Source organism: Hemitrygon akajei, chromosome 3 (genome assembly GCF_048418815.1).
Source record: "Hemitrygon akajei chromosome 3, sHemAka1.3, whole genome shotgun sequence".
Lineage (NCBI taxonomy): Eukaryota > Metazoa > Chordata > Chondrichthyes > Myliobatiformes > Dasyatidae > Hemitrygon > Hemitrygon akajei.
This window is the reverse complement of record NC_133126.1, coordinates 141,822,236-141,966,414: the sequence shown is the minus strand read 5'-3', so window position 1 is coordinate 141,966,414 and position 144,179 is coordinate 141,822,236. Positions and strand designations below refer to the sequence as shown.

Sequence of the window (144,179 nt, the reverse complement as noted above, 5' to 3'; positions counted from 1 at the left end):
AAAGGAAATCCGGAACTCGGCCAGTAATGTACTGCCCTCTCTTCCTTTAACCTCTCCAATCTCTGTGACTGGGAACTCCTGTCCCTCGAGGGGTGCATAATACTGGTTTTCCTCAGTTGAGCACCCTGTAGGGTCAGAGCAGAGTCACATGAGAGTCTGCCTCTGGCAGAGTGGGTCCAAATCCAGATTGTGCCCACCACAGGGGTGTCGGTTGTTTGCTAGTCCCAGGGTGATACCCTTGTCAGTGTATAGAATCTTGACTTCCAATAGTCAGAGCAAGTCTCACTCTGCTAGATTACACACCTGGCTGGTGGTGACTGTAAATGAAACCTCACACTGGTTCCCCTGGAATTCCACCTGCAGTGGTTGGGTACGTGAATACGTATGTTCCGTGCCTTCGAACACGGAGTAATTGTAGTGTCTGATAGATGGCGGTGTGACGCAGCTTGCAGCGGCCACTCCAGAGCTGATTATCTGTTATTTGTGAAGTGGGGTGCCATGTGCAATCATAATTGATTGAAAACGGACGTGGGAGCACGGAGGAACATCGGGAAATCTCCAGGAAGACCTTCTTCATTGCTGCTGCTGCTGTGAGGTCCAGGACTCTGCTGGGAAGAACAGGCGCCCAGTCCTCGGGGTCGCGTTGCCGATGGCCGTTGGCGGGGCCGTCTTAATACTCTCGGCAGAGGATGGTGCTCGGAGAAGCTGTGCTGGAGGGGATGGTCGTCGGCTTGGAGGTTCGACGGACTCGGAGTCCACTGCGGTCAGGTCGCTTTCGGTGTGTGCTGCGTCTGCGAGGCTGAGTCAGGCGGCGCCGTGGAGGTCCATAGCGGGGGTATTCCCTTCTGCCGCTGGCGTGGAATGTCGAGTCTGTCGGGACCCTGGGGACTTGTGGAAACTGTGTGGTGATTTCTTTTGAACTTATAGTCCTTTAACGTCTTTGGACTATTTTTACTGTGCCCATAGTCTGTTTTTTTTTAATCAATTATACAATTGTTTCCACTGTTGTAACTATATGTTGTAACTATGTGGTTTTGTGCAGGTCTTGTAGCTTTAGTTTTTGGTCTTGTTTGTCTGGTGGATTTGGAGCTCCTTTCCGGGGAACGCGCTAAGACGGTAGCGCGATATTAATACGCAGCAGCCTCTCCGGACTCAGGATTGGGGATTGCCAAATGTTATGTGGATTTTTTGGTGTAGTCTGTTTTGTCATATGCTTTTGTGATATCATTCTGGAGGAACGTTGTCTCATTTTTTAACTGCATTGCATTTGTGGTTTCTAAATGACAATAATCTGAATCTGATAGCCCGGTATCTCTTTTCCTATACAATCATAAACGGAATTAGAATTGCAGAATCTTGCAATATTATATTAGGCTCTTCCTGAGGGGTGGTACTGACGGTAGGAAGCATCCTTGCTTGTCAATCTCTAAACAGGTTGTTGTCCCCACCTATCCCTTGGTAGGTTTTTGTTCCCATTTCTGCTCCCCAGATATAAACCTCTCGCATTCTTCTGCTGAACGTATTCACCTTTAATGTTAGTTCCCTTCAGGGTTGATTGGGATTCGAAAGCTGGGTCCCAGTAATATGGCAAAGCTTGTCGCATTATACATTTGTATAGTACTGCAGACATACTCACCAAAATGTGCTGGTTTTTCTTTTCTATCGGGGCCTGATTCATGATCGTTATCATCTCTTGAGGCTTCCAGGGTGCATACAAGAGTTACTGAGGGCTGTTCCTCCTCAGCTGCTCGTGGACTGGGCAGCATGGGTAGCCAATTGTCTCTGTGGAGCCATTAACTCTGGGGTTTTATTGGATTCCTCCCTCCCTGTCTCAGAATAATCCTTGGTATTCCCCTTCTGGATCTCAGGGTATAAGGATCCTCCCCTTCCCTGCTGCTGCTGTTTTGCCCCAGTGGCCACTGTATCTGAGTACCGGGAGGATTGGGGTCGGAAGCACTGGGTGCACTCAGCCCCTGGTGAAGTAGGGGATGAGGTGGGTGCCCAGTCCTCATCGCGGTCACTGTCCTCAAATGGTCGCTATGCCAGATATGGGTTCGGGATCCCGTATTGGCCCTAGATCTTTACGCACCACACTGCCGATTTTAAACCTTCCTGTCTATCCAGATCTGCTTTTGCCTGTGTTCTTTGTTTCTCATTCTCTCTTTCTTCTCCCTTCCACCCATTAGCACTCTGCCTGCAGTGCCTCCTAACTCCTGGGAGTCCTTTCTGCCATACATACCTCTATCTTCGGGCCTACGAATTGGTACCTGAGGCCTATAGACAAAAGTTCAAAGATTTAAAGAAAGTGTGGAATCAGACGTATGCAGAGTTTGCCTTTGAGAAGGGTGTGCTCTTGGATCGCTGGTGTGCAGCAGAAAGGGTGGAAGAGGATTTTCGGCGTCTCAGGGAGTTAATTCTGATTGAGGAATTTAAAGGTTGTGTTTCGGATGATATCCGGATGTATTTGAACGAGAAGCCGAATAAGTCCATATCCGAATTTGCCAGGTTCGCAGATGAATATGCCCTAACCCACAAGACAAAGTTTTCCTCGACTAAGAGTTACCTGAAAGACCGTAGGAATGGTAGAGAAAGCCCGCCAGCTGAGGCAGAAATTCAGCTGGGAGCTAGTGGTAAAAGTAAGGAGGAAGAAAGGCAAGATGGCAGGAGGGTTTCTGGCTTGACCTGTTTTAATTGTGGAAAGGTGAGTCATATTGCATCTAAGTGCTTTGCTCCAAGGAAGGAGACAGGAAAAGAGAAAGCAGCAGTCCCTACAGGATGTATTGTGTCGATCAACAAATCGACGAGAAAGCCCCAGGTAGATAGAATACGAAAGGGGCGTGAGAAACTTATTTCAGAAGGGACCATGTCTGTGAAAGAGGGAGAAACACCAGTTCCAGTGCGGATCTGGAGAGATACTGGAGCTGAGCAGTCATTGATTCTCAGTAAGGTACTAGATTTTGCTCCTGAGACTGGAGAGGTAGCTTTGAGAGGCATAGGAAAAGGGACAGAAGCTGTGCCTTTGCATTGGATCATTATAAATTATGATCTGGTATCTGGACCATTTGAAATAGGCGTGCGATCAGAATTTCCGAGAGCTGACGTGGATGTCCTTCATGGTAACGATTTAGCAGGTGGTGAGGTTTGGTCAGCAATGAAGCTGACGAGCCAGCCTGTAAGTGTTGAGGACCCGCCCCTAGATTCCAAGATCTATCCCGCATGCACGATCACTCACAGCATGTCGAGAAAGGCAGTTGAGAAAGAGACCAGTTTAAATGAGTCCTGTGTGGATTTGGCTGAGACGTTTTTACCGACCCTGTACCAAGAGGGGTTAGAGGGTGGTAAAACGGAGAATAGGGAGGTGAAAGAGAGTAAAGGAGAGGAGGTAGACCTACCCTTAGCCAGGAGGAAATTTATAGAGGCACGGAGTAAAAATGAGAAACAGATAAGGCTGTTAGAAGGTCCAGGGTTGGACATGGATGATCTGTCTGGCTTGACAGAACTGTTTGAAGAAGTTGAAAATTTTAAAGGTGTTCCCGATAATGAAATGAGGGCGGTCCTAGATGAAAAGGATGCCATTACCTTGAAGGAGTCTGCTGGGTTGGCAGATAAGGTTGTTTCAGCCCGCAGGGTTGAGTTTACTCCGGAAGGGAGTTGCCCAGAGAGTAACTGGGAAGATCAGGGGAACTTAGAATTTGAAAAGGGGACGGGTATTGAAAGCCTGGAAGAGGCAGATGTCCCGTTTGAGTGTGTTCAAGATGTGGATGCACATGGTACTGAACCTAGTAATGAAACTCAGGAAAAGTCTGAGGTATCTGATTCAGTTAAAAAGGAATGCAGTCCTTGTGGGTCAGATGGACTTGGTTCAGTGAAGAAAGGGTTAACCTTGGCACTAGTGGGAAGTGAGAATTCCCAGTTGTTTGTGTTCGAAGGTGTGGTAAAAGTTAGTGAGGAGATAAAAGGTGGTGAGGTGAATATTATTACTGAAGGGGATGGGAAAAGTGTAGTTCCTAAATTGAATGAAGAAAATTTAAAATCTGGATTGGTGTCAGAAGCAGTAACCAGGCTGAAGGAACAATGGCTTGTTAACAAGGTGCCTGCGAATCAATTACAGTTTGATTTGGAATGTAAAGGTGCTTCACTCGCTAATGTTATTCAAGGGTGTGCTGTGAAGAGGCAGAATTTGAAATGTTGTTTGGACAAAGAGGGATCGCTTGCAGATATTAAATTGAAAACTAATAGAATGATGGGTCCTGAAGATAAAACGAAAGACTTGCTTAACAATAAAGAATTGTGTGGAAGTTCAGAAGATGGGCTAAGTTTGGAAAACACTGTTGATAAAATAACTCCTATGAAAGGAGCATGCAAAAGCCTATTCCACACTGGTAAGCAAGCTAACCACGTGAGAGTTAACTGGAAAAGGGGCGAAGGATGAAAAATGCCACTTTAAATAACAGGATCTGGTTTTAAGGGATTTCGACAAAGCATGTAAATAATAAAGACAACACCATGGAAGATTGACTGTTGAGTTTAAAAGTAAAATAAAGATTAATAGTTGCATAAACTTTTGTAATGTACTACAGAATAATCACACATGTATTGTTCACATTTTGTATTATATACTTAAGATCACAACTCTTTAGTTTTCTTTTGCTGAAGAAAAGGAATAAAAATAGGTGGTTATTAAATTGGAGTCTGATGCTACAGGAATTTATTAAGGTACAAGATATTAAGCTATTAAAGGAAGTGACAATGTAATCGCTAAATGTTTATCTAGATGCTGAATTGAATGTATAACTGTATTACCGTAGATTTCGCACTACAGAGCGCACCTGATTAAAAGCCGCTGGCTCTAATTTTAGAAAGAAAATCAATTTTGTACTTGTACAAGCCGCACCGGATTTTAGGCCGCACCGGATTTTCGGCCGCAGGTGTCCCACGTTGTAATATGAGATATTTACACAGAAAGATATTACACGTGAGGATTTTTTAACTTTTAATTAAATCCATATGGTAACATAAACAAATACATATTGCAAATGCTTTTTTTCGAACCGTGCCTGTAACGCGGCTACTTTTAAATATACATACGTATCGGTAACACAAATTACGTTGCGTATACTTTTTTACTGAACAACATTCCAATATCTCCTAACGACTGGTAAAAAATATATATACTGCAGCCTACCAGGAAAAGTTATTGATCGCCTTTAACTTAAAAGCAGCGTTCGCTCAGATCTAATGCCGCTCGCCCCCACCTTCCCGTTTATCGCAAACCGGTATTTCCCACAAGACGCGGCGAAACCGGGTGTGATGTCATAGCATCCCGGGATGTAGTACAGAAAACAAATATACCGTAGTTAAAACACTTCTAACTTTAACTAGAAATTACTAACAAATGAATTACTAAGCGAAAATATTATAAACTAAATAACTGCCATAAAGGCAGCACAATGCTTTTCTTTGAGTGTTTTCCATGTTGATGAGGGTGAGTACAAATGACTGATTTACAATAATTTAATTGTGAAAGTGCGCTTGATTTATCGTACAATTTCATTGGACCTCTGTGAACTACTCATCAATTTTATTGGTCTACTGTTACGAGGCAAAATGTTTTTGGCGGCATGAAAAAAAACCATGCATTAGCCGCACCGTAGTAAAGGCCGCAGTGTTCAAAGCTGTTCAAAATGTGGGAAAAAAGTAGCGGCTTATAATCCGACATCTACGGTACTCTATAGTGAAAAAAAAACTCTCGTGTTAGATTCTGAAATTCTGTAAGACTCTGTATTAGTTAGTTAATTTTTCCCGGTGGTAAAAATCCTTAGAAGGATGGGGGTGTTACAAATGAGGAGCAAAGTCGCCCCACCCCCTTTTTGAGAATCGCAAAATCGCTATTATTTTGGGTCTGATACCCAGGAAATGAGAGAGATACACAGCATGTCAGTAATGAGAGAGAGACGCAGGATAACAGAAAAGGCAGTTGATATTGACAATGCAGGAATACACAAAAGTGGAATGACTCCTTCTAACAAAAGCGGAACGGAACCACTGATTACTGCTATTGTCTCTTGGAGAAGGAATTGTGTATTGAGTACTGTACTATTCATTGAAACCCCTCAGGGGGCAACCAGAGTGGTCTGGTTGAGGGATTGCATCATCCCAACCTGATTGACACCTGAGACCCCGTGAGTGAGGATAAAAGTAGGGTCTGGGGAACACCCCCCAGATGCACCAGGAGAGACACCACGAGACCGGTGGGGGCTTGTGTGTGTGTCCACCCTTGCCTGGGTGACGAGTCCTCCACGGAACGATCTAGCTAAAGGACAGATACGGATCAAGATCGTAACAAGGAAAGTCGGCAAGTTAATAGCTGTTACTGCTTTTCTCTCTCTCTCTCTCTCTCTCACTCTCTCACTCTCACACACTTGCAACACAGTGATCAACAACAACTGCAGCCTATATGAACTTAACTGAACTTTATATTTCCATCGGACAATTCATTATCCCCTAGACAACGATAGAGCTTATTTCTTTTGATGATTATTATACCCGCACTTTTAGGTTTAGTATTGATGATGTATATTATCTGTATATTTGCATTGATATTATTTTTGTGTATTTTTACTAATAAATACTGTTAAAAATAGTATCATCAGACTTCAACAGATACTCCTATCTTTGCTGGTAAGACACCCAGTTACGGGGTTCGTAACAACTGGCTCTACCTTTCCATTCTTTAATCAATAATTTCCACTTTTTACCGCAATTCTTTTCCCAAATTAAATATACTGCTTGTTTCCCTGGTGGCCACACTGTTTCCCTAGTTTCTTTGTTAGCACTGTACTTAACATCCAGAGGTCCTTCTCTTATCCGGTATTCGTTCACACATAGCTGTATCAAGGGCCTGTCCCATTATTGCCCTTATTAGTTGTTCTTATTTATCAAGTCAAGTATATAGCACATTTAAAAGTATATCGTATATATAGCACATTTAAAAACAACCCATGTTGACCAAAGTGCTGTACAAAGTAAAGCGAGTAGCCAAAATCACAAATACATGAAACACAGACAAACCAACGAGGCAAACAGCTTATAGGCACAAAATACACAACACAAGGGCCTAGACACAAACCAAAACACAGTCTCTGTTTATGCCACTAGGTGAGAAATTTAGCCAGCCTGCCTCCCCCTTAATCAATTTCAACCGGCCATCTTATTAGGAGGCAGCTGATATGGTCAAATGCGTCAGGTAGCGGTGGCCGCCTCTCCTGACCGGGGTCCCCAGTCCCGACTCTTTCCTTAGGAACAATACAGAATACACAATGTCACCTGCAGCCTTTAATTCTCACAAAAACTGCTAGCCTATTTTCCGTCAATACTCGCGAAAAAAAAACAACTCTCACATACTCTGCAGGCCTTTCCTCCTTTATCCTGAACTTGTCTCATTAAATTTCAACCAGCCACATTTCTGCTGCCAAGGTAAGAATTTTACCGGGCTGCCGGTCTCGTATCATTTTCAAATTTCAACCGGCCATATCCTGTCACCCGTAGCAATGTAAAAGAGTAATGCTTATCTTAAATCCTGTGTCCAAACGGGTTGTCTGATCCCGTCAAGGTACCAGTCTCAATGGGCAAGCCAAAAGGGGTAGGAGGGCGGGGTGTATACTCCTGATCAGGTGTATGTAAATATGGAATATCAGAGTGCCACATGGGTGGCAAAATTTTGGGAATTTAAAGACTGTAATGGAAACATTTGTAAAGGACTGAGAGTCATTGAATGGTGTATTGTACATAATTTTATTTTTGAATAAAGTTTATTTTGTTTAATTAAAAAATGCTCGGTCGGACACAAGGAGTAGCCAGAGGTAAACTACCTGGGCGCGCCCTGCCGCTCAGTTGTGTTCGATTCATGCCCCCTGTCACTTACTCAGCCCAGAGAGACGTTCCCTACGTTGGGATCTGAGTCACGGCACCAAATGTAAACATAAATTTGCTGGATCAAATAATGACAGCACCAAAAGATTGTTACTTATCTTTTTCACCCGTTTATTTCTTCGAGCTCAGGCCGCAGGTGAACTTGGTCCCGACATCAGGGGAGAAGCATTATCATCCCTCCGGTGGTTCAACAAGTTCACTGTTCGCCTCCCAGAACTGTTACAATTTATAAGGCCACCGATACAAAAGAGCAATCAGTTTGATAAACACTCCAGCCACTTTAATTAAAGAAAGGAATGTCCTACCCGGTTTGTTGGAGCCAAAACTTAATTACGAAGATAAGAACATCCACCAATTTATGCTTTAATTAAGAAAGGAATGTCCTGTCTAATTTCCATCAGGTACTGCCTTTTGTCTAAACCAAAAGGTGTGAAAAATCAGGAAACATCTTATGTGGATCTGTGTGAACTTCAACCCTTGCTACAAAGAAGCAGCTCTGACACACTACATCATTCAAACACACTGCAGTCGCTCACAAAATGCAGACATAATCGGTACTTAACCCATTATTTACAGGAGTCTGAGAATCCCCCACTTCCTTTAAACTACCTCCTCCCATAGATGCTGTCTGACCTGCTGAGTTCTGTCAGCATTTTGTGTTTTTATTTATTTCCCTTAAACTTTATTAGGGATGCACTCAAACCAGTGGTTTGAGTTGTGTCTATTTTAATGCAAGGAGTATTATGAACAAAGTGGATGAGCTTACAGCATTAATTAGTACTTGGAGCTATGATGTTGTGGTGATTAGAGAGACTTGGATGGCTCAGGGACAGGAATGGTTACTTCAAGTGGCAGGCTTTAGCTGTTGCAGAAAGGACAGGGAGGGAGGCAAAAGAGGTGGGGGCATTTCATTGTTGATCAGAGATAGTATCATGGCCATAGAAAAGGAAGAAGACATGGAGGGATTGTCCACAGAGTCTCTATGGGTGGAAGTTAGGAACAGGAAGGGTTCAATAACTCTTCTGGGTGTTATTTATAGACCACCCAATAGTAACAGGGACAACAAGGAGCTGATAAGGAGACAGATCCTGGAAAGGTGTAATAATAACAGGGCTGTCATGGTGGGAGATTTTAATTTCATGAACATCAATTGGCATGTTCCTAGAGCGAGGTGTTTAGATGGGGTGGAGTTTGTTAGGTGTGTTCAAGAAGGTTTCTTGACACAATATTTCGATAAGTCTACAAGAGGAAAGGCTGTACTTGATCTGGCATTGGGAAATGAACCTGGTCAGGCATCAGATCTCTCAGTGGGGGAGCATTTTGGAGATAGAGTTGTGATCCATAGCACTGGAAAGGGATAGGAACAGACAAGTTAGGAAAGTGTTTAATTCCAATGTAAGGGGAAATATGAGGCTATCAGGCAGGAACTTGGAAGCATGAATTGGAAACTGATGTTCTCAGGGAAATGTACGGAAGAAATGTGGCAAATGTTCAGGGGATATTTGCGTGGAGTTCTGCATATGTAAGTTCCAATGAGAAAGGGAAAGGATGGTAGGGTACAGGAACCATGGTGTACAAAGGCTGTTGTAAATCTAGTCAAGAAGAAAAGAGCTTATGAAAGGTTCAAAAAGTTAGATAATGATAGCTAGAAGATTATAAGGCCAGCAAGAAGGAGCTCAAGAAAGAAATTAGGAGAACCAGAAGGGGCCATGAGAAGGCCTTAGCGGACAGGATTAAAGAAAACCCCAAGACATTCTACAAGTATGTTAAGAGCAAGAGGATAAGACATGTGAGAATAGGACTGATCAAGTGTGACAGTGAAAAAGTGTGCATGGAACTGGAGGAGATAGCAGAGGTACTTAATGAGTACTTTGCTTCAATATTCACTATGGAAAAGGATCTTGGCGATTGTAGGGATGATGTATAGTGTACTGAAAAGCTTGAGCATGTAGATATTAAGAAGGAGGAGCTTTTGGAAAGCATCAGGTTGGATAGGTCACCAGGACTGGACAAGATGTACCCCAGGCTACTGAGGGAGGAGATTGCTGAGCTTCTGGCAATGATCTTTGAATCATCATTGGGAATGGGAGAGGTTGCAGATTTTGTTCCATTATTTAAGAAAGGGAGTAGAGATAGTCCAGGAAATTATAGACCAGTGAGTCTTACTTCAGTGATTGGTAAGTTGATGGAGAAGATCCTGAGAAGCAGGATTTATGAACATTTGGAGAGGCATAATATGATTAGGAATAGTCAGCATGGCTTTGTGAAAGGTAGGTCGTGCCTTATGAGCCTGACTGAATTTTTTGAGGATGTGACTAAACACATTGATGAAGGTAGAGCCATAGGTGTAGTGTATGTGGATTTTAGCAAGGCATTTGATAAGGTACCCCATGCAAGGCTTATTGAGAAAGTAAGGAGGCATGGGATCCAAGGGGAAATTACTTTGTGGATCCAGACTGGCTTGCCCACAAAAGGCAAAGAGTGGTTGTAGATGGGTCATATTCTGCATGGAGGTCGATCACCAGTGGTGTGCCTCAGGGATCTGTTCTGGGACCCTTACTCTTTGTAATTTTTATAAATGACCTGCATGAAGAAGTGGAGGGATAGGTTACTAAATTTGCTGATGACACAAAGGTTGGGGGTGTTGTGGATAGTGTGGAGGGCTGTCAAAGGTTAGAACGAGACATCGATAGGATGCAAAACTGGGCTGAGAAGTGGCAGATGGAGTTTATCTCAGATAAGTGTGAGGTGGTTCATTTTAGTAGGTCAAATATGATGACAGAATACAGTATTAATGGTAAGACTCTTGGTAGTGTGGAGGATCAGAGGGATCTTGGGGTCTGATTTCCATAGGAAACTAAAGCTGCTGTGCAGGTTGACTCTGTGGTTAAGAAAGCATACGGTGCATTGGCCTTCATCAATCGTGGGATTAGAGTTTAGGAGCTGAGAGGTAATGTTGCAGGTAAATCGAACCTTGGTCAGACCCCACTTTGAGTACTGTGCTCAGTTCTGGTCGCCTCACTATTGGAAGGATGTGAAAACCATAGAAAGTGTGCAGAGGAGTTTTACAAGGATGTTGCCTGGATTGGGGAGCATGCCTTATGAGAAAAGGTTGAGTGAACTCCGCCTTTTTTCCTTGGAGCAACGGAGGATGAGGTGTGACTTGATGGAGGTGCATAAGATGATGAGAAGCATTGATTGTTTGGATTATCAGAGGCTTTTTCCCAGGGCTGAACTGGCTAGCATAAGAGGGCATAGTTTTAAGGTGTTGGGAAGTAGGTACAAAGGAGAAATCAGGGGTAAGTTTTTTACGCAGAGAGTGGTGACTGCGTGGAATGGGCTGCCAGTGACGGTGGTGAAGGTGGATGCAATAAGGTCTTTTAAGAGACTCCTGGATAGGTACATGGATCTTAGAAAAATAGAGGGCTATGGGTAACGCGAGGTAATTTCTCAGGTACAGACATGTTTGGCACAGCTTTGTGGGCTGAAGGGCCTGTATTGTGCTGTAGGTTTTCTATGTTTCTAATCTGTAAGATTGTGCAAATTACCTCATTTGATCATTAACATTCAGGTTATCTACTACTATTATCCTTGCGTTCTTGCTCCTCTCTCTCCCTTTGTGCAGCTGAGCCTCATGTTTGTGCTATGATCTTGGCTCTGGCTACATATTTAGAAGAACGTTCACACCCACTATTTTCCTACACACAGGCACACAAATATTTCTAAAATAAGGTGTACTTTAAGGCTTCCTTGTCTCACTAGCTATCGTCCTAGCTTCTTCCCAGCGGTTACCTATTCCTGCTTTAACCGCAATCCTTTAAGCTGTCGGGTGACCATCTCCTTAAGCAAAATTACATGTAATCAGTGTAACTCAGACTCACAGATTGCAATCAGTGCTTCCAGGTGGTGCTCGTGGAAACCCTCACTGAAATTCATCAAATCTGTGACATTTTCAGCAAATGTGGTCTTCCATTATTCAAGGACTTCCTCAGACATTGCACATGCTGTAGGCTGTCCAATTGGCAGGGCTGGGCTTCCTTACCACATCTTTAACTTCACACGGAAATTAAGCAGGAAAGATTACCTTTGAATCCAGTTCCTTGCTACCTCTGCTAATTAAGGTATGCTAAACACATCTGAGGAATGGGAAAGCCTACAAAAAGTGGTGGATACAGCCAAGTCCATCACAGGAAAAGCCCTCCACACCATTGAGAACATCTACAAGAAGCACTACCACAAGAAAGCAGCATCCACCGTCGGAGACCCCCACCATGCTCTCTTGCTGCTGCCACTGGGAAGAGGGTACAGGAGTCCTCCATCCTCCATGCCACCAGCTTCAGAAACAGTTATTACCCTTCAACCATCGGGCACCTGAACCAACTTCACTCACCTCTGAATGAAGTGAGTGAAGTTATTCCTCAGGCTATGGACTCATTTTCAAGAACTCTAACAACTCATGTTGCCATTTTATTTATTTACTATAATTATTTTTGTATGTATGTGCACAGTTTGTCCTTTGCATATTGGTTGTCAGTCTTTGTGGTTTTTCATCCATTCTAGTATATATTTCTTTGTTCTGTGAATGCCTGCAACAAAATGACTCTTTGGGTAGTGTATGGTGACATACACGTGCTTTGATAATAAATTTACTTTGAACTTTGATCTGCTGTTCACTCCCATCCACACATCTGCACCCATTCTCAGCCCACATTGCTAGCTGTGCTCTGTCCCTGCATCTTCCATTGTTCCTGGCTATCTAATGTCAGCTCCGATTGGTGACCATGTTCTGTCCACACACCTACCCTCATTCCCTTTCGTGCTCTGTTTATGTATCTGGTGCCCTTAATGTCTGCACTTTGAACATCTGATCACACTCGTGCTATGCCGGCACACTTGAGCACCTCACTCCATCTGTATATTTGTCCACATTCCTGTCTATAATCTTGCCCTGGTCCCTGGCCACTTAGGACTGATAGGAACAGTCACAGGCTCACAAGACTTAAGGTGAAGAATGCTGTCTTGGACTAATCCTGCACTTCAGTGAGGTTGTATCTTAATGTACTTGTAATACAACAGGAATTGCTATTTATCTCCTTAATGATAAATCTATGGCACTTCACTTTAATGTTGAGTTCTTGGCAGAAGTCCAAGCAGATTTCAGAAGCCTCCTTCAGGCCAGCACCGTGTCATTGCCAAGACCATAATTTTAGTCAGGAGGAGGGGTGAAATTTCTAAATCTCTTTTATCTGTAATCTTGTGAAGTCAATTTAATTCTATCCAACTTTACAAAGTCTGTCACTGGCAGTCATGTTCTTTCATGCAGTCCTAATGTAAAATAATTTATTAAAAGTGAGGTATAAGTGAGCATGTTTTGAAGATACTAACTTCTGTTTCTCTGTGTGAAATGATATTCTTGGTATCTTACCTTTTTGACATGCATAACTAATGTGGCATTTGGCTTTTGTTAATGGTATTTCTTCTATTTTTAAGGTGAACTGGTGCAAGAAGAGGGTCAGGACCCTTTCCAGGTGACTGTACATCTTCTTGCAAACCCTGGTGAATCTCGAGGATTACAGCAAACCCTAGACTGTCTGTTGCATTGGATTAGCCCAGACATCCAGTTGTTTCACGTTTCAGAGCGGGCAAGTCCAATGATACGTTGCAAGTCACAGCACAGAAAAAACTCTGGCTATCCTTCTCTCTCTGTTATCCTCTTCCTACATGAAGACTTTGGTGAAGAACGAATTTTGCAAGTTCATGACTTTTTCCAGGACCCACCATGGCAGTATCATCACAGCGAGAGTGTTGGTGGCAAAATTCTTCCTTATATGATTTGTTGTCAGGATTTCTACTCGTTGGATGCTAACATGCCAATCTGGGCTGTAAGGCAAGTACATTATGGAAATGAAATCTTGCGAATCACTGTGAGCTGTAGCTATGAGAACTTTGAGGATGCTGTCAAACTCTATGAATTAATTTTGCACAAAAAAGCTGCTGTGCAAAAAACTGATTTCTGCTGTTTCACCATATACTCCAGCCACAATTTCTGTATCCAGCTCTCGTTAAAACAATTGCCACTTGGAACTCCTGTTGATCTCAAAGAATCTGCAGTGCTTCAGTTCAGAGTGCATGCAATAGGAGAGTTGGTGCCACTTCTTCCAAATCCATGCATCCCCATCAGCAACACCAGGTGGCAAACTGAAGACTATGATCGAAACAAGATCCTTTTCCAAGTAAGTATTGTGTATTGAATAACTGTAGAGAGCGTCTGTCAATGGAATAAAGAACAATACTGTAATTACACTCACATCGGGTAATTGAAATGAAGTTTCTGATCCTTGTAGATGACTGAGCAGGGATAATTAATCAACATTCATGCCTTGTACCCCAGTGGCATTTTCAAACTGGAAACAATGATGATGAGCATCTTTAGACCATAACAATTTCCTTGCATTTAACCACTGTTATTTTTTTCAAAAGATATTCGATCTACTGGCAACTAATGCTTGAAACATTGTACAGGTCAGGCAGCATCTGGAGGGAGGAAAAACAATAAATGTTTCAAATGGAAAGTTTATTGTAAAAATTGTTATTTTCTTAAGCAATGCACACAAAATACTGGAGGAACTCAGCTGGCCAGGCAGCATCTGTGGAAAAGAATAAACAGTTGACATTTCAGGCTGCGACCATTCATCAGGACTATGTCATTTTCTTTGCTGGTTTCAGCTCAAAAAGCATCGGTATCACGTTTCATTTCCCAATTTATTATTAGATCACTTAGATGCTAACAAAAAAATTGGATTTTGTTTGGTAAAAGATTATTCATGGAAAGTGTAATATACTAGTTGAATTGAGATCAATGATATTCACTTTTGGGTCACTTACATCATATTAAGTCAGGAGGTGTCTACCTTGTGTCAGTTTGGGACAGCGCAGGGTCTGAAGTTGGCAAGGTGAATCCACTCAATGCCTTTATCTCCATTATTGAGATTCTCAGTTCAATACATGGAAAATCACAATGGTTAAGGTGCCCATTGATCTAGTGCATTCTATATTGCAGAATCATATGGAGTCTAATTGTAAAGGGCAACATAAGGTCATTTTCATTTTAAAATCTTTTTTATTAATTGAAGATTGACAAAAAATACATTAAGTCAATATGTCATTATGTGCAATAAGGAATTAAATTAGCAAATAACTGATTAACAAAGCTAAGCAATATATCAATAATAATAAAAAAAGTGTTAATTTTTTTTGAAAGAAGAAAGAGAAGGAAAAAAGAAGAACCCCTACTAACTAAAACAAAACCTACTAACTGGGAAAAAAACCAAAAAAAAAACCCATTGGGAGTACAACCCCGGAGCTATACATCATATAAGCTTCCATTTAAAAAAAAACATCAATCCGCCTACTCAAATCCACTTAAAGAAAAATCGGAAGGAAACCATATTAATTAACTCAAATCAGATGATAGCAGCGGGCAAATGAACCCCACCTTTTCTCAAAATCAAATCGAGGATCAAAAGTTCGTCTTCTGATTTTCTCCAAACTAAGACATAACATCACCTGAGAAAACCATTGTATCAAAGTAGGAGCAGAAGCATCTTTCCATTTCAACAAAATAGCCCTTCTGGCCAATTACATGTTGGTCTGATGGAGAAATACCATGAATATATTGAGGGATTATACCAAATAAAACTGTCAATTTATTAGGTTGTAAATTAATTTTTAAAACTTTAGAAATTGTAGAGGAAATAGACTTCCAAAAATGTTTCAATATGGAACACGACCAAAACGTGTCAATATGGCTGTCTCGGTTTTACATATGACTATCAACATTAGGAAACATTTTAGACAGTCTCTCCTTTGTCAAATAGTAATGGTGTACAATTTTGAATTAAATTAAAGAGTGGTTGGCACAAATCGAAGAAGAGTTAAGCAACTCAAAATCCGCAACCAAACTTCTGTTATCAGGGTCATGTTAAGCTCTCTCTCCCAATCTTGCTTAATCTTAAGTGAAGGGTAATTGTGCTGTTGTAACAATAAATTATAAATTTTCCCAATAAAACCCTTCACTAAAGGATTAATTTTTAAAATAATATCTAACAGGTCAGAATCTTGTATATATGGAAAATTACTTAAGTATTTTTGTAAGAAGTGTCTGACCTGAAGATACTGCAGGAAATGTGAATATGAGAGAGAGTATTTAGTTACTAATTTCTCAAAAGACATCAATCAGTTGGCCATCTTGGAACAGATCTGTGAAGGAATAAACCCCTTTATTCCTCCAAAGAAGAAAGGTAGGATCACTTAATGAAGGTTTAAATAAATAATTTTGATAAATGAAACTAAAAAGTTTAAATTTTTTAAGATTAACAAAATTACGAACCAAATTCGTAATGACTGCTTAATCACAGGATATAAATTTAAATTAGTAATTTTGGCCATTTGTTCCTAACAATGAGGTTATGTGAAACTGTTTCACAGCATTCAATTCCAAATCAGCCCAAGGTGGTCTTTCATCTCTATGAGCCCAATATAACCAAAAACACATAAAATGTATGTTAATAACCCAATAATACATTTTAAAATTAGGCAAAGCAAGACCTCCATCTTTTTTAAATTTTTGTTAATGATATTTACCAATTCTTGGTCTTATATTATTCCAAACAATAGTTGAAATAATAGAGTCAACCTGATTGAAAAAATTCTTAGTTTAAAAAAAGGAATATTTTGAAATACATATAAAAATTTTGGTAAAATCATCATTTTAACTGCATGAATTCAGCCGACTAGTGAAAGTGTAAGTGGATTCCATCTACAAAATAATTGCTTCATAAAATCCACTAAGGGAACCAAATTAGCTTTATAATGGTCTTTATGATTTTTAGTGATAATAATAATAATAATGATGATAATGATAATAATAATAATTTTAGTGATAATAATATAATAATAATATTTAAATGAGTCCGTAACTCTAAAAGGAATGTCATCATATATAGAAGCAGAATCATTTAGGGGAAATAATTCACTTTTATGAAGGTTTAGTTTATATCCCAAAAATTTTCCAAAATCGTTTAATAGTTTCAATAAACTAGGAATGGATTCTTCAGGATTCGAAATATAAACTAAGAAATTGTCAGCATAAAGAGAGATCTTATGAACAGTCCCGTTTATGAAAATTCCATGAATATCTTTAGCTTCACGAAGTGCAATAGCCAAGGGTTCCAGCACCAAATAAATAGCAAAGGACTTAACGGACATCCTTGTCTCATAGCCCGTGAAAGCCGAGAAAAAGGAGATCTGCAATCGTTAGTAATAATACTAACAATAGGGCTTTTATATATCATTCTAATCTATTTATTAAAATTAATACCAAAGCTGAATTTCTCTAAAGAATTAAATAAGTATTTCTATTCAACTCTTGTCAAATGCCTTTTCAACATCAACAGAGACAACACATTGGGGAGCCTTAGAAAAGGATGAATATATAACATTTAACAGTCTCCGAACATTAGAGAAGGAATAACGGCCCTTTACAAAACCTGTTTGATCTTGAGAGATAACTTTAGCTAGAAAATTCTCCAGCTGATCAGCCATTATTTTTGAGAGAATCTTAGCATCCACATTTAATAATGAAATAGGTCTATATGAAGCACAGTCAGTAGAATCTTCATCTTTCTTAAGAATTAAAGAAATAGAAGCTTCATAAAATGTGGGAGGTAACTCTCCTTTCAAAAAAGAATCTTTAAGCATTTCCAACATATATGAAGAGAGCAATTTTTCAAATTTTTATAAAATCCTACAGAATAACCATCCAGTCCAGAAACTTTACCAGATTGCATTGAAAAAATAACTTTCTGAATTTCGCCTTCAGTAATAGGAGCATCAAGAGTTTGTTGATCTTCAACAGAAATTTGAGGAAAATCGATCTTTTGTAAATAGGCATTCATTTTAGAAGAATCAACTGGAAACTGACATTTATGAAGTTCAATATAAAAGTCTTGTAAAATTTTATTAATATCTACATAATTACATGCTAAACTACCATCTCCCTTATGCATTTTTAAAATTTGTCTTTTAGCTCTAGCTGCTTTTAATTGAGATGCTAATAGCTTCTTATTTTTATCTCCAAACACATAAAATTGACTTTTCAATTCAAACAAATTTCTTTCAATAGGATAAGTAATAAAAAATTATATTGTGATTGGAGTTCAACTCTTTGTTTAAATAAATCAATGTTTGGAGAGATTGCATAAATATTATCCAAGTCTTTAATTTGTTTGGAAATCTTATCTAACTCTGTTTTTTAAACTTAGCTGAATAGGAGATTATCTGACCGCGCAAGTTTGCTTTAAATGTATCCCATATAAACAATTTCGACACATCTCCCGTATTATTAAAAAGAAAAAAATCTTTTATCTGAGTCTCAATAAATTTGACAAAGTTCGGATTTTGTAATAAATTTTCTGGAAAACGCCAAGGCAAATTTGCAATAGCGACATCATTCAATTCAAAGGCTAAACTTAAAGGCGCATGATCCGAGAGAACTATAGCATCATGTTCACATTTCTGGACTTTGGACAAAAATCAGGGTCCATAAAAAGAAAGAAGGTCCATATTTTAAAAGTACAGTACAGGAACAGACCATTTGGCTGAACTGGTCAAATGACTTGATTCACGCTGTGCATAAACCGCCTTCCACCTAATCTAGCTCATCCCATGAGTACTCTGCCTGTTCTTCTACGTGCCTGCCTTTCCCTACCACCCTCCCCTGGTGCTGATGCAAGTTCCACCTACGTGGATTTATGTTCAAGGCTGAAAATAGCCCACATTTTATCTCTCGTGTAAAGAGATGTGTAATGAATTTCTATTGGATTTGTGGAATAATAGATTTATTGAATATTAGATGTATTAATTAGTAATTTTTTCTAAATTCTGATCTGGGTCTTTGTCTATTTAAACTCCTAGTTTTGTAAGGTAATCCAATGGCCCTATGTTTTCTAGAGATTAGAACTCAGTCTTTTCTGTCTTTCAAGATAACTTTGTTATCATTAACAGGATGGCCTTCTAGATTTTTTTGTCCTTTCAATAATGTCATATGCACCAGAAATATGCCCAGTGTTCTCAGTGGAATTTACTGTTGGAGTTATTCATTTGTTCCATCATTTTCAATGGTGAAAGGGGTTTCATGTTGGTCTAGTAATAGTACTACCATGCCAAGATCGAACCTTTAATCTGAGAATGCTTTTAATACTTTTTGCTTACCTTTTTCAGTCATGGTATCACAGTGGTTAGTGCAGGTTGAGTAGAATTTTAATTATAATTGAAGATGTATTTGTGCTGGGCTAGGATCTAATTCAGTCAGTATAAGTGCAGTACACAGAAGTTTGTTGCCAGAGCTCATTTCTTTGTGAATGAGCGGTTAAATGCAAGCATCTGGTAATTTTTCCAACAAGTTGGTTGAAGATTTTTCAGAATACTGCAGCCTGTCAAATGAAATGTAGGTACTTATAAATTGTATTCCTTTAGTAGATAGCTGATTAAACTAGCCAGCTTTATAGAATATAAATATTACTTTAAATTGCTCTAGCTTCTTATTTAGTAGCTTCTCAGAAATCCACTTTTCTGGTAAGCAAATTAAATTTAGTAAATGTGTGGATTTTCATGGTGCTTTATTTAACAGATATTTGTATTAAACAGACTCCACAAGACCATGCCTGGTCCATCCACCATTCCATCATGGCTGATTTATTAACCCTCTCAACCAAATTATCCTGTCGTCTTTTCATAACCTTTAACATACTTGCTAATCATGAACTTCTGCTTTAAATGTACCTAATTTCTTGGCCTCCATGGCTATCTCTGGTAATGAATTCCATATATTCACCACTCTCTGGCTAAAGAAATTCCTCCACAGCTCTGTTCTAATGGAACATCCTATTCTGAGACTGTGCTCTCTGGTCTTACACTTCCCCACTATTTGGAACATCCTCTCCACATCCACTCTTTCTAGGTCTTACAATATTCTGTTTATTTCAATGAGAGCCCCCTTTAATCTAAACTCCAGCTAGGACAGGCCCAGAGCCACTAAACGCTCATTGTGAATAAACTTGACAAATTTTGCATTTTTGCTGCAAACCAGTATCATGTATCTTTTCAGGAATCCTTGTGCTAATGTGTTTATTTTTCTGCAAACAGGTCAGAGGGAGCATTCAACATTTGGACATAAACAGCTCTGCTGGTCAAATGTGTCTTAACAGTGGTTTTAGCAATCATTCAAGTAGTTCAATGTCTTGCAATCAAAATTCGCATTTTGATACGTTACCCTACAATCAAATGCCTCATGACAGGATCAAAATGTTTTCTGCAGAGGAAAGGAAAGATGTGAAAGGCAAACAAAGAAGCAATTTGCATGGAATATTGGACAGAAATGAAAGCAGCACATCAGAGAGTTTATGCAGCACCCCAAAAAGCAGCTCCTGCTACTCATCACAACGGAGCAGTCCAGCGACAACATCTCGCAGTGATCAGTCATTCCATTTTAACACGCCTATAAGGGTCCGAAATCTTGATCATGAAACCACCACTGGAGTACAAAATGCAGAAACAGATGTTGACACTGGGATCATTGTTACAAAGTCAAATCCATTTGCTGGTGCTAGTCCCAGCTGTAACTCAAGTATGAAAAATCATGCATTAAAACCAAAAGATATTTCTTCTGAGACTAGCAGTATTTTAAGCAAAAAGTGGCAAACTTCAGATGAAGAAGAAAAGCTGGCACCACTTGGTCAGAAATCACCAGAAGCACCCCAGCAGTTTTGTGACAGCACAGAAGAGGAGTTTTTTATTTAGACTGACAAATGTTATCTTATTAAATTTCACTTTAATCTGTATGGTGAAGCTTCACTTTGTAATAATGCACAAATACTTGCAAGAGGTTACTAGCGGAACAATAAATTACAATTGTTTTGTCACCTTTTAAAGCAAATATTCATCTGACTCATGTTTTTATTAATTCTGTTAACGTTTCACTTGCACTGTGTGGATTTATCCTGTAAAAATAGAACAAATACAGTGGTCTGGTGTAATTTGAAGAAAATCTCATTATTATTGTTAATTGAATAATTTAATTCTAATGTTAGCATGGAGTTGCAGAAACTGCACATAATATGTAGCTCTAATGTGCTACAATAAGCACTTCAGCAAAGTCTCATTTTGCTGTTTATTGAAACTGATGTACATACTATAGGGCCTTCATAACGATGTCTTTAAAAAGATTTAAATAACTTGCTGCCTGTTCAGATTGCTTTTCTGTTGTTTTTCGTGTCTGGTATTGGAAGATCCGTTCTATGGAGTATTTAATGTGTTGAACACAACATGAATGTCAATATATCCGTCACGCATTTTGTTACTTCGTTTGATGAATGTTATTAATTCAGTTCATCTCTGCTCAGTACTAAAACAAATTGTTGGAAATATTTAGCAGGTCAAGCCAAATCTGTGCAGAGAGAAATGGTGTCAATATTTCTCGTCAGGATCTGATCAAGCCTCTGACCTGAAAGTGAACTGTCCCTCTTCCCACAGATGTGGCCTGACCTGCGGAGTGTATCCAGAATTTTATGTTTTTGTTTTAAATTTCCAGCATTTGTGGTTTTTATTTGATTTTCATCTCTGCTCAGAAACTTCATCAAGTCATCACTTCCTGTGCCATAAGCACTTACAATTTAAATAAACAGAGAATTTGATGTAAGATCTGAAAATTTTTTTCTACCAGTTTAGTAATTTTTAAGAGAATGTTGCATTTTTAAAAGATGTTAAACTTGATGATTTTGCAAAAAACTAAAAGTTTATCAATTTAGAAAACACTCATCACCATTATAGATGACAAAATCTACAGGGTTTCTTTTTTCTTATAATTAGTAACGCCCCTGTTCCCCTCTCCAAACCACCTAAACCACTTTTCCTCTTTCAAGGAAGCAGTGCCATTTAAATTTAAAATCTGGCTTTGATAAATATTTTTTGTAACAGGAGGTACTGTAATTTATGATATAATAAATCATTTTGAAAATCCATTCATAAAAATATTGTAATCACAAGATGAGGAAAGGTATTCTGTATAAGAAGCCTATCACCTCAACGTCAAATCTTGTCATTGTCTGTGGCACAGTGGTCAGAATGGTGGTTATACTGAATTGCTTTGAGCACTGTATTTCACTATCTTGGGAATAATCACCAGTAAGTATTCAGTTCCAATAGCTGTAGGGCCAAAGAAAACACTGTTACAGTACATTGTCATTTTAAATGCACTTTTCCCCATCTCTATTCAAACCACCATTGCTGAGAAAGAAATGCACACTTTTAAATCCAAGTGCCTCTCCACCTTATGTCTCCTTCTGAGTATCTGCATTAGCATTTATTCATCATTAGGTCAGTAGCATCAGCTATTGAGAACTGCAGGGCAGTCATTAGCTGCAGGAGTGCAGCAGTTGAAAAGGCCTATCTCTGTCACATAGGAGATGGGCAGTTCATGAAACTTTGCCAAACGTATTCACACGTTTCAAACAAATTACAAAGAATCATTCAGTATTGATAAGAAGAAAAGACTTGATGGGTTCTAGATGTTATGATAAAATCATGTTCATTGCTAATTCTTGTTGAAAATTCATACGCCCATCAAAAAGTTGCATGTTTATCATTGTCCCAGCTTTGAAAAAATATATATATTGTGTTCAATAAAATGCAATTGCTTTTTAATATTTGTATGCAATTGTTGGAACAACGAGTGCATTAATTCCGGTACATATGTTGTGTGGTTGTGATAAGGTTCAATTAATAACTTCTCTAATTTTAGCTGATTATCATATTTTAATTTAGTTCATTTCTGTGAAATAGTCTCAGAATTTAAAAGTGCATTATGTTAAGTATTTACATTTCTATAATAATTGAAAAGCAAATTTGGTACAAGACAGAGTAGGCTAAGAAAGTTTTTCATTTACAGTTATTCTTCAGAGTTGATCAGATTTGTAAATAAGAAAAACTTGATGCTGGATTCTATGCAAAATAATATGAACTTGAGAGAATTAGTGGGTCAAGCAGTGTCAGTGATTTTGGGGGTGAGAAGGAGGAATTATTGAAGTTTTAGGATGAGACCCTGCATCGGGACATGTGTTAAGTGCTATTTTTACATGGTGAGCTATTATACTAGGCTGATGACCTCTTGTTATTATCCTCCTCCGTACCAAGGACTTGGTAGTCTGAAAGCACGCATACATCAACATGCAACCACAAAATATACAAACGTAGAAATAATCTTTGTAAAAGCAGTAACGTCCCAGTAATTTAGAAATATAAATATTAGCTTTATTTGTCACATGTACATTGAAACATTAAAAGATTACAGTGAAATTTGTCACTTACATTGGGCATGTGGCACTCAAGTGTTGCCACAATTCTGGTGCCAACATAGCAAGTTCCAACTTATTAATTTACTCTAATTTATTGAGATACAAGTTTGTTCGCACTATCAGGTCTTATGAGAATTAAAATTATGAGATCATTCCACATAACATCTTAGTGATCTTACTGTCAGAAATATTTTTTACATGAAACATCGGGAAAGGAATTTAAAATTGTTGCTGCTACTAAAATTTATGTTAGAACATAGAATAGTACAGCACATTACAGCCCCTTCGGCCCACAATGTTGTGCCGACCCTCAAACCCTGCCTCCCATATAACTCCCCACCTTAAGTTCCTCCATATACCTGTCTAGTAGTCTCTTAAACTTCACTAGTGTATCTGCCTCCACCACTGACTCAGGCAGTGCATTCCACGCACCAACCACTCTCTGAGTAAAAAACCTTCCTCTAATATCCCCCTTGAACTTCCCTCCCCTTACCTTAAAGCCATGTCCTCTTGTACTGAGCAGTGGTGCCCTGGGGAAGAGGCGCTGGCTGTCCACTCTGTCTATTCCTCTTAATGTCTTGTACACCTCTATTATGTCTCCTCTCATCCTCCTTCTCTCCAAAGAGTAAAGCCCTAGCTCCCTTAATCTTTGATCATAATGCATACTCTCTAAACAAGGCAGCATCCTGGTAAATCTCCTCTGTACCCTTTCCAATGCTTCCACATCCTTCTAAAATTGCTTGTGAAATAATTCAAGATTTTGGTGAAATCAATTTCTAATTTGATAACATAAAGTACCTAATTTTGGTTGTCATAAACTTTGGGACTAAACATAGAGACTTCTTTGTATTAACTCTGCTGCCCTTTCAGTTTGTTTACAAGATTGGTTTAGAAAACATAGGCTCTTCATCTACAAATATCATCTGTGATGTAGCATATAGCAGTTATTAAATGAGTTCACTGTCATTGCCTTAATTCCCTTCAAGGCAACCTTATTCGGAAGTACCTCCTTGTCTCTACCTCAGATATCTTCATTATCCTGGGACTACTACTGATATTTTGCTTTGGTATATTGATAAGTGCTATTCTGTGTTTATTATTGAGCATTTTTCTAAGCCCACTGCCTCCATTAAAATGTTTATTTGGGCACTGAACACTAATAATAATCCAGTTCAAGAGCAAAATACTATGATAGAAATATAACTAGATGAAACTAAATTTGCAGCATTTTCTGTTTACACTTGCAACTCATAGTCATAGAGCACAGAAACAGGTCCTGCAACTTATCTAGTCTGTGCCGAACTATTAGTTTGCCTACTCTCATCGACCTACACCCGGACATAGCCCTCCACGCCCTTCCCAATCATGTACCTATCCAAATTTCTCTTAAATGTTGAAATCAAACCTGCCTCCACCACATGCACTGGCAGCTCGCTCTACACTCTCACCAATCTTTGTGTGAAGAAGTTCCCCCTCATGCTTCCCTTAAACATTTCAGCTTCCACCCTCGTCCCATGAGCTCTAGCCCTAATCTCACCCAACCTCAGTGGAAAAAGCCTGCTTGCATTTACCCTATTTATACTTGTAATTTTGTATACCTATATCAAATCTTGCATAATTATCCTACGCTTTAAGGAATAAAGTCCTAATCTATTCAACCTTTCCCTATGACTCAGCTCCTCAAGTTCTGGCAACATCCTTGTAAATGTTCTCTACACTCTTTCAAACTTATTGATATCTTTCCTGTAGGTAGGTGACCAGAACTGCATGCAATACTCCAAATCAAGCCTCACCAATGTTACATACCCCATGGGTATCTTGTGACTGTCTTATGACCATGATGTAATTGAGTATCTGGTGAGCATGATGTAATGGTCTTGTGATGGTGGGATGATGTAATTTTCCCGCCAGTGTGAGGTCACGAGATGACAGGTTCCAACAGGTATAAAACGGGAAAGCCTGCTGTGACGCAGGAGTTCTTGTGTTGAGTTGTCATTTAATTCGTCGGTTATTCCGTTATGCTGCATATTTGTCTCATGATGCAGTTTCATTTTAAAGTGCAGTTTCACTTTCTACTGTAAGGTACAGATTCGTTGTGCCAGCAGTTTTGCCAAATTGCTGCCAGTTTGCTTAATGTATCTTTGATTTAATTTTAAAGTCTTAAGTATTGGAGAGTGAGAACTTTACCGAAGTACGGGAACCCCAAGGATCGAGTGAAACTGGTGTCGTTTGGTGATTTAATACAGGATCGACCTTATTGGATCTTTGTTCAGGAAATAGTGACCTGCATCTGAGATAACCCCTACCTGTAAGAGTAGAAAGGGTTGTGCAGTGTTCATTCGCCAAGAAAAAGGTCAGTTCCTTTAAGCCGTTTTTATTTCCTTCATCTTGAATCCTTTGGACAAGGCATACTTTGGGTGGGATCAGCAGTAACGTCACGTCGTCGAGGAATTCATTACTTTAGGAAAGTCTCTCCTAATTGACTGTATAAATCACTTGGACTTTCATATTTACCATTTTAAGAACTGTATTCGCATTTACAACTTTAAGAACTGTTCCAGAGTTGCCATATAACAGTTAACTTCCGGTTAAGTTAGTCATTTGTTTACTTTTCATTTTTATTGAGCATAGTTTAATAAATTGTTTACTTGTTTATAAAACTTGACTTAATTCTATATTCATTGTTGCCGAACACGTATCGTAACACCAATGTTTATACAACTTCAACATAACATACCAACTCCTGTACTCAATACTTGGATTTATGAAGGCCAATCTACCAAAAGTTTTCTTTAGAATCTTATCTACCTATGATCCCATTTTCAAGGAATTATGGATCTGTATTCCCAGATTACTTTGTTCTGCCACAATTCTCAGTTCCCTACTGCTCACTGTGCAAGTCCTACCCTGGTTTGTCCTCCCACAGTGCAACACCTCACATGTCTGCATTAAATTCCATCTGCCATTTTTCAACCCTTTCTTTCCCAGTTGTTCCAGATCAAGCTGCAAGCTTTGATAGCCTTCCTCTTTGTCCACCATGCCCCCCAATATTGGTGTCATCTGCAAATTTGTTGAGCCTGTTTACCACATCATTCAGGTTATTGATATAGATGATGAACAGTGGACCCAGCATGAATCCTTGCACACCGCTAGTCACATGCCCACTGACAGAGAGGCAACCATTTACTACCGCCCTTTGGCTCCTGGTTTCCTTTTTGGTCCATCTACTCATCATCTGCGTCAAACTTGCTGTTTTTCTCTGCCCAGCTGGAAGGCCCTTTTATAAATACCGGAAAAGCATTCAATGAACCAGGAGCTAAATGATAAAAGCACTGTATGGGTTCAAAATGATTTGAATTTGGACATTTGATCAATATTAATTTGTAATTTATTTGCAATATGCATTTTACCTTGTACAGTTTCACAAGTAAATGAATCATCTTCCATTGTACGATCAGCATGCATTTGTCCCTTCTGAAATGCAGCATGGTTATGTGCCATGTTAAAGTCTTTCTCAAATCATGGCGGCTTACTTTGTTCATTGCTCCTTGTATCCTGATGTGTGCTTGATGTCATCAAAGACTTTAACTACTTAGATTAACTACCAAATTGTATTGTTCGTTCAGTCTGCATATCTTACTCTTGAGTATTGACCAAAGGCACACAGAAGCTGGAGTAGGCCCAAAGCCTTTCATGCAATCATATCATCGTTTATCTTTTACCTCTGGTACTTTCTGCACTAACCCTATATCCCTTGATGTTACCTGACATGTTAAGAGTCACCAGCACTTCTTGTTTTTTTTAATATTGTAATAACTCGTAACTTGTAGGGATGTATCTAATTATGTCTGCCATGAATTAAATGAGTCCAAGCGCATGATTTTTAAACTTTTTTGATCAAAATGTTAAGAATGCACTTCAGAGCAGAGAGCTTAATGTAATAATTGCAAAGCTAGAAGGGGATAAACAGCACACAGTAACTTTTGTATCGTGCATCTAGAGTTATCTCAGGTCATAGCATAAGTGCTTATCTACAGGATCTTACTCTTACCGTTAACATAATGGAAAATTGTTGGCCCAGAGCAGCATCACTCAAAACTCTTAAAATTGATTGCAACACACACAGACTGCTGGAGGAAGTTGGCAGGTCATGCAGCATCTATGGAAACAAATAAACAGTCGATGTTTTGGGCCAAGACCCTACACCAGGACTGAAGAAGGGTCTCTGCCTGACCTGTTGAGTTCCTTCAGTATTTTATGTGCGATCCTCTGGATTTTCAGCATCCACAGAATCTCGTGTTTAACATTGAATGGAATTTAGTAACGCTACCACTAAAATAATTTTTAAACTGCAAATAATATAATGTGTGAATCTAGGAAAGACTGGCAAGATATAGGGTCATATAAGACATAGGATCAGAATTAGGCCTTTCAGCCCATTGAGCCTGCTCTGCCATTCCATCATAACTGACTTATTATCCATCTCAACTCTTATTTTCCTGCCTTTTCCCTATAACTTTTGAGGCCCAAGAACCTATCAACCTCTGCTCTAAATATACCCAATGACTGCCTGTCTAGCCATTTATGGGATTGAATTTCACAGATTCACCACCCTCTGGCGAAAGAAATTCCTCCTCATCTCCGTTCTAAAGGGGTGTTCTGTTTTGAGACTGTGCCCCCTGGTCCTAAACTGCTCCACTATAGGAACATCCATTCCACATCCACTCTATCTTGGCCTTTCAATATTCAAATATTGAATATGAGCAGAAATGTTGCAAATTATAACCAGTATCATGCAGCTTAAGTACAAAAAATCTTTACTTAACTCTTTACTAGCCATATCAAGAACTATGTAATTAGTTCTTATTCCAGATGCAAATCCCTCCAATATTGACAACTGTCTTTGCAGTTTGGCTGGACGTCTATGGATTATTTGCAAAACAGCTCAGGTTTGCTGCAAAGCTCTCCTTTTTCTACAAGAGACATGCCTGCAGTAATTGATTGGCACCCTCCCTTTCTGATTGCTCTTCCATGCCCAGTTTATTCATTAAAGTCTGCATTCAAACCAATCTAGTTTCATGTCAACACTGGAGACAGTATTTGTAATCTACTGGCATACTCTACAGTCATTCTCCACAAATCTTTGTGGGGAAAACAGATTATACAAATTCTTCATGGTTAATCATGCTAGTGAAAGAAAAGGGGTTTTCCTTATCTCTTATTTTTTCTACTCCACCTTATTTTTGCTTTAAACAAAAAAGGACTGGTCAATTTTGCCCTTGCAGCGCTTAGACAGCAGCAAAGCTGGCTGTTGTTCCTCATCAGCAAGCTTCAAACCCTGGGCCTCTGTATCTCCCTCTGCAACTGGATTCTCAACTTCCTTCTCAGGAGACCGCATTCAGTGAAGGTCACCAATAACATCTCCACACTAACAATCATCATAGGCTCTCCTCAAGGACGCATGTTTGGCCCGTTACTCTGCTCTCTGCACTCTCTTCTCTCTCTACACAACTGTGTGGCTCAAATAACTCAAACACCATCTGTAAATTTGCCAATGACACCACTGATTGGTTCAGTAGCATCTGCACAACAACCTTGTACTCAATGTCAGCAAGAGTAGAAAATTCATTGTGGCCTCCAGCAAGGGAAAGCTGGGCAAATACACACCTATCCTTTCTGAAGTTCTAGCAGTGGAATGGGTGAGCAGTTTCTAGTTCCTGGATATCGATATCAACATGTCAGAGGATTTATCTTGGGCCAAACCTATTGATATAATCACAAAAAAAGCAGATCGGCATCTTTACTTCAGGGGGTGCTAGAGGAGATACAATATGTTACCAAAGGTTCCTGCACATTCCTACAGATGAACAGTGAAAAACATTCTCACTGGTTGCATCACCAGCTGATATAACTACTCCAATGCATAGGATTGAAAGGATCTGCCAAGAGTTATAGATTCAGCTAGCCCTCGTTTTCATCGTTATCATCGTGGAGAAGGTTTAAGACTCACACTCAATATTTTTAGAACAGCTTCTTCCCCTTTATCATCAGCTTTCCGAATGGTCCATGAACACTACATTATTATTCCTTTTTTGCATTGCTTACTTTTGTAATTTAGAGGATTTTATTATGTTTTACACTGCACTCCTGCCACTGAATAACAAATATCATGGTGCACATGAATAATAATAAACCTGCTTTTGATGTAAATCAAGAACTAAGTGACAGTAGGAAAGGTGAAAGTCAAAGGGGATGGAAAGCCAAATCAAGTGAGGTATTTCCAAAATCTAAGGTTTACACTTTTGAAACTATGCTCTCCAGTGATGAAATAAAGGAAATGTGGGATGCACAAATGGGCAATGTTAGAGGAGCACCAGATGCTAGGGAGATTATAGAGCTCTGGAAGGAATAAGATCATGACCACAATCAAATCTGGGTATAAAACTTGTTGAACTGCATTTACTCTGTTCACAGACATCCATCGAAATCTATGTTTTAGTTGTTCAATCCTTGAAGTAAAATGCTTCAGAAATTATCATCTGAAAATTTGCTGGAAACAAATGTAAGAGCTTAAATAATAATAGTGTTGCTTTGCAATGCTCCCCATAGGATCGCAACCTTATAGTGGTCAGGGGACTTGCGTGTCTCATTGACCCTATGAGCTATGCTGGCGGGAGATTTGCCTCCTGCTAGGGTCATGCAAGCCGGACAGGTTGAAGGGTAGAGGCCAGATTAAGAGCGATCCACTGGTCCTCCAGGTTGGGGGTTGGGCACAGGGCTAACAACCCAGTCCCGGAAAAAGACTTTTGTTATGGAAACAGCAACAGAAGGTGTGATGGGCTTCCAGAGTCATCGGTAGATACTTGTATGGATGACAGTGGTGAGAGCCGAAAGGAAGTCACTGACAGGAAGATGGAAGTTCTGAACGCCAAATGCAGGACCGAGTTAGGATTTTGGAATGTGCGAAGTGGAAGTAGATGGGCAGGATCAGGGAGAATCAAGACTAGTACTGGAGAGACAGTGCTGTACTCAGGAAGGGATGACAACCAACACTGTGATGGAGTAGGCATCATCCTAAACAAAGGAGCAGAGAGAAGTTTAATAGAGTGGAAACCTGTCAACAGCAGAATCATCTAGATTAGAATGAAGGGGAAACGGATTAACACAAACATCATCCAATGCTGTGCTGCAATAAACGACAGTGACGAAGAAACCAAAGATGAGTTCTATGAACAATTACAAGCTGAGTTGAAAAACACACCAAGACATGTTTTGAAGATTGTGATGGGAGATATGAATGCGAAGGTTGGAAATGACAGTACAAACTATGACAGGGCCAAAGGGACAGAAGGCTGTGGCACCATGAATGAAAATGGAGAGAGTCTGCTAGAATTTTGTACCACCCACGACCTCGTTACTGGAGGGACCCTCTTTCCACACAGATGTTCATAAGCTGACCTGGTACTCCCCTGATGGAAGAGATAGAAACCAGATAGACCACCTGATGATAAATGGCACCTAGAGACGTTCACTATTCAATGTCAGGGTAAAGAGGGGAGCTGATGTTGGCAGCGAACGCTACCTTGTGTTAGCAGTACTCCAAGTGAAACTAAGGGACAAAAGTACTAGAAAGGCAGCAGTTTGATGTTGAGAGACTCCAGGACCCCAAAGTGAAGAGTATTTTTGAAGAACAGTTGAAGAACAGTTTTCAGACACTGGCAAATATCGAAGACTATACACAGCCGGACACACACGAAGTCAACACCAAGTGGGAACATGCTAAGAGAGCCTACCTGAAAACCAGTGAAAGCTGCCTGGGAATTAAGCAAAAGAAAAGGAATGGATAACAGTGGATACATGGCAAGCTATTAAAAAACAGAGAGCCCTAAAAAAGCAGGTCATGGAAGCAAATTCTAATAGGCTGAAAGAAAGGTACAAATTGCAGTACCAGGAAGTGAACCAAACAGTGAAGAGGAAGACGAGAGCGGACAAACGGGCGTTTATGGAAATCAGGCAGAAGATGCAGCTAATAAAGGGGAGCAAGGAAAGGTGTACAAGATCACCAATATAGTCTGTGGCAAGTACCGAGGAACCACCAATGCACCAATTGCAGACAAACAGGGGCGGCTTCTAACAACGGAAGCAGAACAAGAAGCTCAATGGGCAGAGCACTTCAGTGAAGTATTGAACAGACTTCCGCCAACAATAAAGGCTGACATCCAAGAGGCAGAGGTTGATCTTGACATTAGTGTTGAACCACCAACCAAAGAAGAATCATTGCAGCCATTAGATCTTTCAGAAATAGAAAAGCCCCTGGCCAAGATAACCTTAGTGCAGAACTGTTCAAGGCAGGCCCAGAACTTGCAGCCAAAATACCCCTGCCACTCTGTATAGCTGTATGGGAAAGGAAAAAGATACCAGACAACTGGTCAGAGGGAGTCGTTGTGAAGATTCCAAGGAAAGGCACCCTGAGAAATTGTAGAAATTGGCGTGGTATCACACTTTTGTCAATTTCAAGCAGGATCTTGGCAAAGATCATCATTCAATGTATGTCAGACGCAGTAGATCAAAAACTCAGAAAGGAACAGGCAGGATTTTGGAAAGGCAGGGGATGCATTGACCAGATATTTGCACTGCGTAACATCATCGAGCAGTGTACAGAGGGGCAGAGACAGCTCTACTTCAACTTGGTGGATTTCAACAAAGCCTTCGATAGCATCCACAGTGAAAGCCTTTGGTGTATACTGCGCATGCATGGGATTCCACAACAGATAGTTCTTCTCGTTAAGAGTTTTTATGCCAATTTTAAATGTAGAGTTGGAAACAGTGATTACAGCTTTGAAGTGAAGACAGGAGTGAGACAAGGATGTGTGATGTTGGCACTCCTCTTTAACGTTGCCATTGTTTGGGTGATGCGGTGAACAGCTGAAGATCAGACAAGAGGCATACGATGGACCTCTTCTCAGTGTTGGAAGACTTCGACTTTGCTGATGACCTGGTTCTGGTCTTCCACATTCACCAACGCATGCAAGAAAAAAAATCCCACCTCAGTGATTTTGCTCAGCAGATTGGCCTGAAGATTAATCTGAAGAAAATGGAGGTGATGACTTTGAACACTTCAAACCCCTCAACAATCCAAGTGAATGGAGAAGACCTTTCTACAACAGAGGAGTTCACCTACCTGGGCAGCACTGTCAGACACGACATCAAGAACTGTCTAAGCAAGGCCAGAAATGCCTTCAGAATGCTCAGCAACATATGACGGTCCCAACAGTACAACATCAAGACTAAGCTAAAATTGTATCAGAGCTGTGTCCTTTCTACCCTCCTCTATGGATCAGAATGCTGGAGAATGACAGGAAGCAACCTCACTAAGTTATCAGTCTTTCATACAAAGTACCTGAGAAGAATCTTAAGAATATTCTGGCCAAATATCATCTCAAATGACGAACTACTTGCTCAATGCCATCAAGAGAGCATTGAAACCATCCTCTTGAGAAGGCGATGGAGCTGGATCGGGCATATGCTTAGAAAGGAATCTGATAACATCACATGTATAGCCCTCCATTGGACATCAGAAGGAAAGAGGAAGACCCAAGAATACCTGGTGTCGAACTGTAGAGGGAGAGTTGAAGACCCTGAACTACACCTGGATACCATTCAGAAGCTAGTCCAGAACAAACAGGAGTGGAGGACCTTCGTTGCAGCCCTACATGCCACTAGGCATAACAGTAAGTAAGTAGTTTGCAATGAGCTTAAAAACCACTGCAACTATTGTGTTGTTTTTAAGAATTGTAGATAAATAAATGAGCTTGAATTAAAATTCTTTGATTGTATTTATGTTGTGCTGTAATCCACAATCAGTCATCTCCATGTTTCAGGATTTGAACATTGCTGATTCAACAACATTGCTGCAACTTTTGAATGAGTACAAAAATTCTGTTCTCATCTCAGTTTTTCCACTGTGACTTCACAATAGCATTCAAGTCACCATCTGTGATCTGTGTAAACCAAACTTTACGAACAAGGTAATTTAAGCTTTCAAAATGTGCAAGTAATTCCAGTCATCCTCAATGATTCTTTTGTTGAACATTTTTGGATAAGTAATAATTTGGAATTACATACAAAATCAGCTTTAAGGCAATTGGCAATTGTTATTTAAATAAATTGCAATAGTGTCCAAGTTATTCAAGAAATAATATTTCCAGTACTCATAGATGTGGGAAAGAAATGAACAAAGGTAGTTAGCAGTACTCAATTATCTTAAGAAATGTTAATTTGTCAATTAACATGTACAACAACTTAACATTGTATCCACTGTGCTTCTTATTTAGCAAAGGGGCACTCTTTCTTATGTGAGTTTTGAGTCTCAAAGTGTAATTAAAAATTTATCATTGCTCTCTTTATTACTGGCCACTTGTTATGATGTGCTTTTTACACCACAATGACATAATAATGCATTTCAAATTATGCCATTTATGTATATTGAAGGGAAATTAGTGAAAGATAACTGAGAAATTAATTACACAAAAGAATTTTAAGACGGTGTGAAAAGGAATCTTTGAAAAAGCAGTTAAAATGACAATGGTTGAAGGAAAGGAAAGCATCAGTGCAGTTAAAGCTACCCTCACAGGAGAAATGTAAAACTACAAAAATCCCAGAGAATCAAAGCTACTGCTGTACTCTAGAAACCTGAAAAGAAGAAAAGTGAAGTGAGTCAACTCCATAAAAGTCATAGTATTTCAAAATCTATGTCTTCTAATTCCCATAAACATGTTCATTACCAATACCACTTACTACTGCTTCTCATCCCTTTGTTGACTAATCTACATTGGCTACAGAACAGAAAAGTTTCAATTTTAAAATGCTCATACTCAGTTTCAAATCCTTTTTATTTTCTATAATCCTCTCCATTTTCTACAACCCTTCATCTCTATGTTGCTCTAATTCTGGCCTCTTATGCATCTCATCTTTTTATTGTTTCACTACTGGAGTCTGTGTTTGTTTACAAATGCTTAGAAGCCGCCCTCTGGAATTTCCTTCCTAACTGTCTCTATTTAAGATGACCCTAAAAACCTGCCACTATGGCTTTTCATCATTTGATCTAATAGTCTTCATATGGCCTAGCATCATATTTTGTTAACTCAGGACATTGATAGGATGCAGAACTGGGCTGAGAAGAGGCGGATGGACTTCAACCCAGATAAGTGTGATTGGTAGGTCAAATTTGAAGGCAGAATATAACATAAATGGTAAGACTCTTGACAGTGTGGAGGATCTGAGAGATCATGGGGTCTGTGTCCGTAGGACACTCAAAGCTGCTGCACAGCTCGACAGTGTTGTTAAGAAGGCATATGGTGTGCGGGCATTCATCTGCCATGCAATAAGACCCCACTTGGAGTAGTGTTCAGTTCTGCTCATCTCACTACAGGAAGGTTGTGGATACTATAGAGAGAGTGCAGAGGAGATTACAATCATGTTGCCTGGATTGGAGGGTGGGGCTTATGAGAATAGGTTGAGTGAATTTGGCTTTTTCTCCTCGGAGTGACAGAGGATAAGAGTGACCTGAGACGATAAGAGGATTGATCGTGTGGATAACCAGATGCTTTTCCCCATGGCTGAAATGGCTAATGCGAGAAGTGCTTGGAAATAAGTGCCAAGGGGATGTCAGGGGTAAATTTTTCCACACCAAAAGTGGTGGGTGTGTGGAATGCACTGCCTACGGCTGTGGTGGAAACAGATGCAATAAGGTCTTTCAAAAGCCTCTTGGATAGGAACATGGAGCTTAGAAAAATAGAGGGCTGTGCGCTAGGGAAATTCCAAGCAGTCTCTAGAGTAGATTACATGGTTGGCAAAACATTGTGGGCTAATGAGCCCATAATGTGCTGTGGAGTTCTATGTTCTATTATATGGGATGTTGTTGAGCACAGGTCTATGTAAATAATGATCTCCTTAGCTAAGGAAGACATAAATTCTTAAAAGCAATGAGGTGAAAGATTACCAAGTGTAAGTGAAATGGTAGATTTGAGATTACAATCTGATTGTTGAATGACATAGGAGGCCGTGGCCTTCTCCTGCTCCTAACTGATGTGCATTCATGTATATCAGAATGGCAGGCAAGATTCTTGAAAGGTAACTGTAAACTGTGCACCTTACAATCACAAGGATGCAGCCTTTGCCATTAGCTAAATGCAAGAGTATTATGGAAGGAAACTATATCTGTAGCCCCTTCCTGACCAGACTGTCTGTCAACAGTTCATCCAAATCTAGTACCAGTAACACTATTCAACAACAGTCCCACATCTTGAATTGAATTGACTTTATTACTTGCATCCTTCATATACATGAGGAGTAGAAATCTTTGTTATGTCTCTGTCTAAATGTGTGATTTATAGCAATTTGTAATAAATAGTATGTACGACAGGACAGTCAATATAACATAGAAATACAATTGTATCAGCATGAATTATTCAGTCTGATGGCCTGGTGAAAGAAGCTGTCCTGGAGCCTGTTGGTCCTGGCTTTTTGGCTGCAGTACCATTTCCCGGATGGTAGCAGCTGGAATAGATTGTGGTTGGGGTGACGAGTCCCCAATGATCCTTCAAGCCTTTTTATGCACCTGTTTTTGTAAATGTCCTGAATAGTTGGAAGTTCACATCTACAGATGAACTGGGCTGTCCACACCACTCTTTGCAGAGTCCTGTGATTGAGAGAGGTACAGTTCCCATACTAGGCAGTGATGCAGCCAGTCAGGATGCTCTCACTTGTGTCCCTATAGAAAGTTCTTAGGAATTTGGGGCCCATACCAAACTTCTTCAACTGTCTGAGGTGAAAGAGGCGCTGTTGTGCTGTTTTCACCACACAGCTGGTACGTAGAGACCACATGAGATCCTCGGAGATGTGTATGCAAGGAACTTAAAGTTGTTCACCCTCTCAACCCCAGATCCATTGAAGGCAATAGGGGCTAGCCTGTCTCCGTTTCTCCTGTAATTCACAACCAGCTCCTTTGTTTTTACGACATTGAGGGAGAGGTTGTTTCCTGACACCACTGTGTCAGGGTGATGACTTCTTCTCTGTCGGCTGCCTCATTATTATTTGAGATAAGGCCAATTGATGTAGTTTTGTCAGCAAATTTAATTAGCAGATTGGAGCTATGGGTGGTAACAGAGTCATGGGTATACAGAAGTTAAAAGAGGGAGCTTAGGACACAGCCCTGAGGGGCACTTGTGTTGAGGGTCAAAGGGGTAGAGGTGAGGGTGCCTATTCTTAGCACCTACAGGTGGTCTGACAGGAAGTCCAGGATCCAGCTGCACAAGGCAGGGTGAAGGCTGAGGTCTCTGAGCCTTCAAGCCTGGAGGGAATTCTGGTGTTGAATGCTGAACTGTAGTGCAAGAACAGCATCCTCACATAAGCATCCCTCTTCTGCAGATGTGTAAGAATGGAAGGTTCCCTTCCATCTTTGATCATCACATCATTTGGTCAGTCTTGGTACAGAAACAGATCCACTTTACAAACAATATTTATATATTAAAACATCCTTTTGCCTTTGCCTGTTCAAATGTTTCAACACAAGGTTTTGCCAGCAACAGTTGTCATTCAGTGCCGCAGACTGCAGATATTCTTCCTGGATAGCCTCACTGCTTAAAGGCTCAGCTTTAGATTTATACCACCACAGCATGGGTGGCACCTCTGGGCTGGCCAGATGCCAGTCAACAGTAACAGATGCACAGTGGAGGTACTGTAGATGCAGGAATCTGGAGCAATGCACAATTTTGCAAGAACTAAGCAAGTCAGGGAGCATCTACGGGAGGAAACAGACAGTTGATGTTTCAGGTTGAGACCTTTTGAAGCAGTAGAGGAGAGATATCCTCTTTACATTGGTTGTTTCCCCTTAAGTTGAAGGACTCCAACCTGACCTTCCAAGTACCCACCCAACCCCCATCACCTCCCAACAGTCCGTTCCTTGCTCCAGCTTCCAGCATATACAATGAACTGAGAAATACCATCACCCTGCTGGTTGTCAGTGGCTTCAGTCTTCAAGTAGGCTGTGCAACTTGACAATCATTGTAATCTATTTAGAAGGCAAATTGTTGAAATCCCTTATTGTTCTTCAAGCCTTTTAAATACTTCCAGCCAGAGTTATGATGTAGGTGTATATGAGAGGAGTCTGAGATTGCAGGAGAGAGCTCTGAGCTCCACCACAGCACCCTGAAGTCGCGTGGCTTCCATTTGCACTGAATTAGAAATGGAGGTGTCAAAGCTCAAATCTTCTTTGTGGTTTGATCCACAAGTGATTGCTGTGCTGAAAGAATAACCTCTAGCTCTATGTGGAGCCCTGCTCAGTGTTGCTGTCCAACCCACCTGTTCTTCATAGAGCACACACACTTCCCACCAACACTGGTAATATACCAAGTAATGCATAACTATCAGTTAACTTCTGAAATCCTTGCCTAAATCATCTGCAGCAGGATAGTTCCGCAACTGTGTCTGTGACTGCTGAGTACCAAACAACTGTGTTGACCTTTCTCTGTAGCCTACAGACACTTCGTAAACTTTCTGTTTCTGAGGTACCACTGCTTAACACGGACTACTTCTCTGTGACTCTGGAGAGAAAAGTTAAGTGGCTCTTACACCACCGCTTCTTTTGTTCTTCTACCACTGTGTGGCCAAGCTCCAGTGCTTGTGTTGTTGTGCTGAGGGGACGGATGGAAGGAAAGAGGTAGATACTTCCATCATTTACAGCCTGGAAATCAGTAATGTTAGTAGGAGAAGGAAGAAGTGTAATTGTGAAAAAATTAACGATGTTATCCTCTTCATTCCTTTCAGTCTTGGTCTTTCTTTATAAAGTGGGGGTGAATCATCTTCATGAATAATAAGACTATGCAGCAGAGGTTGTGTCACATGAACTAACATGCTAAATGCTGCAGAGGAAAGGGGGAATGTGCCCCGCAACGCGTTTGGGAGTTTATCCTCATGATGTGATGTTTTAAGGTTTGCAGCAAGAGGTTTAAGTGTCTGTTTATGAAGTTACGCTATACACAATAGAGATTGTTGGCAGGTTAGGTAGGGGTAAGGGTGGAGTGCTGAGCCTCCAATGCATTTGGGGAAGTATGGCACTATAATTTGAGTTTACTTACCTTAACCGTACATGTGAGTTCATCAGATGTCCTGCTTTAAGAAGTTGAGTGGTTGTAGCTTAACCCTTGGAATTGACGTCCATGAAGGCTGTACTGTTCTCATTGCTTTCTTAAATTCTGTTTATATTGTGCACCTTATGAATGGAAACTTTCTTCTTAACATCTTCCGGCTATCCCCACAAGACCAAAAAATCTTTTGCTGTTAAGCCGCAAAATCTTGAAGGCCACCTTATCTTTGAACTGGATCCTCTAAATATTTTGTATCCAATTCCATAATTTCTGATAAATATTTTTCATCAATGTACAGTAGTTGAACAGGTCCAGGAACAACAATTCTTATGTTTGCTCAGTAATTTTTAATATCATAAAATTATAATAATTTGCTAGAGAAACAGGAATAAATATATATATATGAATGAATTAAGTTGTTATGTGAAAACTATTTCAAATACACACTTCTAATCCAACTTTATTTCTTGTAGACTTATACCAACAAATTCCATGAATGAAATATGAACTGATCACAATGAAAAAAAAGAAAGCCCTTGGTACTTTGTTCCAAGAGCTGACTTGTCCAGGCTGTGGAAAACTGTACAACAATTCATATTTGTTGCCTTGCAAACATAGTCTATGCGATTGCTGTCTAGGCAAGGAAATAAAACATGAAAAAGGAGGTCAAAAATGTGTCAAGTGCCCTTTGTGCAAGAAAAGCTTCTGTTTTAACCAAGAAGATGAGGTTAAGTTCCCTGAGAACTACCTACTAAATAGTACAGTGACAAGGTACAGACAAGAAAGACTGAATGCTCGTGCCAAAAGTATTAAAAAGAAAAAACAAAAAATGAAAGGAAGAATAAATCCTCAGCCAATGCAGATCTTCTGTCAGCTCTGTGATGAAAAAGATAGTCATTTTGTTATGAAAAAGTGTGTCAACTGCAATCTAAACTTCTGTGAAAAATGTCTTCAAAAAATTCACAAGAATAAGGTATTTCTCTCCCATGTTTTGAAAGATCCCTCATCTTGCACTGAAGATCAGCTTAAGTGTTTCTTTCATCCTTTTACAAATCTGAGACATTATTGCATACAAGATAAGATACCAATCTGTGATGAGTGCAAAGTCAGTACCCACCGGAATCACCGTTTATATTCTCTTGACCTTGCATTCCAATGTGAAATAGCAGAAATGCAGAACAATGTCTCACAACTTACAAAAGGTACTTAAACTTGGCTCATTTGTAATGCAACACCTAATTATCAATTGTTTTTGTTATTAATCTTCATGAATTTATTGAAATTTATTTGAGAGATTGCATTTAACTAGTGAAGTCATTTGGTGAAAAATTGATCTTGGTGGAAGTGCAAAACTTTCCACTGAGGTTAGGAGAGAAAAAAAAATCAGACTTCTGGTTATGAATGCCTTAAATGATTTATACTTTTAGAAATGTTTTGTTGGACTGTGTCCAATCAGTGAATAGGAGCACCAGAAGAAGTGATGATTTCCCTTAGTTCCATGCTTGAAGATTTTAAAAAGGCAGCATTTCGCAGCAGTTTTCGGAGTTGAACTTTACCCAACAGTGAATGGGATGCATTGGAAAGGGTGAACTAAAATAAGGCACAGGCAAGCAGAGTGGCCATTGTGTATGTGGGCCAGAGTTAGCGTGGCTTTGGCTCAACAGAATTGGGCAAGGTAAGTATCTGTTAACTTTCTTCTTTATTCTTCATTCTTCAACTGTTAGGGCAGAGTTGGTATAGTCAAAATCGCTGTACTGGCTGTGTGCAAGTTGTGGGAATTCTGGGACACCTTCACCCTCCCAGATAAGTACATCTGCATCAGGTGAACCGAATTGCAGCTCCTCAGAGAACATGTTAAGAAATTGGAGCTGCAGCTCAATGCAGCTGGAGACTGAGGAAGTGATACATAGGAGCGACAGTGAGGTAGCCAGGATGCAGGTAACTGGCTGACTGTACCCCTTAATGATAAGTATATCACTTTAGATACTGTTGAGGGGGATGACCTACAGGGAGCGGGGGTGGAGAAGGTGTGCTCTGACCTAATCTCTGGCAATGTGGCTCTGAAGAGAAGAGGGGCGAAGAGGACTGCAGTAGTGATAGGAGATTGCATAGTTAGAAGAATACAGGTTCTGTAGACGCGGTACAGACACCCAGATGGTACAGTATGTTACCTCTGAGGGGTCAGAGTCAGAGGGATATGTACTGAAACTGTGAGCAAGGAGAGGCTGATGATAGGGTACAATTACAGTCAAATAAGATGAGCTGCAATATAAATGGGGCCAGAAAAGATGATGAACACAGGACAGAAGGTGTTATATTTGAATGTACGTGGTATACAGAATACGGTAGATGAACTAGTAGCACAGTTAGAGATTGGTATGTATGACTTTGTGGACATCACTGAATCATGGCTGAAATTAGATTATAATTTGGAGCTTAATGTCCATGGACACACGTTGTATTAAAAGGACAGGCAGGTAGGCAGAAGGGGTGGAGTGTCTCTGTTGGTTAAAAAATAAAATCAAAACTTTAGGAAGAGATGACAAAGGATCAGAAGTCGTAGTATTGTTGTGGCTGAAAACCTCAAGAGTCAGAAGACCCTGATGGGAGTTATATACAGACCCCCATACAGTAGTAAAGATGCAGTTCACAAATTACAATGGGAAATTGAAAATGCATGCCAAAAGGGTAATGTTACAATAATCATGTGGATTTCAGTATGCAGTTAGGTTGAGAAGATCAGACTGGGGCTGGATCCCAAGAGTGGGAGTTTATAGAATGCCTGTGAGATAGCTTTTTAGAGCAGCTTGTGATTGAGCCCACTGGGGGATCAGTTATTCTGGCTTGGGTGTTGTGCAGTGAACTGGAGCTTAAGGTAAAGTTCTTTTAAGGGCCAGTGATATCAATATGATAGAATTCACCCTGAAATTTAAGAAGGAGAAACTAAAGTCAGATGTATTCGTATTACAATGGAGTAAAGGGAATTACAGAGCATGAGAGAGGAGCTGGCCAAAATTGATTGAAAGAGAACACTAGCAGGGATAATGGCAGAGCAGCAATGGCTGGAAGTTTAGTGCCAATAATTTGGAAGGAGCCAGATATATACATACCAAAGAGAAAGAAGTATTCTAAAGGCAAGATGACACAACTGTGACTAACATGAGAAGTCAAAGCCAACGTAAAAGCCAAAGAGGGGTTATGTTGGGGGGAAAAATCGGTGGGAAGTTAGAAGATTGGGAAGCTCTTAAAAACCAACAGAAGGTAACTAAGAAGTCATAAGGAAGGAAAAGATGGAATACAAAGGTAAGTCTGCTAATAATATTAAAGAGGATACCAAAAGTTTATCCAGATATATAAAGTGTAAAAAAGAGGCAAGTATAGATATTGGACCGCTGGAGAAGTAGTAATGGGTAAGGAAGAAATGCTAGATGAACTGAATAAGTATTTTGCACCTGTCTTCAGTGTGGAAGACACTAGCAGTATGCAGGAAGTTTGTGAGTGTCAAGGGGCAGAGGTGAGTGACGTTGCCATTATTAGAGAAAAGGTGCTTGGGAAAATGGAAGGCCTGAATGTAGGTATGTCACCTGGACAAGATGGTCTATACCCCAGTGTTCTGAAAGAAATAGCTGAAGAGATTATGGTGGCATTAGTAATTATCTTTCAAGAATCAATGGATTCTGGCATGGTTCTGGAGGACTGGAAAATTGCAAATGTCCCTCCACTCATCAAGAAGGGAGAGAGACAGAAGAAAGGAAATTAAAAGCCAGTTAGTCTGACCTCAGTTGTTGGGAAAATGTTGGTGTCAATAGTTAAGTATGTGGTTTCAGGAAACTTGGAGACACAGGATAAAATAGGCCAAGGTCAACATGGTTTACTTAAGGGAAGATCTTGCTTGACAAATCTGTTGGAATCCTTTGAAGAAATAACAAGCAGGATAGGTCAGGATTTAGGTGGGTGTTGTATACTTGGATTTTCAGAATGCTTTTTGCAAGGTGCCTCAGATGTTGTTGCTTAACAAATGAAGAGCCCAAGGTATTGCAGTAAAGATACTAATGTGGATAAAGCATTGGCTGATTGACAGGAGCCAAAGAGTGGGAATAAAGGGAGCCTTTTCTGGTTGGCTGCCAGTGACCAGTGGTCTTCCACAGGGGTCTGTGCTGGAACCACTACAAAAACAAAGCTGTAATGTTGAGACTTTATAAGGCACTGGTGAGGCCTCACTAGGAGTATTGCAAGCAGTTTTTGGCTCCTTATTTAAGAAAGAATTAGCAGGATCGAAATACCACTCTAGCAAAGGAGGTGCAAGGTGCGCCTTTCCTCCACTAGCCTCCAGCTCACCCTTGGCCAAGGTATGGAATCTGTTTCCCCCACCCGCCCCCCCTCCAAAAAGGGTCAAGTGAAGTGATGCTATGAGAATAGGTGGTTGATGGTTATTTGAGCAGCTGGTGCATATCACGTCCCGATTATGCGACCATTGAAGCTAGGCAGCCAATCTCTGAAGAGAATTAATAATGGCTACAGTCACCTGTCTTGTAAAGACTTTGCCCAGAAGGCAGCAATGGCAAACCGCTTCTGTAGAAAAATAATGACTTGCCACGTTACACGACACGGCACATGATGATTGAATAATCTAAGAAAATATGTGCTGACTTTGGAGATTCCTGAGCGGAGAGGCTTATCGTATAAGGAGTGTTTGACGTTTCTGGGCCTATACTCACAGGAATTCAGAAGAATGAGGGGGAATCTCATTGAAACCCATCAAATGTTGAAAGCCCTCGATAGAGCGGATGTGGAGAGGATGTTTCCTATAGTGGGGGAGCCTAAGACCAGAGGACACAGACTCAGAATAGAGGGATGTCCAGGTAGAATGGAGATGAGGAATCTCTTCAGCCAGAGAATGGTGAATCTATGGAGGCTAAATTAATGGGTATATTTAAGGCCAAGGTTGATAGATTGTTGATTGGTCAAGTCATGAAGTAACATGGGGTGTAAGCAGAAGACTGGGGCTGAGAGCCATCATTGAAAGTGGTGTCACAGTTAGATACGGTCATAAAGAATGCTTTTGGCACATTGGCTTCCTAAATCAAAGTATTAATACAGGACATGGGATGTTATGTCGAAGTTGCATAAGACATTGCTGAGGCTTAATTTGGATTATCATGTGCAGCTTTGGACATCCACCTCCAGGAAAGATGTAAGTAAGCTTGAAATGATACAGAGAAAATTTACAAGGTGTTGCTCGGACTGGAAGACCTGAGTCATAAGGAAAGATTGAATAGGTTAGGACTTTATTCCTTGGAATGTAGAAGACTGAGAGCAGATTTGAAAGAGGTATAGAAAATTATGAGAGATGTAGATAGGGTAAATACAAGCAGGCTTTTTCCACTGAGATTAGGTGAGACTACAACTAGAGGTCATGTGTTAAGGGAAAATGATGAAAAGCTTAAGGGGAACATGAGGCAAAACTTCTTCACTCAAAGGGCCTCGAAAGTGTGGAAAGAGCTACCAGCAGAAGTGGTGGATGCAAGCTCAATTTCAATGTTGAAGAGAAGTTTAGATAGGTACATAGGTACAGAGGGCTATGATGCCGGTGCAGGTCAATGGGAGTGGGCAGTTTTAAATGGTTCAGCACGAACTAGGTGGGTCAAAGGCCTGCTTCTATGCTGTACTTTTCTGTTACCATGTTGAAACGGCAGAGCAGACTTGGTGGGCCAAATGGTCTAATTCTGCTCCTGTATCTTATTGTCTTACGTTCTATTACAGGTAACACGCTGTTAAGGTTTCACTGCTAATGTAATGGCTTCTCTGTAATGTTCCATTGCTGAGGTAATGGTTTCCCTGTAGCAGCAACGGTTGGGTTACGATTAGAGATAACGAGGCATGCTAGCCAATGAGCAGGATGTTGTTCATTCTTGTGTGTCTGGGAGACGGGAATTCACGGTTCTTTTGCCAGGGAGAGATGAGGAGAGAAGGCGCGAATGGAGAGAGTCGGTAGACTGCCAGACGGAGTGGACTTGGAGTGAGGGTCCGAAGGTCAACGACAATCAGAGGAAGTTGATGGTGGATGAACGGCCTTATCAGTGAGCTCCAACCTTGAACAATAGACTTGTTATATGAGAATGGGCCCTTTTCCTTTTTTTTTTTACTAACCATATAGTCAAATTAAGAATTATAAAGCTCAATCGTTTAATCGCATATTGCATATTGTTTGTTACTTCGTGGTACTGATTTGTAACGGGGGACACATCGCGCAGCATCCACCCAAACAAGATTTCTTAAGTTTGGCTGGGCCAGGGGCTATCATCCCCTATGTTAAGCCACTAGCCATAGTGAGAATTACAATAGCTATATCTAAATATACATTTATACCTCAGGTAATTTGTATATTTTATGAATTAATTTATAATTGCCACTTAAGATTTTTGTTATGTCTTGGTTATGGAAAGTTCTAATTCTCTAACTTAGATGCTTATTTGTTTTAGTGAAAGCAGATTTTGAAAAATGTATTCAACAACTAAAATTAATGAAAACTGATGTGGAGCAAAATGAAATTCAACGAAATGCAGAGGTGATTAAGGAATTTACCTCATTACATGAAGCACTGAAACTTCAAGAACAAGCAATTAAAGAGATAATAAAAACTGAGACTACAAAGAAACAAACTGAAGTTGACAATTTTGTTGAATCAGCATCAACATTAATGTTACAGTTAGAGGGATTGATGTTGTATGCAATAGAAGCTTGCAAAGAAAGTAAACCAGCTGTATTCCTTCAAACATCTGCACAGATAAACAAACGTCTCTCTGAAATTATGCTTTGTGTGATTCCTAGTAGTTCATTAGCTATAATTCCTTTTGAAGGCTTTGAATTAAATGTGAATCATATAAAGGAAGCAATTGATGCACTACCATCACAACTATGTGAAAATGAGTTAAAACATTTGTGCAGTGGAGATTTCCAGATGGTTCAAAATTTGAATATACCATGCGAAGTTAAAAAGCTGAAAGCTAATTGCAGTGAACAAGAGCCAATTTTGAACCCACATTGCACATCATTTACTTCTAAAGCCCATGCTGCCTTAGTCACTCATAATTCAGATTCTTGTTTATGTATTCCTCGATCTTGTGCAGGTAACTTCAGCTCCAGTGGATCCAAAGAAGACTCTTGCACAGATGTTTTACCTTCTCTCCAATATAGCCCACAATATACATCTGAAGATAGTTGCAGCACAACTTCAACCAAGACAGCTACAAGTGGTCACGTTAATGAAGAAAAGTCACAATCCATATCTAATGATGAAACCACTTCAGATGCAACTGATGGAGACTCATATGCAAATACAAATTCTAGCAAAAGCAATGAGAAGTCTGCGTCTAATTTAGATCCAGCTTCAGATGCCTCCTGTTTGGATTACTGTGAATCTGTGACAAGTTCTGATCACTGTGTTCCATACACCAACAGTGAGACACAAGCTTTCACAAGTCATACTTTGTCTTGTACCAACCCTTGTAAATCTGATCCAAGAACTTCTATTATTTTTCAAGGTGCATGCTTCAAAAACCATGAATGCAAGAACACAAACTGTACTCTTTATATTCCTGCAGGAATGGATCTTAGCAGCAATGTTTTAAATACACCAATAATGGCGGAAAACAACGAGACAAACCAAGAATTCAATCAATGTCAAAGGAAACCCAAAATGGCTAAAACCATGTATGTTTCTGAAAAGACTTTGGAAATACCCAAAGGGTGGTGGAAGATGCACAATTGCAATGTGAGACATAGCAGTGGAGATGCATTCTCCATTGAGTTAAGTCAGAAAGGAGCAATTACCTCAAATGATAAATGCCCTCTTGAACCTGAAAATAATAGATATCTAAATGATCATGACAGTGGAGACTTATCAAAGGATGACGCGTCCAGTGTTATTTCTGAGCAAATGGCAGACATTGACCCTGGAATTAGCTCTTCCTACAATAGTTCTTGTTTGTCATCAGAAGGAGAGACTAATGAATATGTTGCACCATTTTACCAGCCTTGTCCCTTTACCCCCACAGGACTGGATCAGATAAACTATACCAATGTTGTATCAGAGGACTTGTTCAATGGTGAGAAAAGCATTCCTTTAAGCATTTGTATCAATGACAGTTTGTCTCAGAGAGAGAAATCTAACGATTCCTGTAACATGGTTTCTTATGTGCACCCACATTACACTATTAGAAATAACCTTTCATGCAAGGACATGAATTTGACATCCGAAAGAGAAGGTTCTGAAATGATCACTGATGATTGCCAGCTATGTCAACTGAGCAGCTCAACTGGATGTAAGATTGAATGCAGTAAACAGGGAATGCCTTGCTTACTAGTGACTGCCTCCCACAAAGCAGAACATACTTGTTTTGACAATGTTGATATGTCCAACCATTTGAGGTACTGGAATACAAGCAGCATCCTTCATAATATAATATCAAGATGTAAATTTGGGGGCCAACCAGCTTTTAGGAATCCAAAATTGCTTTCTAAGAGTAAAACCTTTATACAAAGTAACCCCAAAACTCAGACTTCAGGTACTGCACAAATTAACCCATCACACTCTACTGCTTATTTTGATGTCAATTTAAATATGTCTGGCAGAGATTTCAGCAGGAACAAAGCACTTCGCTTCCCCAAAACTGCTATTAACAATGGTGCAAAAGGTCGTTCAAATACTCATCCCTACAGTACTGATTTTCCAAAGAGTCAAACCTTCAGAAATGTCCATCGAGATAGTTCTCAATTAAAGCCACAGAATGGTATCGGCATTACCACTTGTCAAAAAAAGCAGGAAAAACCATGCACATTGGAAAAGAAAGTTTCTGAGAACCGAGGTACAAAAAATCTTCCATGGCTCTTGCAAATGCAAAATGTTGCATTAGAATGTGATGCTGGGAAATTTCAGTTGTCTGATAACCATGTGCAATTTGATTCAGAAAATGGTGCATCGGCACAGCTATATGAGCAACTTCATGCACCCATTTCACCCATGGAACCTATGATTGCCTTAAATGAACTACCAGGACCTCCTGAAATATACAAGCACACTGTAAATGGAACATCCGCAAAGGTAGCACTTTACCCAGATATGTTTATTGGAATTATAGTGATGAAAGCTTAGCCACTGGTATTGCATCCTTTTAATCATTGAAATAACATAATCTGAGATAAATGATTTTATTTATATGACATTATTAAATATCTTATTTTAATTTTTATTCCTTTTAAATCTGATGATCTCCTTATTTGTTTATACATGTTTCACTCTAGAAACGCAATGCAGGTGAAATTGGGAAAGGCCTGACAATAAAACATGCTATGTGGTTAAATTGCACTATTTTCTGGCCTCCAAGGCAATGCAGCAAGTTAGTGCTGCATTCTCCTTCTTTCTAATAGCTTTATCCTTACTGTACCTTGACTGGGTCCATCAGCACAATGTGTGATGCAAGGAAACAAATATTGCCTTGTGTTGCAAGAGGATTTGAGCACATGGCACATCTTCTCTAATTATTACAGACCCTGGGAACATTGCACACTTCTCTTTTCCCTGCCTCAGCAGTAACAGTTGAGGGAGTGCAGCAGAGGCTCATCAGAGTCTTAGAACGACACTCCATTGATACAGGCCCTTTGACCCAATCAGTACACACTGACAATGGTGCCCACCCAACTAATCTCAATTTTCTGCATTCCCTCTATACCATCCCTCCAGGTACCTATCCAAATGCTTCTCAGATGATACTATTGTATCTGCCTCAACCACTTTTGGCAGCTCAGTCCATATACTCACAACTCTCTGTGCAGAAAAATTCGCTGCTCCAGACCCTTTAAAATCAGAATCAGATTTAATATCACTGGCTTATGTCACGAAATTAGTTGTTTTGCAGCAATACATAATAATATGTAACATATAATAAGTATATATTGTTGCACGGAGCGACTGAGGAGAACCCAAGTGCAGGACACAGGCACAGAGACTGAGTTGGGATGCTGGCACAGACATGGACGTTGAACAGCAAACAGGAGGAATCTTGACATGGAGCTCTGATATGGAGTCTTGACATGGAGATGGGGTTGTCATGGAATATCTTGAAACTGGAGCTGAACTTAGAACTAACGGTTCTAAGCAGTCGGGAAACGAAGTTATCTTACGGGAATAGACCAACGCACTGGCGACCAGTGGTTGTGACGCCAGGGTTCTTATTCTGCAGTTCTTGATGGAGACCAGGTATGCTGTCATCAAACAGTAAATGGGAAATTAACGATTGGAATCAAGGCATCATCAAAGGAAGATAGGGGATTAACGATCAGGACCATGACATATATATAAGTTGTGCAAAACGAGAGCAAACAAAATGTTCATGAGTGGATTGTCTATTCAGACATTTGAAACATTGAGTGTGAACCTTCAGGCTGATGTAGCTCCTCATTGATAGTAGCAATGAGAACAGGGCATGTCCTGGATGATGGGGCTCCTTAATGATGGTTACCACTTTCTTACAGACATCACCCTTTGAAGGTGTACTGGATGCTGGGGAGACTAGTGCCCATGATGGAGCTGGCTAAGTTTACAACATTCTGCAGCTTTTTTCGAATCGTGTGAAGTGCCCCCTCCCAAACCAGACAGTAATGCAGCTGGTTAGTATACTCTCCACAGTATACCTGTAGAAATTCACAAGTGCCTTAGGTGATATACCAATTCTCCTCAAACTCCAAATGAAATATAGCCATTGTCATACATTCTTCATAATTGCATCAATTTCTTGGGCCCAGGATAGGTCCTCAGAGATGTTGAACTGGAACTGCTTACCCTCCTTACTGCTTACACTCCAGTCAATAGGTCCATTCACTCTGGTTATGATGTCAAGTGCCTCCGTTCTCTCAAGAATTGACTTCGCTTCATCAACAGAACTTGTATACGCCTCTCTGTGGTCAGAGAATAGGGCATCACTCCTGGCCTCAGATGGATAAGGTACTCTTCTTTCAGTACCCCTAGGCCTGTGAACAACTCTGGGTACTTTTCCTGCCACTGAACATTGTTTAGCGAATCCAACCTTGCAATGAGTTTTAACTTCTCAATGGATGTCATCCCAGTAGTGATAAGAAGAGATTCTGAACAACATAGACATCTTCTTCAATAGATCAATAGTTCAGTAGTTCCAATTAATATCCAATTAATAAATGCAACATACACCCTGAAATTCTTGTTCTTCACAGACATCCACGAAAATGGGATGGGAGAGTACCCCAAAGTATGAGTGACAGTTTAAACTGTTAAAGACCCGAAGTCCCCTCTACTCCCCCCTCACACACACAGGCAGCAGCAAAGCAACAACCCGCCCCCACTTCCGCCCACATCCGCAAAAATGCACCCACACCCATCAAGCATAGCAAAGCCCCCATTAAAGACCATGATCTGCAGTACTAAAAAACTAATTGTTTAGCTGACAATTCGATATTCCACAGGCTTTCTCTCTCTCCTCAATAAAGGGAAAAAAAGGTGGCCCTTTTCACATCAAGAGGAGAGAGATAAAAGTCTGTCTTGCTGCTTTTTTAATAAGTTCTCTGCCAGGAGACTCAGCAACAATCTTTTCCCCACCAACAAGAGACGGCGCAATTCAACAAGTATAGAGCCTCCAACAGCTGGTCTGTTGTTCCAGATGTTCCGTTTTCTCCTGAGATGCTTCAGTCGGTGGCACCAGCTTAGAATCTGTCCATCCACAGAGCCAGGAAACCACGTAACCCCAAAGGCATGCTCATCTTCTAGGCTGCATCCTTGGGATATTGAAAAGCAGCCAGTTGTGAGCCCCGGGAGTGGGTCCCACCACCGTCAAGAACTGCAGTCTGAGGGTATCTCCAGATCAGGGACTTCAACATGAACCCCATCCCCTCTGGAAATGAAAAAGATGGACATCAGAGGTAGAAATTAAGCTGATTTTGTAAATGAACACGAAGGAGTCACCATTGAGTGTAGAGCGTATGTTTCCCTGGCCCCATAAGCACTTTCTTTGTTGGCTTTAGTGTAATACCTGTTTCCTTTACCATTTTTGTGAATAGACATTTTGGGATGGCTATGTCCATTTCGAACATCACTGTCTCATTTTGCAACTGAACCGTAGCACACCACCCTTGTCTACTTGAATCTAGAGCCCCAAAGAAGACTGTCTATCATCTGAACCATGGTCGTCTTTGACCTCCTGAACAACTGTTTCTGAGTGCACTAGCTTTTATAACAGCCGGCTCTATTGCATTGGAGGCTTTCACTTTTGCTGGAGGGAGCTGAGCTCTTTGACGTGGAGTGGAGACTTGCTCAATCTCTGCCGTTGGACATTCTACCTACTCTTTTTTTCGCTGGTCTGTTTTGTTTGAGCTGATCTCCACTGAAACTCTTTCTGTAGTCTTTCCGACTGTACCTTGTTTGTATTTTTTTGTTGTGCAGCTTCTAGCTTTGCCTCAGCATCGTTTTTGTGCCTGAATTCTGCCTGTTGCTGATGAACATTCTCACTCTACTTGACCATTATTGTAGCTTTCTCCAGAGTGAAACTTGCCTGCAACTGAAGTCTCTCTAACAATTTGGTGTCTAGTAGCCTGACAACAATCCTGTCTTTAATGAGCTCATCGCTCAGATTTCCATTGTCTGACAGGGCATACAATACTACGGTGAAGCAACTTACACTTTCATCTGGTTCCTGTTTTCTGGAGTTGAACTTTGCCCTCTCATATATCACATTTTGCTTTCCTGGGAAATATTCTTTGAATTTGCCCTGCACTGCTTTATACTCCTTTTTCTGTCAGTTCTAATCCATCCATGATGTCATCTGCTTTGTTGCCCAAGCAGTATATCAGTGTGCTTACTTGATGTTCTTCTGTATCCTGAGTGAGGTTGTTTACAACCCTAAATCTCTCAGCATGTCTAAGCCATCTCTCAGTTATCCTAGTTTAAAGAAATCAAATGTCTTTGATGGCTTTATTAGGTACGTATGCAGGTATTTGCTCCATTTTTCTGTTTGTTTATTTATTACCTTACTTATTTGGAATATAGAAGTCTTATTTTCTTTCCCTGAGAGTTTGTCTGACTTATCCAACTTTTCTGCTGTGTCTATGTCTCTGTGAACTAGCCCACTGACTATTACAATGTATCGATTTTTGGGTCTAGCTAGAAGGCTTAGCACACCAGAGCACACCAGGAGGCCAGCCTGCAGGGTATTCATCTGAATTTTACTAGTAACACAGCTTGTAAAATATCTGAACTCATCCCAAGTGGCTAACTGAGTGGCAGAAGAATAACAGTATTAACTGCCACAACACCATTGACTTCCCCTTCCTGAAGTCCACAATCATTTCCTTTTCTCCTCTCACTCTAAATCTAACCCCCCCCCCCCCCCCACCCCATTTGGACTCTTGAGAAAGATTGCTACTGTCCCTCATATCCATTCCTCTCATAATTTTAAACATTTTTATAAGGTTGCAGGTCCCCCTCCCATCGCTCCCACCTACCCTCCTGTGTTCCGAAGTATGAAAGCCTAACCTGACCAACCTCTCTTATAGTTCAGGCCCTGTAGTCCCGATGACATCCTCATTTTCCCTTTCTGCTCACATCTTTCCAATAACGGTGACCTAAACTGTACACAGTACTCTAAGTGCTTACACACAACTTACACAAATGCAACATAATGTCTCAACTCCTCTACTTAATGCCAGCGTGCTGTCTACCTGTTTCACCGCCCTGTCTGCCTGCGATGCTGCTTTCAACAAACTATGCACTTACACTCCTAAGTCCCTAGGGTGAGGGGGAGGGGAATTTTAAAAGATGTGTGGAGTAATTATTTTCCACACAACGAGTGGCATGGCAGATGTCACAAGCAAACATGATACAGGTTGAGTACCCATTATTCGAAATGCTTGGGGCCAGAAGTGTTTTGGACATTTTTCTGATTTTGGAATATATAATGAGATATCTTTGGATCATTTCCAACTCGGAGTTTATGTGCTACCGGTAAGCAGTCTTTGTCTCACACTTGCTCATCACACACGCGTACTTAATAGTAAGAATTATTACATACCATTAGAAAGATATGTATACTGTGTGCAGGGTCACAAAAGTAGCACGGCAATATTGGGAAAGTACCTGAATCAGCTGTTGAACATCATCAAGCAACAGTAGGCTTTCAGTCTCCAACTACGATGCTGTGTTTTGATTAAAAGGTTACAGTACACTGCATTTGTATTTTACTTTTTTGTAAGGTTTTATGTAAAGTATAAAAATAATCAGCATTGTTCTGGTGCTGGATTTTCATCAGCAACGATCTTGGCAAACTCATCAATGAATTTCAAACACAATAATGAATTAATTTCTCAGCTGCAGATGGTTTAAAAATTTCAAAGCATTGCCTTTTTAAAAAAAAGTTTCTGCAGCCACCCTGCTGAATACTCACAATTACCTCTAATTTTCAATTCTTTGGGATAGATCTTTGCTTGTTTCATGATCAGCATACCATTAAGTGACATATGTTCACTACAATGCTGATGAATCCATTCTTTCGGTAGACATTCAAGAGCTTCTTTTTATTCTATACAGTGTTTCTACCTTTTATTAACTTTTGTTCATTGCAGATGTGAGATCACTTCTCGGAACTGTCTGTGGTGCGCAGAGATGTGCTTTGCCTGGTACCCTTCCTGGTGCATTGTGGAATTTTCCATTTGTGATGTTATTTCAATGTTCAAAAAATTATGATTTTTGAGGTTTTTGGATTTTGAACTTTCAAGTAAGGGGTACTCAACTTGTAGTAGCATTTAAGAGACTTTTATACAGACAGTGAAACATAGAATAGCAGGATGTGGCCCACATGCAGGCAGACAGGTTCGATTTAATTTGGCAACATAGTCGGCACAGATATTATGATCCATAGGGCCCAGTGTATGTTGTACTGGTGTGTGTTCTATGTTAATGGAAATGCATGAACTTGAGTCATGGGCATCCATGATTATGCCCATTAAGTACAGAGAAACTCTTCGGTAATGCGGATGTCTTGTTAATTACTACTATTTCTTCTTAATTGAGCAAGAATTTTACTTTTGTTTCATATAGGTGATATGGATGTGTCCTCCATTGGGAAAGAAAACTGCATATTTTTTTGAATTGCAATTCCAGGAGATCATTTCAATTGACAAAGAAATGGCTATACCTCAAGATCAAGCTGGTGTCATCTCTGGAATTAAACACAAAAGCTTTGTGGCTACTAATCTGAACTCCAATTCTGAATACTTGTTCCGGGTCCGTGCAGTGACCATGACTGGGAAAGGGCCATGGAGTCAACCCTATAAGGTGCAATGTCAATATGTTGTAATGTATCGTCATTGTGAGTGTTAAGTTTGTGAGCCTACAAGATTAACAATAATCTGTGCACTCTGATCGTGTAAGATGACTAGCTGCAATTACATTACTAGTCTGCATCACTGCAGTATGTTTTTAGATGCACTTCAGTCAGAAGTACTATTATAATGCACATGATTGTGCTCTGATTTCCAACGTACGCTGAAGGTGAATGGGAGGGGGTAGGGCACTTCCCCTGGTCAACCTCTAACACAAACTTAACTTCTTCTTGATAGATGGAAATTGTGACTGGGTAAAAAATGAAATTTTTTAACTGGGCACGCGATCCAAATTTGACTAGAGAATCCCACCACTCTCTGCGTGAAGAAGCCTCCCTAATGTTCCCTTTAAACTTTTCCCCCTTCACCCTTAACCTATGACCTTTTTTTTCTCCCCTGGCCTCAGTGGAAAAAGCCTGCTTGCATTCACTCTTTCTATACCCATCATAATTTTATACACCTCTATCAAATCACCCCTCATTCTCCTCCACTCCATGGAATAAAGTCCTACCCTATTCAACCTTTCTCTGTAGCTCAGTTTCTCAAGTCCCGGCAACATCCTTGTAAACCTTCTCTGCACTCTTTCAACCTTATTAATTTCCTTCCTGTAATTAGGTGACCAAAACTGCACACAACACTCCAAATTCGGTCTCACCAATGTCTTATACAACCTCACCATTACATTCCAACTCTTATACTCAATACTTTTATTTATAAAGGCCAATGTACCAAAAGCTCTCTTTACGACCCTATCCATCTGTGACACCACTTTTAGGGAATTATGTATCTGTACTCCCAGATCCCTCTGTTCTACTGCACTCCTCAGTGTCCCACCATTTACCTTGTATGTTTTACCTTGGTTTGACCTTCCAAAATGCAATACCTCACACTTGTCCACATTAAACTCCATCTGCCATTTTTCAGCCCATTCCTCCAACTGGTCCAAATCCCTCTGCAAGCTTTGAAAACCTTCCTCACTGTCCACTACACCTCCAATCTTTGTATCATCAGCAAATTTGCTGATCCAATTTGCCACATTATCATCCAGATCATTGATATAGATGACAAATAACAATGGACCCAGCACTGATCCCTGTGGCACACCACCAGTCACAGGCCTCCACTCAGAGTAGCAATCCTCCACTACCACTCTCTGGCTTCTTCCATTGAGTCAATGTCTAATCCAATTTACTACCTCTCCATGTATACCTAGCGACTGAATCTTCCTAACTAACTTCCCATGTGGGACCTTGTCAAAGGCCTTACTGAAGTCCATGTATACAACATCCACTGCCTTCCCTTCATCCACTTTCCTGGTAACTTCCTCGAAAAACTGTAATAGATTGGTTAAACATGACCTACTACACACGAAGCCATGCTGACTGTTTCTAATAAGTCCCTGTCTATCCAAATACTTGCAGATCTTATCTCTTAGTATTTCTTCCAATAATTTACCTACTACCGATGTCAAACTTACCGACCTATAATTTCCCGGCTTACTTTTTGCGCCTTTTTTAAACAACGGAACTACATAAGCTATCCTCCAATCCTCCGGCACCTGACCCATGGATATCGACATTTGAAATATTTCTGCCAGGGCCCCTGCAATTTCAACACTAGTTTCCTTCAAGGTCTGAGGGAATACCCTGTCAGGTCCTGGGGATTTATCTACTCTGATTTGCCTCAAAACAGCAAGCACCACCTCCTCTTTAATCTGTATAAGTTCCATGACCTCCCTACTTGTTTACCCTGTTTCCATAGACTCCATTCCAATTTCCTTAGTAAATACAGATGCAAAAAACCCATTTAATATCTCTCCCCTTTCTTTTGGTTCCATACATAGCCGACCACTCTGATCTTCAAGAGGACCAATTTTATCCTTTATTATCCTTTTGCTCTTAACATACCTGTAGAAGCTCTTAGGATTATCCTTCACCCTGACTGCCAAAGCAACCTCATGTGTTTTAGCCCTCCTGATTTCTTTCTTAAGTATTTTCTTACTCTTTTTATACTCCTCAAGCATCTTATTTCCTCCCTGTTGCCTATACATGTCATACATCTCTCTCTTCTTCTTTATCAGAGTTCAAATATCCCTCAAGAAACAAGGTTCCCTTTTCTTATTCATTTTGCCTTTAACCCTGACAGGAGCAAACAAATTCTGCACTCTCAAAATTTCTCCTTTGAAGGCCTCCCACTTACCAATCACATCCTTGCCAGAGAACAACCTGTCCCAATCTACGCTTTTTAGATCCTTTCTCTTTTCTTCAAATTTGGCCTTTTTCCGGTTTAGAACTTCAACCCGAGGACCAGATCTATCTTTATCCTTGATCAAATTGAAACTAATATCAAGACAAAGTTTAATTGTAGACTAATAAAATCATTAAATCATTACTTATTTTTCTGCTTTCAATCTAAAGATATATATACTGGCATTCAAATTATTTATGATTTTGATATGCTTGCAGATCCTGACTGTATGTGGTACAGTAGAAAATGGCATGGATACCAAGACGAGAGAGTTTCACTGAAAGGAATTCAAGTTACTGTTCACAGAGACAACTAATCCAATTGAAAGGTGTAATAAATTTCAGCTGATTCCTTCCAAGCTTGTCTTAATTGTTTAGAAAGTGAGTTGGAATTATTAGAGACTCAAGCTACTTATGATATGGAGTTAAAAGGGGCTGGGATGTTGGATGGGAAATTGGGATGTAGTTTGGAATATTGCTAACTTCCCACTTTCATTCCTTCTCCTCCCTCTTACCCCTTCATTCAGATTCAGATTCAGTTTATTGTCATTTAGAAACCACAAATGCAATGCAGTTAAAAGATAAGACAACATTCCTCCAGAATGATATCACAATAGCGCATGACAAAACAGACTACACCAGAAAATCCACGTAACATTTGGCAATCCCCAATCCAGAGTCTGGAGAGGCTGCTGCGTATTAATATCGCGCTACCATCTTAGTGTGTTTCCCGGAAAGGAGCTCCAATCCCACCAGACAAAACAAGACCAAAAACTAAAGCTGCAAGACCTGCACAAAACCACATAGTTACAACTTATAGTTACAACAGTGCAAACGATAGCATAATTGATAAAAAAAAAGACCATGGGCACAGTAAAAATAGTCCAAAGATGTTAAAAGGCTATAAGTTCAAAAGAAACGACCACACAGTTTCCACAAGTCCTCAGGGTCCCCGATAGACTTGTCATTCCACGCAGGCGGCAGAAGGGAATACCCCTGCTATGGACTTCCACGGCGCTGCCCGACTCAGCCTCGCAGGCGCAGCACACAATGAAAGCTCCGTCGAACCCAGCCTCACAGACACAGCACACAGTGAAAGCGCTCTGACCACAGTGGACTCCAAGTCCGTCGAACCTTCGAGCCTCCGACCATCCCCTCTGGCACAACTTCCCCGAGCACCATCCTCTGCCGAGCGTATTAAGACGCTCCCGCCAACGGCCATCAGCAACGCGACCCCGAGGACTTGGGGGCCTGTTCTTCCCAGCAGAGACCCGGACCTCACAGCAGCAGCAGCAACGAAGGTGGTCTTCCTAGAGATTTCCAGATGTTCCTCCGTGCTCCCACGTCCGTTTTTCATCCGATTATGATTGCACACGGCACCCCGCTTCACATATAACAGATAATCAGCTCCTGAGTGGCCGCTGCAAGCTGCGTCGCGCTGCCATCTTGTGATTCATGGCTCGTGTTCTGTCTCTTCATAATGACAAAAATGTGCAACATGCAATAGATGTGCTTGTAACTTGAGAACTCTTCTTCCAGAGAGATCCTGTAGTGGAAGTGTTGTTTCAGCATGCCAGTGGTCTGTCCTTATCAGATTTCTCATGGCAATGTGGCATTCCCTGTATGCATACTCTGCACATTAGCTACTTGTTGACAGCAGTCTTGTGACATCCATCAACAATAAGCTGTGGTACTTCAATGTTGGTATAAGGGAAAATCACAGGGTGAAAGAAATCATAATCACCTGCATAGCCAGCTCCTGACACTTCTTGATATTAATTCTAGTACAAATGTTAATCCCTACTGCCCGGACCAGAAGTAGCCACATTATACAGTATGTGATAAAATGGTGTGAGTCAGAATTCACACAATGTACTGTACTTCCAGCAAAGGTGGAATAGAATTACATTTTTTTCTCTTCTTTAAAATGAAAGATTTTTCCTTTTTGCAGTCCAGCAGCCTATCTGAATTACAATTAAAACTGGAATTAGAATTTTATTTCTTACATCCATCTCACAACATGAGGGACTAAAAATCTTTATGTTGCTTCTCTGTCGCTATATTCAAGAAATAAAGAAGGGGAATGTGGGAGGATATTGCCCCAGCACTAAGATTGTATACATCATTGTTTTGTGTACATGTATGTACAGCCAAATATGCAATCAGATCAATGTGTATTGATCAATCTGATGGCCTGGTGAAGGAAGCTGTCCTGGAGCCTGTTGGTCCTGCCCTTAATGTTACGATATTATTTGCCAGACGGAAGCAGCTGAAACAGTTTGTGGTTGGGGGGCTGGAGTCCCTGATGATCCTTTATATGCACCTGCTGCTTCAACTGTCATGAGCAGAGCAAAGTTCAGATCCACAGGTTCACTGAGCTGTCCGCACCACTCTCTGAGTGAAATGAGTGCACATGAGTCTAAGTGAGGTCACTCGGACTTAAAACTGTCATACTCCGCTTGGAAATATAAATTGCTATATTGTGACCCAGAATTTATTATTCCTTCAAGGGTTAGAGAAACTAATATTATCTCTTAAATATTGCAATCAAATCCACACTAAAATCAAATACACCACTTCCGCTGGCAGCTTGTTTCACACTCCCACCACCCACTGAGTGAAGAAGTTCCCCTTAAATATTTCACCTTTCACCCTTAAGCTTTGACTTCTAGTTCAAGTCTCACCCAACCTCTTTGGATAGAGACTGCTAGACCCTACCTACACCCCTCATAATTTTGTATACCTCTATCAATTACCTCCTCATTCTCTGACTCTCCAGGGAATAAAATCCTAACCTATTTATTCAACCTTTCCCTATAGCTCTCATGTCTTCAGGCCTCAGCAGCTCCCTTGCAAATTTTCACCACACTCTTTCAATCTTATTGATATCTTTCCTGTAGGTAAATGACCAGAACTACACACAATACTCTAAATTCAGCCTTGCCAATGTCTCATATAACTTCAACTTAACATCCCAACTCCGGTACTCAATGCATAGATTAATGAAAATCAATCTACCTGTCACTTCAAGGAATTATGGATCTGTATTCCCAGATCCGTCTGTTTGACCACACTCCTCAGTCCCCTACCTTTCACTGTGCAAATTGAACTTTTGTTTGTCCTCCCACAGTGCAACACCTTCAAATCTTTCTAACATTTTTCAGCTGATCCAGATCCTACTGCAAGCTTTCATAGACTGCCTCACTGTGCACTACACTCCCAGTCTTGGTGTCATCCACCAAGTTTTCAGTGGAAAAGTTTCTCAATATCTTCTCTGGTTCACATTCTGTTAAATGATTTCAACTTGGTGATTCCCTGCTTTAATTTAAAATTATAGGTGCTACTTTCTAGCTTCTGTAGGTTTTTGGTTTTTATCTGTAGGCATGTCCAGCATTGTTAAGAAGCTGATGTTGCAGGATCAACCAGCAGCACTGGATGATGCAAGAGGAAGGGTTTGTTATGGCAATCATGGAAATAATATGTGAGCCATCATCATTTGATACTAAGGTTAATTTGAAGTAAGTCATCGGTACAAAGTAACATGTATCTGCAACAACACAAATTTCACAGAATAAAATGACATCTAATCAAATACCATTGCACAGTAAAGAAAATAAAAATTATACGCAATCAGCATTCAATTATATAATCATGCTAAAACATCCATTAAAGCATACTTCTGGTTCTAATTGTACCAAAATCCTTTTTAAAAGAAAACTAATCCGAAAACATAAAATAGAAATGGATGTAACATTTTCCTAGAGTTAATGGAAGATACATTTATAGAAGATATTTTTGCAGAATAAAGCAGCAAGAATACACATTCCACTTCAGGCCAATGTCAAGCAGGCTTCAGATGATCTGAGCAATGGGATCAACATGCATGAAACAGTGCACCATAACACCTTCACCTTTTGGGAGATTTTAACCAGGCCAGTCTGAAAAAATCACTAAGCAACTACCATCAACAGATCGCTTGCAAAACCAGAGGAAACAACACACTGGACCATTGCTACACCACCATCAAGAATGCCTACCATGCTATTCCATGCCCTCACTTCGAGAAGTCTGATCACCTAGCTGTACTTCTACTCCCTGAGTATAGGCAGAGACTGAAGACTGCAGCACCAGTAGTGAGGACCAAGAGGTATGGACAAGGGAAGCACAAGGGTGCCTACAGGACTGCTTTGAATCAGTGGACTGGACTGTATTCAGGGATTCATCTTTGAACCTGGATGAGTATGCTGCAGTTGTTACCAACTTCATTAAAACCTTTGTGGATGAGTGTGTGTCCACAGTGACTTAATGTACATTCCCAAACCAAAAGCCATGGACGAACCAGGAGGTATGGCATCTACTGAAGGCTAGATCTGTGGCATTCAAGTCTGGCAACCCAGGCCTGTACCAGAAAACCAGGTATGATTTGCAGAGGGCTATTTCAAGGGCAAAGAGACAATTTCGAGCAAGGTTGGAAGTGACATTGGATGCATGGCAACTCTGGCAGGATCTGCAAGAAATTACTTCCTTTAGAGCAAAACCCAATAGCATGAATAGCAGCAATGCTTCACTACCAGATGAACTCAATGCCTTCTATGCACGCTTTGAAAGGGAGAACACAACTACAGCTGTGAAGATCCCTACTGCACCTGATGACCCCATCTCAGAAGCCGATGTTAGACTGTCTTTAGAGAGTGAACCCTCACAAGGCAGAATGTCCCAATGGATTACCTGGTAAGGCTCTGAAGACCTGTGCCAACCAACTAGCCAGAGTATTCAAGGAAATTTTCAATGTCTCACTGCTACGGGCGGAAGTTCCCACTTGCTAGAATAATGCAGGCTGCCTTAATGACTATTGCCCAGTAACACTCACATCAGCAATGTTTTGAGAGGTTGGTCATGACTAGACTGACTACTGCCTCAGCAAGGACCTGGACCCATTGCAATTTGCCTAATGCCACAATAGGTCAGCAGCAGACACAATCTCAATGGCTCTCCACACGGCTTTAGACCACCTAGACATTACAAACACCTACGTCAGGATGCTGTTCATCAACTATAGCTCAGCATTTAATATCATCATTCGCACAATCCTGATCTAGAATTTGCGAACCTGGGCCTCTGTACCTCCCTCTGTAATTGGATCCTCGACTTCCTAACCAGAAGACCACAATCTGTGCAGATTGGTGATAACATCTCCTCCGCACTGACAATCAACACTGTTGCACCTCAGGGGTGCATGTTTAGCCCGCTGCTCTATTCCCTATATACACATGACTGTGTGGCTAGGCATAACTCAAATACCATCTATAAATTTGCTGACGATATAACCATTATTGGTAGAATCTCAGATGGTGACGAGAGGGCATACAGGAGTGAGATATGCCAACTATTGGAATGGTGCCACAGTAACAACCTGGCACTCAATGTCAGTAAGATGAAAGAGCTGTTTGTGGACTTCAGGAAGGGTAAGATGAAGGAACACATACCAATCCTCATAGAGGGATCTGAAGTGGAGAGAGTGAGCAGCTTCAAGTTCCTGGGTGTCAAGATCTCTGAGGTATTAACCTGATCCCAACATATCGATGTAGTTATAAAGAAGACAAGACAGCAGCTATACTTCATTAGGAGTTTGAGGAGATTTGGCATTTGAACAAATGCACTCAAAAACTTCTACAGTTGTACCATGGAGAGCATTCTGACAGGCTGCATCACTGTCTGGTATGAAGGGACTACCGCACAGGACTGAAAGAAGCTGCAGAAGGTTGTAAACCTAGTCAGCTCCATCTTGGGCACTAGCCTACAAAGTACTATTACGTACCTGTGGGTATCTTGTGACTGTCACATGACCAATATGTTTTTGAGGCTCTGCTGGGCATGATGTAATGGTCTTGTGATGGTGGAGCGATGTAATTTTCTTGCCAGTGAGAGGTCATGTGATGGTTTTTTTCAACAGGGTATAAAAGGAGAACCCTTCCCTGTGACACAGGTCAGATCGTGGGGAAGATGTCAGTGACTCCGTTCTGCTATGTATTTGATTTTTATGACGCAGTTTCATTTTAAAATGGAGTTTTAATTTCTACTGTAAGAATTGTTGTGCCCGCAGTTCTGGAAGTCGCTGCCAGTTAAAGTCCAGTCTGAGAGTGAAGAATTATCGAAGTTCAGAAAACCCGAAAGATCGAGGAAAGTTGGTGTTGTCCGCAGTAAACAGGTTCGACCTTATTTGATCCTCCTTCGGAAGGAGTTAGTAATCTGCACCCACGTTAGTCCCTGCTTTAAGAGCAGAAAGGACTGGGGCAGTGAGTTATTCGGTAAAAAGGAAAGGTCAGTGCCTTTAAGCAGTTTTATTTCCTTCATTGTAAATCCTTTGGGCAAGGCATACTTAGGCTGGGATCAGCAGTAACGTCATGAAAGAGAATTTATTAATTCAAGGAAAGTCTCTCCTAACTGACTGTAAATCATTCTGGACTTCTTGCAATACCACTTTAAAGAACCGAGTTCGCATTTCTCGCTTTAAGAACTGTTTGGGTTGCCGTATAGTAGCCAACTTCCAGTTAAGTTAGTTGTTTGTTTACTTTTGAGTTTTTTTAGCAGTGTTTAATAAATGTTTTAATTGTTATAAAAAACCTGTCTCAATTATATATTCATTGTTGCTGAATCGTAACAGTACCCAGGACATCTTTAGAGAGTGGTATCTCAGAAAGGCAGCATCCATTATTAAGGACCTTCAGCACCCAGGGCATGCCCTTTTCTCACTGTTACCATCAGGTAGGAGGTACAGAAGCCTGAAGGCACACACTCAGCGACTCAGGAACAGCTTCTTCCCCTCTGCCACCTGATCCCTAAATGGACAGTGAAGCTACCTTCAATTTACTACCTCACTTTGTTAAAATATGCAGTATTTCTGTTTTTGCACATTTTTTAACCTATTCAATATAAGTAATTTATTTGCTTCTATATCTATTATTACTTTTTTTATTTGTTAATTAGTTTTTTCTCTGCTAGATTATGTATTGCATTGAACTGCTGCTGCTAAGTTAACACATTTCACATCACATGATGGTGATAATAAACCTGATTCTGATTCTGAGAATATTTTCATCAGTTATTCTACCCGTGTTCTTCATGTCATCTTATATGTAACAAATCAAAGTTTGATTTAAAATAGAACAAATGTTCATAAAATATTCTATGAGTGTTTAATTATTCCAAGCAAGAAAAATAATCATTCAAATCTTTCCCATGCAGTTTCTATTTAGATTGTAGAAACTCAAAACTAACTATGTAAGATTTTTTTGATTTTTAAAATGGTTAGGTTGTGCTCAGACGCAGTTTTGAGTTAAATCAATTACCTATCAATATCTACTTACCACGACTTAGCATTTGATCACTGAGTGAGTGTTCCATCTTGACACGAATCTCACAGCTCTTTAGTCATTTATTTGTGAGCTCATCATTTTTCTGAGGTAAGGTCACTGGAACACAACATCTATATACTTGAAAATTCTTTTATTTCAGTATTAGTTGAGAGGAACTTGTAACATGCTAAGGCTATCCCTCAACTAGTTTGGAAAAGCATCAAGAACAAACTTTAGAAAAAGCAACAAGAGCTTGAAGTGATGATAGTGGGAACTGTGATGTCACTTTGTCAATTGTGACACATGAGTAGGTGAATTGTGATAACTACTTTGATAGTATTTTTCTTTAGGGGGGGTTTGTTATGAAGTACAAGGAGGAAGTTGTAATGAATGCTGTGCAATGAATTTGCTAAATGCCATTTTCCTAGTGACTTACATATCAACAGCTCTAAGACATCTTTGCTTTTCACTAATTTCATCACTGATAAATGTCTTCATATAATGTCAATGATCTTCAAGTGTAGGGTGTGACTCTATGATGATGAAAATGACATCCCTTGTGCTATCAATTCTTCTTTTCATTTCCTGTGAACGGTGTGTTCTAACTTTTCATAATTCAAAGTACCTCAGAATTTTACGACGGGAATCCCATTTTCATAGAACTGAACAATGGTTCGTCCAGAGGCTGGATCATTTCAATGCCACTGATCTGAGGGTATGGAACCAGGTAAAATGTAATACAAATAAATGAAAAAGTTTTCTCTTTTCAGATAAATACAAATGATGGGAGTGAATATTGTCCAATATTACTAATTGGACATTCTTTGCTAAAAGAAAAATATGCAATGGTCTAATGACAAGATTCCAAAGTGCAAGAATTTCAAGAAATACTATGGGATTCAAGTAAAATAATTGTTGCAAATTCTGTGCTTCCAAAGTATTATGTTCTGGTAATTTTTGAGAAATATATTGAATATTTAAAGGTATAATCTTTGAAGTTTTAATATAATACAGGTATTTAAACAATGGTGATAAAACATAGAAGCTTGCACTACAGTTAGTCAGCAGCATAAATTTTCTTTTTTATGTATAGGAAAGCATTCTTAATTTCTGAAATATAATAATGATATTTGATCATTCATAGGGCAAAGGCTAATGTTGTTTAGGCTGAATAAGCATTGCTAGGCAATAATCTATTTAGACTTATGTTTCTTCTAGATTTAATATTTGATAGATTAATGGATGGTGTAATGGATATTGCAAAAGGAATTGCAGTCAATTTGACAAAACAGTTCTGTTTGCATCTTTGTTTTTATTTTCCCAGAGATACTATATCAATGATTCATTTTATCTGTCTGGTGGACCTGTTTTTTTGATGATTGGTGGTGAGGGTACTGCAAACCCAGCCTGGATGGACCATGGTGCCTGGATAAAATTTGCTGAAAAGTTGGGTGCTCTGTGTCTTCTTATAGAGCATCGATTTTATGGAAAAAGCCAACCAACGGTGTAAGTTAGTCTTTGTTTTTCCCTTTGCTCTTTCCTATGATGTTTGAGTAGTATCCTAGTTTTTTTCATCTCCTGAATTTGGCCAGATGGGAACAGTATAGTCTGCATATCTTCTGGAACAAGTTAATCTTCTGCATTATCCTCCAGAACCATTTACTGCCTAGAGGGCATCAGAGACCATGTGGTATGGCTCATTGCTCAGATATTCCCTTCCCCTCTTTATTCAGCTGATGGACATTGCTGTCTGTCCCTGCTCTATGTCTTTCTGCATTATTCTGCTCCAGACAATAGTTAAAGATAAACAAACAATTGATAACAATCTGTGATGCTTTAATGCACTATCACCAACAAAATCACACTGTTTAATTTACCTGGCATTTTTATTCTGTTTTGTAAAAGAGTAATGTATGTTATTTTCTGATATTTATGAGGAAAGTATTTTTTTAAAAATTGGTTGGTAGAATATGTGCAGTAGCCAGAATGGAGATGATACAATAAGATTGTAGAAATAACTTGTGTAAATGCGTTGTCCCAGAAGGGTTGTCTGGTATGTAAATTGACCTAATCTGATAATGCTGTACAATTAGCAGAGATCCTGTGATGGAAAGACGTTCTCAAAGCACCTACAGATTGTTCTGCCTATATACTGTCAGAGCTCTCACAACAATGCACTGGCTTGAAATGATTAGCCAATGGACCTATCTTTCTTTGTGATAATCACAGCTCCATCCTTGGGTCCATACTGATGTCTACTTTATTAGTATACCAAGCACCATACTTGATCAAATTTTACCAAATACAAAGGTTAAACTCAAGTTTTAAGACAATGATAAGTGTTCTTATTTCCAGTTTCTTTTATCTTTACTGAATTTTTTTTTACTGCATTTTAAAATAAATTATGACATTAATGAAGAAGGATGTTTCCTATAGTTTGTTAAACCTGTGTGCCTAACATTATAAAACAACTTTCTTATGCAGTGTTTGTTGGTACTCTCTTCAAGGGACTTGAGTTTGTCAAGTCTTCAATACCTCCACAGTAAACAGGCCCTTGCAGACCTTGCCCACTTTCGAGCAGTGATAGGCATAAAAATGAACCTTACCCTCAACAAATGGATTGCTTTCGGAGGCTCCTACCCAGGATCCCTTGCTGCTTGGTTTAGACTGAAGTACCCACATCTAGTCTACGCTGCCATTGCATCCAGTGCACCAGTTCAAGCTGTTATCAACTTTTCAGGTGAGTACATTTAGCCTGGTGCCCATGCTGTGTGTGTGGGGCACTGCACCTGGTAAGGTTCTAGAATTTAATGGAAGCAAAAGTAAGGACCCCGAAACTAATTGTTTTCTCTTTTTTTCTTCTTCTTTGTTGCAAGGTAGAGTTTGAACCTGAAACCTTCTGGCCTATATAAATGGGTGTTTTGCAGTGTACATATGCTACTAATTCAACTAAAATCAATCCTTTTTCCCTTTCCCACGTGATCCCATTTTAAAGAATTCTTTCCCCCGGTGTTCAAAGTTTAAAATTAATTTATTGTGAAAGTACATATATGTCACCATATACAACCCTGAGATTCATTTTCTTGCAGGCATACTCAATAAATCCATACTAGAATGATAACCATAATAAAATCATTGAAAGACTTCTCCAACTTAGGCGTACAACCAGTGTGCAAGAGATAACAAACTCTGCAAATACAAAAAGAAATAATAATAATGATTAAATAAGCAATAAATATCAAGTACATGAGATAACAAGCCCCTGAAGGTGAGACCATAGGTTATGGGAACATCTCAATGATGGGGTGAGTGAAGTAATCACCTTTGGTTCAAGAGTCTGATGGTTGAAGGGTTATAATTATTGCTGAACCTGGTGGTTCTTAGCCTTCTTCCTGATGGCAGCAGCGAGAAGAGAGCATGTCATGGGAGGTGGGGCCAACATGTTCTGACCAACATTAGTCATGAATCCAAAGAGTAGACTTAAAGGATCAGGCAGTTTCTTTTCTCCCCCTGCTCTTCAGTTTTGTATAATTGCCAACCATCAAAGAAAAAAAAAATTATTTCTGAATGTAGATTTGTTGTATTGTGTCCAATACGCAATAACTTCTGTTCAGACTGAGATAATAGGGAGAAAATCACTTTGTATATCCTGAGCTCACAAAGGAACTTTTTATCAGTGGAATTCTCCGCTAAATCTACTCTTGCCTACTGCAAAATTGTCATGCAAAGAATTTTATCTACATCATTTACTTTGTGCGAACATAGCCATTCAGTCAAATTCAGCCTTGCTTGTCTATGTTTATAAAGCACAAACAAAAGCATGGGGAGAGAAAATGAAGTGAGACATTTTTTAATGTGAGTTGCATGAAAACTTTGGTGAACTTTTGCACCATGGCAGGATTTAATTCAGAATCGGGGTTATTATCACTGACTTATGAGATGTGAAATTTGTTGTCTCGTAGCAGCGATATACTGCAAATCAGAGAGTTGTTTGTTATGTCTCCCCTCTCGCTGTGAAACGGGGACATCTCTTTCTTTCTTATTAGGGAGAAAGAGGGAGAGCCTGTAGTAAGTCGAATTACCGGGTGAATGAGTATTCTTTGGGGTACTGCAAGTCTTTGTCTTTATTGATGCTTTGCTGCATGCTTAAGTGCTCGGTGGAGGGTGCCGATTCTTTGTTGCTGGTGGGGTTGGGGTGGGGGGTTGTTCCTTTGCTGCTGTTTGTGTGGGGGAGAGGGGAGCTGGGGGGGCTTTGGGGTTCTAACATTTAACTGTCATTCATTCTTTGGGGCACCCCTCTCTTTTTGTGGATGTTTGTACAGAAAAAGAATTTCAGGATGTATATTATATACACTTCTCTGACATTCTCTGATGGGGTGGTAAATTGGATTAGTAAGTATGCAGATGATACTAAGATGGGTGGCGTTGTGGATAATGAAGTAGGTTTTCAAAGTTTGCAGAGAGATTTAGGCCAGTTAGAAGAGTTGGCTGAACGATGGCAGATGGAGTTTAATGCTGATAAGTGTGAGGTGCTACATTTTGGTAGGACTAATCAAAATAGGACATACATGGTAAATGGTAGGGCATTGAGGAATGCTGTAGAACAGAGTGATCTAGGAATAATGGTGCATAGTTCCCTGAAGGTGGAATCTCATGTGGATAGGGTGGTGAAGAAAGCTTTTGGTATGCTGGCCTTTATAAATCAGAGCATTGAGTATAGGAGTTGGGATCTAATGTTAAAATTGTACAAGGCATTGTTGAGGCCAAATTTGGAGTATTGTGTACAGTTCTGGTCACCGAATTATAGGAAAGATGTCAACAAAATAGAGAGAGTACAGAGGAGATTTACTAGAATGTTACCTGGGTTTCAGCACCTAAGTTACAGAGAATGGTTGAACAAGTTAGGTCTTTATTCTTTGGAGCATAGAAGGTTGAGGGGTCTTGATAGAGGTATTTAAAATTATGAGGGGGATAGATAGAGTTGACGTGGATAGGCTTTTTCCATTGAGAGTAGGGGAGATTCAAACAAGAGGACATGAGTTGAGAGTTAGGGGGCAAAAGTTTAGGGGTAACACAAGGGGGAACTTCTTTACTCAGAGAGTGGTAGCTGTGTGGAATGAGCTTCCAGTAGAAGTGGTAGAGGTAGGTTCAATATTGTCATTTAAAAAAAAAGTTGGATAGGTATATGGACAGGAAAGGAATGGAGGGTTATGGGCTGAGTGCAGGTCAGTGGGACTAGGTGAGAGTAAGCATTCGGCACAGACTAGAAGGGCCAAGATGGCCTGTTTCCATGCTGTAATTGTTATATGGTTATATTAAATTTACCTATTGAAACCTTTTGATATAACCAAGCTGTGTCCATGGGTTCATAGACCATTCAAAAATCTAATGGCAAAGGAAAAGAAGCTGTACCTAAAACTTAAAAGTTCGTGGATGTCAACATCTCAGAGACTCTATCCTGAGCCCAACACATGGATGCAATCATGCAGAAGGCAGGCCGGTAGCTGTACTTCATCAGGAGTTTGAGGCGATTCTGTACGTCACCAAAACCTCCAGCAAGTTTCTACAGATCTACCATGGAGAGCATTCATACTAGTTGCATCACTATCTGGCACGAAGGCACCAATGCACGGGATCGGAAGAGGCTTTAGAGGATTCCATCTTATCAGCTACTTCCATCATGGTTACAAGCCTCTCCACCATCATTGAGGACCCTCACCACCTGGGACATGCCCAGTCGGATTGTGGGCAACATCCATCGTTAAGGCTTCTCACTATCCAAGACATGCCCAATCAAAATGGTAGCATAGCAGTTCGCACAGTGCTTTACAGCACCATTGATCAATGACCAGGGTTCATTTCCCTCCTCTGTCTATAAGGAGTTTGTACTTTCTCCCTGTGACCATGTGGGTTTCTTTTGGGTGTTCCAGCCACATTCCAAAGACTTATGGGTCAGGGCTAGTGAGTTTTAGGCATGCTAAGTTGGCACCAGAAGTGTGGCACCATTTACAGGCTTCCTCCAGCACAATTCCAGGATAATATTGGTACTTGATGCAAGCAGTACATTTTACTGTATGTTTTGATGTACACATGACAAATAAAGTTCATCTTTAATGCCCACCTCATTACTACAATTAAGGAGGAGGTACAGGAGCCTGAAGACCCACACTCAATGTTTTAGGAACAGTTTCTTCTCCTCCATCATCAGATTTCTGAATGGTTCATGAACACCATCAAGCTATTCCTCTTCAGAACTTTTTTATGTAACTTACAGTAATTTGTCCACCCTATACTGCTGCCACAAAGCAACCAATTTCATGACTTAAGCCTGTGACAATAAACATCATTCTGATTCTGGTTCTAATTCAAGGTTCAATCTAAGCTCCTTCTGATTCTAACCAAACAAAAGTGACAAATGTGCAAAGAATTTGTTCTCATGGTTGTGCTGAACAGATTGATTTGAGTCTGGAGAGCAGGTAAACCCTTCCCTTCTCTCCCCTTCGCTTCTCTTTAAATACTTTCGTGGGATAGTCTAACAACAGCGACAATTGATAAGGTTTTGGTTTAACTGATTATGGAAGCTTTGTGGCTGGTTATCAAATCTATCCATACTATCCTTTGGCGTTAACAATCACATACTCACAGATACTGATTGCTACGTTTTAATGGTAAACTCAATAATCTTCCTCAACCATGAGGAAGACGGTCAGGTTTACTGTTGAAATGTTGCGATCAGCATCTGTGACTATGTGACTGTTAAGGCCAAGGGTGGTAAGGTCTTGCTTTAACACCCCTACCTCAAGACTGCACTGGTAAGTTAACCTATTGTACGTGTTGAAGCTTCTACAAAGTAACCTGAAGCTTTAACCTTCTGAGCTGGTGCAGAGCATACTCTGTAGAGCACATTTATGATTGCACTGCTTCAGTTGTAATTTGCATTTTACATTAAGAATTTATGTACCTGTACTTGCGAACCTGACTGCATTAATGGGCTGCATTGCTACTGTGACGGAGAAAGGTGTCCCATTATCATTTTTGCCGCTATTTACCTGATGTTTTGAATGGGGCAATGTTAGTTTCCCTGCTCCTTGTAGATATCCCAGTATATATTGATATATAGCATGTTACACTCTTTTTTGGATTACTTCTCGTATCTTGCCAATATTAAATTTCCTATTCTTCCTGGACACGAGGATTCTAAAATGACATTTTCAACTTAATTTCCTGATGCATTGGTTTACATGATTAAAACTTATTACTGAGCATATAACTTGGCCTCTCATGGAAAATAAGATTGAAGTAATTTTGGGACCATATTTTCTATATTTTTCAGAGTATTTGGAAGTGGTTAATTATGCTTTGGAAAGTTACAGTACCCCATGTCCTCTACTTGTGAAGGATGCATCTGACACACTCATAGAATCGTTGCCAAACACAGCCAAGTATCGTAAGATTGCACAAGATTTCCAGTAAGTATGTTCAGTTTTAAATAAAAATAAAACATAGTTTATGAAATTACATCAATTTATCTAAACCGGTCATGGTATTAATGGAGAAACTCTTGGATAGGTTACATTAGAGTCCTCCATGTATTGATAGTAATCTCTAAGCCAGAAGCAAAATATTGTAGATGAAGGAAATCTGTATTATAACCGAAAAATTTGGAAATATTCAGCAGGTCTCGCAGTTTTAGACCTGGAACGTTAACTCTGTTTGTCCACTCATACTAAATGATTATTGAATATCACTTTCCTGTTAGTCAGAACTTCGAAAAGCCAGCAGTAAGTTATATTCTGAATTACAGCATATCATCAAGATTATAAAATAATTACAATTTAATTTACTTCATTCACCCATTTAATATTGAAGTTGCTCCCTTGTATAGCATTTAATTGTTTCTTAAATGATCCAAAGGCTGTTTTCACTACTCTGGCCAAAGTTGGCTTCTCATTCAATTTTGCTTAGCTCACATGTAGAGGTCCTGCAACGTACTGAGCTAAATCTAAATTGAGTTTGAAATGCTTCAAACTGTTTTGAGGCTTCTATTTATTTGAGGTGAATTCTGCCAAAAAAACATCTCATCTGAAACATTTAAAACAGGATTTACCAATATGGTCAGTTTCTGCTGTTTGTGCATAACTGACGGATTACAGTTATTTCATTATTCTGGATCTAATGTTTGGGAGAATAAATAAGCAAGCAGGATTCACCAGTTTTAGTGTTGCAAAACAACCCATTTCCTCACATGTAGTTAGAACAAAACTGAGATTGAGCCAAAGAAGTAAAATATTTGGACAGTGGAAAAATATGTAGTGAAAGAAGTCAATTTTAAGTGCTGTTTGATACTGAGTGAAATGTTCCAAACCTTTCCAGCCATTCCACAAAACTGTTGCACTCCTGAGAGTTTCTTGATGCCTGCCAGCTACATGCAAGGTCATTGTCAATGGTCTTGATCTCAGGAAAACCTATTTTCTAATATTTACACTCATGATAGTTACATCACTCAACCAACTTGTTAATTGGAGTCCTGATGAAGGGTTTCAGCCTGAAGTATTTGACTGTTTATTCCTCTCCATAGATGCTACCTGACCTGTTGAGTTCTTCCCACCCTTTGCACGTGTTACTCTGGATTTCCTAAATCTGCAGAATCTCTTGCATTTATTTTGTTAATTGGAACGTCTGCATTTACTGCAATGCTCTTGGATGGCAAAAGTAAATAAGTTCCACTTCGTTAAATATCAGAAAACAATTAACACCAATTACTGCAAGAATCTATAATCAAATGCACTTCAGATATATACACACAATCCTGCTTAGTAAATTCTTTTGTTAATCCATTTGAGGGCAGCATTTTCTTTATTGAAGTACGTAATATGATCTCAATTAAATCAAAAAATTTTCATCTTTCCCTGTCTATTTTCAAATGGGGATATTTGACCATGATTATTTGTGAAGTTTTTAGTTGTCATATTAGCCTTCCTTTAGCTGTACTGATTCAAAAGTTTCAGATATCTGTGGATTTTCTTTTGTTTTTCATGGACTGTTTTTTGCATTCTAAACATTCATTTGCCTACCTTGAGCCACACTGAGTATTCAACAGGATGAAGAATTTGCCTAATATTACCAATCACAAGCTAGACTGAATTTATAATTAGATTATTGAACAATGTTTCCCTAAATCTGATTTTTTCAAAAAAAATGGTGGATGCTTGGGTTGCCTGAAACATAATGAAGGAGCGATATTTTCTAACAACAATCTGATAAATATTATCACTTCTGTTTCCAGCACAGCCAGTTCTTCCCCCTGTTCATAAGCCAGACTTCCTTCTATTTATTGTCATTGGATCACTTTTCCAAGCAGTAGCTCTGTCAGTCTTTGTTTCCTTACTATATCTACCTCCCCAATTAGCAAGCCTTTCTCTTTTCATTCTGCTATCCTACTATATCAAAAAGTGTTTCCCTCTCACACTCTCTCTCACTCTATCACTCCTTCTCTATCACTTCCTCACTCTTTCTCTCACTCTCACACGCTCTCTGTCTTCTCTATCACTCTCTTTCTCACTTTCTCTCACTCTCTCTCTCTGTCTGTCTCTCTCTTTCTCTCTCTCTCTGTCTCTGTCTCTCTCTCTCTCTCTCCCAGACATATACACTCATTCCACTGATCCTCAGCAGGAACATTCTATTCTCCTCTTTCATCACTTGTGTATGTGTGTTTTTGTCTCTGTCTTCCCCCATTTTCTATGTTACAAAAGATGCCAGAGGATTGTTAATTGGTCTACTCTTGCTCCCTCTACATCTGAATTCTTCTTTATTTTTTCTCAGTCATCAATTACTTGTTTCTTTTGTATTTCCTACTTCACTTGTCCTTTCCCCATCTTCTCGCCTTTTCCTTCAGTTTAACCTGTCTCCTTTACTTTTTCTGCTGATTTCTGTTTTATTCCTCTTTTTCTTCCAGTATAGTTCACATTCTGAACTCTCTGTTTTATTTTGTAGCAACACTATCTTCTACACCAAACAGAAAAATCTGTGGTCTTTCTACAAAAAATGTTCAACAGAACAAATTTCAGAAATCCAGGAAGAGTCCACCACATTAAAAGCATAATTTTTTTCAGTTAGAAGAAGTATGGAAAATCTGCAGGGATATTGGAGGAAGTGAGACTTGGAAAATGTACAGGGAGATTATTAGCCAGGAAGGGAGTGTAAATGGTAAATTGTTTCATTATTGTCACATGTACTGAGGTTCAGTGAAAAACTGTGTTTGGCGTGTCATCCATACAGTTTATTTCATTACACTGGTGCATTGGGGTAGTACATGGTAAAACAAAAACAAAATACAGAGTGAAGTATTATAATTACAGAGAGTACGGTGCAAGGACATAAAGAAAAGAATTGTGAGGTCAAGAGTCTGTTCTTATTGTACAAGGAGACTGTTCAATAGTCTTATAACAGCTGTCCTTGAGCTGGGCGATATGTGCTTTTAGGCTTTAGTATCCGCTGCCAAATGGCAGAGTGGTGGGGGGAGAAGAGAGAAGGTCAGGCTGGGTCAGATTTTTGATTATGTTGCCTGCTTTACTGAGGCAGCAATAACAGTAAGCACAAGGGGAGACTGCTTTCTGTGATGTGCTGAGCTGTGTCACAATTCTGCAGTTTCTTGCGGTTTCAGGCTGATTTGTTGCTGCACCAAGCTGTGATACATCTGGATAGGATGCTTTCTGTGGTGCATCTATCAAAATTGATGATGGTCAAAAGAGACTTGCCAAATTTCTTTGGTCTCCTTAAGAAGTAGAAGTTCTGTCAGCTTTCTTGACTGTGGCATCTACATGATTGGATCAGGGCTTGAAACTTCCAACCTCTTGACCTGAGAGCTGTTTGTTTAAACAGGAGCATGTGCACCGTTACCCTTTCTGAATTCAACGACCAGCTCTTTTGTTTTGCTGACATTGAGGAAAAGGTTGTCATGACCCTAGGCATTCTGTCTCCTTCCTAGACGCCAACTTACCATTACCTATGATTTGGTGGTTTCATTTGCAAATTTGTGGATGGAATCAGAACAGAATGTGGTGATATAGTCATGAGTATACAGGGAGTAAAGAAGGGAGCAGAGGGTGCAATGTCTGGGGCATATGTTGAGGATAATCGTGGCAGAGGTGTTGAAGTCTATTTTTACTAATTGTGGTCTGTTGGTTAGGTAGTCAACGATCCACTTACAAAGGGAAGTGTTGTGTTCCAGGTGCAAGAGATTGAGATGTGTTTGTCTGGAATTGTATTATTGAAGGTGGAGCTATAGTCAATAAACAATAGTCTAAAACAGCTGTCTTTACTGAACAGACGACCTGAGATGAGGGTAGGGCCAGGGAGATTGCTTCCATCATGGACCTGTTTCAGTGGTAGGCTATAAAATAGCACAAAACACATAAGAAAATAGGAGAAGAGGGAGGCCACCTGGCCTCTCGAACCTGATTTGCCTCAGGCCTCAACTCCTAGGTTGACTGAACTTGGCCTTTTTTTAGGTTGAGTGAACTTGGCCTTTTTTTAGGTTGAGTGAACTTGGCCTTTTCTCCTTGAAGCGACGGAGGATGAGAGGTGACCTGATAGAGATGTATAAGATGATGAGAGGCATTGGTCATGTGGATAGTCAGAGGTTTTTTCCCAGGGCTGAAATGGCTAACACAAGAGGGCAGAGTTTTAAGGTGCTTGGAAGTAGGTACAGAAGAGATGTCGGGTAAGTCTTTTACGCAGAGAGTGGTGAGTGCATGGAGGCAGATACAACAGGGACTTTTAAGAGACCCTTGGATAGATGCATGGAGCTTAGAAAAATAGAGGGCTATGGGTAACCCTGGGTAATTTCTAAAGTAACTACATACTTGGCACAACATTGTAGGCTGAAGGGCCTGTATTATGCTGTAGGTTTTCTATGTTCTATATCCAGGAAGGTTTCTTAAATCAGTATGTGGACAGTCCAACAAGAGGAAGAGCTGTACTGGACCTTGTGTTGGGTAATGAGTCTGGCCAGGTGACTGACCTTTCAGTGGTGAAGAATTAGTGAACAGCAACCGCAACTCCTTAACTCTCAGGATAGCTATAAATAAAGATAGGTATTGGCCTTCTAGGGGAGTTTTAAATTAGGGCAAATAGAGCATTAGCAAGAACAAAGAAGAGTTATTTGGAAACACCTTTTTTCTGGCAAGTCCACATTGGACATGTGGCGGTTGTTTAAAGATCAATTGCAGAATGACCTGGAAAGGTATGTCCCTGTTAGAAGGAAGGACAGGGATGGAATGATAAGGGAACCTTGGATGTCCAGAGAGGTGATGAATTTAGTCAAAAAGGAAACATGCCTACATCTTCGAAAGTTTGAATCAAACAGAGCAAATGGGGAGTATAAAGAAGCCAGACTAGAACTAGGAATTAGGAAAGCCAGGAGGGGCCATGAACAGTCCTTGTCAAGTAGGATTAAGGTGAATCCCAAAGCATTCCATACATACATCAAGAGCAAGAGGATAACTATTGAGAGGGTGAGACCACTCAAGGATAAAGGAGGTCACATTTGCTTGGATGCAGAGAATATGAGTGAGGTACTTAATGAGTACTTTGCTTCAGTATTTACCAAGGAGGACCAGGAGATCAGTGCTGAGTGTATAAATACTTTAGGGTGTTTAGATCAGAAGGGGGAGGAAATGTTGGACCTCCTAATGAGTATTAAGGTGGATAAGACTCCAGAGTCTGATGGCATTTACACCAGGTTATTGAAGGAGGCTGTGGTGAACTATATATACCTGGCTGGACACGCCCCCCCCCCCCCTCGCTGACTGCTCCTGTGGCTCCTCCCACAGACCCCGGTATAAAGGCGATTGGAGGCACAGCCCCGGCCTCAGTCTCCAGGATGTCGTGTGGTGGTCACTTGCTGCTTGTTCTTTCTTCCAGCCAATAAAAGCCTATATCTCACCTCACGTCTCCGAGAGTTATTGATGGTGCATCAAAGGCAAGAGGCGATATTGCTGGGCCCTTGACCAGTGTCCTCTTTAGCCACAGGCAAGGTTCGAGAGGATTGATGAGTGGCTAACGTTGTACCTCTATTTAAAATGGAAACAAGGGAAAATCCTGGAACTATAGACCAGTGAGTCTCATGTCACTTATATGTAAATTCTTAAAGATAGGCTATATGAGCATTTGGAAACCTATTGCCTAATTAGGGGGAGCCAGTGTGGCTTTGTGCATGGCAAGTCATGCCTTACAACTTGATTGAGTTTTTTGACAAGGTGACAAGAGAGATTAATAAAGGCAGTGTGGTGGATGTCTAAATGGATTTTAGTAATGCATTTGACAAAGTCCCTCATGGGAGGCTAATCCAGATGATTAAGCGGCACATAGTCTGTGGAGAATTGGCTGTTTGGTTTCAGAACTGGGTTGCAATGGAAGACAGAGGGTAGTGATCGAAGGGATTTATTCGAGTTGAGGTCTGTAATCAGTGGAGATCTGCATGGATCTGTGCTGGGACTGTTGTTTGTGATATATATTAATGACCTGGATGAAAATGTAAATGGGTGGGTGAGTAAATTTGTAGATGATACCAGGATTGGTGGTGCTGTGGATAGTGTGGAAGACGGCAAAGAATACAGCACAATATAGATCAGTTGCAGATATGGCCAGAGAAATGGTAGATTGAGTTTAACCCAGATAAGTGTGAGGTGTTGCATCTCAGTAGGGCAAATGCAAAGGGCAAGGTCCTTGACAGTGTTGCTGAGCAGAGAGATCTTGTGATCCAAGTTCACAGCTCATTGGAAGTGGCTCACAGGTTGATAAAGTGATTAAAAAGGCTAATGGAAGGTTTGTTTTTATTAGTCGATGCACTGAGTTCAAAAGTTAGGAGTTATGTTGTAACTTTATAAAACACTGGTTCAGCCACAATTGGAGTATGCATACATTTCTGATTGCCCCACTATAGGAAGGATGTTGAGGCTTTGGAGAGAGTGCAGGAGATGTACCAGGATGCTGCCTGGTTTAGAGGGAATGTGCCATCATGAGAGGCTAGATAAACTTGGGTTGTTTTCTCTGGAGCATAGGAGGCTGAGGGGAGATCTGATAGAGCTTTATAAGATTATGAGTGGCATAGATAAAGTAGACAGGGAATATCTGTTTCTGAGAATTGAAATGTCTCATACCAGAGGCCATTGAAGGTGAGAGGGGGTTGGTTCAAGACAGATGTGAGCGATAAGTTTTTTGCTCAGAGAGTTGTGGATGGCTGGAATGTGCTGCCTGGTTTTGTAGTAGATGTAAATACATTACAGGCTTTTAAGAGACATTTAGCTAGGCACATGGATGCAATAAAAATGGAGCGATACAGACATTGCGTAGGTTGGAGGGATCAGTGTCTGGGTGTTTTTGATTTGATCTTAGCGCGTTCAGCACAACATTGTGGGCCGAATGGCCTGTTCCTGGACTGTACTCTTCTGTGTTCCTTTGTGACAGATCACTATAACCCTCTATTATCCAATCTTTCAAAAATATTATTACCTCCAATTTACACACTCGTAATGATGTAGTTTCCACAACTTTCTGGAGAAAAGAATTCAATAGAGTCACTAACATCTACAAAAAGAAATTTCTGTGTACTTTGGTTTTATATGATCATCCCTTAATGTGTAATTATATCCTCTTGCTTGAGAATCTCTCTCCATCTTAACATCAAATGGCCATCATGCCATTTGCCCTCCTAAATACTTACTGCATCTGCCTGCAAACATTTTGTGATTCCAAGAAAGAATAGTTGAACTTAATCTGCCAGTTCCCAGTTTTCTGATATTAGTCACCCAGCCTCAATCCCTGGAGCTTCCACACGCTTTTCCTTTTCATATATCCGTAGAAATAGCTAATGTTTGTTTTGACATTACTTGTGAATTTTCTCTCAATATTAGTTTTGTTCCTTTCATATGAATTCTGTAGTCTGTTGCTCCTGAAAATGTCATAGTCCTCTGGTCTACCATGAATCCTTGATGCTTTTTCATTTAAATTATCCTTTGTTAACCGTGAATGGTTTTGCTTTCAAATTCTTGCACAGTTGTTGAAAACTGATTTTTTCTATTTTATTGCCTTCCCCAGCTATGCAGTTGCATTGGTGGCTCCCATTTTCTCTAATAGCTGCTCCACATTGGTCCATTCTCCCTGAAATGCCCTACTGTTATAGATATCCTGCCCGCCATAACTATTCCACAACTTTGATTCATAAACCTATGTTTTTTTTTAACTCTATTCAATCCATCAATATTAATGGAAGCATTAATCCAGGATATTCTTCACAGAAAAGAAGCATTATTTCATTTGTTTATATAATGCATTTCACAGAAGGAATCCCCATTTTCTCCAGTTAATGTGTGTGTGAAACTTTGAGTGGAATTTAGAAAAACAAGTTTGTCATTATCAATGGGAAAGGAAAACTTAAGACCTGTCTTAGCAAGGGAGGCTTTATTTGGAACTTATAATGGTTCAGGCTCTTAGCAGCAGTTCTATAATTTAGAACATGAGTTGAGTAGAAGTTATTTTACTGAATGTTTTTCGATGCTGTAAAAGTATCATTTCCTTTTCAGGAAAAAATAGTTGTTGTCCCTTTATCTTTACTGCAGTAGTAAGGGCAAACTTGACTTCTGTTATTGGCAAGGCGAAACACTAAGGAAATGGGAAGATGCCTGATGTGGATGGATAAATGTAGATAAAACATTTTATCATTTAAAAAGCTGAGGCAAGAAATGTGAAAATAAACTAATATATATATATAGGATTTTGGGATGTATTCTTATTTTTTTTAAAACATATAATTAAGAGCATGTTCACTATAACTGACATTGGGTGGAATAATGCTTTGGGGTTACTGTATGGCCAACTGCACTGACTGTCTAAAAATAAAATGTGTGTAAAGAAATTAATTTAGACACCATGAGTAATAGGTAATTAGAGAGGCTGGTATGGAGGCATGGAACACTTTGTCTACGCTTGATAAATTGAATCTAACTAATGTAATATTATATACAAATTCTTAATTAAGTGGTGGTAATATTCTTTGGTATCAGCTGTCCAGGATGCCCATCTACTGGGTTGTGTGTTAGACTTTGATGAAAGTGGTCTGAGTTCTGCAACCACTATCAACTCTTCTCTCATTCTCATGCTTATTATAAAATTCAATCACATCATGGGCATGACTTGCAGAAGATTTTATTACCATCAAATTGATAACTGATTTGAATATATTGCTCTTTCTGATTAAGTCCATTCTGATTAAGTTTATGGGAGTCTAAATCTCCCATTTCAGTCTGCTTTTGTTACAGGCAGTGCACCAAGTTCATGCTGCCAGGCAATGTACAGTATATGATTGCTTTTTGGAGCCAGTGGTGTCTGTAGTTCTGAGCTGCAGCAGAGATAGCCTGAATTTCTAACGCTGTTTAAAGTGAACCACATTAAGTAAGCCCATCCTGTGCCTTATAAAGGAACTTGTGGCAGGTATTCCCAAACTCATTCTGATCCGAGGTGCGTTGCAAACAGGGTAACACAAAACAAGAGTGGGGCTTAAGCTTTTCCACTGCTTAGCAGAGCCTGGACATGGAGAAGTGAAGCAATGTGCTCATATAGCAATGGATCAGAAGTCCTCCAGATGAACTTACAGAAGGCTGAGGGGTCAGACACTTGTGTGTGCCAGTAAACAGTCGTGTCTCAAGAACTTGGATGCAAATCTACAAGAATTTCAGTAAATCGGAAGTGGGAAGGGTGTTCAAATATCATATTTGACCAAATGTGTATCACCCATAATCATTACTCAATGCACTATAATCCCATGATTAATTTTTAACTAATAAAAATCTGGTCTAAAGTTGCATAATTCACTGAACACCCACACAATTCACACTGCAAGACCCAACACAGCAAAGTCGTCCAAACATATTGCGTACAGTTAACAATGGACTTCCTCATCTTCTGCAGAAGATACCAACAGAGGAACAGTGAACTGGAAGCACAGAGAGACATCCCTGTTATAAACCCACGGATCAGGCAGTATTATTCATCACAGGATGCTTGCAGCTGGAGTCACAAGTACCCCCAATATCCTTGGAATCTTACAACCTTTACTATTTAACCCTATGTGATCCATTCCTACTCCTATTGTCATTTATCATCATTACTTTTCCACTGTCCTATTTCACCAACTTCCTTCTGACTGAAACATGTGAATGTCTGCAGATGCTGGATATCCGAAACAACACACACAAGATGCTGGAGAAGCTCAGCAGGCTGGCCAGCATCTATGATAAGGGAGGAGGTGAATGGGCAGGTGAAGCACTTTGGCCTCTGCTTTGACTTTTGACCTAAGTTAATCTCCCAATCGTGACAAGTTTAGCCAGGCGTCTTTACAGATTGCTACAACAATTCCCCTCAAGCTGAATATGTTAGTCTAACTCATGTCTTCCTTGAAAACAGTGATCTCATGCAGTACAGCTCAATGGATATGATTAAACATTCCCGTTTCAGCCTGATACAGCTAAGAATCACTGCTGCTTGCCAAGTCTATACAGTTAATAAAGATGTCTTAATGCGATTGAATAATCTATCGCTGATTAAAACCAATGTAAACAATGCTGATTCTGGCCATACCGCTTTCTGATTCCTTGTAGGAAAAGTGCCTGCTGGTTAAGGATATAAGTGCACTTAAGAAGATGGCAAATGTACAGTATCTTGTAAACTAAACTGAAGATCTCAGAGCTAGGGTGCTGTATCAGAGGGGCATTAGGACTGCTTTCACCCTTTATTTCATGGAATCCTTGTTAACCCCTTCCCTACCAGATGCAGTGATTCAGATCGACGGGTTCACTATACACCATCGGGATAGAACTTTCGAGTCTCTCAAAAGCAGAGATGGAGGTGTATGCCTCATGATCAACTCCTCTTGGTGCACAATGTATCAGCATTGTCCCAATTCTATTCACCAAACCTGGAATATCCCACAGTTAAGTGCCATCCATTTTACCTGCCGTGGGAGATTTCAGTGATCAATTTGGTAGCAGTGTACATTCCACCTCAGGCTCTGAATGATCTGAGCAATGGGATCAACATGCATGAAACAGCGCACCCCTTCACCATCATTTTGGGAAAATTAACAAGGCCAGCTTGAGAAAGACACTAAATAACTACCATCGACAAATCACTTGTAGTACTGGAGGGAGCAACACACTGGACCATTGTTACACTAAGATCAATCGTGCTTACTATGCTATTCCACACCCACACTTTGGAAAGTCTGATCACCTGGCTGTACTCCTGCTCCCTGAGTATAGGCTGAGACTGAAGACAACAGCAGCAGTAGTGAGGACCAAGAAGGGATGGATAAAGGAAACACAGGAGTGTTTTAAATCAGTGGACAGGACCATATTCAGGGATACAGCTTCAAATCTGGATGCTTATGCCATAGTTGTAACTGACTTCATTAAAACCTATGTGGATGAGTGTGTGCCTATGAAAACATGCTGTACATTCCCAGACCAACAGCCATGGATGAACCAGGAGGTTCATTGTCTGCTAAGGGTTAGATCCGTGGCATTTAAGTTTGGTGACCCAGGTCTATACAAGAAAACCAAGTATGACTTACGGAGGGCTCTCTCTCTCTCTGGCTATCCATCCCATAGGATGATGATGGTTCCTTTCAGTCAGTTAGTGGGGTTTGATATCTGCATCCTGGAGTGGCTGTACAGGCCGATCCTTGACAAGCGCGCTTGCCACATACTTGGCAGGTGAGGCCTGGAGGGGCAGCAGGGGCAGAAGTTCTGTTGTGGTGCTTCCTGTGCCTTTCCTCTGTTGCCTCTATGAGCTTGTTCTCAGCAGCGTTCACACCTTTTCTGATGGCGTCCCTCCACTGTGAGCGATCTTGAGCCAGATCCTCCCATGTTGATGGGGCAATGTCAGCTTTCTTGAGGCTCCTGTGCAGAACATCCTGTCGCTGGCCTCCTCGTTTTTGGGTACCACTGGACAGTTGGCCATACAAGATGTCCTTGGACAGTCTTCCGTCAGGCATTCTGACAACATGTCCTGCTCAGCGCAGTTGGGCTGACATCACCAAGGTCGAAACTGCTGGCATTCCAGCTCAAGAGAGGACCTTGGTATTGGAGACCTTGTCTCACCATGTGATCTTCATCAGAGAACGTAGATAACACTGCTGCAGTTGGTCAAGCTGGCGTAAGTGACTCTGATATGGGCACCACGTCTCACATCCGTATGGTAAGGCTGATAAGACAACTGCCCTGTATACCTTGCACTTGGTGGCCAACCTGATGTTCTGTGACCAAACTCGATCTTTCAGCTGACCAAAGCAGGCCCCGATGGAGTACCTGGGAAAGCTCTGAAAACTTGTGCCAACCAATGGTGGGAGTATTCAAAGACATTTTCAACCTCTCACTCCTACGGTTGGAAGTTCCCACCTGCTTCAAATAGCCATCAATGATACTAGTGCCTAAGAAGAGTAGTGTGAGCTGCCTCAATGACTATCACTTAGTAGTACTCACATCTACAGTGAAGAAATGCTTTGAGAGGTTGGTCAGGGCTAGAACCAACCCCTGCCTCAGCAAGGACCTGAACCCATTGCAATTTGCCTGTCGCCACAATAGGTCTACGGCAGATGCAATCTCAATGGCTCTTCACATGGCCTTAGATCATCTGAACAATACAAGCACCTATGTCAGAATGTTGTTCATTAACTATAGCTCAGTGTTTAACACCATCATTCCCACAGTCCTGATTGAGAAGCTACAGAACTTCAGCTTCTGTACCTCCCTCTGCAATTGGATACTCGATTTCCTAACCAGAATCCCACAATCTGTGTGGATTGGTGATAAAATCTCCTCCTTGTGGATCAGAAGTGGAGAGAGTGAACAATTTCTGGTTCTTGGGTGTCAAGATTACCGAGGATCTAACCTGGTCCCAGTATATCCAAGCAGCAATAAAGAAGGCAAAATACTGGCTATATTTCATCAGGAGTTTGAGGAGGTTTGGTTTGTCACCTAAAACACTTGAAAACTTCTATAGATGTACTGTAGAGAACATTCTGACAGGCTGCATCACTGTCTGGTAAGTGGGGTGGGGTGGGGTGGGAGGAGGCTACTGCATAGGACCGAAAGAAGCTACAAAAAGTTGTAAAATTAGGTCCGTCTTGGGTACTAGCTTCCATAGTATCCAAAACATCTTCAAGGAGCAGTGCCTCAAAAAGTTGGTGTCCATTATTAAGGATGCCCATTACCCAGGATGTGCCCTCTTCTCATTGTTATCATCAGGATGAATGTACAGAAGCTTAAAGGCTCAAACTCAGCGATTCAGGGACAGCTTTTTCTCCTCTGCCATATGATTACTAAATGGACATTGAACCACTTTTTTAAATACATGCTACTTCTGTTTTTGAAACATTTTTAATCTATTTAATATACATACATACTTACTGTTACTGGTTTATTTTTTTCTTTCTATATTATCATTGTACTGCTGCTGCAAAGTTAACAAATTTCATGACACATGCCAGTGATAATAAACCTGATTCTGGTCCTGATTCTATTATTTTAATGGTAATTGATTAACCTACAGAACATTTGTTTGGATAACATCTCACTACAGACGTATTGATCTTTTTGTAGCACAATTTGAATGCGTGTAAATTATCCTCTCTTTATCCAAAATAGTTCTAAATCAGTTCATACTTTTGCTTCATAATATGGGTTGATTGGTTAAAATACCATGTGTATGTACACTTTGTATGTGTTACCAGAAATGAACCCTGATGCAATCCAGTCTATGAAATACTAAAAGGAAAAGATGACTAAACTCAGTGAATACTGAATCAGTCAAACTAACTACAAATGTACAAATGGCAAAGACACTTCACCATAAGTCTGGCAGACTTGCTGTGAATAGTGTTGAATGATAAAAGACATGAGTTAGACAAACACTTGAGAGGAATTAAACAAATGACTGAGGAATATGCTTCTATGAAAGAGTCAAGGAGAATGCATACATTATACTTTGTACAAAGGAAGATTATTGTCATTGTTGGTTGTCAAATTTTCTCAGCCCCAGGTTACTACTACTGAAAGTTCTCAGGTAAGAATCTGAGGCCAAATATCTTCACCCATCTTCTTCGGTGTGTTTGTTTCTTCATATATAATATAGTCAAATCAATTGCATATTGTCTCATCCACCACCCATGAAAACAAAGCAGCAAAAAACCGAGGTCACCTTGCAGGCATTGGCTAACAAGTGGCTGGTTGTTCTGTGTGGTGATTCATTTCCTGTCTTTCCAGAGCCTTTCAACCATCTATAAAGTCTACACTATGACTAAAGTTCTGACATCAGCAGCTTTCATTCAAGAAGGAGGGAAAAGACCAACTAATCTCCCTCCTAAGCCAGAAACCGGACAGATGAACATGGCCTGTAACTGGAAATTGCTGGTGGATGTCAATAAACAACTCACTTTTCCACCGGAAATTGTTACCACCAAACTTAGGCCAGACTTGGTTCTGTGGTCCAATTCATTATAGATTGTCTACGTTGTGGAACTCAGAGTCCCATGGGCGGATTCAGTGGCTGAAGCATATGAGCGCAAGAGGCTACGGTATGCAGATCTAGCAGCTGAAGCTCAGCGAGGGGGCTGGAAACTGAAGTTTGTCCTGTGGGTTGTAGGAGATTTACAGCCACATCCACCATCAATTTGCTGCTGGAGCTAGGGATCCATGGTCAGACTCTAGGTCAAGCCATCAGAGCTACATCAAAGGCAGTGGAGAGAAGCAGTCACTGGCTTTGGATCAAGTGAAAAGACTGGGCTCCAAGATAGCATCAGAAGAGAGGGAAGGCACAATGGGGGGCTTACTCTGGGGTGCCTGAGGTCATCACTGATCTCTCCACAGATGTAGTGGGCTAATTGATGAAACATCTAGGAAGGAGGTTGCCCACTTGAAAACCCCTGCACGTCAACCCTGTGCGACTCCCAACATCAAGGCAGTCTCGAGCAAGTGATCATGACTGACTGGCAGGAGGATTATCCAGTGTTTTTTTTTCATTTCAGGAGTGAGAAAAGTACTGTAAAGTTTCCTGGATGAATGCAGCTCCAGAAATGCTCAAGAAACTGTATAGTCCATCCTGACTTCCACATTGCTCATCAACTTTGCCTCTAACTTCCTCCCTGCCTCAAATTTCCTTGGTCCATCTTTGACACAGCTCTCCCCTTTCTCAATCTCTGTTTCCGTCTCTGGAGACAAACTATCTTTTGATATTGTCTATAAACCTACTGGTACTTGCAGCTCTTGTGACTATACATTTGGGGAGAAAAAAATCAAAAATCAGCGATGCAGAGGGACTTGGAAGAACTTGCAGGTTGAATCAGCAGTGAGGAAGACAAATGCAATTTTAGCATTCATTTTGAGAGGAATGGAATATAAAACCAAGAATGTAATACTGATGCTTTATACGGCATTGGTCAGACCACACTCAAAGTACTGTGAGCACTTTTGGGCAACTTATAAGACCATAAGGTACTGGAGTAGAATTAGACTACTTGGCCCATTAAGTCCACTCCATACTTCCATCATAGTGTATCCATTTTCCCTCTCCGCCCCAGTCTCCTGCATTCCAGCCATATCCCTTCATGCCCTGACCAATCAAGCATTTGCCAACCTTTTCCTTAAATATATATGAAGATTTGGCCTCCATAGCTGCCTGTGGCAACAGCTTCCACAGACTCATTACTCTCTGACTAAAGTAATTCCTCCACATTTCTGTTCTAAAAGACACCCCTCTGTTTTGAGGCTGTATCCTCTGGTCTTAAACTCTCCCACCATAGGAAATATCCTCTCCACATACACACTATTAAGGCATTTGATTGGTTTCAATTACGTCACCCCTCGTTCTTCTGAATTCTATTGAATAGAGGCCCAAAGCCATTAAACACTCTTCATATGACACACACTCAATCTTGGAATGGTTTTCATGAACCTCCTTTGAAAACTCTCCAGTTTCAAACCCATCCTTTCTAAGATAAGGTAAGGTGCTCAGAAGTGCTCAAAATACTCCAAGTGAGGCCTCAACAGTGCTTTATAAATTCTGAATGTTACATCCTTGCTTTTATATTCTAGTCCTCTTGAAATGAATGCTAACAGTGCATTTGCCTTCCTCACCACAGACACAACCTACAAATTAACCCTTAGGGTAGTGGTCACCAACCTTTTTAAGCCCAAGATCCCCTACCTCGGCCTTAGTGAAAGGCAAGATCGGCCTACTGAATTGGTTAGTCACACACATGCGCACTGGGCAGAAAAGACAGGAAGTAAAACCTCACAACCCGGAGGTAGAAATAATGTATGTACACCAGGGGTCACCACCATTTTTTGCATCGTGGACCGGTTTAATATTGACAATATTCTTGTGGACCGGCTGACGGGGGGCGGTGGGGGGGTGTTAAACACGACCGGAATACAGCGATACTCGAAGCAGGTTCCTTATGTCCAGTCTATTCCGCAATTTAGTTTACATGGCTTTCGGCACTTAGCTTCTGTCCCGCTTGCTCACATTTTTTCTGCTGAAAAAACTCAGTGGGTTTGTCTTTAAATGCAGGGTGCTTGGACTGGTGCTTGGTGCAAGCAGTTTTGAGTGCTTCATTGCCTCATTAGACAGCTTCTGGGCCCAAACTCCAGCCTCTGCCCGCCCGCCGCCAGACACCTTGGCCAGGTGCGGCTGGTCGTGGGTGGGGTGAGAGGACAAGGTCAGGGCCGGAGGTCCCGGTGCCGGGGCCGTGGCAGTCGCAGTCTGGAGAGAACGACCGACCAGCCGAGGAGTGCAACAGGACACGCTCCTGCCCCCATTGTAGGATCTATCGGCTGACAAAAGATTGGCTCGAGGGATGACTTTCAGTAGATTGCAGCGAGGTAGCAGCTCTGTTACTTACGAAACCCTGAGCCCGAATTAGGTTGTCTGCAAATATTTTAGTACCGGGTTCCCCATGAACATTCGGTGTGGTAAACAGGTTTAGAGGTGGTACCCATCTGTCCGCACTCCGGTCCAGTAGCAATGGCACTTCCCGCTAGCTGCGCGAGGCCAACCAGTGATGCCTAGTGTGAGGGTATCACTGCATTTAGGTGACTGACGACCTCGCGTGGGTAATGACTTCATATGTATTCAACATTGGGCGTGACAGGGAATGAGGAAAGGTGCAGCTGACTCATATTATTTCATATTGACAAATCATATTGTTTCCTCATGGTTGGGGACCACTGAAGGACACTGTGTAGTGCGTGGCGGGGGAGCTACACACATGCGCACTGGGCAGAAAGAACAGAACTAAAACCCCGCAACCCGGAAACAATCTCTCAACAGTATTTGTGTATTTATTTTTCATTTTTTTCAGGATCTACTGGGGAAGTCTCAAAGATCAACCAGTCGATTGCGATCGATGGGTTGGTGACCACTACTTTAGGGAATCCTGCACAAGGACTCCCAAATCCTTTTGCATCTCAGAGTTTTCTATTTCTCTTCATTTAGAAAATAGTTAACCCTTTCATTTCTTCTACCACAATGTATGACCATACACTTCCCGACACTGTATTCCATCTGCCACTTCTTTGCCCATTTTCCTAATCTGTCTATGTCCTTCTGCAGCCTCTCTATTTTCTCAAAACCGCCTGCTCCTCCACTAAGCCTCGTATCATCAGCAAACTTTGCAACAAAGCCATCAATTCCATCATTCCAATCATTGACATACAGCGTAATAAGAATTGGTTTCAACACAGATCCCTGTAGACATTATTAGTCACCGGCAGCCAATCAGAAAAGGCTTTCTTTATTCCCACTCTTTGCCTCCTGTCACTGCTTTATCCATGCTAGAATCTTGCCTGTAATACAGTGGACTTGTAGCTTGTTAAGCAGCCTCATGTGTGGCACATTGTCAAAGGACTTCTGAAAATCCAAGTACACAAGATTAACTGATTCTCCTTTTTCTATCTTGCTTGGTATTTCTTTGAAACATTCAACATATTTTTCAGGCAAGAATTTCCCTTGAGGAGACCATCCTGACTATGGCCTATTTTATCATCTGCCTCTACGTATCATGTAATCACTTCCTTAACAGTCGACTCCCACATCTTCCCAATCACTGAGGTCAGACTAACTGGCTTATAATTTCTTTATTCTGTCTCTCTCCCTTCTTGAAGAGTGGAGTGAAATTTGCAGTTTTTCAGTCTTCCAAAACCACTCCAAAATCTAGTGATTCTTGAAAGATCATTATGAATGCTCCATGATCTATTCAGCCAGCTCTTTCAGAACCCTGGGGTGTAGACCATCTGGTCCAGGTGGCTTATCTACCTTCAGACCTTTCAGCTTCCCAAGAACCTTCTCCCTAGTAATGGTAACTTCACACACTTCATGACCCCTGACATCTGGAACTTCTACCATACTGTTAGTGTCTTCCATAGTGAAGACTGATGCAAAAATACTTATTCAGTTCTTCTGCCATTTCATTGCCCCTCATTACTACCTCTCCAGCATTGTTGTCCAGTGGTCCACTTTTGCCTCTTTTATACTTTATGTATCTGAAGAAACCTTTGGTGTCCTCTTTAATATTATTGGCTAGCTTACTTTCATATTCCATCTTTATCTTCTTCCTTACTTTTTTAGTTGCCTTCTGTTGGTATTAAAATGTTACCTAATTCTCAAACTTCCCACTAAGTTTTGCTCTATTACATGCCCCCTCATTGGCCTTTATGTTGGCTTGACTTCCCTTGTTAGCCATGGTTGTGTCATCTTGCCTTTAGAAGACTTCTTCCTCTTTGTGATGTATATGTCCTATGCCTTCCGAATTGCTTACAGAAATTCCAGCCATTGCTGCTCTGTTGTCATCCCTGCCAGTGTCCTTTTCCGGTCAATTCTGGCCAACTCCTCTCTCATGCCTCTGTAACTTCCTTTACTCCACTGTAATACTGATACATCTGACTTTAGCTTCTTCTTAAATTACAGGGTAAATTCGGTCATATTGTGATCACTTGCCCCTAAAGATACTTTTACCTTAATTTCAAGCATGTATAAGGGGTTGTCAAATCGTAAAACACATTCGATTTCATACATTAAAACAAAATGGGAGAAGGAAGGAGGGATAATTATATCTGAGGAAGAATGGACAACAATATGGAGATAGCAATGGAAGTGTACCAGTTCACAGAAATGGAGGGAGTTTGGATGGAAAAACTTGATAAGATATTTTAATACACCCTCTCAGAAATCTCATTATGATAGTAACCTTCCTGTTTGCTGGAGAAATTGTGGAAATAAAAATGTAAATCATTATCATATTTTTTGGGACTGCCCTGTTATCAAAGACTATTGGAGGGGGATAAACAATGCCCTACAAGACATCTTTAAATGTGAAATATCCTTAGAGAGTAAGACCATATATTTTGGATATCTACCTCAAGAATGGTTGAAAAGAGATATATATTTAATGAATATACTGTTGGTGGCTGGTAAAAAGAGTCTTACTAGGAAATGGTTATCACAGGAGAGCCCAACTTTAAATACATGGATGGAAATTACAATGGAGAAGATAACAGCATCTGTTAATCATAAGCTGGAACAATTTGATTCATACTGGGGAAAAATGGTTTAACTACATAATGCCTCATAGGCCTGATTTTATTCTCACAAATCAATATGTTGTAAAAAAAAATCACTCCCTACTTGTACATAGTCTAAAAAACACACACAAAATGCTGGTGGAACACAGCAGGCCAGGCAGCATCTATAGGGAGAAGCACTGTCAACGTTTCGGGCCAAGACCCAAAACTCGAGACACGAAGGGTCTCGGCCCGAAACGTCGACAGTGCTTCTCCCTATAGATGCTGCCTGGCCTGCTGTGTTCCACCAGCATTTTGTGTGTGTTGTTTGAATTTCCAGCATCTGCAGATTTCCTTGTGTTTGTACATAGTTTTTTCCTTTTCCTTTTGCTTGTTTTTTCTCTCCACTCTTTTCTGTAAGTGTACACCTCAGATAAATACTATGTGGAGATTTGTGACATATATGATTATATGATATATATGTACAATGTCTGAAATACATCTTATGGAAATGTTTGTTTGATGATGAACTTCAATAAAAAATAAATTAAGAAAAGATGTGCTGACATTGGAGTGCGTCTAGAGGAGGTTTGCAAGATTGATTCTGGGAATGAAAGGGTTAACGTCTGAGGAGCATTTGATGGCTCTGAGCCAGTACTCAATGGTGTTTAGAAGAATGAGGGCGCATCTCATTGAAACCTATTGAATATTGAAAAAACTTGAAAGACTGGATGTGGAGAGGATGTTTCCCATTGTGCAGATATCTAGGGCCACAGGGCAGAGCCTCTAAATAAAGGGATGTCCCATTTGGATAGAAATGAGGAGGAATTTCTTTAGGCTACATCCACACTACGCCGAATAAATCCGTAACCGAAACCTTTTCTCTTTGTTTTTACCCTCCGTCCACACTAAAACGGCGTTTTCGTCCCCCAAAACGGGAGCTTTTTAGAAATGCTTTCCAGGGTGTGTATTTTTGAAAATGCTGCTTGGGCAGATCAGTGTGAACGGGGTAACCAGAGACTTTTGAAAACGCTATCAGACGGCAGCGCACTATTTCATCATTTTCTTGAACTCAACCTAACAATTTCAGAGCAGACGGCAACGAGACTGAAGCCAAAAGAGTTAGAAATGTACTCACCAAATACTTTGACCCATAACCTACTGAATAAATAAGAATACTCACTTTGCCCTGTTTACTCTCCTTGCTCGTATGAAGGTGGTTTACTTATATATGTAAATACTTCTCGGACAATAGATGTGTAACAGCCTAATGTAACATTGTATGGAAATACAAGATAACACTGATGTAGACATTTTTAATACATTTAACAAGGTGCTTTATTAATACAACAGAGTTAGTTAGTTTTTCAATGTTCATCGTCAGCCGGGTCAATCTGTCTGTGAACTCCCTGTCGGTTGCCTCCGTACGCTCCATATTTGTTTTTTTTTAACTTTTAAGTCCTCCTGAGCGGGAGCCAACAGCTGTCCGTCATTTAAGTTTTTCTAGTCTGTAACTACACAAACGCGCACTTTCACAGGGAGATTCGACACGAAACATGTCACTTGTTTTCAGTAGATGTGTCCCATGCGCAGGAGGAGGAGATTCGCCGAAATCTCCGTTTCAATGTGGATAGAGATATTTTCAAAAACGCATAGTGTGGACACCTGTCGTTTTTACGTGAAAACGGCATTTTCAAAATTATCCAGTCTAGTGTGGATGTAGCTTTAGCCAGATGGTAGTTAATCAGTAGAATTCATTGCACAGATGGCTGTGGAGGCCAAGTCATTGGATATATTCAAAGCAGTGGTTGAATGGTTCTTGATAATTCAGGACGTCAAAAGGTTATGGGGAGAAGGCAGGAAAATGGGGCTGAGAAGGCTAAGTCTCCCAATGTGGTTTTCCATTCCAGACTGTCTGAGGTGTCACCTCCTTTAGAGAGTAGGATTTCCCTTCCTCTGTCACTAATGATGACCCACATCTCCTCCATTTCCCAAACATTTCATCTTAACTGTATCTTGCTACTGGCAAAACAATGATGGAGGTCCCTTTCTCCTTACCTACCACCCAACGAGCCTCCATCTCTAGCACATCATTTTCCATAACTTCCGCCATAACTTTTCCATAATCTTCAACAGTATCTTTCCACTAAACACATCTATCCCTCCCCTCCACCCACTCTCTGCTTTCCATAGGAATTGCTCGCTGTGTGACTTCTTTGTCCACTGGTCCCTCCTGGCACTTATCCCAGCAAGTGGGTTATGTACTACACGGGCCACTAAACCTTCCTTCTCACCACCATTTAAGACCCTAAACAGTCCTTCCAGGTGAGATGACACTTCACCTGTGGGTCTGTCAGGGTCATCTACTGTATCTGGAGCTCCTGGAATGACCTCCTTGGTGAAACTTCATGTAGATTGGGGGACAGCTTTGTCAATAATCTTCACTCTTTTCGCCACAAAAGGAGGGATTTTCCTAGTGCCCGCCCATTGGGCTGCTTATATCACCTGTGTTTGGAGCCACAAAGGAATTTTTTTCTAGCCTAACCCTCGTTTTGGGCAGCTGTTTTTTTTAACTTTTGCATAAGCAGTTGGCTCGTGCTAGTGGTACGAGGTTCATGGCATGCTTTCAATGAAAAAGCAAGATGATAATTAGTTAGTAGTGAAGTTGTTGGCCTAACAAGGTGGGACAAAGAGTCACTTTGCAGTATAGTTTACCGGCAGAGAAAGAGAGTCGGTCAGGGAACGCAAATCTAAAAAGTCTGGAGAAGGTCAAAGCATGTTAGGTGCTAAATGGTGCATAGGGAAAAAATTAGGAGTAGTAGTATAAATGTAGTTAACTTTTAAGAATTTAAATAAATACAATCACTTAATCTTCAGTGGTTCTTCCCCCTAAAAATATAGTATACAGCCTCTGCAATGTCAGTCTTGCCTGATGTTCAGATTCATGGAAAATTTCTCCCTCGGACAGTTCATATGCAAGAAATGTCAGTTAATCCAGCACCCTGGGAACAAGGTGGCTAAACTTGAGGAGGTAGCTGATGTCATGGTTTCTTGTGCCCCACAAACGACCAGGAGATGCAGAAGATTCTTCAAGAAGCATTCAACTTTAATTTGCAAATCAAAGCTGAGACAGTCATTGAGCTTGTCGCCGATTGCCCACCGATCCTTGTACATAGCATTTTTTATAGCAATCTCCTGGTTTAGTTGCAGTAGCATATCCAATCGGTCTATAGTTGCGTATCACAAGTACATCCGCCACTATTGTTTCTACCCATTGACTTAATCATGTTCTTAATCTACATCTCTTAGCTACCTCCCATTAACACACCATTATCTTCTACATTCTTAAGATTTAATTCTCCTACTAAATTGGATACATGCATAGCAAATAGCAAACTCAAAGTTAACTACATAATCTACATCTCTTAGCTAGCCTCTCATTAACACACCATTATCTTCTACATTCTTAAGATTTCATTCTCCTTCTAAATTGGATACATGTATAGCAAATAGCAAACTCAAAGCTGACTACATAGTTTTGGTTACACAGCAAACAATGCAACTTTTATACTCCAATATATCCCCCCTTTGAGACCCATAGGGTTTCACACAGAGAAAGAAGACTAAGAGTTCACGCACAAAAGCCCCAATAAACTCAAGCACTTATTCCCAAATCTCGGGTTAAACTATAACTTTCTGCGCCAAGACCTCAAAGTATTCTCTCCCTGTTACCCTGGGCCGCTGAGCCAAAAACTTGTCCCTTTGTACCTGAGACAGGGAAAAAAAAACTCAGAAGACCTTACAATCTACTCCCACACTGTCGTTTTGCTCTTGTTCATCCTGCAGGTGTTGTAGGCTGTAACGATACATTTTCGGTGTTTCTTTCTCCACTAAGCTTGCTTCAGTAATTGCCACGAGCATCGGAAATTGTTTGGTTGCAGCACGCACTACAAGAGACTTGAGACAAGGAAGAAAACAGCACAGCACAAGTGCACAGCTCAACAATACAATACTGACAGTTATTGCCATTTTAGTCAGCCATGCTCCCCATCCTCCGAGTCTACTTTCTAACCAGTCAAATAACTGATGTCCGGACCCTGCATTCTGTTTGACTTCCTTTCTTAGACTTTTCAACTTATACATTGCCTTAGTAAACGATCCTTCTGGACTAGTGTTATTTGGTATAAAAGTACAGCACTTCTCTCCAAACATCACACAAACTGCGAGGAAGCCTGATATAACATACACCAATATGGGCACATTGGTGCGTTTCTCATACAGCTTTGATAGCAGGGATCTGTTATAACACAAAGCTTCAGGAAGCAAGCCTTAATCGAACCTGAACACTGTTGTTCATATTGCTCCCTATACTCTCTTTGCCACCGCGTGCAGGTGGAGGAGTTATAAGGCATGGGAACTACATGCTGAGTGGGGCTTTCCCTTGAGCACAGGTAACAACTCTGTCTCTTCATCATTACTGCCGTGTAAGTTGCCCATTGATACCACTGATTAGTACGTGTCTGTAACCTTGGCGAGGAGGTAAGTGTTGTACTCCTCTTACTTCTTTTCTGTAGGTTCTGTGGGGACTTAACAGTCCCATTCCATATCTGCCACACTAATGGTTTCCAAGTCTGCACTGGAGTATGTGGGTGCTTTGTCCCCAGGGGCACGACTGGTCGTTCCCAGCTCATCCACATTATCTGAAGAAGCCCTACTATCCACCACCACATCCTGAGGGTCTTCAGACCCATCCTCAGAATCAAAAATTTCCCTTACTAATTGATCAAACTCCTGAGGTGCGGTGTCAGCTTCTTGTTCCTCCTGTCTGTCTCCTGCTAACTGCTCTTCGGCATCACTTATCTCGGACACCTCACCTGATTGCCCTTGCGGGACTGCCCTCGTGCAGTGGTTCAGATGGTACCAGGTGGAGCGTCCTTCTACCTGAACTGCGGTGGGTGATGCCTTGGTCACCGTAAAGGGTCCTTCCCTTCTTGGCTCGTTCCACTTTCTCCGAAAAACTCGCACGTAAACCTGGTCTCCTGGTTTGATCGGTCCTTCCCCTTGTACGGTCTCTGGCTCTTTCTGTTTTTCCTGTGCATAAATAGACCTATGTATCATAGTTAGCTGCTGCATGTATTCTATTTCCAATTGTTCCAAACTAGGTCCTTTATACGGCCCTCTCCACTGGGGCACTGGCATGGGCCTCCCAGTGAGCATCTCATGCGGTGTCAGGCATGTCATTCGATTAGTTTGCATGCGGTAACTCATCAATGCTAACGTAGAGCATTGACCCGATTAAGTTTAGTGTCTGCACAAATTTTGTTCAGTTTGGCTTTCAGGGTTCCATTAATTCGCTCTGCCATGCCCTGCAACTGAGGGTGGTATACACATCCAAATCTTTGCTTTATCCTCAGCGCTTGCAGTACCAATCTGATCGCTTTCTGGATAAAAGCTGAACCATTGTCTGAGCTAACTTCTATAGGTATTCCAAACCTTGGGATCACTTCATTTGTCAGAAATTTTACCACTGTCTTTGCCCCTTGATCTCTTGAAGGTACCGCCTCCACCCATCTGCTAAATCGATCAATTTCTACCAGCATGTATCTTTTCCCTCTCACTGTCTTTATCATGTCTACGTAATCGATCACTAGATGTTTAAATGGTCCTTCAGGTACAGGAATGTGACCTACTGGGGTTGTAATTCCCTTCCGAACATTATTCTGTGTGCATACCGCGCACTGTGACAAGACGGTCCACTGAAGCCTGTAAATAAGGTGACCAAAAACCATCCTTCTTTATTTTATTTGTCACTTCCCCCCTTGCACAATGGTCAATCTCATGTGCTTCTGAAATCAGAATCGTCAGTAGAGGGGTGGGCGCTACCAACAAACCGTCTTCCATGCTCCACAAGCCTTCCGGGTTCTGCTTGGCCCCCCTTCGTCTCCACATTGTCTGTTCTGCCAAAGTTGCCTTACCTTGTATTTCAATTAGGTCCTCTACCACAGGTTCTGGAGCTAGGCTTACCTGGGGGGCAATGACAGCTGATGTACATCCAGACGCTTTTCTAGCTGCCTCGTCCGCAGCTTGATTTCCCTTTGTTATTACATCATTTCCCTTTTTATGTGCCTGGCGTTTTACTATAGCCAGTGCTTTAGGTTTCATCATGGCTTTTATTAAGTCTAGAATTTGCTGACAATGTTGTATGGGATCTCCACTGCTTTTTTTAAAACCTCTGTTTCCACACTGCCCCGAACAAATGGCACACACCATGAGCATACGCCGAATCAGTATAAATGTCTACTTTCTCACCTTCCATCATTTCACACGCAGCTGTCAGGGCTTTGATTTCCGCTAGCTGGGCGGAACACGGTTGGGGACAGGACTCCATCCTAATAATCTTATAGCTCGACTGATCCTGCTGCACTACTGAGAACCCTGCATGATTTCCATCATAATCCCTATAACAAGAGCCATCTATGAACAGAACCTTTTTATCTATATCCTCTAGTGGTTCTGACCGTAAATCTGCTCTCAATTTGGCAAATGCCATCGTCTTCCCTACACAATCATGGGGTTCTCCTTCATAGCCCAAAGGGACAAAATCAGCTATATTACTGGTAGTGCATCTCTGTATAGTTATGTCAGGAAATGTCAATAGCATCTGATACGCTGGCGTCAGCACAAATTTCCCTCTTTCCAGCAATTCTGCTACTTTGTGGTGTGTGTACAGTCACAGGTTAGCCCAGGGTTACAGATGATGCCTTTTCATATGCATAGTACAGCGCTGCCAATCCCTGATAACAGGATGGATACCCCTGAGCCACCTCATCTAGTCTCGTACTGTAGTATGCTATTGGCTGCTTTGCTTTTCCTGTGCCTGTCTCTTGTGTTAGAACCGCTGTGACATAACCCTCCTGTCGGTTGGATACATACAAATGAAAAACCTTCTCATAGTCAGGCAAAGCTAATGCTGGTGCTGACTGCAATTCCTGCTTCATAGTATTGAAAGCTATCTCCACCTCTCCATTCCACTGTAAGCCGTTCCTCAAATTTGTATGTCCTGCTTCTTTCATTATCTTTCTCAAAGGTGCCATTATCTTTCTCCTATCCAATCTGAGCTGTACCCTGCCATTCCCAAAAACGTCATCATCTGCCCTACAGTCTGGGGATTGGGGGCCTTAGTTATTGCCTCAATCTGATCTGGTGCTATCGCCTTCACTCCCTTGGATATTACCCTTCCTAAGTATTCCACTTGCTGAGTGCAAAATTGCAGTTCCTTTTTGGATACTTTATGTCCTCCATGCGCCAGCTTCTCTAACAGAGTTATAGTGTCCTGCTCACACTGTTCCTTACTGTGGGAGCAAATCAACAGGTCATCCACATACCGTAACAATGTACTTTCCAATGGTATGCCCTCTAGGTCTGCCTTCAACACCTGATTAAAAACATGTGGTGAATGTTTAAACCCTTGCGGCATTCTGGTATGGGTATACTGAGCACCTCTGTAAGTAAATGCAAACAGACACTGACACTGGTCGGCTAGAGGAATGCTGAAGAAAGCCGAACACAAATCAATCACTGAAAAGTAACTTGCTTCTAGTGGAACATTAGTCAAAAGCGTGTGTGCGTTGGGGACTACCGCTGGCCAGTCCTCTACCACGTCATTTACCGCTCGCAAATCATGCACCAATCTCCACTTAGATTTATCTGCTTTTAAGACTGGCAGCAACAGGGTATTGCATGGACTGTTTGTTCTTTTAAGCACTCCTATTTCAAGCAACCCCTGCATTGTCGATGCTATTCCTTCTTCTGCTTCTGGTCTTAGAGGGTATTGTGGTCTCCTGGGTGGAATTGCTCCCCTTTTCAGCCTTATTTCCACCGGACTAGCTGTTTTTATTTTCCCTACGTCCGTGTCATGCTGTGACCACAGAATAGACGGCAACACATCTAACCTTTTATCTTTCTGCTGGCCTCTTTCCTTTCCCAGCAATGGCATGTGTGGTTGGGGAGTTATTTCGACTTCTCTCACTGTCCCTACCATATCTACACTTACCATTATTTCAATGCAATTGTTGTCTTCTGATATCCACACCTCTGGCGTGATTTTCCTCCACACTGTAACAGTTTCAGCACTCTTAACTAAGGGTCCTAAGTCTTTAGACTGATATCCCTTGTTTACCAACAACGTTACGTGGGGCGCAGCCTCCGGTATCCTGTACCATTTTTCTAAAAAGGTGTTCCACTTAACTTGTAAAGCTGCCCCTTGCTTTCCAATTATCACAGCCTCCCCTTCCAGGTGCTGTTGGGAATATGCCTCCAGGTGCCATCTCTCCTCTAACTCCCCGTTCTGAGTCTCGTCAAAAATCACTGTACAGTGTAGCTCAGATTTGGGCATTACAGCCCTGGGTAATATAGCCTGCACGCCCTTTTTCCATTTTTCCCAGGTTTCCTGAATCTGATCTGCGATGTCTCCTATCCAAAAGACACATTAGCCTTCTTGTCTTCTCGCACTATCAATTGAGCCCCTGCTCTTTCCACACTCAGCCCATTTCTGGTGCATTCTAATTTTAATTCCAGTTTCAATAAGGCATCTCTGCCTAACAAATTAATCGGAGTTCCTTTAAATACTAGCACCGGCAAAACAATTCCTTTATTTCCCATTCTCAACTGCACTGGAGCCGTGCACTGTGTCAACTGTGTTTTCCTCGAGAACCCTACCGTCTTAATAAACTTTCCTGACATGGGAAGGTGAAGGGCATACTGTGGCTGTACGCAAGTGTACGTGGCTCCAGTATCTATCATCATTGGTGTCAGTTGCCCTTCTAACATAACCTGAACGATGGGTTCCTCGTCTGCCTCCCTTGTTATCATTGGGTAATGTCCCTTCCCACTCGAGTTCTCGGGGCACCCCTAATACCTCGCATAGGGGTTCACAGGTCCACTTGGGCCTGTGGGGGCTGGTCCTTGGCTAAACTTTAGTTCCCTTCTTATCGGTTCCTGCTGGTGTGTAACAGGCCATGGTGTAAACAGACAATCTCTTCTCATGTGACCTGGCTGATTACCCAGCACAATCTCTCTACCTCTCTTTCCCCCTGTTTCCTCACTGGTCCCCTCTGCCCATAGCTCCTCTGTCCCCCTCCTTGGGAATTCCAGTCCTGTCTGGGCTGTTTGAATTGAGTCTGTTCATTTCTAGGGTATAACTGATACTCCTCATACTCCTTTTCCTCTCTCAAGTATTTTATCCATTCAATCTCTTCTTTCATTTCTCTCTCTGCCTGTTCCACCTTTATCCTTTCTGCCTGTATCTCCTTCCATATCGCCGCTTTTTCCTTCTCAAATTGTCTTTTTTCCTCCTCATTATCCCAAACTTGTATTTCTCCCTGCATGTTTACTGTTCGCATCAGCAGGGGGCACTGCTTAGGGGTTCCTTCCTCATTATAGGGAGGGGGCTTTTCCGTTTCTTTTGCATCCGGGTACGGAGCTAAAGCCAGCTTCTCACTGTACCTTCCTCTCTCGCTCTCTAACAGGCTGTTTCTCCAGCACCTTAGTGTCTTCCTCGCTTGTAATCAATATTCTACCTGTCCTCCTCAGCCTTTCTCCCTCTGTTCTGAAGTGTTTTAGCACTTCCATTTCTCGTTCTCTTTTTTGCCCTCTTTTCTTAGATTTATCTTTTGGTTTGTAATTTTTAATTAGTGCCTCCATTTCTTCGCACAAGCTTACATCAAACGTTCCTTCTCTTGGCCATTTTGTGACCAGGTTTTTGGTTCTCTTTTCCCATTTTTCTGAAGTTTTTGTGATCTCATATTTATTTACTGGGATTTTTTTGCTCAGAATCTCTACTGCCGTTCCTTTACCTGTCATGTTGTTCTCTCTTTTTAAGGTATTTCAGAGATTCACAGTTCGTTTACAGGATAATATTATTTACTCTAATTCTATGCCTAGTCTATCGTCTATCTACCAGCGCTTTAAACTATATATTGGTCTGTCCTTGTTTCTTATTCTGTTCTGCCCGTACAGACCTCTACTCAGAGCAGTATCCACAAAACTTTCTCTTTGCACCTCATCTATTCAGACCCTTATCTCTTAAGGCGGTATCCACGAGGATTTTCTCTATTTTCCTTTCCCTGCCCGTTCAGACCTTCGTTTCATACGAAGCGGTATCCACAGGGATTTTCTCTATTTTTCCTTTCCCTGCCCGTTCAGACCTTCGTTTCATACGAAGCGGTATCCACAGGGATTTTCTCTATGCACTTCGTCTAATCAGACCCTTATCTCTTAAGGCGGTATCCACAAGGATTTTCTCTATTTTCCCTTTTCCTGCCCGTTCAGACCTTTGTTTTATACGAAGCGGTATCCACAGGGACTTACCAACACCACGTGGAATTTTTCTTCACTTAACTTATTAGTTTATTTGTACTTACCCTCACGGCAGTGTTCTTGAGCAATCCTCTGAGCCTCCTGTTAACCCCCAATTCTGCCAGATTCTTTGGACCGGAGAGACCCTTCAGCAGTGGTTCCACACTTCTGAGACTCCAAGACCTCCCCCAAAGCCAACAGAATTCTTAGTCCAAATTGTCGCAAAAAGCGCTTAACTTTCGTTTGGGTGCACCCTTAATTCTGTTAGCCTTGTGGGGGTCCCTAGAGGACTAGGAAGCATCCCCAATCTGCCGTTTCCTTTCTGCGGGTCTCTTTCCGGTCCTGTCACGGTCACCAATTTTGTCGTGGTTTCTTGTGCCCCACAAACGACCAGGAGACGCAGAAGATTCTTCAAGAAGTATTAATTTGCAAATCAAAGCTGAGACAGTCATTGAGCTTGTCGCAGATTGCCCATCGATCCTTGTACATAGCAATTTTTATAGCAATCTCCTGGTTTAGTTGTATTAGCATATCCAATCGGTCTACAGTTGCGTATCACAAGTACATCCGCCACTATTGTTTCTACCCATTGACTTAATCATGTTCTTAATCTACATCTCTTAGCTAGCCTCTCATTAACACACCATTATCTCCTACATTCCTAAGATTTCATTCTCCTACTAAATTGGATACATGCATAGCAAATAGCAAACTCAAAGCTGACTACATAGTTTTGGTTACACAGCAAACAATGCAACTTTTATACTCCAATACTGACTGGCAATGTTGTAGAGTATTAGCAGTTGTGCTCCAGATGTCCTTTAGGGAGATGGTGGGTACCTCAAGAGAGCCATGGGTTGTGAGTCCAGACCAGAAGGAACGAGTCAGGTGGGTGTCTTTGGGAAGGAAGTGCAGGATAAGAGGTGCACACTGTCCAGGGGCGTCAACCCCCGAGATGGAGATGTCCAACAATTTTGGAACATCTAGTGATGCTCGATGACGACCATGAAATGTAAGAGGTGGTAGGCAGTACAGGTGGAGCCCACAGGACCCTCTCTAATCCTGAACGTAAACCCCATAAAAAGGAGGTAGTGATAGTAAGGGACTCAATTATCCGGGGAGGGGGTGGGGTGTTGAGAATCAGGTGTGGACTAACAATGAGTCTCATATTGTGTTGCTTACCAGGAGCACAAGTAGGAGACGTCCCTGGACAAGTAGATAAGTTCCTGGCCAGAGCTGGGGTGGATGCAGTAGTCACTGTTCACATCGGAACAAATGACGTAGGAGAGGGCAGGCTGTCATTTCTGCAAGAAAATTTGGAAGAGTTAGGTGGGAAGCTTAGGAGCAGAACTGACAAGTGGTCTTCTCAATACACCACACAAAATGCTGGAGAAACTCATTGTTTTGTGTGCGTTGCTTGGATTTCCAGCCTCTGCAGATTTTTTCTTGTTTGTGAAGGTGATATTCTCGCAGTTTCTGCCTGCGCTACATGCCAGTCCGGGTAAGATGGAGGAGATTAGAAGATTTAATGCGTGGCTCAAATCATGGTGTAGCTTAGAGGGACATAGGTTTATCGAACAATGGGTGCCTTTTGGAGCATATGGAACCTGTACCAGAGGGGTACTAATGTATGAGGTAGGTGTATGCATCAGTTAGTTGAGGACTGTTTAAGCTAGGGAATGAGAGAAGAGAACTTTAGAACAGGCCAGGCTCAACTGTTTAAACACCTTAGTGGAGAATAACATATTAGGACATAAACAGATTACAGGCTTCAAAAATTTAAAAATGGATCAGAAAAGGATGAAAATCATCAGTAATAGACTAAGGATAGCCTGTATAAATGCAATAAGTATTAAAAATAAAATAATAGAGCTGGAATTATGTCCAAGTGCTTATAGGTATGATATAATCACAATAACTGAAACCTGGCAGACCTCAAAGGATGGTATTGAATATAGTATTAAAGGATATCCTTTACTTAGGAAACATAGGCAAAATCATAAAGCTGGAGGAGTAGCCATATACACGAGAGAATTTAAATGTGAGGCTGCTTATGATAGATAAATCAAGATTTGGTGGATATACCTGGCTGAGAATTGAAAGCTATAAGGATAAAGGAATAACATCGAGTGTGTGTTATAGACCCCCTAATGCTGATAGTGATTTTAATAAACTATTCTAGCAGAATATTAAAAAAGCTGAGGGTGATGTTCTTGATATGGGTAACTTTAATTTCCCAAATATTGAGTGGTAGAACCCAGTGACAGGGAAGTGAACTCACTGAGTTATTGAATGATAGTTTTTTGACCCAGTGTGTTAATGCACCAACAAGAGGGGAGGCCTGTCTAGATTTGTGATTCTGTAACAATCAGGATAGAATTTTGAGTGTGGAAGTTGTTGACCCATTAAAAACAAGCGATCATAACATTGTCAGTCTTGAAGTTTTTTGGCAGAGTATATCATTAAAAACCAAAGCCACTAAATTGAATTTCAGAAAGGCAAAGTTTTTGCAGATCCAGCAAGGAATTCAGAAGGTAAACTGGAAAGAACTACTTGACATTGAGTCAGTTGAGGAATAACAGGGTTGATTTAAAGAGGAATACACACTGTGCAAGAAATGTTCATACCCAAGGCCAGGAGAAGCAATAAAGATGAATAAAGATATACATAAAAAGTTAAGACAGCTAAATGAGGAATACCAAAAAAATAGTAATGATGTTAACCATAGGGCATACGGAATTATGAATCTAGAGTCAAGAGGATAATCAGATTGCCAAGAGGCAGGTTGAGAAGGATATTGCTGATAATACTAAAATTGACTCCAAGAGATTTTTCCAATACTTCAGTAAAAGAAAAGTTGAGGAGGAAGTTAAGTGTGTTAGGAATAATAGTCGGGTGCTAAATTATGCAGAGAAGGACATAGCAGATACTCTTAACACATAATATGCCAGTAAGTGTAGAGAACAATAAGGTTGTTTTAAGTGACTTAGAGATCTTAGAAAGTGAGGTCCTGCTTCAACTGAAAAGGCTGAAAGTTAATAAATCTCCAGGGCCAGACAACATATATCAAAGGGTACTTAAAGAGGTCTGTGATTGTATATAAGCTGTATAATGCACTTGTGAGAGCACACCTTGAGTACTGTGTACAATATTAGCGTCTATGTTATTGTAAGGGATGTGAAGGCACGGGAAAGTGTTCAGAGAAGGGCAATTAGACTCATTCCAGATCTGCAAGGTATGAGCTATGAAAAAAAGATTGAAAGAATTATATAATTTTAGCCTAAGTAAATGTAGAATGAGAGGAGACATGATAGAAGTGTTCAAGATTACTAAGGGTATAAGCAAGATGGATGCCAGCTGCTACTTCAAAATTAATCCATCATCAAGGACACGGGCCGTGGGTGGAGACTGGTTAAAGGGACATTTCAGACTAACAGTAGGAAGCATTTCTTTACACGGCAAGTTGTAGACACATGGAACAAACTACTTAGTTGTATCGTTGAGAGTATTACCTTAGACACTTACAAGTCTAAATTCAATAGTTATTTCAACACACTATGTGAATAGGAATCTGGCAAGTTTTGTTGGGCTGAATGGCCTGTTCTTGCAAAAAACATTCTAATATTCTAACGTTCTAATTTTCATTCTGACATGTCAGTCTATGGCCTCCTCTACTGCCACGATGATGTCGAAGGAGCAACACCTCATTTCCCATCTGTGTAGCATCCAACCTGATGGCATGAATATCAATTTCTCCAACTTCGGTAGTTTCATCCCCCTTCCTTCTCTCTTTTTCCATTCCCCATTCTGTCTTCTCTCTTATCTCTCCTCTTCTCCTCAGTTGCCCATCAACTCCCTTTGGTCCCCCATCTCCTTCCATTTCTCCCATGGCCCACTGTTCTCCCATATCAGATTCTTTCTTCTTCAGCTCTTTACCTTTTCCACCTATCACCTCCCAGCTTCTAACTTCAAATCCTCCCCCACCCATCTTCCCTTTCAACTGGTTTCTGCTATCATTCTGGCTTCTGCCCCCTTCCTTTCCAGTCCTGATGAAGGGGCTTGGCCTAAAACTTCACCTGTTTATTCCATTCTGCTGATACTGCATAACCTGCTGAGCTCCTTCAGCATTTTGTATACATTGCTTTGGAATGGTATTGATTTTCCTTCATAACTTGTGGTCAAAGTTCTGCTATTCCTTCCATTTCAATTCTGAAGTGTTCTTACCACACGCACTTCAGCAGTTCCGATTAGTGAGGACAATTATACTCACCAAATTTGTCTCTAAAGGAAACTTCCTGATAATTGTTGTAAATACAGGTTTTGTAAGTATATCTCTTCCTGAAATACAAATTTAAGTTGAATTAGTAGTTACAATTTGCTTTGTTGTTTGATGGTGTCTTTTCTCAGTTGCATTTTTCTAAAGCATAAGTATCCAGATTTCACCAATCTCATACCTTATTCTTCTAGCTATAGGAGTAAGAGTACTGAGAATTCTCCTCTGTGATTTATAGGTGGTATGTTTGCTTTGGATCTAAGTCCAAAGGACTTCTATTGGTGGGTGATTGAAAGTTTATTTACTTATTTATATTTGGAGATAAAGTGGGGAGTAGACCCTTCTGGCCTTTCAAATCCCCACCCCTCCTATTCAACCCTAGACTAATCACAGAATAATATACAATGACCAATTAACCCACCAACTGATACATCTTTGGACTGTGGGAGGATACCGGAGTGCCTGGAGAAAACTCATACGTTCCACAGACTCCTTACAGATGAAATCAGATTTGAACCCTGATCTCTGACGTCCTGTGCTGTAATAGTGTTGGGCTAACCGTTATGCTACTGTTCTTGTAACTGTGCATGTAGGTACAGTGCAGTAAAATATTTTAACGAGCAGTGGTAGGTGCTTTATAGAAAGGCAAAAAGACTGTTTGCATACAAAATAGTAAACACTTCAACATGTGACACTAGATTAATTTAAACTTAAGTATACCTTATTCCACTTTTCAACATACTATTCTTTTAAAATCACAAACCATTGACCATCACCATTTCAGGTTATGTGACCCACTTGAAATAAAATCCGGAATGGATTCTGCTTATTTATTGGAGACATTGGCTGGGAATTTCATGGATGTGGTTCAATATAATAAGGACAACAGAGTTTTTGAGGTAAGCACTGAAACAAACCAATTGTATGTTTTTTTTAAAAATACCAGCAGATGTTTCTGTATCTGATTGAAGATCCTGTTTTGTCTTGCTCCAGAGATATGGCTTGTTTCATGTACATTGTGGCCTTGATTTTTCCAACTAATTTCAACCATCTGTGCTCTCTGGAGCAATGAGTATTTAGCAACTGGAACCTGCTTGATAAGGCATTCAGATCCTTAACAGCAAGACTTTAAATAGTGGATGGCCCAACAATGCAAATGAGGAATTGATGTCCATGCCCTGTCTGCGCAAAAAGAACTGAAAGAGCTTTTCAGTCAGCTAATCCCTATGCACTACCTCTGAGTGTTGCCAACCCTGTAAAGGATGATCAAAAATAAATTAAATAGATCGCATTTTCACAAAATATGGATGTTTATGTTTGATCCCTAATAAATCTAAGCCTTCATATTTTTGCTTTTTCATAATAAAGTTAGCAAATAACATACGTTTTCACCCAAAGCTTCCACAAGAACCTAATTGTTATTTCAGAGTACAAATAAAAATGTTTTTTAAGGTTAAATATTGAGATTTGCCAAGTTTGTAATGTTCTTTCTAACTGCAGTTTTTTTAATATTCTCCTCCAAGCGTTCTCAATGTTTGTGATGGAATGAGTTAAGAGGCTTCGATTAACAAACTGTTTAACATATTTGAACATGCTAATTAAGTACAGAGAGAGCTGCCCAATCTCGCAAACCTGCTTTGCCTTTCAATAAGCTCAGGCCAGATCTGACTGTAACCACAACTCTGCATTTCTATTAATTCTGGTAACCTTTAATTCTCTTGCTTATCGAGTGGCTATAGACATTTGCCTTAAAATATTCATCTACTCTATTTCCAGCATCTTTTGAGGAAGGAAGTTCCAAACAGTCATGACCAATTGAGAGAGAAAGAGAAATTTCTTAAATGAAGAGTCAGTCAGATTTAAACAGTGACCGTGGCTTCAGGTTCTCTCAGAAGAAGAAACATCCTCTTTAACATTCTGTATAAACTCCTGAGGATATTACTTCCTTTCAATCTCCAATAGATGCAAGTCTAGCTTTGCAGCCCTTCACAATTAGGCAAAACATTCCATTCAAATAATTAGTTTAGTAACACTTTGCTGAACTATTTGCACTGAAATAAGTTTGCCTGGACTAAGGAGGCTATACAATAAGCAAAGATGTGATCTCAAAGACAGCCTATAGAACTGAAGCCTAAGCTTGACAATTTTATATTTAATTCCATTTAAAAGAAAGGACACTTTCTATTAGTTTCCCTAATTACTTGCTGCAGACTAGTCATTTACAAACTGAGCACCAGGATATCCTAGTCCTATATACCACAGCTCTGCAATTCAGATGAAGTACATTTTCACTTTTCCAAATGAATGGGCAATTTCAAATCTCCTCAAAATACATACCATTGGCCTGACCTTTGCCCACTCAGTCAAGTAATCCATATCTTCCTTATGTCAATTTGAAAACTTACTTTCCTTTCTTGGTGCCATCAGCAAATTTAGCAATCATAGTCCATGCAACTTACTTACTGTATGTAACCTGTCAAATCAGAATCAGCTTTATTATCACATTATATCACTTGAACTTCTTTGTTTTGTGGCAGGATTACAGTGCAATGCGTAAAAACAAATCATGTACGTTACAATAAGAAATCTGTACAAAGAGGTTGTGCAAACAGAGAGAAAAAATAAGGCGGTGTTCATGGTACATTCAGAAATCTGATAGTAGAGGGGAGATGCTGTTCCTAAAATGTTGAGCATGTGAATTCAGGCTCCTTTACCTCCTCCCTGATGGTAGAAATGAGAAGAGGGCATGTCCTGGATGATGGGAGGTCCTTAATAATGGATACCAGCTTCTTGTGGCATTGCCGATTATAGATGTCCTTGAAGGTGGGGAGGCTAGTGCCCACGATGGAGATGATAGTGCCCTTGGAGCACTTGCCATTTGTTACACCTGGCCAAGCAGTGAAACAACTCTGTCCACACTAATATGTTATCTCCTGCAGCATTGAGCTTTTATTTTTCACAGACTTTGATGCAACTCCATTGCAAATGGATTCCTTTGATATACAGCATGTTACTCCTTAAAAGGGTTCAAAGAAAATTTATCATCAAAATATGTATGCAATATCCAACCCTGAGATTCGACTTTCCCACAGACAGCCACGAAACAAAGAAGAGCCATGGAACCCATACAAAGAAAAAATTTAAACTGCACCCACCTACCCCCCCCCACACGCAAACAGCAACCAAAAACTGAGCAAAAATGCAGAATATAAAATACAAAATCGAAAGGCATATTTCAGTTCAGCTCAGTGTTCATTATCTGCAAGCCGTCTTGATTCAAAATCACCCGAAAGTAGCAGCAAAAGAACAGGAAAAATCAGAGACTACAACACATCACACGTGAATTAGAGTCCAATCTACAAACCGCCTCGATTAAACCTCACTCCAGCACCATCCTCCAACGGCATCGAGGGAGAGAGAGAGATCACTTGAACTCAAGAGGAGTGAGTGAGACGGCCGGATGCAGACACCCTCCTCCAGTAGCAGTGAGTGTAAGGCTGATAGATGGGGCTGAACACTCACTCGACTCTGAACCTGCTTTAACCGGCAGGAGATGGGGTGGATAATGGGCTCACAGCCCGCCTCTGGGCTTCCTAGCCTCCATGCCGCTCGTATCGTTTGCAGCCTTGCGGAACCCTCCTGAAGTCAGAAAAGCAGCAGATCGCCAATCGACCAGAAGACACGCCAACAGAATGTAGACAACGGGCTCTGGAAGAAGCAGAACACATCTGAAATACAAAGAAGATGTAAAAGAAGCAAAGGAGTTTCTTCATGACCCGTCATGAGCATGTCACCTTTGTACCATTGTTCACTAGCACCATCATCAAAGTACACTAATAAATTGATCAGACAAGATTTTCATTTCAGAGAGCCATGTTGACTTGGCCTGATTAACTTCAGTTTTTCTAAATGCTCTGCTATACTTCCCTGGTCTCACTTTCAATAGACATTTTGTTAACCCTTCTCCTTTACTCCTTCTGAAAGCTTACTAATGAAAAAGCAGGGAATGCAATCATTTTTAAAAGATGTCGATAGAGTACTAAGAGTTTAAGAGGACTTCTATAAATTGCATAAGCTTTTGAGATAATGTCTCAACTTTGTACGATGCAGGTTTACTAACAGTTCTAAGATGCAAAGGTAGCCCTCATAAACAAGTGCCTAGTTTTGGTTACTTTTTTAACAGATGGCAATTTGCAAGGATAGTCTTCTGGTTTGTGACCAGAGCTGGTAGACTGGTTAATCAAAAGAGCCTTGAGGTTTTAAGGCACATCCTGATATTATGCACAAAGCTGGCCCTTGTAATATCTGTCTGCTGCCATCCTGATGCTCTGCCTCTTCCTCATCTTACTGCTCTTGCTGTGCAGTGGGAAAGGACTGAAAATTCACAATGATTAGATGATGCAGTGAAGGAAGCAGATGACATGACAAGAGCCCCATTCTAGGAAACATGCACAGCAATCACTGAATGAAGCAAACAACAGGATTTCATCAAAGAGAATTTCTGAGTCTCTTCCAGGCTCCCAGAAGCTGCATTTTGTAGCACAATCAACACCACAGACTGGACTGAAAAAACAACAAAGTAGGGAATAGCTCTTTTCAACTCACAGAATCCCTTCAATGTATTTCCCATAAGATATAGAAACAGAATTAGGCCATTTGGCCCATCGAGTCTGCTCTTCCATTTTATCATGGCTGTTCCAATTTTCCTCTCAGTCCCAATCTCCTGCCTTGTCCTTATACCCCATCATGCCCTGACCAATCAAGAATCTATCAACCTCTGCCTTAAATATACATACATACATAGGCTCCGCAGGTGTCTCTGCAACAAATTCCACAGAATCATCACTTTCTGGCTAAAGAAATTCCTTCACATCTCCATTCTAAAAGGATGCCCCTCAATTCTGAGGCTGTATCTTCTGGTCTTAGACTCACCCACCTGAGGAAACATCCTCTCCGCATCTATTCTATCAAGGCCTTTCACCGTTCGATAGGTTTCAATTAAGTCACCCCTCATTCTTCTGAATTCTAGTAAATACAAGCCCAGAGCCATCAAAATCTTTTCATATGACAAGCCATTCAATCCTGGAATCATTTTCATGAACGTCCTTTGAAACCTCTCCAGTTTCAAACACATCCTCTCTAAGATAAAGTGCCCAAGACTGCTCGCAACATTCCAAATGAGGCCTCAAAACTGCTTTATATATTCTCAACATTACATCCTTGCTTTTATATTCTAGTCCCCTTGAAAGGAATGCTAGCATTGCATTTTCCTTCTTCACCACAGACTCAACCTGCAAATTAACCTTTAGAGAAGCCTGTACAAGGACTCCCAAGTCCCTTTGCACCTCCGTTTTTTGTATGTTCTCTCCACTTAGAAAATAGTCAACCCTTTCATTTCTTCTACCAAGATGAATGACCGTATACTTCCTGACACTGTATTCCATCTGCCATTCTTTGCCCTGTTTCTTAATCCATCTAAGTCCTTCTGTAGCATCTCTACTTCCTCAAAACTACCTGCCCCTCCCCTTTATATTGTTTGCAAACTTTGCAACAATGCCATCAATTCAAAGAACAAAGAACAATTCAGCACAGTACAGATCATTTGGCCCACAATGTTGTGCCGACTCTTAAACCCTGCCCCCCATATAACACTCCACCTTAAGTTCCTCCATCGTCCAAATCATTGACATATAACATAAAAAGACTCGATCCCAACATAAAGCCCTGTGGAATATCACTAGACACCAGCAGCCAACCAGAAAAGACTCCCTTTATTCCCACTCTGTGCCTCCTGCCAATCAGCCACTGTCAATTATCCATTCTACTTTATCCACACGCTTTGCTGTAATACCATGGGCTTGTAGCTTGTTCAGCAGCTTCATATACAACACCTTGTTAAAGGCGTTCTGAAAATCTAAGTACACAACATCAACCGATTCTGCTTTGTCCATCCTGCTTGTTATTTCTTCAAGTTTGTCAGGCAAGCTCTTCTTTTGAGGAAACCATGCTGACTGCGGCATATTTTATCATGTGCCTCCAAGTACCCTGAATTTCAAAGATGGTAGGCCTGTCGGTGAAAGCTTTCACGGTGAGTGTGTTTGCCCATAATCATATTCCTGAAGAGATAACTTTTAGATGTGCATTTCATGGTGAAGTTTGACTGATATGTGAACAGAAGCATGGGTGTGGGGAAATAACAAATGTGGATAGAATTAATCCCAGAGAAATAAACCACCTAACTGAGGTGCTAGGCAGCATTTCTTCTCCTCTACACCAAAGCCCTGATTAGCCCTGACAAACCCACTGACATCTCATTAGATTACATGCTCAGATTCTCTGATTGTAACTGCAGATACTAGTTGTTGCTCTCCAGCATTCCACTGAACTCATTGAAATGTGCAATGTCTGTTTAATTGTGGCCAAATCCCCAGGAGTCAGTCTGTTGTGATGCTGAACCAAGTCGCAGAAGCTGGGTGATGGGCAGCTTTGTCGAGTACTTTTGCTCCATCTGCAACAAGCAATGTCTCCCGGTGGCCATCTGTTTTAAATCCAATCCGCTTTTCCCTGTTTCAACATGTTAATCCATGGCCTCCTCTACTGCCAAGATGAGGCCGCTCTCAAGTTAGAGGAGTAATGCCTGATATTCTGTCTGTGTGGTCCCTAACCTGACAGTACGACAACTGATTTCTCCTTCCAGTAGTTTCTCCCCCCCCCCCCCCATTTTCTTCCATTCCCAATTCTGACTTTTCCCTCCTTCTTATCTGCCCATCATCTCCCTCTGGTGTCCTCCTCCTTCCATTTCTCCCATGGTCCACTGTCCCCTTCTATCAGAATCCTTCTTCAGCACTTTACCTTCTCCACTTTTCACCTCCTAGCTTCTCACTTCAACCCCTGTCCCAGCCACCTACCTTCTCCTTCACCTGGCTTCACCTATCACCTTCTGTTGTACTAATCCCCCTCCCCAACCTTCTTATTCTGGTTTCTTCCCCCTTTATTTTCAGTACTGAGGAGCAGTTTCTGCTCGAAACATCCGTTCCATAGATGGAGCCCAACCTGCTGTGTTCCTCCAGCACTTCAGACTATGTTGCTCTGGAATTCCAGCAATTACAGTTATACCTCTTGTAGTTATGATCTAAAATGTCTTTATTCATCACAACAGGTGTGCATTCTCTTGGAGAACTTTGAAACTTTGAAACTTTTATACTTCCATCCCATATTCTAAAGATAGATGATTAGGGTTAGGATTAGTGAGTTGTGGACGAGCTGTGTTGGGGCTGGAAGTGTGACAGTATTTGTAGGCTCTCCCCAGCTCAATCCTCATACTGTTTCAGTTGTTGATGCAAAGTGAAGCATTTCACTGAATGTTTTGATGTTTTAATGAGTAAGTGATAAATAAAGCGAATTTTTTCCTTTAAGTGGTTTGATGCAATTTCAATAACTAGACTGACATTGTTTACTTCAATATTTTGAGACTAAAACTGGTTCTATTGAATTACGCATTTACAATGGGAACACACTGTAACTGAAAGATAACTCTGCAAATGCCTTTGCTGGAACAAGGTGCTTCATATGAGTGGTCTAACAATTTGTGAGGACAGAGAACACAGATTCCCCAGATTAGTGTTCTGAAGGCTGACTGGCTGGTACACAAATATCCCAATCATTCCTGGACAAATCAAATATACTTATGACCCATGAGTATGTTTGATATACTACATAACTAAATAACTTAGCTGTCACAGTGTTTAGTTGCCTGGTTTGAAGGAGGACAACTAGCATTGTTTTATATTTGGCTGATACATATGAGAACAATGGCTCATGGCTTTATCAGTTCGTGAAACAAGCTGCTGAAATCTCTTGAGCTGCCAGTTTCTGCTGTTGGTCAGTAGCTTATAGTCTTATAGACAGTACTGTTTATTTTTGTTTGGAGACACAGGACTGTAACTGGCCCTTCCAGCTCAATGAGCCTGTGTTGGCCAGTTGCACCCATGTGGCCAATTAACCTATTAACCCGTACGTCTTTGAAACGTGACAGGACAGTGGAGAACCCAGCGGAAACCCACACTGCCATGGGTTTAATAGACAAACACCTCACAGACAATGCTGGGAAAGAGCCCAGGTCTCTGATGCTGTAGTAACATTACACTAGTCACTTTGTTAGCATGCCGCACAATTCTTGTTTACAAAGATGCCCTTTTAATTTTAAACAGATTCCTGCTTGCAATTAACATTAAAAACTGAAGGCTCATTCTTGCTTGAGTTAACATCTGGTATATTCACATAAATCCATAACTTCTGAATCCCCTACTACGTCCCATCTTAAATCTGTAGCTAGGAGACCATGAAGGAAATGACATAACTACAATACCAGTTTATCACATCTGTTTAGATGCATAAATTTTAGGCCAAAATAAAGGCCTTTTTTCTGTTTTAAACCCTTTTCAATCCTTTGTAGGATGATTATTATTTTACTGCTTAGCGTTCTCTCTTTGGCAGAAAATAATGGGTAGCAGGAGGGTTAATAAATAAGCAAAGCTGTGGGGCCCGACAACATGCCTGGTGAAGTGCTGAGGGATTTTGCAGCCCAACTAATAGAGGTCTTAACAGATATAGAAACATAGAAAACCTACAGCGCAATACAGGCCCTTCAGCCCACAAAGCTGTTCCAAACATGTCCTTACCTTAGAAATTACCTAGAGTTACCCATAGCCCTCTATTTTCTGAGCTTCATGTATCTATCCAGGAGTCTCTTAAAAGACCCTATCGTATCTGCCTCCACCACTGTCACCAGCAGCCCATTCCATGCACTCACCACTCTCTGCATAAAAAACTTACCCCTGACATCTCCTCTGTACCTACTTCCAAGCACCTTAAAACTGTGCCCACTCGCGCTAGCCATTTCAGCCCTGGGAAAAAGCCTCTGACACAGGATCAATGCCTCTCATTATCTTGTACACCTCTATCAGGTCACCTCTCATCCTCTGTCACTCCAAGGAGAAAAGGCCGAGTTCACTCAACCTATTTTCATAAGACATGCTCCCCAATCCAGGCAACATCCTCGTAAATCTCCCCTGCACCCTTTCTATGGTTTCCACATCCTTCTGGTAGTGAGGTGACCAGAACTGAGCAAAGTACCTTTGTATCAGACCAATATCCCTGCAGGCTTCAAGGCAACAGGCATCATTGCAATGCCCAAGAGAGTGATGGTAACTGGCCTAAACCAGACTACACTGGACTCTTTCCAATTCACCTACTGCTCAAACTGGTTCACTGGCCCTCCACTCCATTCTGTCCCACCTAGAGACTAATGACTCATACGCCAGGATGTTGTTCATCAATTTCAGCTCTATGTTTGCCATGATCAGAGGCTGGTGGGTAAACTGTTCTAGTTGGGATTCAAGACCCCACTTTGTAATGGGATCTTGGGCTTATTGATGGAAAGACCCCAGTCAGTCCAAGTTGGTGGCAATTTCTCAAGCTCCACCACACCAAGCACTGTTGCCCCTAGAGCTATTGCTCATTCAGCTGCTGATCACGACTGCACAGCCAGATCCAGCTCAAGTCATGTCATCAAGCTTGCTGATGATACAACAGCGGTTGGCCTCATTGACACCAATGACGAGTTGGCAAACAGAGAGGAGGCAGAGAGGCTTATCAAATGATGTGAGAACAACAACCTGAGTCTCAACATGGACAAGGCTTCAAGATGATTGTGGACTTCAGACTTCAGACCACTCTCCATGACACATCAATAGCTCTTCACATGCATTTTCAAAGTTCAAAGTAACTTTATTATCAAAGTACATATATGTCACCATACTGATGCACCATCAATAACTCTCGGAGACGAGAGACAAGATATTGGCTTTTATTGACTGGAAGAAGGAACAAGCAGCAATTGACCACCACACTACATCCTGGAGACTGAGGGCAGGGCTCAGGCCTCAATCGCCTTTATACCGGGGTCTGTGGGAGGAGCCATGGTCACTGGGAGGAGCCACAGGAGCAGTCAGGGGGGGCGTGTCCAGACAGGTATATGTAGTTCACCACATTCACCCCCCCTTTGTTTTAAAAGAGAGTCCCCATGGGGCGAAGTTTCTTACAAGTATATTTACAGATTAAGTCTATCAGGTGGTCGAATCTGTCGCTGCGATCTACGTAGCACCGGTGGTGATTGCACAGGTGCCGGTGGTGATTGCACCAGAGACGGTGGTTGTGCTGGTTCCGGCCTAACTGGAGGTGTCAGCCCACTAGGCGTCAGTGATCCCTCATGCGTGTGCCTGGTATATGCGCGTGCGAGACGCCCGGTATAGGAGTGTCGTGTGGAGTCTGTGTGGGGCAAAGTGTGCACGGTGTCACCTCGGGTACAGGGTTCATAGTTACCGTGGAGTGTTCGGGGTAGTGGTCTGCTAATCCTGCGGGCGCCAGGTCGCGGATGGAGACCGTGTCCTCCCGCCCATCAGGTAAGACCACGTAGGCATACTGGGGGTTCGCATGTAGAAGGTGAACCCTCTCGACCAGCGGGGAGTATTTATTGCTCCTCACATGTTTCCGGAGCAGCACTGGCCCTGGGGATGTCAGCCAAGCCGGTAGGGTGGTCCCAGTGGCAGACTTCCTGGGAAAAGAAAATAGGTGCTCGTGAGGGGTGGCATTGGTGGACGTACATAACAGAGAGCGGTTAGAGTGGAGTGCCTCGGGGAGGACCTCCTGCCATCGAGAGACCGGCAACCCTTTTGACTTAAGGGCTAAAAGTGTGGCCTTCCACACTGTGGCATTCTCCCTCTCCACCTGTCCATTTCCCTGGGGATTATAGCTCGTGGTCCTACTAGTAGCAATGCCCCTAGCCAGCAGGTACTGGCGCAGCTCATCACTCATAAAGGAGGACCCTCTATCACTGTGGATATAGCAGGGATATCCGAACAGAGTGAAGAGCTGGCGCAGGGCTTTTATGACGGACGTGGCAGTGTTGTCGGGGCAGGGGATGGCAAAGGGGAACCGCGAGTACTCGTCGATAACGTTGAGGAAGTAGACATTGCGGTCGGTGGAGGGAAGGGGGCCCTTAAAGTCAACACTCAGTCGCTCAAAGGGGTGGGTGGCCTTGATAAGTTGCGCCTTTTCAGGACGGTAGAAGTGCGGTTTGCACTCAGCGCAGACTTGGCAGTCCCTGGTCATCGTCCTGATGTCCTCAAGGGAGTAAGGCAGGTTCCGGGCTTTCACAAAATGGTAAAATCGTGTGACCCCGGGTGGCAAAGATGTGCATGGAGGGTGTATAGCTGGTCGAGCTGTGTGCTGGCACACACTCCCCGGGATAGGGCATCAGGGGGCTCATTGAGCCTTCCAGGCCGGTACAGGATATCATAGTTGTAGGTGGAGAGTTCTATTCTCCACCGCAAAATTTTATCATTTTTGATTTTGCCCAACTGTTGGTTGCTGAACATGAACGCAACCGAGCGCTGGTCGGTCAGCAAGGTGAACCTTTTGCCGGCAAGATAGTGCCTCCAGTGCCTAATAGCTTCCACTATGGCCTGGGCTTCTTTCTCCACCGTGGAGTGCCGAATTTCAGGGCCTTGAAGGGTATGAGAAAAGAATGCTGCTGGCCTTCCTGCCTGATTGAGGGTAGCAGCCAGCGCGAAGTCGGAGGCGTCACTCTCTACTTGGAAGGGAATTGTCTCGTCCACCGCATGCATCGTTGCTTTGGCAATGTCCCCTTTAATGCCGCTGAAGGCTACGCGGTCCTCGGCAGAGAGGGGAAAAGTGGTGGACTTGACCAGGGGGCGGGCCTTGGCTGCGTAATGAGGGACCCATTGGACGTAATAGGAAAAGAAGCCCAGGCACTGTCTGAGGGCTTTGAGAGTGGTGGGAAGAGGGAGGTCTAACAGGGGGCGCATACGGTCGGGATCAGGGCCAATGACCCCGTTCTCCACGACATACACAAGTATAGCGAGTCGGGTGGTTCCGAACACACACTTGTCCCTGTTATAAGTAAGGTTCAGGGCTTTGGCCACTTGGAAAAATCGTTGGAGGTTGGCGTTGTGATCTGGCCAGATGTGACCACAGATGGTGATATTATCCAGATAGGGAAATGTGGCCTTCAGTTGGCACTGGTCCACCATCCGGTCCATTTCCCTCTGGAAGACAGAGACACCATTTGCGCAGGAAGTGATAGAGCCTGCCGCCCGCCTTGAAGGCTGTGGAGGGGCGGTCCTCTGGGCGGATGGGGAGCTGGTGATAAGCGGATTTCAGATCTATTGTCGAGTACACCTTGTACTGAGCTATCTGGTTGACCATATCCACGATGCGAGGTAGGGGGTACGCGTCAAGCTGCGTGAACCTATTGATGGTCTGGCTATAGTCCACGACCATCCTATTTTTCTGCTTGGTCCGAACAACAACCACCTGGGCCCTCCAAGGACTTGTGCTTGGCTCAATGATCCCCTCCCTGAGCAGCCGCTGCACCTCCGACTGAATGAAGGCCCTGTCCCCCGCGCTGTACCTCCTGCTTTTAGTTGCCACAGGTTTACAGTCGGGGGTTAGGTTGGCGAACAGCGGTAGGGGAGGGATCTTGAGTGTGGAGAGGCTGCAAGTGGTGTCAATAGCGCAGCTGTCGGCATGGTGCTGGGTGGGATGTGTGGTTCAGTGTGTGTGTGTGGTTAGTAGCAGGGTATATGACGAAGTCCCACAAAACTGAGGATTCCTGACAGTGAGTGGTGGGAGGGACCCGTCATATGCCATAGTCACACTTTCGAGGTGGCTCTGGAAGTCCAGCCCCAATAGCACAGGCGCGCACAGTTGAGGCTTGACCAGTAGCGCAAAGTTCCGATATTCTGTGCCCTGCACCACCAATGTCGCTACACAACCTACCCGGATGTCTGTGGAATGCGATCCAGAAGCCATGGTGCCCCTCTGGCTTACCGGCTGTGTCACGAGTCCGCAGCGTTGCACCGTGTCCGGGTGAATAAAACTCTCAGTGCTGCCCATGTCAAACAGGCAGCTAGTCCTGTGCCCCTCCACCAGGATGTCCATCATTGACCTTGCAAGCTGGTGTGGGGCGCTTTGGTCGAGGGTTACGGAGGCCAGAGCTGAACTGCCGTCTTGGTGCCCGGTAAGCACCGGTGGGTCGGGGGCGGGGTGAGGTGGCATCAACAAAGATGGCGGCCCCCATGTCTCACATGAGGCAGGCAGGCAAGATGGCGGCGACCAAGATGGCTTCCCCCATGCCTCACACGCAGCACTGCCCGACCCCGCTCGTGGTTCCAACTTACAGACCTTGGCGAAATGGCCCTTCTTCCCGCAGCTGGAGCAGGTAGCTTCTGGGCCGGGCAGCGTTTTCGGGGGTGCTTTTCGAGTCTGCAGAAGTAACACTGCGCGGACTTGCGACTGGCAGCAGCTGTGGTCGGTTTCGGGGAGTTCGTGGACTCGCGACTGGCAGCGGCGGTGGTGGATCCGGGTGGCGGGGTCTGCAGCGACCACGGAACCGGCGGGGGATCGCGCGGCTGGACAGCATCAGCGTTGTGCAGAGCAGCCTCCAGCGTGTCGGCCGTTTCGATCGCCGAGCGTAAGGTAAGATCGGCATTTTCCAGCAGCCGCTGGCACACGCACACTGACCTGATCCCCGTAACGAAGGCGTCTTGTACTAGCAGCTCCGCATGTTGTTCCGCCGTCAGTCCCTTGCAGTCGCAAGTTTGCACGAGTGTCTATAGGGCTCGGAGAAAGATGGCGCTCGACTCGCTGGGTCGCTGTCGCCGCGTCGCTAAGCGATGTCTTGCGTTGACGGTGTTCACCGGCCGCAGGTACTGTCTTTTGAGGGCGTCCAGTGCCCCTTGGTAGGTCGGCAGGTCCCTGATAAGGGAGAATACTTTCGGACTTACTCTAGATAGTAGTATTTTGTACATTGTGGCAGGCTCAGTCACTGGAATCGCTTCCAAGTATGATTGGAAGCATACAAGCCAGAGTTCAAAGGCAAAAGCTGCTTCTGGAGCTTGGGGGTCCACATCTAATTTTTCTGGACGTAAAATACTTCCCATGTTTTAAAACTTCCAGCCAATAAAATTGATGCACCATCAATAACTCTCGGAGACGAGAGACGAGATATAGGCTTTTATTGACTGGAAGAAAGAACAAGCAGCAATTGACCACCACACTATATCCTGGAGACTGAGGCTGGGGCTCAGGCTCCAATCGCCTTTATACCGGGGTCCGTGGGAGGAGCCACAGTCAGTGGGAGGAGCCACAGGAGCAGTCAGCGGGGGGGGGGGGGGTGGGGGCATGTACAGACAGGTATGTGTAGTTCACCACACATACACAACCCTGAGATTTGTTTTCTAGCAGGCATACACAGTAAATCCCAGGACCATAATAGAATTAATGAAAACTGCACGCAGCAGGACAAACATCCAATGTGAAAAAGACAACAAACTGTATAGATACAAAAGAAATAATAATAATAATAATAATAATAAATAAACAAGCAATAAATCACAGGATCATGAGATGTAGAGTCCTTTAAAGTGAGTCTATATGTTGTGGGAACAGTTCAGCTATGGGGCAAGTGAAGTTATCCCCATTAGTTCAAGAGCTAATGGTTGAAGGGTAATTACTGTTCATGAACTTGGTGGTCTGTTCAGTCTTCCTAACGGGAGCAGCCAGAAGAGAGAATAGCCTGAGTAGTGGAGCTCTTTGAAGTGACTTTGCTTTCCTGTGACAGCGCTCCATTTTGATGTGCTCAATGAGGGGAGCACTTTACCCATGGCAGACTGGGCTATGTCCATTACTTTTTGTACGGTTTTCTGTTCAAGAGCATTGCTGTTTCCATATCAGGCCATAATGCTCTACTCCACACATCTATAGAAGTTAGATACCATGCCAAATCTTTGCAAACTTTTAAAGAAGTAGAGGCACAGCCGTGCTTTCTTCATAATTGCACTTGCGTGCTGGGCCCAAGAGAGATCCTCTGAAATGATAGCATCAAGGTATTAACGACCCTCCGCACCTCTGATCCTCCGATGAGGACTGGCTAACAAACCTCCAATTTCCTCCTCCTGAACTGTGTAATCAGCTCTTTGGTCTTGTTGACATTGAGTGAGAGTTGCTGTTGTGGCACCACTCAACCAGAATTTCAATCTCTTCCGATATGCTTATTCGTCACCGCCTTTGATTCAGCCAATGTCAGTGGTGTCATCAGCAAACTTAAAGTGACATTGGAACTGTGCTTACTTTCACAGATAAATAACTGTAATGTGAGTAGAGCAGGGGGCTAAGCACACAGTCTTGTGGTGCATTTGTGCTGATGGGGATTGTGGAAGAGATGTTGTTGACAATCCAAATTGATTGGAGTTGGCAAGTGAGGAAATCAGGGATCTAATTGCACAAGAAGGTATTGAGGCCTTGAAACTTGTTGATTAGTTTTGAGGGGAGGTATTGAATGACAAGCTGTAGTTGATAAAGAGCATCCTGATGTATGCTTCTTTGCTGTCCAGTTGTTCCAGGGTTGTGTTGTGCCACTTGGAAAATTGGAGCAGATCCAAGTCACTTCTCCTGCAGGAGTTGATATGTTTCATCAACAACCTCTCAAAACACTTCATCGCAGTGGATGTAAGAGCTACTGGACAATAGTCATAGAGGCAGATACCACATTCTTCTTGCACACTAGTATAACCTTAGCCTTCTTGAAGCAGGTAGGTGACTCAAGCTGTCGTAGTGAGAGGTTAAAGATATTGGTGATCACTCTAGCCATTTGATCAGTACAGGTCTTTAGTACATCTGGGCTGGATGCTTTCTGTGAGTTTACCCTCCTGAAGGATGTTCTTATGCCGGCCTCAGAGACTGAAATCATATGGTCACTAGTGGCTGTGGGAGTTTGTGAAGGTTTCTCCATGTTTTGGTGTTCAAAAGAGCGTAGAAGGCATTGAGCTCATCTGGGGGTGAAGCCTTGTAGTTACCTATGTCGCTTGGTTTCACTTTGTAAGAGGTAATATCATTCCACAGGTGGCAAGCGTCCTTCAGTGATTCAAGTTTGGTCTGGAATTGCTACTTTGTACATGAGCTGACTTTCCAAAGATCTTCCTTGGTCATCTGATCTGAATGCCACTATTCTGGCCCTGAGCAGATTGCAGATCTCATGGTTCATCCAGGGCTTCTGTTTAGAGAAGACTCCGAATGATTTTGTGGTGACACGTTCATCTTTTTTATAAAGTCACGTTTTTATAATGTCTGTGAAAACAATAGTGTGTCCTCTGGTGAGTCCTTGAACACAGCCAAGTTCACCAACTTGAAGGAATCCTGTAGCTGCCATTCTGCCTCCCACAGCCTCCTCTTTGTTGTCCTTATCTTAGAGGCTTTGATCTTTATACAGGTGGGAGATAGGCAGCCAAGTAATCAGATTTCCAGAAATGTGTTCTCGGCATAGAACAGTTGGCATTCCTTGTTGTGATATAGTTTTGGTATGGAATGGTGGGCATTCCTTACTGTAGTATAGTCTAGCCATGGAACAGTAGGCATTCCTTATTATAGCATAATGACTTTTGAATTATATTTCATTAACTAATTTGTGATAATATTTAGTTTTAAGTGCTGTATGTGACATATGCCTTCTAGATGCACTGTGGTCTGAAAGAAATATGTTTCATTTGGTTATGACAATAAACTTGAACTTAACTATCTTCTTATAATGTAATTGTTCATGACTTCCCTTTAAATGTCTCCAGTAATTTGTTTATATGTTTTTTTTAAACAGGACCCAAAAGGTGCCAACATTACAATTGACAAGCTCTGTACGATAATGGAGAATTCTTCCTTGGGTATACCGTACAAGAGATATGCAAAGGTTTCTCAGCTGCTACTGGATACGTATGAAGAGAAGTGTCTGGACGCAAGTTACAGCAAGTTTTTATCTGATATGTTGAACACTTCCTGGGCTGCTCAAGCAGCAGATGGAAGTAGGAAAACAACCACTATTTAAAAACTGCTACCTTACTGTATTCTGAAGTACAAAACTAGTGGATAATTGGAATAGTTTCACACATCATTGGAAGTGTCTGTCAAACTGTCTGTCTCCATGGCTAACAACAGAATTCATGGGCACCTTTTGACTTCCTGTGCCACCATTACTGGAGTCCATGATCATTGCTTTTATATTCTAGTCCTCTGGAAGTGCAATGCCTGCATTGAGGACTGGAGTATAAAAGCAAGGATATAATGCTGAGGTTTATTAAGGCATTGGTTAGACTGCACTGAATACTGGAAGCAGTTTTTGGCCTCAACTAAGAAAAGATATGCTGGCTTTGAAGAGGGTCTAGATGAGGTTCAGGAAAATGATTACTGGAGTTTATAGGTTAATGTACAAGGAGCATTTGATTGCTCTGGGCCAGTGCTCGTTGGAGTTTAGATTGAAGAGGAGGGGGGATCTCATTGAAACCTATCGAATATTGAAGGCCAAGACAGACTGGATGTAGAGAGGATGTTTCCTATGGTGGGGGAGTCTAAAACCAGAGGACACATCCTCAGAATAGAGGGATGTCCATTTAGAACAGAGATGAGAAGTGAATCTATAAAATTCATTGCCACAGACAGCTTTGGAGGCCAAGTCTTTGGATTTATTTAAAGTGGAAGTTGATAGGTTCTTGAATAGTCAGGGCAATTAAGGGTTACAGGGAGAAGGCAGGAGAATGGGGATTGAGAGGGCTAATAAATCAGCCGTGATACAATGGTGAAGCACACTCATCGGGCTGAGTGGCCTAATTCTGATCCTATGTCTTATGGTTCTATCAATATCTGCTCCAATGACACTGATGTAATAAGAATCCGGCTTTAGAAATTGGGATCCATCCAACCTAAGGCGAGAACCTCCCATCTCCTGTACCATTCATTACAATCTGCAAGGCATTCAGAGTTCTGATTCTCCATGTTCCCAAGCTCACCACACCACCCATTGCATAGAACACAGCTCCTTCCTGAAATCCAGTTTATTGTCATCAGTCTGTATGGAAGATTAAAACCATCTATTTAACAATCCAGTCTACAGATTCAAGACCAGAACTTGTGCTGTTCAAGATTACTGGGAGTGGGAGGATTTCTTCCCCTCAGAGAGTTGTTCCCATTTTGAAACCATTGACTGGTAAATGCTGATCATTCACCCATATTTGAATATTATCATGCAAGTACAAGCTAGATAATTCCTTGGACAGGAGATCAGACTTTTGATAGCCAGATAAGTTGTGACAAAAATGGTGAAATTGATGTTGTTTTGCTGGGTTCTGTTATTACAGAAGTCACATAAAATGAGTATGGTGCACATTGCCCATGTATTATGTGTATGTTGTGAAAGATACTTTCTTCGATTAGATATTCAAGTAATGTTTGGTACAATATAGATAATGTTGCTTCATGGGTTGTGCTTTTGCTATTGACCATTATGTAGTTCATTTTTCATTAATAATAATTTGTTTGTAACTTAACAGATTAAGGTTTAAGATATATTTTATTTCTTACATCCATTTCACAACATGAGGGAGTAATAGTCTTTATGTTGTGTCTCCGTCGCTATGTACAAGCAATAAGAAGAGAAATATGGGAAGACATTGCCCAAACACTAGGATTGTATACATGTATGTATGGTCAGATATGCGATCAGATCAATGTGTATTGATAAATGTGTACTGAAGGCCTGGCGAGAGAAGCTGTTCTGTAGCCTGTTGGTCCTGGCCTTAACACTGCAGTATCATTTGCCAAACGGAAGCAGCTGAAACAATTTGTGGTTGGGGGGGGGGGGGGGGTGCTGGAGTCCCTGATGATCCTTCAGGCTCTTTTTATGTACTTGCTGATGTAATGTCCTGAAAAGAAGGAAGTTCACATCCACAGATGCACTGGGCTATCCGCACCACTCTCTGCAGTGCCCTGCAATTGAGGGTAGTACAGTTCCCATACCAGGCGGTGACACAGCCTGTCAGAATGCTCTCGATGGTGCCCCCGTAGAAAGTCCTGAGGATTTGAGGACTCATACCAAGCTTCTTCAGCCACATCACCATAATGCCAGAATATACAGTCCTGATGAGACCCTCGGTGATGTGTATACTGAGGAACTTGAAGCTACTCACCCTCGCAACTACAGTCCCATTGATATCAATAGGAGCAAGTCTGTCTCCATTCCTCCTGTAACCCATGATCAACTCCTTCGTTTTTTTCAGCTTTGAGGAGAGGTTGTTCTCTTGGCACCACTGTACCAAGCATGTTTTATTTAAATTTATTTCATTATCACATAAAATCATTTGAATTATTACTATACAAAAAGAACCAATTAGCACATTGAGTGTACATAAGCTTCTGTCAAGTCCAATCCCTCCCTCTTTGTCCGTGAGTTTTGTTTTTAGACTGGGTTCTTGGTGTACCTAGAAGTCTATTTTAGAAACAGATTTCCAAAGTAAATACATACATTGTGCTTTTTTTTGCAAAAGTCTAAATATTTACGGATTTATGAAGAAAACATTCCTTCCAATTGGGCCGCAGAATTTCATTGAGGTCTGGGGTTAATATTAATATTTGTTATAAATGTTAGAGTTAGAATTGAGTGAGAACCCTGATAGTTAGGTTTTCTGAGTGAATAGGTAGTAAAGGAATATTAATGAAGGTACATTTTCAAAACTGCACTCATGATTGTTTCCAGTGATAATTTATTTCCCATTGGATTCAAGCAGTTACTTTAAAATAATATGGTCAGCTCTCATTATTTAGCAGAGCCTTAACATAATGTTAAAGTTCTTTTAAGATGTGATAAATTATATTAGCGTCTTATAATTCAGATGGTTCTGTTTCCACATGGCCTTTGTAAACTGATGTCCAGGCCAGGGCACAAACTATAAGAAAAATGTAACAGTTCAACTTTTTTCTAGCACATAGTTAGAACCAGCATAAGAATTTGCAGTGAATGATACCAGTGTTTCAAATATGCTGCATTGTGTGGGCGTGCATGAGCCGCAGGCAGTAACCTTGTTCTTGAATTGTCTCCCAAGCGCTTCTTATCACATTCCCATGTTAACTTGATACTAAGTAAAAATATTCCGGAAAAGATTGTGGAAATAGAAACATTCCAGCTCGTGCTGCTACCTTTTAACGCTTTCCCCCCCCAATCTTTCTTTTTCAGTGCTGAGGTCATCATCTAATGGCAGGTTTTAGTTCCCTGACCACTGAATGCCAAAGTGATTGGTCTTCATGCATAATTTGTTTTGGCCAGTTGTTCAACCTTTGGGAACGCTCGTCAAAGTTGACACCATCCACAGAAAAATGATTAAAAACATGTATTTTAAAAGTGGTCTCAGTAGATTCTAGTCAGAAGCAGAAAGCAATTTCTTCCCCTCTTGCTACCTCACAGGCAGTGAGATAATTTTTGAGGAAGGGAATTGCTGTTCCGGCTGGCCCACAATGTGATATGCAAACTTAGTAGAACTTGGTATTCAGCATTTACCTGCTTGGGCACAGAGTATTTTTATATGTTTATGCACTTAGCAGCAGTGTATTTTTTTTACATGTTTTCACCCTTCAATGGAATTTTTCACTCATTTCAGGCAGACAATGGGCTTATCAGTCATGTACAGAATTTGGATATTATCAGTCAACTGATTCTCTGCAGCAGCCTTTTGCTGGATTTCCCCTCAGGTAAACTGGATTCTAGGCTCTTTGATATACTAGTAGCGTGCTTTATTCATCACTTATCTTTTAGTGAGGAAAATTAAATCACAGTATTCTTGAGTAATTTCACATTTAGCTGTAGAACAAAAATAAGAATATAAGAAACTGGAAACAAACGAGAAAATTTGCAGATGCTTGAAATCTGAGCAACACAAATAAAATACTGGAGGATCTCAGCAGGCCAGCTAGCATGTAGGAAAAAAGTACAGTCGAGGTTTCGAGCCGAAACCCTTCGGCATGACTGCTACAGAATTGTGTGTTTTACTTGAATCAGAATCTGGTTTTATTTGTTGCAAGTTGTGTTCCACCAGCAATATTTTTTTCATCCTTTAAAACACAATACGTTATTCCAGCAATGGAGTACACAACTAGCGAAGGAAAATCTAAAACACTATTGGCAATAATTTACTGTAGAACCTGTTTTGTACTAGTAATAATATTAATAACTGCTGAGGATTGTGGTGAGATTTGCTATCTTACACAATGCAGTCCAGACCATTGACTGTCCTTGTAGGCATTGTAGGAATGGCTGGCACACTAATTTGGCCCCTGCTTGATAAATTTGTGTCTCTTCATTCAATCCTCTCTCATGACTGCAGTACCGAATCTATAGCCTGGGCTGATTTTCTTCTAACTATTTTCACCTACTCTCTCCCATTGCCAAACATCTGCCAACAGTTATGCTGCCAATTCAGAAATTTCCCGGTTCAATTCATTTGTTTTAGTTGTATTAGTTGGGACGGTTTCTTCCTTGCTAAGTTTACTTATTCGTTATTTATTTAATACTAAATATTCACTTTTCAGGATGACTCTGCACATTTGGAATACAGAAGTAGTTGCCCATTAACCATCTTCAGACATTAGTTTGTTGAAAACTAGTAAGCCAAGTTATACAGAGAGTTATGCTTGTTATATATTGTCTTTACCAGTGAGAATTCATTCTGAGATTTTCTGAGAACTTTATTAGAGTATTGTGGGATGAAGAAATAAGCAAAAAGCAAGAGGAATTCACAAAGCATGCCATTTGTGTTTTGGCTATAAATCAATACCTCTGTTTACTATGGAATCCAAATTCACTCATAAGTTGATCACCTAATTTTTAGTTGCCTCTTCTCTGCAATGTGAAAGAAACATTGAATTAATTGCAATTTAGATGAGGATTTAAACTGAAGTTTTATATGTTTTTTCAGGGGATATGTGATCTCATGAGAACTGAGAAATCCTGATGTGCTCAATTCTTTTCCTCCAACTAGTATCTTTTAATCAAATCTGGTCCCCCTTTACTGTTTGTATGCATATATTAGCTGTCTTGATTTTCACATTGCTACAGTGACAGTACTTCAAAAATATTTCACTGGCTCTGCAGCACTTTGCTATATCCTAAATTCATGAAGTTTGTTGTTTAAAGACAAGCCTACTTTTTTAAAAATTTAAGTCCACCCCATCCACTTTTCTTATTAATGTTGGGAAAAATTAATGTTAAAGAACATCTTTCATGCAAAATAATTCCAGTGTTAATATTTCATGCTTTGTTTTGATTCCATCAAAGGTAATTCATTGGAGATCTATTTTATAAATTCAAAATCAATTTTGTATAAAGGTTTTACAAGACAATAAACTTAATAAATACAAACATGGTAAGGTTCATTTTATGTTTTTTTTCAAGAGTTCACAGTACTCTTATTTCCTGCCCATCTGGATCAACTTGAAGTCTTTGTTAATTATATAAGTAAAAGGAACTACTTTACGAACTCTTGTTTTCTGTCTCTCTTGTGTTTTAGTTACAAACTGCAGCAATGCATGGATTTATTTGGTCCTGCATTCAATCGTACTGTACTTGCTCATGCTGTACAGCACAGCAATGAAAACTATGGAGGTACTAACATTAAAGGAAGTCGAATAGTTTTTCCAAATGGCTCAAAGGATCCCTGGCATGTACTGAGTATTACCAAAGGTCATAGAGCTATTTACATTCAAGGTAATGATATTAAGAATATAATTGTTCCAGTTTCTGCTAGCTTATACTTATATCATCTGTGAAATCCAAGCCATGTTAAAAAGTATCTGTTGATTCTGTGCTGAGGATCACATAAATTGAAACCATGTTCAGTAAAAATTAAGTTTCCATAGTTCTTAAAACCAAACTTTGGATATAATAAACACTGGCCCCGACCAAGATCAAAATAAAGATTAAGCCAGGATGTTCTTAAGCTGAAGTCATTGTCTTAATAAATGTTTTTGCAGATATTATCTTAAAAATTGCAAGAAAAGACAAAATAAAACTGGTGACTGATTCACTATAAGTTAATTATTATCAGCTATTTATAAACAGCTTAACTACAAGTGGGAGATTAGATACTCTAAAGAAAATATAACAATAATTTGTGAAAAAGAGTATTTTCTTCTGTATTAATAAATAATGGAATAGGTTAAAATGTCAGCACAACATTGTAGGGTGAAAGGCCTACTCTGTGCTGTACTGTTAGATCTTATATATTCTAATAAAGTTGCAACAGTTAAGGACTGAACTACATCTAAAATATTTTAATGTACTAAAACTATCTTCTGTTACAATATTGTATGTTAACACAATAATAAATATAGGTGCTTATTTATTTTTTCATGTATGCATGAAGTACACAGAAACTAAAAAATGCAAGTTCAGATGCATTGTGTGCCTAGGTGCCCAAGACTGGAACTATGTCCTACTCAGTATTTTATGTAATCTAGGGTGTCATTTAGTAGAGGACATTCGTAACAAGGTTTTGGAGCAGAAGGATGACACGTCCTTAAAGAAAGAAAAGATGGAAGACAAAGGAGAGATAGCCAATAATATTAAAGACGATACCAGAAGTCTCTTCAGGTATATAAACTGTAAAACAGAGGTGAGAGTAGATGTCGGACTGCTGGAAAGTGAGGCTGGATAGCTAGTATTCAGAGTCAAGGAAATGACAGACAAACTGAATAAGTATTTTGAATCAGTATTGACTGTGAAAGACACTAGCAGCATGCTGGAAGTTTGAGAGTGTCAGGGGACAGAAGTGGGTGAATTTGCCATTAGTAGGTTGAAGGTGCTTAGGAAACTAAAAGGTCTGAAGGTAAATTAATCAACTGGACCAAATGGTGTAGACCCCAGGCTTCTAAAAGTGGTGGCGGAAGAGATTGTGGAGACATTAGTAATGATCTTTCAAGAATCAATGGTTTCTAGGATAGTTCTAGAAGACTGGAAAATTGCAAATGTCACTTCACTCTTCAAGAAGGGAGAGAGGTAGAAGAAAGGAAATTATAGGCCAGTTAGTCTGTCTGCAGTGGTTGTGAAGATGTTGGAGTTGATTGTTAAGGATGTGGTTTCAGGGTTACTTGGAGGGACATGTTGAAAAGGCCAAAGTCAGTGTGGTGTTTGTAAGGGAAAATCTTGTCTGACAAATCTGTTGGAATTATTTGAAGAAATAACAAGTAGGACAGAGAAAGGACAATCAGTGGGTGTTTGGTCCTTGGATTTTCAGAAGGTACTACACATGAGGCTGCTTAGCAAGTTAGGAGCCTGTGGTGTTACAGGAAAGATACCAGCATGGATAGAACATTGGCTGATTGGCAGGAGGCAAAGAGTGTGAATAAAGGGAGCCTTTTCTGGTCGGTGGCTGATGACTAGTGGTGTTCCACAGGCATCTGTGTTGGGACCAATTCTTTTTGCATTATTCATCAATGATTTGGATGGCGTTATTTCAAACAGTGACTCTATTATATTGTACATTCTCATTTTCATTTGTGCCTGCCAAAATGCATTACCTGTTCATGGAAGATCATTTGTATAGTTTACTTGTTTCTTTCTTAACTACTCAGTCAAGGAATTGGATTGCCATCATTCATCGGATGGCCAACAATTTATGCTAGTCGCCTGAGGTATTTTGGTAAGAACTAGCAAGCAGACAAAATAATTTTCATGGATATAATGCAACCCCGAATTTTCAAAGATCTTGCTTTTGTTTTACTAAAACTAGTTTATTGTCATGCTGTGAATGTCTAAAAAGGAACCATATCATTTTAGTTTTGGAATATTTTGTGTTTTTCTTTGATTGTTTGAATTACTTGAGTGTTCTGTTATAGATTACTACCAAGGCTTTATTACTTGCATATTTCAAAATAATTCTTAAATCAGACTTCTATTAAGTAAACTGCCAAAATCTGAGAATGACAGAGCAGTGAGTAATGCTGACCAAAGTTGCAGTCTGTGGTTTGTACTCAGGAAGCTGATCTTGGTTGGGGTGATGTAGCCTTCTAGAATTAGATCCATTTTACCTGGTTTAATAAAGAACCAGCTTCTGGTTTGCTGCTCCTAGACCTATTCAGTAACTTCAGGGTAAGAAAATAGCCCTCACAGTTTGTCAGCTCTCTGATTTTAATTTTTCAACAAGAGAACTATTCATATTGACAAGCTTCCAGAACGTATGAACTATTCCATTTTGTACTTCTGAAGTCAACAGGGGAGAGATAAAGAAAATCTTTTTTTTTTGGCGAGTATATCTTTACATTAGTGAGTAGTGGATTCAGACAGCGGAGTAGCACAACTGCTAGTGCTGCACCTTTGCAGTTCCAAAGATTTATCTTCAATCATGACCTCGGGTATTACCTGCCTGGAGCCTACACTTTCTCCTGCTTGACTTTTCTTCCAGTAGTCTCATTTACCCCACACCCCCAGAAGTGCTGGTTGATTAATTGAATAGCTGATTTTACTCCTATATTGGAAAGGAAAGCTAGGAAAGGATCAGAGGGCAGTTGATGTGTGTGTGAGAGAGAGAAAGACAGACAAACAGAGATAGAGAGAGATGGAAATTGCAGAGCTAAAGGCAAACAAGAGGATGGAATATAGGACTTACGGAATTGTTCAACTGAGAGCCAGGTCAGACCGGATGGCCTGATTGTCCTCCTTCAGCATGTAAGACATAGTTGTTAGAGATGTAAAGCACCAGTGAGCAAGAGGCATGGCCTGAACAGTTTCCATCAGCTGCTAAGATCAGGAATTCAGATCGCCCAAGGACTGCCTATGAATGAAATTTGTTAACTTCAGCAATAAATATAATCATTTTTGCCTTTGTCAAAACTTTAATACCATCAATGAGAGAGTCCAAATCTAATGCTCTTCCCCTGAGCAGATACTAGTATATTTTGCAATATTTGGAGTAGATCCGCCTAGAGAGCAAAGTACCTGCAGGGATTCCTGAAAGAAAGTCTCCATTGACTGTGACATAACTTTCCTTCATGAACTAAGTGGAACTTTGAGCATTCTGCCTTGTCTGGCTTCAGGCCTTTGGTGATGTGGAGAAATTCCAGTGTGACAGACAAAGGAATAGGCAGCAACGAAGAACAAGAACACAGGAAATTCTGCAGATGCTGGAAGTCTTGAGCAACACACACAAAATACTGGAGGAACTCAATAAGTCATGCAGCATCTAAGAAGGGGAATAAAGAATTGACTTTTCAACCTGAGACCTTTAATCAGGACCTTCATCAATATCCTAATCAAGAAGGTTGAGAGACAGACTGAAATTGCATCCTTTTGGCCAGTTATCTCCTTCAAATGACAACAAAATTATGTAGAGTGCAGATCCATATTGTTAAGCTTAATCACTGAGTACCTCAACATCAGGAACCTATGTATCGTGTTGCTGCCTGGAATCATCCCTTGGCGTGCAAGAGATTTCCATCATTTTTGGCTTCTTCTTGAAGAGCGAAAATATGATCAGGAAATAGATGCAAACACCATTCACTAAAGGCCTAGGACATCAAACACACCTACATCATACATATACATACAGTATTTATATTAATAACTTGAAGGAGGGGGCAGAGTGTCACAGTGTAAGTTTTCCAACAACATGAAAATAGGTAGGCGGACATGTTGAGGATGTTTGGACTTGGCAACAGGATATAGATAGAATGAGTGGGTGAAAAATTGGCAAATGGAGCTTAATGTGGTAAAGTGTGAGGTTGGGCCCCTTGGTAAGCGAAATCAAAAGGCAGATTATTATCTAAATGGCGAGAGATTTCAAGGGAATGAAATACATGGGATCTAGGTATACTTATGTACCCATCGTTAAAAGTTAACGGACAGGTGCAACATGCACTTAGAAAGGAAAATGGTATATTGGCCTATAATAGCATGGGGATTGGACTTTAATAGTAGCCAAGTCTTGTTACAATTGCACAGGGTGTTAGTGAGGCCAGAGCTGGAATACTGAGTACTGTGTACAGTTTTGGTCCTCTTATTTAAATAAAGGATATACTTGCATTCTAGAAGCAGCCCAAAGCACATTCAAAGGTTTGAAAGGTACATTTAATGTCAGAGAAATGTATACAAAATACATTCTGAAATGCTTTTTCTTCGCAACCATCCAAAAAACAGAGGTGTGCCTCAAAGAATGAATGACAGTTAAATGTTAGAACCTCAAAGTCCCCCCTCAGCTCCCATCCCTCTTGCGTGTAAGCAGCATCAAGCAATGATCCCCCTCCCCCATCGACAAAAAAAGTATCAACACCCACCACCGAGCACTCAGGCATGCGGCAAAGGAACAACAAAGACACAGACTTGCAGTTCTCCAAAGACTACGCGTTCACCTGGTATTCGACATACCACAGGTTCTCTCTCTCCCTAGTAAGAGAGAAAGAAATGTCACCATTTCACAGCGAGAGGGGAGACATAAGAAACAACTCGCTGGTTTACGATGTTAAAAGTCTGTTGCATTGCATTTTCTGAGCTCTGTGCCCAAAGATCACATGTCTCTGGGCACAAGGCCAAAGATCTTCCGGCTCCCACGACACACTGACCAGGACACCGACCTTTGATCCACCTTTCTCTAGAGCCCTGAAATCTTAGGCCTCCAAAGGTGAGCTGAACTCTTAGGCCGGACCTTGGCATGTTGGATAATGGCCAGTCATGACACCCCAAGAGCAGTTCCCATTCCCGCAAAGAACCAAAGTCAGCGTGTAACTCCATGTCAGGGCCTTCAAAAGAACCCTGAAAGGGAAAAATAGAGATATTAAAGATGGAAATAGAACTGTTTCTGAAGATGCAAGCAAAGGAGTCACCGTTTAGCACCATCTTCACTAGGACTCTTCCTACTACAAGAAGGAGTCCCACCTCAACTTATGTAGATAATATTTGGTATTCACAAAATATCCATTATACTTAGGTGCTAAAGCTATTAAGACTTTTTTTAAAATCACATATAATTAAGCTATTAAAATATCAAAATTAACTTAAATAAATAATAAAATATCAATTTTCCTTTCTTCTAACAGCTAGTTTCCCCCTGTGCCTATACTAGGTTTATGCTAACACAGGTGAGCAGTGGGCAAGTTATGCAGTCTGAGACCTGTCAAGTCTGCAGAGGTTCGTGCTGTCTAGATAGGCATCACTAGACATGCCGAAGAATGGAAAAACCTACAAAAAGTATACTGCCATGATACTGCCCAGTCCATCACAGGAAAAACTATCCCACCATTGAGCACATCTGCAAGGAGCACTGCCCCAAGAAAGCAGTATCCATCATCACTGGCACCCACCATCCAGGCCATGCTCTCTTTCTGCTGCTGACATCGGGAAGGAGACACAGGATCCTTAGGTCCCACACCATCAGGTTCAGGAACAGTTATTACCCTTCAACCATCAGGCTCCTGAAACAGTGTGAATAACTTCATTCACCTCGACACTGAACTGATTCCATTACCTTTGGACTCACTTCCAAGAACTCTACAACTCATTTTCTCAGTATTTACTTCATTATTTATTTATTTGTCTGATTATTTAATTGTTTGATTTTACTTGTATTTGCACAGTTTGTTTTCTTTTGCACATTGTGTTTGAGTCAGTCTTTTTTTCAAAGTTTTAAAGTGCATTTATTATCAAAGAATGTATGACTTATACCACCTTGAGATTATTTTGCTTACGGGCAGTCACAAAGCATGAAAGCCGAAAGAGCCCAATTAAAAAAATAAAGACCAATCCCCCCAGTACCCACAGAGAAAATGAAAACAAAACAAAAAGCAAATCATATAAACAACAGATGTGAGCAGCAACAGCATTCCAAACCAAACTGAGTCCTTAGACCCAAATCCCCGGAGCAGCCCAGAGTAGGCCCAAAGCCTTGGCATTTAGTTCTTCATATTAGTGGGGCAAATTGCCGCAAAGTTCGCAGGCACGAAGTACAGCAGCCGGGAGCAGTCTCACAGCCTTAGCATTGCAGTGAGAGAATTCCCAGACTATCTGGACTAGCATTTAAATTGTCCAAACCTCACTCAAGGACCTGGCCCTACCACTGGTGAATCGCTCCAGGCCTAGATTTCCCTGCTGAGGGAGCCGTTCTTGATTTCTCCAAATTGGCTCGGTGCCCAAAGCGATCCACCTCGCCCATCTCTCGAGATCCTGCCTTTCCAGTCTATATTTGTCGGCATTTAGATTGTCCGAACAGTGGATTGTACCTCACATTTGGACCTGAGCCTTGCTGCGGCAAGTTGCACCAGACCTTGAACACGCCACCCAGTGATTCACTTCAGACCTGGATTTTGCTGTCGAAGAAGCCGTTCACGACTCTCTAATTTGGCTCGGTGCTTGGAGCGATCCACCTATGTACCCGGGTTAGTTGGATGGGCATCAGAACTCCTCTGTCCCGCCTTCTCCCCTCCAAATCATTCACTCCAACCAGCATGGCTCCAACTCCAAGTGTCTTGATTTTGCAGCACACCAGCAGGGCACATCCCACAAATTTGCTTTGCCTTCACACTCTTAATGGTTTTAAATGGTTTTAACCAAATTCCCTTTCTTTCAAACTACCAGTGAACTGTCACACATCTTTGGTAGCGCCATCTTAAACCTGAAATTTTTTTGTGTAGTTTTTCATCGACTCCATTGTATTTCTTGGTTCTACTGTGAATGCCTGCAAGAAAGTGAATCTCACGGTAGTATATGGTGACATGTACTTACTTTGATAATAAATTTACTTTGAATTTTTAACTCTGATGTTGTGCAGGAACAAACAAAACCGGACCTGACAGTGTGGAGGATTGTCACCACTGACATAGGCTGATGCCATTACTGGAAAGCAGAACTTCTACAGGAAAATTACAAAAGACATAGTATAAACATATTTACAGCTAACTGTGACCTAAAGATATTACATGAACATTTAAACAAGAGCTCAGTTTTTACTAGAAGCAGCAAATGAAATATCTCCTGCCTTCTCGCTTCCTATATTTTCAGGGTAGTTCAGTGATAGACAGTGTTTCGATGCATCAGTAGTCATTCCTTGTCTAGGGCCTCCTTGTCAGCTGTGGAACAAATGCAAAGAAAATAAAGAGGAATATCAGTCCAAAGTCCACTCCTCTGCAAATTACGTGTTTTACTGGAAACGCCAAAACCAAACTTCCTTGAAGTGACAAAGACCTTTGACTTTTATGCATGATTCATTTGGGATATTAAGTCAATACACACAGATGATAGTGCAATACATAGGAACCAGTATTTTACAGAGATTTGTTTCATGTGTTTTTATTAATCATCCAAACAGGTACAGCACATTGCGCAGACATGTATCCATTGCGACAAAGTGACCTGCCACAGCTCAGAAAGGCAAGAGACGAGATTTTTCGGCGGCTGAAAACCTGGGTTAAACAATAAAGACTTTCAGCAATGCCAGAATGAAATATTGAGGAATTTGCTGTATCTGTTTTCTTTCCATTGATCTGGTCTTAGAGAGCATTAAGAACCGTTAATCACTTCAAATCTTTGTTAATGCAATGGCTTCCTGTATAAACTGTATTATTCAAATGTGTTTTTTTTTCAGAATATGTCTTCTAACCATGTTTGTGATTTAGTCTGCAGAATTAATTTTAAATTATATGTATAAATTCCAACGTAAAAATGCCCAACTTATTAATTTGGAAGCATGTGGCATTCGGTAGATTTGCGGCATACAAAGAGTTTGTTTTCTATGTTAGGGTAGTGAAATAAAGCAACAATTATCAGGGTTGTTAGAATTATATATTTGGTCTTGGAGAATGCATGAACTACTCCTTGAAGGGAAGAAGTGTCAACTGTATGCATATTTCAGTATTTACAGACACCAGGAGTAAAAGTGCTGAATATTTAATCAAAAATAGTGTGTCTGGTGAAATGGGTGAAGTTAAGTAAAAGACAAAGGAATATTTGAAGATATTGATTTACTATACTAATTCCTGAATAACTTGATGAAACAACTTATGGGTTCAACTGCTTTATACTATCCAACAAGACAAATAAACTGTTGGTTTTTAGAATGTTTCTTTGAGGTTCCTCGTCTACAAACACTTTATGAAATAAACTTTAAAACCAAACCAACCGGTTTCATAATTTGTACATGTATTGATATAAATGGGAAATAATATTTGCAAGACAGCACTTGTATATCATTTGTGCAATTATGACAAGGAATTTCTGTTATGATTCAGATATACAATGCCAAGAAGAGTTGAGAAATAGTTCTTTAATCTGAACACAAAGCTGTATCGTAAGTGTTTAACCATCCTAACAGTGGGAAGGTGACTATAAGGGGGTAAAATAGTAACAATAATATAAAGGAACTGTGACACAAAGGGGGAATGTCAACTTCCTAACTGGCCTTATTGTAATTCTTACTTTCAGGTCAATTCAAGTTAAGTTTATTGTCATTTAGCTATATACATGTATATAATGTATATAACTATATAATGTATATAGGCACAAGACAACATTTCTTTGAACCAGGGTGTAAAGCATAGCAGAACACATAACACACAATATCTTATGAAGGTAATGATAAAATCTGCTGATAAATCACATATAAATAACAAACTAAAGGGTATTAATATTAAATATTGAAGGCATGCAGCAGTTTAGCGTGGATGGGTGGGATACTTACCAGCAATTTATGTAATTATGAGGTGTTAAGCTGACTTGGCAAGAGTTGCACACGTTTACAATAGAACACCTATGTGTACTCATAATAAGGTCCATGTAATTGTTAATCTGGAAAAAATCACAATGCTGGTGAAAGCAACAGAAAAACTCTTCCTACTTGGTAAACATCAGACTAAGCAAGAAAAGCTGGGCAAGTAAAACAGAAGATATGGGTTTGCTTGGACTATCTTGGTTTGTAGGTTCTTTAAAGGTTGTCAAAGGAGGGAGAATGAAGTTTGGATATCATGAGGTTGAAGATCACGCTTCATCAGTCATTTTTATCATTCGACAATGTTAGTGGAAGTGTTATCAGCACTCAGGCAGCACTTCCTCACTAATAACCTGGTTGTTAATGCCCAGTTTGAGTTACACTGGAACTTTTTTTGAGCAAAATAAGCTATATTCATAATTTTTAAAATTACATGAATGAACTTTTCCTCTGGGTGTGGCATCAAAGAGACCAAGTAAGTCTGAAGTCAATGCTTCCAAGAGGTCCACAACCTTGTTGTGATTTGTAGGCTAGTGTGCCTTGGAGAGCTTTGTTGGCTGGAGTCAAGGCTTTATGCTTTCGCTCTTGGTAGGGTCACCCATGGCAAACAAGTCAAAGGGTGGAAGACAAACTAAGAGTGATCCACCAGTCCTCCAGGTTTGGGGGTTCAGCTCATAGCTAATAGCCCTGACAGGTAAAACAAAATTGCTACAGAAACAGCAATGAAGAACCCTTCTGCATCCGAGCATGACAGTATTTCAGTGTCTCCACCTGGGACTTGTATGACTGACAGTAGTGAAAACCGAGAGGGAGCTACTGACATGATAGAAGAAGCCCTGAACATCACCAGAGATAGAGAATCCCCGTTGCTGCCCTTCACACCAGCGGTGTAATGGACAATTTTAAGAAACTGTTACTCTGGGAAATTCTTTCTCTGATTGGAGCTCAAAGAAGTAGTTGTGTTTGTTGAAGGCTAATCATCCCAGAGCATTGTACTAGACAAAACAGCCTTCAGTTATTTCATCAATGACCTTCTTTCCATTTTAAAGTCAGAAGTGAAAATGTTTGCTGATGACCGTAATATTCAGCTGCATTTGCATCTCCTCAGATAAAAGACAACCATTGGGCAATAGTCCTTGTCCTTTTGGAGCAGAATTTTCATCAAGTGATAGTCCTGATGGTGAATATACAGTCTATAGAAAATAAGGGACTGCTGTGTACTTTGCTTCATAGAAACTTGGCTCAACCCTGTCATTTTGGACACAGCACTGCAGCCTGAGGGTTTCATCATTCACTGCAAAGACAGAACATCTGAGTCTTTTATAGGTAGAGGAGGTGAAGTCTGCTTTATGATTAACTCATTGCAGTATGCAGACATGGCAGTTCTGCCTCAATCCTATTCGCCCAGTCTGGATCATCTAGCGTCCATTTTAACTGCTGAGGGAGTTTTCTGCCATCATCCTGGTGGAAGTAAAATTCCCACCTCTCGGCAAATTTAGGCAGAGGATGGAGGAGGCACTGAGCACAGTGCTCGGTAGTCACAAAACAGTGCACACTGATATCTTCCCTGTCATTGTGGGGAATTTCAACTGGATCAGCTAAAGGAATCTCTGAATAACTATTACCAACGTATCACCTATGGGACCAGAGGAACCAACAGACTTGACAACTGTTACACCACCATCTCACCTGTACCAAAAGGGTGACAATTATACCAGTGCCCAAGAAGAGCAGGGTGAGATGCCTCAATGACTGTCACCCAGTTGAACTCACGTCTACTATACTGAAGTGTTTAGAGAGGTTGGTCATGGCCAAAATCAACTCCTGCTTAAACAGGGACCTGGACCCACTGCAAGCTGCCTATCACCACATAGATCTACAACAGATGTAACCTCTCTGGCTGTCCAATAGCAATACCTACGTTAGATTGTTTGTTGGTTACAGCTCAGCATCCAGCGTCATCATATCCTCTGTACTAAGATGGATCAGCAGTTTGAGTGGTGTTGCAACAACTGTTGCACTCAGTAATTCCAAGGAATTGATTGTGAACTTCAGGAAGGGGAAGTCAAGGGAACACACACCAGTCCTCATTGAGGGATCATCAATGGAAAAGAAGAGTAGTTTCAAGTTCCTGGGTGTCAACATCTCTGATGATCTATCGTGAGCCCAACATATTGATGTAATTACAAAGGAGGCTCAAGAGTGGCTATAGTTTGAGGAGCTTTGGTATGTCACTGCTCTTGGTAGGAGAGAGAGGGTTTGAGGTGCCAGGAGTTTACACTGAAAATAGTATGTAGCTATTATGGTGTTTTCTGTTAGATATCTTTTTGAAAATATTGGTGGTTTTCTTTTTGCTATTTGTGTATGTTTGATTTCTGAAACACCGAATAACCAGCCTTGCTTGAAAGTGCAAAGCAACTCCAGCTATTTTCCCCTTTGGTCATAACCCACATGCATAACATATGGTGGCAGTGGTGGAATGGCCAGTCGTAAAGGATATTTAAATCAGAGAAGATTGTGCTCCCAAGTCAGGAAATCCCCGAAGGTGAAAAATGAAGCAGAAACCTGGGAAATAGCGGAGACCCGATAGGAGGAAGAATTTCAGCCCAGAGCCAACTCTCCAAGCCCTCACTAGAAAAACTGTTCCAAAAATTTGTGTTTGCTCGGCAGAGGAGAGATGACACTTTTAGGGAGAAACTCCAAAGTCTGCAGAAGAGTCCTGAGATGCCGTCTTATCAAGGTGACAATATTGTGAACTATCTCCTCAGGTTTGAGAGGAATGCTCAGAGGAGGAGTGGGCTTGCCAGCTAGAGCCTCTGCTGATGGGTAAAGCTCTTGAGGCCTACTCTGCCATGGATGAAGAGAGATCCATCATCTATCCTGACCTGAAGGAGGCGCTGCAGGCTAAATCCGATGTTTCGGTGGTCAGCACTTCAGCTTTGGCACTGTACCGCCAGGGGAGTGGCCCACTGAGACCACAGGGTCTCTGCTGTGATGAATTTGACCAGAGCAGAAGTCCAAGGAGGTGATTGCTAAGGCCATTGTTCTGGAGTAGCTGCTGCGGGTTCTTCCTCTAGACCCCAGAACATGGGTTCAAGAGCATCTTATAATCCAGCAGATGGATTCACTGTGGCCCATCATGCCCTGCAGTACCCCAGTGACCAGAAAGGTGCGTCATCACCACCATCATTCTGAAGCAACAGAGACTCTAATGCTCCAAGGGACTCTCAGATAACTCTGTGGAATTGGCGAGTGGAAAAATCAAGAGTAAAGAACCTTTGGTGTTTTCTTCTAAGTCTTTTATTTACTACCATTGCCAGCCACTGTGTGTCCTCTGTGTGTTCTCTCGAGTAGCCCAAAGTGTCAGACAGGTGTGATGTACCAAGAGAATGTGATGATTGTAAGTGTGGTAACAAAAAACAAGCAGAATCTGAGGAGAAATAACCCATGTTTATAAAAGTCAAAGTTAATGAAAAACCTGTTAAAGTTGATTTATATTCTATAGCTCAGTGTCTTTTATTAAGAAAAGTCTTGCCCTGCTTTCGGTGTTGACCACAGTCACTAAACACTTGTCCAATGTATCCGTGGTGACTGGAAGTCTGAGTCATTGGCAGGACTCACTATTGAGCTGGATGACCATAAGTACTTGATGAAAGTGGGAGTGCTGGAAAAACTGCCAGTTGACATAATTCTGGAGAGGGATTTGCCTGTGTTATATGAGTTACTGAGGAAGTGAAATAATCAGTCACATCACATTCCAGGAGTAGATAGTGCTGTTTCATATTTTGGTATGACTTTTGCCAACACCAAAGCAATGGGCGGGTTACAATCTCTGTCTGACTTGGATGCTAGTCTGTGCGAGGGAGGAACCAAAAGGCCTAGAAAGTAATGCCGGCTGTGGGAAATGCCTCTGTTCTCCAGCCTCTGTTGATCCTTGCACAGATGAAGGATCCATTGATGATGACTCAGAAGGGGTCTTGGAGGTTGATGGCCTCACGTCTTGATGGCCGCCAACCAGTGGAATTGCAGAGGGCGTTTGCTAACTTTCCACAGCTGTTCCAGCAGAGATCAGGGCTGACAAAGGGTTTAAAGCATTTCATCCAGAATCAGACCTGACCCGAGTTCAGTATGCCAGCACTGCTACAGAGAGCCACAGTAACTTGTGGGAGCCCTGAAGGATAAGATTCAGACTGTGCTAGAGCTGGGAGTCATTGAGCCTTCAAATAGTGAGTGGAGTAGTCCCATCATTTTCTACCCAAGAAGGGTGACACCCTGGGGGTACAAATACAAATATAAGTACTTTATTGTCACCAAACAATGGATACTAGAGCGTGCAATCATCACAGTGATATTTGTTTCTGCGCTTCGCGCTCCCTGAAGTACAAATCAAAGTAAATATAATAAAAATTTAAATTATAAATCATAATTAGAAAATAGAAAAGGGAAAGTACGGTAGTGCAAGTCAGGTCCGGGTATTTGGAAGGTACGGCCCAGATCCGGGTCAGGATCCGTTCAGCAGTCTTATCACAGTTGGAAAGAAGCTGTTCCCAAATCTGGCCGTATGAATCTTCAAGCTCCTGAACCTTCTCCCGGAGGGAAGTGGGACAAAAAGTGTGTTGGCTGGATGGGTCGTGTCCTTGATTATCCTGGCAGCACTGCTCCGACAGCGTGCGGTGTAAAGTGAGTCCAAGGATGGAAGATTGGTTTGTGTGATGTGCTGGGCTAGGTTCACGATCTTCTGCAGCTTCTTCCGGTCTTGGACAAGACAACTTCCATACCAGGTTGTGATGCACCCTAGAAGAATGCTTTCTACGGTGCACCAATAAAAATTAGTGAGGGTTTTAGGGAACAGGCCAAATTTCTTCAGCTTTCTCAGGCTGGTGGGCCTTCTTAGCAGTGGACTCTGCTTGGTTAGACCAAGTCAGGTCATTTGTGATATTCACCCCAAGGAACTTAAAGCTTTTGACCTGTTCCACCTGCGCATCACCGATGTAGATGGGGTCATGCGGTCCGCTGCTCCTTCTGAAGTCAACAATCAATTCCTTCGTCTTGCTGACATTGTGGGATAGGTTATTGTCTTCGGACCATGCCACCAGGTTCTTAATTTCTTCTCTGTACTCAGACTCATCATTACCCAAGATACAGCCTACAATTGTGGTGTCACCAGCAAACTTATATATTGAGTTCGATGGAAACTTGGCTACACAATCATGGGTGTACAGTGAGTACAGCAGGGGGCTGAGTACACAACCTTGTGGGGCACCGGTGCTCAGAGTGATTGTAGAGGAGAGCTTGTCCCCTATCTTTACAGCCTGGGTCCTGTCTGTGAGTAAGTTGAAGATCCAGCTGCAGATCTGAGTGCTAAGATTATGCATTGACTTCTGTAATTTGAATGCCCTTTCCTTATTTGATGCTTATCCAATGCCCCATATTGATGACCTACTAGAAAGGATTGGACGGGCAAACTATATTACTACACTGGACCTTGGTAAAAGCTACTGGCAGGTTCCCCTAGATGGCCAATCAAAAACCCTCACTGCCTTCCGCACACCCCTGGGTCTGTTTCGTTTCACTGTGATGCTCTTTGGTCTTCATGGGGCACCGGCAATGGTCCAGCGGCTGATGGACTAGGTGCTCCAAAGTTATGGGGACTGCAGTATGGCCTACCTACATGACATGATTGTCTACTGCCAGACATGGTCAGAGCACCTGGACCATCTGCGCAGGGTGCTGGGGAATATTCATACTGCTCGTCTCACCCTCAGTCTACAAAAATTGGAGTGGAAACCATACTCCTTGGCTACCAGTTGGAACATGGAGAGGATGGAGCACAGGTGGACGAAGTGGAGTGATCCGCAACCGTCCTCGACCTCGCACTAAGAATGAAGTGAAGTCCTTCCTGCGCCTGGTAGAGTGTTCATTCCCTAAATCACCACACTGGCTGTACCTCTGACTAATCTTATGAGAAAATTGTAAGTAAGCCCAGTGAGGTGGATAAAGTAACGTGAAAATGCGTTTGAAACCCTTAAAGCTCACATGTTCTTCAGAATCCAACCTTTAGCAAATTGTTCCTTGTCCTTGTGGATGCTTCAGGAGTAGGCATTGGCACAGTGCTGGAACAAGAAGAACCCAGAGAAGAGCAACCTGTCCTTCACCTGAGCCAAAAACCCCTCCCAAAGGGTATTGTATTCCACCATTGAAAAGCAGTGACTGGCCATTAAGTGGGTCCTTGTCATCCTCTGGTACTGCTCTGGGGGTTTGACCTTTATAATGAAGGATTGTAATGGCAGAGAGACACGGTGGTACCCGGAGCTCCAACCTTTCAAATTTTGTGTTCGTCATAAAGCAAGGAAAGGAAGTACTACTGCAGACTCTGTCTCAGCTGCTGAACATCGTCAGCACAAGAGAGAGGAGGATGGGAATGGGACAGCGGGCCCTCAGTAAATACAGTCTGCCCACATGTACGAAAGTATACACACACACACACACACACACACACACACACCCATTCTCTCTCTCTCTCTCTCTCTCTCTCTCTCTCTCTCTCTCTCTCTCTCTCTCTCTCTCTCTCTCTCTCTCTCTCTCTCTCTCTCTCTCTCTTTTTTTTCTCCAGTGTATTCTAATAATGGATCCTAAAGTGTTTGGCTTTATGGAGCCTCTCCCACCATACATGGTGGAATTGCTCATCTCTTTAGAATTTGGGTTGTGTAAGTATTCTGTATATATTGCTTGTATATTGTATTTAAGTTAGATACTCTTGTGTATTTTGTAATATTGTACCTACATTGTGAGGTGCATCATATCCTGAGTCATGTGTAGTCTTAAGATAACCTTGTGAGTAATTAAAAATGGCATGACCTGGTGCCTAAAAAGAATAAGGCAGTTCACTCTCAGTGGGAGAGAGAGTGATTGACCTGCCAGGAATTTATAATTGTGTTTTCTGGTAGATATCTTTTTGTGAAAAGATTAGCAGTTTTCTTTTTGCTATTTTCACTGATTTTTGTAAGTTTGATTTTTGATGCTCTGAATAAACACCCTTGCACAAAAGTACTAAGTGACTCCAGTCATTTTTTTCTTTGATCATAACCCATGTACATAACACAGCTGTTTCTGACGTGTCCAAGCTTGAATGCTTGAAACCGCAGAGAGCAAAATAGTCCTGAATTGTCTGACTACTTATTCCTCAACAACTGTCCATGACAAAAATCACTGCTTTTTGAATTCAAACACACAAACTGAAATTATTTCAAAACAGATCGCTCTAAACACAGTGGAGCATTTAATAGCCACACATGTACTTGCAACTAATGCTATTTAGAACCTGTTCGGCAACAGTCTCTTGCCCCAGTTATGCATAATTATGTCCCAAATAAATGAAGGGAATCCCAGAATTTTTCTCAATTTGTTTTTGTTCTTTAAGAATTGTCCCAAGTAAGTGAATGCCCTGATTAACTGATGGCCCAATTAACTGGAATCCACTATATTGTTAAAATAATCTGATTGGTGTTTAAATTTGAATATTTAAAAATTATGATTCCACCTAATTCTTAGGATTTTCAATGTGGATAACAAAGGTGTAAATGGGTACATGTGAATCATTATAATACAAGCTTTTATACGTGAAATAATTCAGAAATTATCCAAGCATGAGCAATTATCTTGGCACTAAGTCAACATCAAGATAATTGATGGCACATATTTCTTCCTTCAGTGATTCATTGTCTGGAGTTATTTTTTTTGTGGCTCTGCAGAGCGGAAGTCTCACTCTTTTTACATGAAATGTTATTGTTTTGACTGCACAATATGAGAG

The 144,179-nt window shown here is 41.2% G+C and overlaps 2 protein-coding genes across 4 annotated transcripts in view; both read left to right on the top strand.

The window, feature by feature from the left end:
• The window catches only part of fam124b (family with sequence similarity 124B), a 59,867-nt gene extending 38,652 nt beyond the window's left edge, over positions 1 to 21,215 (top strand). For 2 of the 3 annotated variants that reach the window (XM_073040968.1, XM_073040966.1), the window contains exons 3-4: positions 13,423 to 14,165; positions 20,137 to 21,215. In XM_073040968.1, the coding sequence (XP_072897069.1) occupies positions 13,423 to 14,165; positions 20,137 to 20,790 (1,397 nt within the window). In that variant the 3' untranslated portion in view covers positions 20,791 to 21,215. Of the gene's footprint in view, positions 1 to 7,902; positions 8,487 to 13,422; positions 14,166 to 20,136 lie in introns of those variants that run through there. The other variant, XM_073040967.1, reaches the window with a different exon arrangement.
• A 38,304-nt stretch (positions 21,216 to 59,519) lies between these two features.
• prss59 (serine protease 59, putative) lies at positions 59,520 to 135,208 on the top strand. Its single transcript, XM_073039015.1, has 10 exons — positions 59,520 to 59,617; positions 64,011 to 64,218; positions 64,816 to 64,997; positions 65,999 to 66,231; positions 70,825 to 70,960; positions 105,517 to 105,631; positions 121,465 to 121,666; positions 125,288 to 125,378; positions 127,193 to 127,389; positions 134,975 to 135,208. Exons 1-10 carry the CDS (start codon positions 59,520 to 59,522, stop codon positions 135,082 to 135,084), a joined length of 1,572 nt encoding a protein of 523 aa, XP_072895116.1. The 3' UTR covers positions 135,085 to 135,208.
• Positions 135,209 to 144,179: the final 8,971 nt, after the last annotated feature.

Excerpts from the sequence above, each read along its gene's own strand:
- prss59 (XM_073039015.1), top strand. The coding sequence starts at position 59,520 with ATGTCCAGCATTGTTAAGAAGCTGATGTTGCAGGATCAACCAGCAGCA. Across the intron at positions 64,998-65,998 it reads GGAAAAAGCCAACCAACGGT|GGACTTGAGTTTGTCAAGTC; the intron begins GTAAGTTAGTCT and ends ACTCTCTTCAAG. Across the intron at positions 66,232-70,824 it reads AGCTGTTATCAACTTTTCAG|AGTATTTGGAAGTGGTTAAT; the intron begins GTGAGTACATTT and ends TATATTTTTCAG.